At 36.8% G+C, this 144179-nt stretch overlaps 4 protein-coding genes and 1 long non-coding RNA gene across 7 annotated transcripts in view; 2 read left to right on the top strand and 3 right to left on the bottom strand.

The window, feature by feature from the left end:
• Positions 1-53536: 53536 nt before the first annotated feature.
• Positions 53537-54022, bottom strand: LOC126722620 (uncharacterized). Its single transcript, XM_050425763.1, has one exon. It carries the CDS (start codon positions 54020-54022, stop codon positions 53537-53539), a length of 486 nt encoding a protein of 161 aa, XP_050281720.1.
• Positions 54023-66735: 12713 nt separating this feature from the next.
• On the top strand, positions 66736-71895 carry LOC126723769 (putative disease resistance RPP13-like protein 1). Its single transcript, XM_050427563.1, has 2 exons — positions 66736-70678; positions 71456-71895. Exon 1 carries the CDS (start codon positions 67006-67008, stop codon positions 70630-70632), a length of 3627 nt encoding a protein of 1208 aa, XP_050283520.1. The 5' UTR covers positions 66736-67005; the 3' UTR covers positions 70633-70678; positions 71456-71895.
• A 30723-nt stretch (positions 71896-102618) lies between these two features.
• Positions 102619-104157, bottom strand: LOC126724555 (uncharacterized). Of its 2 annotated transcripts, XR_007655033.1 has the most exons (4): positions 103993-104157; positions 103703-103914; positions 103446-103584; positions 102619-103312 (listed from the first exon to the last, which is right to left on the bottom strand). It is a non-coding gene; the product is annotated as an uncharacterized LOC126724555 (long non-coding RNA). The 2 variants fall into 2 exon arrangements; XR_007655032.1 differs by having other exon boundaries at positions 102619-103584.
• A 14864-nt stretch (positions 104158-119021) lies between these two features.
• Positions 119022-124200, top strand: LOC126723768 (putative disease resistance RPP13-like protein 1). 2 transcript variants are annotated; one of them, XM_050427562.1, is made up of 3 exons: positions 119022-122041; positions 122072-123520; positions 123637-124200. In XM_050427562.1, the coding sequence occupies exons 1-2, from the start codon at positions 119411-119413 to the stop codon at positions 123467-123469; spliced, it is 4029 nt and encodes a 1342-aa protein (XP_050283519.1). In that variant the 5' UTR covers positions 119022-119410; the 3' UTR covers positions 123470-123520; positions 123637-124200. The 2 variants fall into 2 exon arrangements, with proteins under 2 accessions (XP_050283519.1, XP_050283518.1); XM_050427561.1 differs by having other exon boundaries at positions 119022-123520.
• A 10808-nt stretch (positions 124201-135008) lies between these two features.
• LOC126722619 (putative disease resistance RPP13-like protein 1) overlaps positions 135009-144179 on the bottom strand; it is an 11428-nt gene continuing 2257 nt past the window's right edge. The window contains exons 2-6 of the mRNA XM_050425762.1: positions 143984-144179; positions 136329-136576; positions 136125-136214; positions 135438-135643; positions 135009-135215 (exon numbers count right to left, since the gene is read on the bottom strand). The exon at positions 143984-144179 is cut by the window's right edge and continues 575 nt beyond it. Of these exons, the coding sequence (XP_050281719.1) occupies positions 135009-135215; positions 135438-135643; positions 136125-136214; positions 136329-136576; positions 143984-144179 (947 nt within the window). The remainder of the gene's footprint in view (positions 135216-135437; positions 135644-136124; positions 136215-136328; positions 136577-143983) is intronic.

Here is a 144179-nt window from a genome sequence, read left to right as displayed (position 1 = left end):
CACCGACACTATTGGATATGCTAGTGGACTCTAGTTGCTATGGAAATTTGATAGGGTGAAGGTGTCCTTTCTATCCAAAATGAAGCAAGAAATCCATGTCTTAGTTAAGGTGCATTCTCTCAACCTTACCTGGTTATTTTTTGCAATCTATGCTAGCCCTAGACTAGCTAAAAGGTGCATCCTATGAAATAATCTCTCTACAGTGGTTGATCTTCAAAATCTCCCGTAGGTGATGGCAAGGGACTTTAATGAACCCCTCGGGGATTGTGATAGGTTTGGGGGTAGGGAAATTAGTATAGGCCGATCTCTGGAGTTCAAAGAGTGTCTTAATAGGTGCAACATGCTTAATCTAGGCTTCTCGGGTTCTCGCTACACTTGGACAAATAAAAGAGAGCTGATGGCTTTAATTTGGGAAAGAATTGACAAGTTCTTTGTCAATCCAGATTGGTGTTCTCTTTTCCTAGAGGCCAGAATTTCTCATTTAACCCAGTGCCACTCTAACCACTGTCTAGTGCTCCTCAAATCCAAGCCTTCATCTCATACTCACCTTCCTAGACCCTTCAGATTCCAAAGTTACTGGCTCTCAGACCCCTCTTTCCCTAGAGTAGTTTCCCAAGCTTGGGGTTAGGCTCACTGTCTTTCTAAAGCAATAGATAAATTTGATAAAGATGTGCTTATATGGAATAAAAACCATTTTGGGAATGTCTTTGGAAAAAAGAGAAGAATTCTGGAAAGACTTAATGGCATTCAAAAAGCCATGTCTGAAAGACCTTCTGAATCTATTATTGAACTGGAAAGATCGTTGCTAAAGAGTCTTGACATTATCTTAAATCAAGAGCATGGCATATAGGCGCTAAAATCCCAGGTAAACTAGATGGTTCAAGGGGATAGGAACACGTCCTTCCACCACATCTCAACCCTGGTTCATAGGAAAAGGAACCATATAGATGCTATAAAAAACCAATCTGGGGATTGGGTGTACGAAGGAAGGAAGGTCATGGACATCATTAGAGAGGGTTTCGCGGGGCTGTTTAGTACCTCCAAAAGCTACTCTCCGTGGAAACCCCAACCTCCTATGTAATGGCAAGCCATTATTTCAGATTTAGATAATCAGAGTCTGAGCCTCCCCATTTTAGAGGAGGAAGTAAAAGGGGCCCTATGGTCTATGAAGGCCTTCAAAGCCCTAGGCCCTGACGGACTCCATGATAGCTTCTTCCAACGTTTCTGGCACACTGTTGGCAATTCCTTGGTGAAGGAAGTGAGGAAATGCTTCACCGAGAATAGAATTTCGGAGTATTTGAATCGAACTCTGTTGGCTCTGATCCCAAAAATTCAAAGACCTGAATCCCTTGGTAATTATCGCCCAATCAGTCTTTGTAATACGACAGACAAGGTTATCACAAAAATCATTACCAACCGGATCAGACCTATGCTGGGAAACATCATTTCTCCTTTACAAATTGCCTTCGTTCTTGGAAGAAGAGGAACTAATAACGCAATCATTGTTCAAAAACTCATCCACACTATTAGTAAGGCAAGGGGTAAAGAGGGGTATATGGCTATCAAAATAGACCTCGAGAAAGTCTATGACAAGTTGGAGTGGGATTTCATCAGAGAAAGACTCCTTTGTGCAAATTTCCCTACGGATCTAATTTAAACCATTATGACTTGTGTTTCGTTTGTTACTACATCCATTCTCTTTAATGGAGGAACTCTGGACCCTTTTAATCCTACTAGGGGAATAAGGCAAGGAAACCCACTGTCTCCTTACCTATTTATTTTATGCATTGACTTCCTAGGCCAGCTAATTGAAAGTAAGTGCACTGAGAATGCATGGGATCCAGTCAAATCTTCTAAGAGTGGACCAACCTTTTCCCATCTCTTCTTCGTAGATGATTTGGTGTTGTTTGCAAAAGCCAATCTCAAGAATTGTTCCTCTATTCGTAGTGTGTTGGACACATTCTGCTCCAAATCGGGTTAAACAATTAGAAAAGCCAAATCAAAGGTCTATTTCTCCCTAAATGTAGACAGTGATACAAGGGATTCTTTTTGTGAAATTCTGGACTTCCACTCCACAAGCTCTCTAGGAAAATATTTAGGTATCCCAATCAAGCAACTCAGGTCTTCCCCTCATGACTTTAACTTTCTTTTGGATAGAATGAAATAGAAGTTGGTTGGTTGGAAATCAAATTTGCTTTCTATAGCAAGGAGGGCTATGCTGATTCAGGCGTCTATTTCAACTATCCCGGCTTATGTTATGTAATGCATCTCCCTTCCCAGTAAGATTCAAAATGGCATTGATAGAATTAGTCAGAATTTCCTTTGGGGAACCACTAAGTCAGCAAAAAAGATGCATTGGGTTTGTTGGAATAAAATTACCCAAAAAAAAGGGTGGTTTAGGCTTTCAAATAGCCAAGGGCAGAAACACAGCTCTCCTTGCTAAGCTCAACTAGAGATTCCATTGTGAGAAGGAAAGTCTCTGGGTTCAGGTTCTTAGAAAGAAGTATTGTACTTGCCAAAGACTTAATTCTAGTAATGCATATAAGCTTCCTTGTTCTCAAGTGTGGAAGGGCATGAAGGTGGGTCTTGACACTTATCAGAAAGGTGTGAGATGGACACTGGGTTATAACAGCAACCTCAGCTTGTGGTATGATAAATGGTCTTGTAATGGACCTTTAAGACTTGTTGTTCAAGGTCCCCTCACCCAGGAAGAATCCAATTTCAAGGCGAAGGACATCATAAGCCTAGAAGGTTGGAACTGGGCCAAAATCTCCTTGGACATCCTGATAGATATCAAATTGGAATCTCAAGCAACCCTTTTGGCCTTGTCAATTGGTAGTGTGGATAAAATGAGCTGGTCTGAAAATCCTAGAGGGAGCTTTGATCTCAAAAGCGCTTATCGACTGGCAATTGGTAATGAGACCACTATCTTTGATGGAGATTGGATTTGGCAGGTCAAAATTCTTCCGAGAATTTAGCTTTTCGTATGGAAATGTCTTCATAACAATTCAGGGGTTAAATCTTGCCTAAATGCTAGAGAAGTCTCGTTTGACCCTTTTTGCCCTCTTTGTCATAAAGAACCCGAAACTATCATTCATAGTCTTCAAGATTGTGACCTTATCAAAAAGGTTTAGGCTGCGTTGGGAATTCAAGCAACAAACTTGGGTTTTTTCGAGTCTCCTCTTAATCTTTTGTTGTCGGAGAACGCCAAATCTTCCACCATATATAGCCAGCATTAGATGCCTTGGAAATTCATTTTTCTCTTCGCTATTTGGACAATATGGCAGAGGAGGAACCTAGTGGTCTTCCAAAATAAACCTTTCACCCCAAACATTCAATCGGAGATCCTCCACAAAACAATGGAGTTTATCCATTGTGCCTTAAATGTAAGAGAGGCAATCTGCCACGTTTCGAAGTCTGTCAGGTGGGAAAAAATAGCAAAAGGGTGGAGAAAACTTAATACCGATGGGTCCTTACTTGGAAACCCAAGCAGACCTGGAAGGGGAGGGCTTATTCGTGATGAGGAGGGAAATTGGGTTTTGGATTCTCAAGGCAGATCGGTATTACCTCAAGTTTCATAGCTGAGCTATGGGCTATAAGGGATGGCTTAATGTTGTGTGTTGAAAGGAATTTTTCTGCTGTTGTGATTGAAATGGATGCCAAAGCAATTATTGAAGTCCTGAATAACCCCAACAATACTAATCTAATCATTTCCTCCATTGTGGATGACTGCAAGCAGCTGGCTTCCCGTGTTCCTCAAATTTGCTTTGATCATTGCTATAGAGAAGCTAATAGGAGTGCTAATATTCTTGCAAGGATGGGATCTCAGCAATCTTCTAGTTTTATTTTGTATGATAGTCCCCCTGAGGGCTTGCAATCTTCGTTAGATTTTGACCATTCTGGTCTATACTTAAACAAGCGCTGCCTGAAACTTTTGCTAATTTATAGTTTAAATGCATTTCCCTTTTTACCCCAAAAAAAGTCTTTTTTTCATTTGTGCATAGGGAGTAGTTGTGATTCCCCGTTATCTATCCCATTAGATTTTTTTCCAAAGCTTAGAAGTCTTTTTCTCTAGGATTGTGCAAATATGCATTCCCTATCTGGAATTCAAAAAAAATCTCACATCTCTTTAAGGCCTTGGATAAGGGATTTTCCTAATTAGCTTGTATCTTTTCCCAAAGGTGGATTGCCACCCCAAACTGACATCCATTTTGGTTCTCCAATTGCAAGAATCTTAGGAACTGCCTCATTAGTTGCACACACTCAATTCTTTGCATTCAAAGTTTATAAATATTGTCCAAAAGTTGTATCATTTTCAGAAAGAAGGTTTGCCTTCGAAACTTTCTGCAACAAACTTATGCTTAGCAAGGAGTGGGGTTTGCATGAGTTTACATGTCTTAGTCGGTTGGAGATTGAAGGCAGATGTAAAAACGTGGTGTCATTTCCAGAAGAGAATTTACTACTGAACAATCTCAAATATCTGAACTACAAGGGGCTTCAAGTCATCGGAGATTAGCTCCTGTAACAAACTCCGATCCTTGCCAGAAGAAGGTCTTCCATCCTCCCTGTCTTTTCTCTACATCAAATTGTGTACTTTGTTGAAACCAAAACTCCAAAATAAGACTGAAAATGATTGGTCCAATATATCTCACATTGCTTGTATAGAAATTGATGAGGAAATGATCTTATAAGCAAGTCTTTCAGCAAGGTACCTTTTCTACATTTAAATTGATGACAATTTGAATTGCTAGAAATCAATTCAATTTACTGTACATTGTGAAATAGTTATTGCACTAACTAATAATCTTTTCTTTCTATGCTGCATAATCTTGGGCTATTTTGAAGACTAGGTAGGCCAACAACATTGCTCAAGTTTCTACATTAAGTTCATCTGCAATTATTCATGTTCCTTTGTTTTGAGATCAATCAATAGTACATTGTTGCGGGCTTCAAACTCTAATTTTTTTAAAATATTTGAAGAATTTATTACTGTTTCTGAGGATTAAATGCCTTAAGATCAAAGCGGTGTTCTTGTATGGGGGAATTATATGGTTAGAAGAAGGCTAACAATGTGGGGTGGATTTCTTTGAGGAACTGGTTTGTGCTGTATCTTGAAATTGTAAGATGCACATGTATATAAGTTTTTTTTTTTAATGGGAATACATGTATATATATTTGTGGTATATCTTAGAATTGAAGAATTAGTTTTTCATATAATTTTCACAATATTTTCATATATGCAATCAAACTCAGTAAAATGAAAATGTTTTACTGGGCTTATTAGTTAATTAAGATGCTATTTTTTTGTGATTTAGTAAATGACTTTCTTATACTCTTATGGAGACAAATTCACATGATTACATGTGTGTTCCTACACTTTCTTTTAAACATTTTTTCAATCTCTGTCATCAACGTCACACATGAACCAAGTTCACGTAGCCCATTTAAAGTAATTGGGTCATGAAAAATTTCTTTATAGTCTAATCAGCCTGTAACCCCAGTAGCCAGTTTCAACAAATATGACTTGGGCCTAGTCACAGCAACAACCCGCTTGTAGCCCAGGTCAGCAAGCCCGAGTTGTTGTTACTATTATTATTATTTTTTTTAGTAAGAGTAATGTTACAGCCACAGACTATTTTATAACATTCTTACAAATTTTTGATGTGGTCAACTTCTTATTAGTTTTCATTTAAACTCACCATTAATATCATTTTTTTCATTTACCAATAACTTCTTACCATATTGACTGTTTGTAAAAACTTTTGTTAAAATATTTGTATCTCTAGCATTACTCTTCTAGTAAACCATGATAGTACAGGGATTTGGATACAAATTGGAACAATTTAGGTTCTAGATCTTGACCAACTCATTTAAAATTTAATTATGGCGAAATTAAACTAGAGTTGGTGAGTTGACAAAACCTACGCCCTAGATTTATTCTATTTTGAATCATGGTCATTAAATAGACCCTCTCGAAATAGAGACGATCCAAATCCGTATTATAGGTATCTGTTTAACGTTATGAGTCAGGAGTCATGCACGTTAGGGTGCACTTATGAAGGAAATCATGAAGTCCGACGTACCTTAACTATTGATTGAAAGATTGAAAAGTTTATAACGTTTCATTGGATTGTCATTTTGCGATCACAAGTTTTGCGCTCGCAAAACTTGTGCAAGAGCGTGGTGTAGTCCTATATTTTCATATCATATGGCTGGTACAAAATTGTTTTTATAATATGTCTATGGCTCCCTTAATTGTGGCATTTTATTCAAACTCGATCCTCTCATTTTATCATTTACTTTTGGTAACCAGTTGACAATGGCGGATGGTCGTTGATGATAGTGGCGGAGCCACATGCATGCTTGGGGGGCCTTGGCCCCTCCAAATTTTTTTAACAACATAGGTATATTTTATAAATATTTAAAGGTTATATGAAAAAAATATATATAGGAATTGGCCCTTCAGCCCAAAAGAAAACATTGATCAACTAATCTAGTAATCCTTCCCAAAAAAAGAAAATTTAGAGTTGATAAACAATTGCAATAGAATGAAATAATTATGTAGTAAGTTTTGCGAGTGTAGGGGCCTTTTTTGTATGATATGATATGTTGGGCTGCCTCCTACGGTAATGGGTTGGGCTGCCTCCTACGGTGATGGGCCCTAGTGTTTCTGAGTGAGGGAGCTGGGGCCGGTCCAATTGTAACTCAACTTGGGCCGGTTTGTGCACAAACTTATGCCTTGTCTGCCAAGAGCAAGTTTACGGTAAGCAGAACTGTTGCAGACGAGTTACGGCAGGCAGATATAATAATAACTAAAACAGAGTACTTTGACTTATTTAAATAAACAGCTATGTATTCCCTGCTAATAAAGCATAATTACAGTCACAATGATATCAATCACAGAGAAAAATGAAGAAAATAATACTGGCTAGTTTAAATAGGCATAAATTAAGTTTTAAACTTAGTCTGCCGCAGCAAAGTCAAAGAGGAAAGAACGCCTCTTCTCAATGCAAATAACCCCTCAAGAAAAGGATCCTGCCGTGAGGATTAATGGTTTTGAGGGAGTTGGACCTGAATGGTTGTTGCCCAAAAGAAAGAGGGTCCTTGTTTACGTTTTTTGAAGAAAGTAAGATTTGAAGGGGGAGAGAGAGAAACCGATCTATGGGTGCATGCCCTATTTGAAATAACTCTCTTTTTTTTTAGCTTTCCTTTCTTTTCTTTTCTGTTTTCCTTCTTATCTTTTTCTTTTCTTTTTTGCTCTGTTTTCTCCTTTCACTCCGAAAATATGCTCTGTTTTCGATCCCCCTTTACAGGGCACGGCAAGGGCCTTTTTATAGCGCCTGCCGTGGCTAGTGTTTTACCGTCTTACCCCCTTAACCACCTTTGTCTGATCTGGGCATACTGGCCGACCACCAAGATTGTGCGCATCCACCCTCGCCAGACAGGGGCGAGTTTTGTTTTGTTCCTTTGTATTCCTGCCACGGTATTAATGCTTTCTCTCTCCACTCTCAGAGCATGCACCCAACGGTTCCCCCTCAAACTTGCCTCTTTTTGGTGGTCTATCATCCCAGCAGGACGTACCTCCCAAAAGAGGCTTGGGCAAGAGCAGCAAATAGATCTTTTCCCCTCTCCCCACCACCAAACCACACCCCCTTTACCTCTTACCTCTGGCCCATGGCCCCACCATGTCCTATATTGGCTAGGTACAGGCTGGTGGTGCCTGGACCTTACGCGTGCTTCCCTTTCAAATTTGTCCAAGAGTCTGCCTGCTGCTCATGCGTCTGCTGCGACCTGGAGACTCTCCGTCTACGTTTCTTGGCCTTTCATGTGGGTTTTCCTTTGGTTTTTCGCTCCATTCAGGAGCTGGGCCTCGTATGATAATGGGCTTTACATTTCTTTGGCCTACTTTTAATTTTCTTTACTGTCTGCCATGTTGAACTGTTATTCCTGCCGTAATAACTTAATCCTGCTGGACCTCCTTTTGGGCCAGCTGTTTATCCCTTTTCTCAGTGGCCTATTATGGGCACTGTTTTACTTTTACTCATGGACTCCTATGTCTCTTTGGGCTTTTCCTTTGGATATTCATGGTCTGATTGCTTTCTTTGGGTTTCCTCGGCACGTTTACTAATTCCACACTCCCATGGGCTTCTTACTAACTTTATTGGGCTTCCCCGGCCCAATAACCTTATCCTTATCTTTGGAGTTCATGGGCCTGCCATAAACTCCTTACTCTCTTAGTTTACAATTGCCTTGGGCCTGCGGCGGCCCTTTCTTACTTTTCTACCTCATACTCTGCCCATGGGATGCTACTTCTTTCTTTCCTAGCTTCCTTGAGCCTGCTTGCCTCTTCAAGACCCATTTATTTATTTGTTGGGCCTGTGATCCATTATTCCTGCCGCTTGGGCCTAATGGGTTTTTTGCTATTTATCTTGTCAATTCTTTTTGGCCCTCATTATTGGGCTTTTCTGTCTGCTGGGCTTCCACAAATAGCCCTCAACAGCAAGTAAATAGTGGAAGCCCTAATTTTTAACTCAATTTCAAATCTTATTAATGCATTCAAATCATTCAACACTAATAATATATGCAATTTGGTTGAAATTTTCTATTCTTAAGATTTTACTAAGAAAAAAAAAAAAAAAAAAAAAAAGCTCATATGAGACTTCAATTATAACATTATGATTTTGATTTGTCAAACATGGATGATGTTTTGCTAACAATTTTTATATTAGAAAGGAAATTATGAATAATTTGCTATAAAAATAATAATTGATGAAGTTTATTATGTGAAGTATTATTGTTGAGCATGACTTTGATGGAAGATACTACTTTTTTTTTTTTGGGGGGGGGGGGGGGGGTGGTTGTATATATTTGTATGTTGTATACCCAAGTATACAATGCTTATATACTTATTAGAGTTTAAGAAGATTATAAGTTTCTCTTATAATAAAGATCTTGAGTCTAGGTGTGTATATATACATATTAAAGTTGATTATTTTTTGTATATGTATATAACTTACTTTAGAATAAGAAAAAAAAAATTATTATCATACACACACATATATTATTTGGATTTTTTTTAGGGTAGTGTCTATTTGTAATTTGAGTTTATCTTAGCACAATAGTTCGGTCATTGCAACTCAAAATTCCTAATTCTACCACTGGTTGATGATGTCGATGATCTCTTCCTAATAGTGTTGGCAAAGACCGATATGGCAATTCCAGGTTTCTTAGTTAGGAGTTAGGGTCTTTTACTGCAGTTGTCATATATGAAAAATAAAAAATAAAATCTTTCTAGTTTTTATTATTGTTATAATTTTTTTATATTGACTTGTATAAAGTGACGTTTAGTTTTTGAAATTGATCAAATGTTATAGGTTTCATAATTTTCGAAACTGTTAGTATCATCTAACTGTATATATAACGTCTAAAATTATTTAACAAAAAATCTTGATATAAAATGTTTAAAAGAATATTAATTATGATCCATATGATTTAAAAAATAATTGATAGCTTAAAACAAACTACATGATTTTTTTTTTTTTTTTTTTTGAGTTAGGTAAAGACTTGCTTGATATGACTATATTTCTTGTTAAGTATGATAAAATAGCTTTCTATAAATCATAGTACAGATATTTTGTGTATCTATATAATTAATAGGTAATACTCTAATTTTGATTAAATTTTTTTTTGGCATATTTAACAATTAACCCCGATGGGGAAAAAAATCTGACTTTGCCACTGAAACCATTGCCACTACAATAATGTTAAAACTTAAAGCACGACACGACATCTGGGGGTGAACGAAGACTTTTAGTACAATAAAGGGGGAAGACTGTGAAGATTTTCTTCAACATTGCATGGCTCATCTGGCACGATGGAAAACTACGGGCCTACAGCAAGGAGCTATAGATTTATTAAACTGAGTACATTATAATGCAAAGACCGGATCGATGGTGCAACTAAAAGCCTAAAATATTATTTTTGAGAGTCCGGATCGATGGATCAACCATATATTTTAGCATAAGAACTTATATTTTTTATTTTACATACTTTTCAAAAGACATTATATCAAATTATCTATTTTACACTATGTTAAATATTAATTTTTCAAGATTTTTTTAATTGTTTTTCTTTCTTCATGCATAATAATCATTATTCACTTTCTTCCTTTAGCCTCATGATATGTAAAGAAAAAATTAAAAATTATATGCAAAATGAATATTATCAATTTAATTTTACACAATTGATCGAGAAACTTTGTGAATTTACACATTTTAACTTGTGATTGATATGGGTGATTTTGAAGATTGAATGTATAAAATTGATACTTTTTTTTTTTTTTTTTGGTTGCATTGATTGATGCAAATGCTCTTAGATGTGAACACAATGCGGCAGAGCATAGAATATGCTTTCAGGCTAATGGACTATTTGAGGTCTGTTTTGAAAACGTAATAAGAAAATGACGGAGGGGAAATGTTGGACAAAATGTAATGGAAAATTATTTAAGAGGTCATGACTCATGACTCATGAATGAGAGAATTGAAGAATGTATTAAGTAAATGAATTGCAGATAAATAAAACAAAGAGAATGAATTTGAAAAGTCGAATGTTAAAGAAAAAATGGAGAGGAAAAGTGGCTACTGATTAAGAAGTTATGGAGAGAATTGAATAATTATTAATGTTATTTTTATAAGACAATAATTTTTCTTAAGTGGTAGTCCCGTAGTGCAATAGAATTTCAAGGGAAAAGATGTCAAAAACTAAATAGATCAGTGCCAGTTTTTTCGATTACAAACTAAAAGGGTTAAAAGCAATATCAATGCTAGTGATAAAAGCGCAAAAGAAAACAACATCAAATGATAGTTAGAATTTGTTTTACTCTGATCCATATTGCTAACAGAGAATGTGTAAAGTCATGACTCATAACCTATAAACAGTTCCACATTTTATTTTTATTTTGAAATGTAGGTTTATTGATCATTTGGATTTTATTTTAGAATTATTAGTTAATTAGGATTGTATTTTTGTAATTCTTTTTTTTGCTGAATGTATTTTTGTAATTCAATAAACGACTTTCTTAATACTATCATGTAGACAAATTTGCATGATTTCATGTGTGTTCCTACACTTTCTTTTGAACATTTATTCAATCGCTCTAGTACCTTAAGTTTGTTCAAGGAATCAAGAGACCACATCCTCTGCAGGAGTAAGCAACAATCTGTAGTTAAGGAGTAAGCAACAATCTGTAGTTAACGTCACACATGAGCCAAGGCCACTTAGCCCACTTATAGTAATTGGGTAACAACAAAATTGAAGACCCAGAAGGTATGGCAGCCCAACTTGTAAGAACAGTGAGGTTCTCCCTCATGAACTTTAACAGTCCAGGGCGTCAGCAAGCTTTTTTTTTCTTTTTTTCTTTTTTTGGAGAAACCAGAGCCGAAAGTCTGCTAGATTAAAAGAAAAAGGAGATTACAAAACATCACGAATTACAATAGAAGCTATATCGTCAGGTATAGATTCCATCCACACCTGAAGCTCGTTACCAGATTTGGACTTTCTGGCAAGGAAATGGGCGACTAAATTACCTAGTCATTTTACATGTGCGAAGTTAAAAAACGAAAGCCACTATGACAAAATAGCTTGACGCAGGAAAATTGCATTACTCAGGAACAGGGTATAGACTTACTTGATGTGACTACATTTCTTGTTAAATATGACAAAATAGCTTTCTATAAATCATATTACAGATATTTTTATGTACATATATAATTAAATTAATAAGTTAGGCTTTTGATTTAAATTTGAACGCGGGGACTTGAAACTTGAAAGTTGGAACCATTGCCCCTGTACAATAATTTTGCCTAAAATTTATTGTTGAAAGTATTATAAATAAATGTAAAAGTTAATTAAAATAGTACAGTATGACTCATAAATAATACTAAAAAGTACAATAGACTCATGAATAATAGCAAGAATAAATTAAATAGTAAAATAATTTTAATTTTTCATTTCTATTTAAACGGAGGCTAAAAGGCCTGTTTAAATAACGCTTATTTTATTAAAACTAAAAATTTATTATAAAAAGTACTATAAATAAATATAAAAATTAGTTAAAATAATATAACCAAACCTGAATAGTATTAAAAAGTAGAATAAAACTCATAAATAATAAAATTAAACTGAATAATTATATAATTTTAATTTTTCCTTCTTATTCAAATACACACAAAAGTTGGAGAGAGTACTATGGTTAGGGATGGAACTACTCAAGGGCTGAGGGGGGCCATGGCCCCCCTCAGCTTTTGAAAAAAAAATACTAGTATGTATATTAACTTAAAGAATTTTAATTCAGGTTTTTAAATTTATATACTTGCCCCTTTCCCCTCCAAATTTACAAATTGACCCAAGAAATCCAACAAATAGATAACAAGAAAAATCTATAATAAAAAATGCACATATCCAGATAATAAGAAAAATCTTTAGACAAATTATAAATCTGGTCTAAGCAAAAACAATAACAAAAAATCAATTACAAATCCTAGTAAAAAAATTTCAAAAATCCAATAACATTTACCCAATTTCTCTCTCTCACTTGAGAGCTCTCTACCTCTCTCAAATGACTCCACTCTCATAGCCATAGAAACAACTCTTATGCCACATATTGATCATCCATCCACACATTAGTTAGACCATGAAAATATTAAGACTTGTCAATTGACTTACAAAACTTTTGATTATAAAATCCTATTATTAAATTTTTTTAAAAGAAAAAATACAAATAATAATTAATAAATTAATACTAATAATATAACCTTATTAACCTTTAGTTTTGATATTATAATTTTTTAAAGTCTTTGAATAAAGAAGTTTGGGGGTGTTTGGTTTGTATTTTCAAACAACTATTTTTAATTTTTAAATAACATTTTTCACATTTTTACATACTTTTTTTACTCATACATATTTTCATAAATATTTTTAAACAATAATTTTTAATTTTTAAACACATATACTAAATGGATGCTTGACCTCCTAAGTTTGAATCTGGCTCCGTCCCTAGTCTATGGTCCATAAAGCTGTACAATAATTTCGCACAATAATTTCGCCATGCAGACTAGCCGGCGAGAGTACTATATATGGTCCATGTAGCTGTACAATAATTTGGCCACATGCAGACTTGGCCACATGCAGACTAGCTGGCGAGAGTACTATGGTCCATGGAGCTGTACAATAATTTGGCCACATGCAGACTAGCTGGCGAGAGTACTATGGTCCCTGGAGCCGGCGAGAGTACTATGGTCCATGGAGCTGTACAATAATTTCGCCACATGCAGACTAGCTGTACAATAATTTCGCCAGAGCTGTACAATAATTTCATAATTTCGCCAGAGCTGTACAATAATTTCGCCACATGCAGACTAGCTGGCGAGAGTACTGTGGTCCCTGGAGCCGGCGAGAGTACTATGGTCCATGGAGCTGTACAATAATTTCGCCACATGCAGACTAGCTGTACAATAATTTCGCCAGAGCTGTACAATAATTTCGCCACATGCAGACTAGCTGGCGAGAGTACTGTGGTCCATGGAGCTAGCTTTGAAAGTTGAAACTATTGCGCGGTCCAAGTAACAAGATAATGGGCATTTTCTTCAACATTGCGTGGCTCATATGGCACCATAGACAGTTGGAAACATATGTCAGACATGAGACAAAGAACTCGAAATCCGAAGCAAAGAGCTAGTAGAGCACTCAGCATCAGCAGTAGAGTTATTATTAGCTAGTCAGTAGTCAGTCAATGCAAGACTGGAACGAGCTAGCAAGGTGCAACTAATGAAAGTCTAAAACACTCTTCTCTGATCTCTCTATTATTGAGGAAGATTGGGACTCATACACAGTAGCAAGGATCTGGCTATCATCGATTTACTAACCGAAAGCTGGCGTGTAACGTCGCGTTGGCAGCAGGTGCAATAGTTACGATTATTATAAGAGCGTTTGGATTAGGCTGAAAGTGGTTGAAAGTTTTTTTTTTTTTTGGGTTTCAGTCGTACTATTTGATTAAGTTAATCGTGAACAGTGTATTTATGTACTCTTTACGGATCCATAAATTTCACTTTTCAACAACTTTTTCATTAAAAATGGATCTCACGATACTATTTACACATTTAAAAATTATTTTGCTACAGTGTTTTCAGTTTCAGCAAAAATAAGCTCAATCCAAACAGACCCTATATCATGCAATGTTCGGAGAATCTAGCCTTTTGCCTTTATTTGGCAAAATATTTGACAATATGCCCTTGTTTACAAACTATATAGGGACGTGTCTTTGTTTCGGTACTCGATAATACTAAAATCGAGTTACTTAAAGAACTCGGTTATCTTAAAATCGAGTTATGCCTGATTAAACTTAAAAAAAGAAAAAAAAAAAATATGCATAGAACTCAATTTTAGGGAGATCGAGTTCCAAAACGCCACTATAGGGCTTTAAAACGCCACTATAGGGCTAAAAAAATGCCATTATAGGGCTCCCTCAACCTGCCATGGGATAATCACACTTAGGAAAAAAAATTTGCATGAAAACGCCGCTATAGGGTTTTGAAACGTCACTATAGGGCTAAAAAAACGCCACCATAGGGCTCTCTCAACTTGCCATGAAACAATCACACTTAGGAAAAAAAATTTGTAGGAAAACGCCGTTATAGGGATTTAAAACGTCACTATAGGGCTTAAAAACGCTACTATAGGGCTCCTTGAACTTGATATGGGGTAATCATACTTATTAAAAAAAAAATTGCAGAAAAACGCCACTATAGGGTTTAAAAATGCCACTATAGGGCTCCCTAAACCTTGTATGGAATGATTACACTAAAAAAAATTTTGCATGGAACTCGAGTTCCATGCATTTTTTTTATTTTATTTTATTTTTTTAAGTTTGATCGGGCATAACTCGATTTAAGGTAATCGAGTATCGAAACAGGGGCTCGCCTCTATATAGTTTGGAAACAGGGACATATTGCTAAATTTTTTTTAAAAAAAGAGGTAAAATACTAGAATCTCCTACAATGTTTACCAAAAAAAAGACAAAAAGTTAAGATTTAAAAAAAAAAAAAAATCAGCCATTACATCAAAAAGATTTAAAAAGGAAAAAAAAAAAGTTTAAAGTCAGAAAGAGGTTAAAAAAAATAAAAAAGTATAAACTTTTTGTGAGTGATTCAGGGGCATGCACGGTTCCAAATCCATGAAATGTTTCCTTTTGCTGAATTATCCCAATTACATGCTTTCCGGGTATGCAATGGACTATTTGAGGTCCAATTTGAAAACGCATTAAAAAAAAAATGAGGAAGAGGAAATGTTGTACTCGGACAAAATGTAACGGCAAACTTTAAGTGGTCATGAATAAGAGAAATGAGAAAGGTATCAAGTGAATGAATTTGAACCCACTCCCTTCAAAACTCTGGTAGTAGATTTGGTTTTATTTATTGTCGTTACGTGTCATAAGGTCGACAAATTCACATTGAAAACTTTTTTTTTTTATTTAGTAAAAAAAAGAAGAATGAATTTTAAAAGTTGAATGTTGATGAAAAAAGGAGAGGGAAAGTGATTAAAGTACCGGAGAGAATTGAATAATTATAAATGTTATTTTTATCGGACAATAATTTTTGTTAAGCGGTAATGCAATATAATTTTAAGGGAATATAATATATAGATAAATATAGATTATTGATTAATGAATCACATGACAAAAACAAACTAATTTTCTAATGTGTTATGTATTTAATCCATTTGGTCCAAACATAAACTATCTTCCCAAGATCATTAAACAATTAACCTTTTTTTTTTTAAGAGAGTTTCAACCTACAGCGTTTGATTTTTATGATTACTTTTTTATAATTAAACCAAGATACTAATTAATTTTTGGTGTAGATAAGAATTGAACCATAAATGTCTTATTCGATGACAAGTAACTTTACATGTTCAGCTAACTAAAATCCATCACTAAACAATCATCTAAACTCACAATTCTAACATGTTTTTTATATTATATGATTTCTATGGCTCCTTCTTCTTCTTCCTCTTTCCGTGTTTTATTTTTTATTTTTAATAATTAATACATTTTAAACCTCAAAATTTTGAAATCATTTTATTTTATTTTTTGGAAATGTTTTTTTAAACTTTAATTTTTTATAATATTTCATTTAAATCTCAAAAAATTTAAGAATGCTCTTTTAAATTTTATAGTTTCAACTAGTTTAATTTAAATCATAAAGTTTTGAGAAAGTTTCACTTATAACTCAAAATTTGAAATAAATTTCATTTAAGCTAGTTAGTCACGTGATGTTTAACTGTGTTAATAGACCAAAAAAAAAAAAAAGTGATAAAAGGTTTAAATAATACGTTTTCAAAAACTTCAAGATTTAAATGAAATTTTTTATAAGAGCATATCCAAATCTATAAAGTTTAAAATGTAACTTTTTTTCTTTTGTTTTTGAGAAAAACTAGATAGGGTAGCACGTGCATGTTGTCGAAAAAGAGTAGTGATTAATGTCAATTCTAAATTTTATTTATATCACAAAACAAAAATATAAATCATTTGATTTTTAAAGTACATAGAGATTTACATTAATCAAAAGAGACATTAATTTTAAGAATTTTGATAATTATATCATAAAAAGTAAATCTAAGTCGTATAAGAATTTTGGTCACACATAAAGTTAGGGTAGCTATTTAATATATAAATATCTATTTTACTATAATAGTTTTTTAGTACCTATTTGCTAAAGGCAATATATCCACTCACTAAAAATTTATAAAAATGATAACGAATATCATCATCTTCCAATAATAAGCAACTAAGTTTTGCTAAGAAAAAAAAAATGTATGTGAAACAGTGAATTGTACCTCAACAAAGTTGACTAAACCAACAAAAAATTTCTAGAAACACAACATTTTCATAATACCTTTATAATATTTTTTATATTTTATTTTCGCTTGTAAAGAATTGACAACTTAGCGATTTTGAAAATATTGTGATGACAACAAAATATCTTAATATTTTCACAAAAGAAATGCTATATCTACGACATTTTCACAACAAATTACAATAAATAGGTTAGTACATGATGTTATTGGTGGCAAAAAAGTAATTTCATTGGTAATGTTAGGACATATGTGATTCACATGTTAGGACAAATGTTGTAAGGTTGAATTTAATCAACCATTTTATTAGCTTTATTCCGTGCCAAATTTGCTTGTATTTCAGTATTTAGTAATCCTGTATTTAGGTGGGTTTGTTGTAAGGGTAGTGAGTGAGATGGAGTGTTGATTGCTCAAGAGTGTGCAAGAAAACAGAGACTCGCAGCTTAATCTCGCGGGTGGCTCGTGGCTGTAAGCTGCCAGATGCAGCACACGTGCCAAGTGTGCCAGAAGGTGAACAGTCATACTAGCTGGAGCACTATAGGACAAAACAGGACAACTGATCATACGGTTATCTCGCGACTGGGTCTCACAATTTAGTCAAGTCGCGAGGCCAAGCCGTGAGATAACCGTATGGCCAGTTGTCCTGTTTTGTCCTGTAGTGCTCCAGCTAGCATGACTGTTCACCTTCTGACACGCTTGGCACGTGTGCTGCATCTGGCGGCTTACAGCCGCGAGCCACCCGCGAGATCAAGCCGCGAGTCTCTATTTTCTTGCACACTCTTAAGTAATCAACACTCTGTTCTCACCATATTCATCACTGTGAGAGGGCTGTTTGGTATTCTGGGAAGCAGTTAGGAAGGAACCAATCTACATTGGTTGATGCTACGGTCTAGTAGCAGAATCCGGGAAGCTAGAAAAGAAAAAGGTTCGGTGCAACCTCGTTGGAGCAAGAAGCTTGGAGGGTTTAGGTGCACTGGGTAGACTAAGCTTGGAGGGTTTATTGCTGTTCATGTATCCCAACTACATTTTCTAGTGAATTGTTTACCGCTTGGAGGGCGGCGGAGAGGTTTTACACTGAGGGCTTCGGTTTCCTCTTCGATAACACATCGCGTGTTGTCTTTGTGTTTGCATCTTCCTTCTCATTTATCTTTGCCTTTTATTATCTGCTGTGGGTTGTGATTTTAATTTGGTTTAGATAGTTTTTCCAATTCTATATTATAGCTTATGTTCATTTTCCGCACACTAGTTGTTTGACATAATGCTTGAATTGGTTAAGTTGTAAATTGGGGGTCTAAACGTTCAAGGGTGTTTATACACATATTTGAACTTTCATATGTGATTCACTTGTTAGGAACATATGTCACTATTTTATGTAATTGACTTATCCTTTGACAAAACACACTTTACTTGTATTTGGGTAAATCTATGATGTGTTTAATATTTCAAGAAACTGTGTTTCAAAATCAAGTGTTGAAGACATGCAAGTCTGTCCAAGATTCAAGCTAAAGAAGTGTTATTCATTAAAGGTCGATAGCTAGCTCGACAACTAGCTATCCATTGAGCCTAAGAAGCTATTCCAACCCCGTGGCTCGACAGCTGCTTGACAGATAGGTATCTGTCGAGCTTTATGAAAAACAGAATTCCAATTCTGCTTTTAACTCTAATCCATGATTATGTGTTTGGGCTTTCTTTTCTTCTAACCCTAGACATATAAAAGGATTATTTTAAGGGCCGTCAAAGTGTACACAAGTTACACAAGTGTTGAGCAAAGTTTGTTCAAGCAATTTGTAACCGAAGACAAAGTTGTTGCCCAAGTTCATCATTCTTGTGAAGAAGTTGCTATGAATGTGCATCGCAGAGTTTTGTGACCAAGCATCTTCTTGATCTTCATTGTTCGGATGAACTGAAGAACTTTACAGCCAACAACCTTTTCTAGTTGATGATTGAAGTTGCATACTGGGATCTGCTTATTGGTTAGTCATGTACTTGGGAGCCATGCATCAAAAGGGGAAATTGTCACTACAGAACAAGTCCAATTGGTTATTGGGATAAGGGTTCAACTGTAGGTTGGTATAAGGTACTGGGATTCCTTTACTTGTAACCACTTGTTTTGATAATTGTGGAATTTCGGGAGTGATGACTTGAAAATCACCTAGTGGGGTTTTTGTCGTTAGTTTTTCCCCATTCGTAAACAAATCACCGTATTATTTAATTTTCACTACATAATTAGTTTATTGGTGATTTTTTTTTGTGCTACCACACGTTTGCATGTTAATTAACTTAATTAATTCACTTGGCTAAATTAATTGGTTAATTTATCATAAGGGGTCAATTCATTTTTGGCCTATCAAGTGGTATCAGAGCAGGCACACTCCAATTAGGGTTTAATCTTTACTGTGTTAATCCATTGACCCCTGTTTCTCATGGATAGAGGACAGTTGTTAATCATACCTCTTTTATTTGATGACACTAACTATGCTTACTAGAAAGTATGCATGAGAACTTTCTTGCAGTCTTTAGATGAGAAAGTATGGCAAGCTGTTGAGATAGGTTGGACCAAGCCGAAGGAAGCGCCAGCCGACTGGGATGATGCCAAGATCAAGGTGGCAAACTTCAATAGCAGAGAGTTGAATGCCTTATTCAGTGTGGTCACCAATGAGGAGTTCAAGAAGATAGCCTCCACTGAAACTACTAAGGAAGCATGGACCATCCTCCAAACAAACTATGAGGGAACAAAAGCTGTTAAGGATTCAAATCTTCAGAGGCTCACTACAAGTTTTGAAGAGATTAAGATGGAGGAGGATGAGTCATTCAATGAGTTCTATGCCAAGCTCAAGGATATAATGAACTTAACTTTCAATCTTGGAGAAACCATTCCTGAACCCAAGATTATGAGAAAGGTGCTCAGATCTTTACCTGAGAGATTCCATGCCAAGATTACGGCAATCAAGGAATCAAAGGACATTGACAAGATTCCTTTGACAGAGTTGGTTGGAAATCTGCAGACATACGAGCTAGGATTGACTAGGATTGGCAAGACAGGTAAAGGCAAGAGCATGGTACTGAAGGCCAAGAGCAGTGAGACAGATGAGTCTTCAAATGATGAAGATTCTAAGATGAAGTCTTACATTACCAGGCAGTTCAAGAAGTTTATGAAGAATGCCAATGGAAAGGGCTTTGACAAGGATCATAGGCAATCCAATTCTTCACACTTCAAGATCTAAGACAACGGGAAGAAGGATGCAAGGGATGGCGATTAGTACACTGTTCTCGCAGATCTAAGTGCTTTAGGTGTCAAGGCTTCGGTTACATGAAACAAGAGTGTCCTACATATCTCAAGAGCATTGGGAAGAGCAAGACACTTGCTGCTACCTTAAGCGACACTGAGCTTGAGGATGATTCCGATAATGAGGATGACGGAATCTTGAATGCCTTCACTACCACTGTCATCCTACTGATGGGATTGTTGAAGATGTGGTTGAAGAAGAGGAATTGTGGAGTCCAAGTTTGATAAGATGGATGATCAAGATGATATCCATACAGCCTATGAGAAATTATACAAGCTTTCTGAGAAACATAAGAAACTTTACAGGCTGACCACCAAGAAGCTCAGTGATGTGGAACTTGATCGTGAAGAGCTTTCCACAAAGTTTGATGAGGCTAATCAGAATATTGGAGTACTGAGGTTTGAGAACAATTTCTTGACTGAGAAGACTGAGAAGACCAAGAAGCTTGAAGCAGAGCTGTTTCAAGTCAGAGCTCAATTGGAGAGGATTTCAAGTGCAAAGCTTGATGAGATGCTCAGTCTTCAGAAATCTACTTCTAATCGAATAGATTTAGGGTATGGTTTCTCTTCCTCTAATACTGCTTCTACTAGTACTACTATTTTTGTTCCTCCTAGCAATAATGTTGAAATTGAGAACAATGATGTTAAAACTAATTTAGCTAGTGAGAACTTAGACAAAAGTAAATCTATCTTAGGAGCACCCCCTAAGCAAGATAAGAAGGAAGCTAAGAACTCTAGGGCTAAGAAGGCCAACTTTCAAAAGTCTAAACAAAAGAAGTAGCATCTCTGTCATTATTATGGAGTTGCCAGTCATACTCGACCAAATTGCTATAAGTGGCTAGCCACTCAACAGAGCAACGACGTGATAGCATTTGGAAGCTAGAATCAGCTTCAATCCTCTCTTGCTCCCCTTAGAGATCTTCTTAAAGCCCTCATGTTCCTTTCGAACTTGAACGGTTTCAATTCTTCCCCTTCACTGCCGGTTCAAGGGTTTAATCAAAGGAAAAGTTCTTCCAAGGTGTGGAAGGAAAAGGGCTCCTAGTGATTCTATCACTTTTCTCTTTCTCTATTCTTGTTTTTGTGTGTGCATTACTTGTGTGTTTTGCTTTCAAGTTTTAAGTCAGTCTAATTTTTATACTTTGCATTGTTTAACATGTTTTTGTTTGTTTTCAGTTTTGATTATTTTGTTTTTAATATAAAAAAAAATTGAAAAATTAGAAAAATACAAAAACAATGTGTGTTATGTGTACATTGGTACTTGTGTACCTTGGATGGCCATTGAAACAAAGTTTTCTAAACTTTGTATCTCTTGTAACTTAGATTAGCATCTCTATGCACAACTAAGCAAGTGAGCTTTGTGGCTCATGTTTGTGATGAGTAAGATTAAGTAATCTCTTGTACTTAACACTCATATCACTCTTTTTGACGGAAAGGACTAGAAAATCCTAAGAGAAAAGTATAAATAACTATCTCACCACTGTTGCCTGCCAATCATAATATGACACCTATATGCTTCGGCATAACAAAAGTGCAGTGTCAATGACATTTGTGTGCTTCGGCATTGCAAAATTGGAATGTCAAATGCTTACCATCATTGGGTATTTCTTTTCTCTTTCTTATATGCCCATGCATGATTTGCTTAAATAAAAATATGCAAAGAAAATGAAAAGCAAAAAGATCAAAAATGATTTAAATATGATTGCAAGCATGTATTCTAGGAGATGTGGGAGTTATAGGATATACCTCGAAGGTGATAGTCCCCATCAAACAATTATGATTGTGTGTGAGTTAAAGTGATTTTCTCATATTTCAAATTGTCATAACATGTATACACTTATGCAATCTTGCGATGTTTTTCACACACAACACACAATATTCTTTGTTACTTTTGATATATGTGCAGGTACTATGTGATTTGGCCATTACAAGGTTTTACATGTGTTAATGTATGCTCATTAAACTATCTTGACTTGTTTTTGAAATATAAAATTGGTTAGACTTGTTTAGTGTGTGTGTGTGTGTTTTTGGGATCCATTGTGCTTAAAATTTTTTGTTGAGAGATGATTTTGAGAGCTTAAAATATTGATTGGATCTTTGGTTGAGTGGCATGCTTGATTGCCTTCATATCTATGTTTTTCCCTTCTTGAAAAATGGTTTTTAAGCAATCTTGACACCTTCTCGATACCTCCTCGACACCTAGCTATTTGTCGAGCTCTTAAGGTCTTTTCTTATCGCAATCTCGACAGATCCTTAACAGCTGGTGGATCGAACGAGAAAGTTCCTGGACCCTCAATAGCTTCTCGATAGCTGGTGGATCGATCAAGCTTCTCTTCTTGTGTCCTTGCTTTGTTTCTCGACACCTTCTCAAAAGCTGTATCTGTCGACGTTGTTTTTCTTGACACCTTCCTCGACAGATGGCTTGACACCTCTATTTGTTGAGACTTACTGAGGATCTATATATTCGTTCTTCGTGATTCGGTTCTTATTTCTTTGATCTCTCTCGATTTGTTCGCACCTATTCATCTCCCAAACACTATCTCTTTTACTCCAAACCTATTCCCCAGTGATTCTTCAAGCTTTTTCAAGTTTTCCTTCACTTGGTAAGCTTCTAATCTCCTTTATTTACATGCATTTTATGTTTTGAAACCTAGGTTTTAGGGTTTTTCAAAATTGAAGAGTTATTGTTGAAATTTTGGGATGAGTTTTGCTTACATGATCTTAAAACTTCATGCATTGCATCTCACATGTATTATAACTCTATTTTCATGCATTTAGATGTGTGTTATATATGTTAAACTGATGTGTGCTGGTAGGATTGGATTGAGCTGAGCTTATGATGCAATTTCTTTTGCATATCACATGTTTATGCATTCCCCATGCATACGTGCTCTCTTTTCAATATACTTGTTATATTTGAATTGCTTTAGGACTTTTCTGATTGTCTTTCTTTCTCTCCCTCTCTTTCTGTTTACGTTAGTCGTGTCTATGGCACCTAAGCATAAGTCAGCTCCGTCCCAGAACCCTTTGCGTTCTAGGGCATCATCTTCTTCTGATGCTACTCCTTCTTATATTCGATTCCGTGATAAGGATGCCCGTAAGGACTTCTCGGAGAACTTTTCTCGACGAGGTGTTCATTTAGAATACCGAGTCATTTTGGTGGACTTCGCCAACACTGACCTTCCCACTGTCATTCATAGTCGGGGGTGGGAGTCATTGTGTGACGTCCCGGTCACTTGTCCATCCGTGCTGATCCAAGAGTTTTACTCCAACATGCATGGATTTGATTTTTCAGTACCTCTCTTTTCTACTCGCATTCTAGGTATGCGCATTGTAGTCACACCGCAGCTTGTTGCGGATGTACTTCATGTTCCGAGGGTAGAGCATCCTGACTACCTCAGTTGTGAGCGTCTGAGGACTGTGTCCAAAAATGAGATGATTTTCGCTTTCTGTGAGCGACCCGCAGATTGGGATGATCGTCAGTTTACACCATGTAAGGCCTTTGCTAAAGGCCTTAGATTCATGAACATGGTGATGACTTTTGTTTTACACCCACTCTCTCACTATAACTCTATCACAAAGCCTCGTGCTCGATTTTTTTTTTCTTTGTTAGAACACCTTACTATAGATTTTTCTTCACATTTTATTCATTCTAATCTTAGATGTGTATAGGGATACGGCTACCTGTGATAAGCTCATTTTCCCTTCGGCTATCACGTGGATTCTATGCCATTTTTCTGTTCCTTTTCCCTCTTCCAACCATTTTTCTGTCATGTGTGCCATAGACTACGCTATCCTTAAACATAGCGAGGCATAGTTTAGGTCTCGGCAATCAGATTCAACAGCTCCTTCCTCTTGTTTTGCTCCGTCTCGTTTTGCTCCATCCACATCCGCTCCCTCCTTTCTTTAGGCGATGTGACTCTAAGAGACATCATGGCATAGCTGCAGTGCATGGATGCTCGCCTTGATACACTTTCTATAGAGTTATATCAGGTGAACATTCGTATCGGTTGTATTGCACGGTGACAAGCAACCATGGGTGGTTATGCTCTTGAGGCTTCTCCTTCACCATCTCCTCCAATGACTTCTGATTCTGAGGATAAGGATGATTATGATGGTGATGACGATGATGCTTCGGATGATGATGATGGAGATGCTAGCTCTACCGATGAGATGTCTACTTGACACTCTTACCCTTTGTCACTCATGACAAAACTGGGAAGTAGTTTTTGATATGAGAGTAGTCATTCTTAAGGGGAGAGTTAGTATAGGACATTTTGTTAGGAGGAGTATTGATATTTGAGGGATGTAGTTAGGATTACTTGTATCTTTTTCTTTTCTCTATTTTAGATACATTTGTTCTTGTACATGGGTTTTGTGACCATTTTTAACATACATTGTACTTATCTTCTTTATATATGTTGATGTATGTTTCTTTTACCTACCCTTACATGTGTTGTTTATTTTCTCTTTTTATGCACATACTTCTTATTACGTGTATGCAATCTATTATTTCTGTTTCACACAAAGATGCCTTGATGAGTTTTGTTTAAAGTGTTTCAAAAATACAGGTTGTCAAAGTCTACTTGCCATAAACTCTCTTCTTGAAAAGTTTTTCAAGAGTTTGTGTTAGGATAGATTTTATTGTATTCAACAAGTGAATATGAGTTGAGTGATTTATGACTTCTCTCATATTTTCATTTGTTTGTTGTGGTTTTGTCACGGATTGCCAAAGGGGGAGATTGTTAGGACATATGTGATTCACTTGTTAGGAACATATCTCACTATTTTATGTAATTGGCTTATCTTTTGACAAAACGCACTTTACTTATATTTGGGTAGATCTAAGATGTGTTTAATACTTTAAAAAACTGTGTTTCAAGATCAAGTGTTGAAGACATACAAGTCTATCCAAGATTCAAGCTAAAGAAGTGCTGTTCATTAAAACTCGACAGCTAGCTATCCATCGAGCTTAAGAAGCCATTCCAGCCCCATGGCTCGACAGCTGCTCGACAGACAGGTATCTATCGAGTTTTATGAAAAACAGAATTCCAATTCTGTTTTGACTCTAATCTGTGATTATGTGTTTAAGGGCCGTGAAAGTGTACACAAGTTGCATAAGTGCTGAGCAAAGTTTGTTCAAGCAATTTGTAATCGGAGACAAAGTTGTTGCCCAAGTTCATCATTCTTGTAAAGAAGTTGCTGTGTATGTGCACTATAGGGTTTTTTAACCAAGCATCTTTTTGATCTTCATCGTTGAGATGAACTAAAGAAATTTGTAGCCAACAACCTTCTCTAGTTGGTGATTGAAGTCGCGTACTAGGATCCGCGCATTGGTTAGTCACGTACTTGGGAGCCGTGCATCAAAAGAGGAAATTGTCACTACAGAACAAGTCCAATTGGGTATTGGGGTAAGGGTTCAACCATAGTTTGGTATAAGGTATTGGGATTCCTTTACTTCTAACCATTTGTTTTGATAATAATGGAATTTTGGGAGTGGTGACCTGAAAATCATCCGGTGGGGTTTTTGCCGCTAAGTTTTCCTATTCGTAAACAAATCATCGTGTTATTTAATTTCCGTTGCATAATTAGTTTTTTGGTAATTTGTTTGTACTACCACGCATTTGCATGTTAATTAACTTAATTAATTCACTTGGTTAGATTAATTGGTTAATTTATCACAATGGGTTAATTCGTTTTTGGCCTATCAGGTAAGTTTAAATTAGAACCAATAGCAACTTACCACCTATGATTTGTTATGAAAGTGTTGTAAAGAATTGACAGCTCAACGATTTTGAAAATATTGTGATGACAACAAGATGTCTTAACATTTTCACTAAAGAAATGCTATGTCTACAACATTTTCACAACAAATTATAATGAATAGGTTGGTATAGGATGTTATTGGTGGCAAAAAAATAATTTCATTGGTAAGTTTAAATTAGAACCAATAGTAATTTATCACCTATGATTTGTTATGAAAGTGTTGTGAAAAATGTTGTGGATGCAGCACTTTATTTTCAAAATACATTTATTTTTAGTTGTTGTTAGTTCTAATATGATATTTTATTATTTTATTTTGACCTATAAGGAATTAACACCTCAATAGTTGTGAAAATATTGTGTCAATTTGCTGTATTAATATTCTTATTATTACTATGTGAAATAGTGTGAATTGAACAAACCAAAAATAATATAGCAAAACTACTATAGCTTTACACATTTACCAAAACAAAAAAAGCAGCCACTAAAAAGTGCAGAGTGAACAACCAAAAACACAGTAGTGAAACTATTGGAGCTTTAGGGGGTGTTTGGATTTCTGATTTTCATAACTCATAACTCTGTTTCCATAACTCATAACTCAAAAATGGTGAGACCCATGATGAAAACAAGTTATAAAGGTTGTTTGGATTTTGTTTTCAGTTGTTTCCAGTTTTTGTTTCCATCACTCAATTCTCTGATTTTTGAGTGATGAGTTATGGAAACTGAAAACACATTTTAGCTGTTTTCAATTTCCATAACTCATCACTCAATGGTATTTTTGTAATTAAAATTACATATGGGTCCCACGGTTAGACTCTTTGCACTGACTTTATCTTCTCTGTTTTCTTTTCTTTGTCTTTCACGGGTCAAGCTCTCTCTATTCCACTCTTCTTCTTTTTCTTCTTTTCTTTTCTTTTCACAGTGGTTTCTAGGCTTGGGGGTTTTTTTTTTTCTTCTTTTCTTTTCTTTGTCTTTCACAGGTGAAGCTCTCTCTATTCCACTCTTCTTCTTCTTCTCTTCTTTTCTTTTCTTTTCACGGTGGTTTTGGGCTTAGGTTTTTTTTTTTTTTTTTTCTTCTTCTTCTTCTTTTCTTTTCTTTTCACTTTCTAGGTTTGGTTCTTTTTTTTTTTTTTTGGTTCTTTTCTTTTCTATTCTCCTTTTTCCTTTTTTCTTTTCTTTTCACGTTGGTTTTTGAGCTTGGGTTTTTTTTTTTTTTTTTTTTTTTTTTTTTTTTTTTTTTTTTTTTTTTTTTTTCACTGGGTTTCCATTCCTTTTTTTTTTCTTCTCAAGTTCGTCAGAGTTGTCGCCGCTGCTGATGTCGAAGTTGTCACCGCTGTTGATGTTGCTGTTGCTGCTTTTGTCACTGTGGGTTGTAGCGCTACGGTGATGGTTTTTTTTTTTTTTTTTTTTTTTGTGTTTTTGGAAAAGAAAAATACTGGATAGCCTAATAAATTACTAGATAGCCATTCGGTTGTATTGTAGATTTGGGAAAAGTATGAAAATAAGGATCATGGTGGGCTTGATTAAAATATGTGTCAACATGGATGAAGAGAAAAGCAGAGAAAAATAGGGGAAAATGAAGAGAAAAATGAAGGGGAGAGGCAGGGGAAAAAGAAAAAAAAAAAAAGAGAGAGAGAGAAAAGTCAACTGACATTGGGTCAGTGGGTAGGTCCCACAAATAGTTGAAAAATATTGAGTGATGAGAAGTGAGTGATGATGCCAAACGGGATGGGGTGTTTTAAGTGATGAGTAATGAGTGACGAGTGATGAGTGACAGAAATTGAGTGAGGAGTGATGAGTGATCAAAAAAAAAATCCAAACAAGGCCTTAAGCATTCACATTTTTTATATATAGAAATCATTCTACTTCTTGTGGCTGTGTATTCATGTTTGTTTATATTGCGAGTTGATTTTGTATTATATTGGCCAATATTGCTGATATTTGTCATACTAGTACCCAGGCGAATACAATATCATTTTTTTTTTTAATGTTGATTATTTTTTATTTTTTATTTTTGAAGTGGATTTAAAAATTGATCCATACCAAGTCATTTCTGTCATACAAGGGCAAATATCATATTCGGCCTACCAATGCATAGTAAGTTTAAACAAAAATGGACAAAGTTTCTTAAGCTCCAACTAAAAAATTAACACAATTAAATATTTTGAAAATCTAATGAATGATTGCATATTTCTTATATTTTTAATATACGTGTGAAATTTCATTCAAATTGGATAACGTAGTTTTTATACATAATTTAATACTACAAAAACTTGAAATTTAAACTTTGACTAATAACATAGGCAAAAAAAAAAAAATGTAGACCCTCAATTTTAAATTATGGCTTAATTGCTTTTACTGTAACTTGTCGAAGTGCGGAATAAGAGTAAATCACGTGCAATAAATCAGTAACACTACTCTAAGCCATAAGCAAGTACAAAGAGCAATAAATATAAAGCTTAAAGAGTAGAAAAGAGAGATGAAAATACAAGATAACACCGAGACGTGTTATTGAAAAGAAAACCAAAGTACTCGGCGATAGGGTGAGTTTGGATACCGCTTATTTACTGAAAATTGAAAATTGAAAACAATAAAAAAATAAAAAAATAAAAAATTTATTGTTCACTAAAGGGTTACTGTAGATATGTCTATTTGCATTGTTCATGTCCCATGAACAATGCAATAGGCGCTGGTTTTTTTTTTTTTTTAAAAGGCTTGAAATACGTTTTGTAACCAAACATGGATGCAATAATTGGTACCCAAACGGTACCCCAATGTACTTAAGTCCTCCAAACTCCTACTACTAACATGCTTCTAGGAGTCTTGTCTTCACTAGTTATCTAGATCCCGCAATTCTGCCCGATTGCATCTATCACTCAATGGCTTCTTTCAATGCTTCCCATAGGCACCAAAACTTTTCTCAACACTCAAAATGAGTGAGGTAAGTGTTTGGGCTAAAAACCTCTTAAAGATATAAAGAGAGAGAGGTAGAAGTAAAGGAAAACCAAGAGAATTTTTGTAGATGATTGTGGGTATGACAATCTCTAACTCTTAAGTGTTTTGATAGGGTTTTCTCTATAGAAAAGGCTCCTTACAATTTCATGGATAATGAGAGTATATATAGTATGTGTAAAGAATTTAGGAAAGCACTTTTTATTTTTGCCAAACAAAGGGTTTCACGGGTACCTCTTGAGATGGCCTTTCTCATGAAGTACTCACGAAATGATAAGCTGGCATGACTCTTTAGCTTTTAATCACGTGCTTCACACGTGGCCTTTTTGCAGTTACTTTTATTCACAAGCTTCTCGTGACCTACTCGCGAAACTGCACTAATCTTCATTGCATGCTTGATTCTTGTTAGGACATATGTGATTTGATGTTAGGAACATATGTCAACATTTTATGTAATTGGTTAATCCTTTGACAAAACACATTTTACTTGTAATTGGGTAGATCTAGGATGTGTTTAATGCTTCAAGAAATAAGGTTTCAAGTTCAAGTGTTAAAGCCATGCAAGTCTGTCTAAGAATCAAGTCAGAAAATGCAGTATTTTAAAACTCGGCAGCTAGCTCGACAGCTAGCAACTATCGAGGTTTAAAGATAGCTATTTCAGCCCGAGGCTCGACAGATAGGGTATCTATCAAGGTTTATGAAGTTCAATTTTTCAAGCTGATTTTCATCCAATTTGTGACTGTATGTTTGGGTTTTCTTTTCTCACAACTCTAAACATATATAAAAATTATTTTGAGGGCCATAAAAGGTTACACAAGTTGCACAAGAGTAAATTTCACAAGTGTGAAGGAAGGTGTGACTGGAAACCTAGTTTGCCCTAATTCTTGAAGAAGCTGTTGTGTTTGTGCACCATAGGGTTTTGTGACAAAGCAACTTCATGATCTTCATCGTGTGATGAACAGAAGAACTTTATAGCCAACATCATTCTCAAGTTGGTAATCAAGTCGCGTACTGGGATCCGCATAATTGGTTAGTCACCTATTGGGAGCTGTGCATTGAAAGGAGAGATTGTCACTATAGAACAAGTCCAATTGGGTATTGGGGTAAGGGTTCAACTGTAGGTTGGTATAAGGTACTGGGATTCCTTTACTTGTAACCTCTTGTTTTGATAATAGTGGATTCTCGAGAGTGGTAACCTTAAAATCACTTAGTGGGGTTTTTCCTGTGTAAGTTTTCCCCATTTATAAACAAATCACCATGTCAATTTAATTTCCACTGCATACTTAGTTTAATTGGTGATTTGTTTGTGCTACCATGTACATCACATGTTAATTTAATTAATTAATAAACTTGGCTAATTAATCAATTAATTCATCACAAGTGATCAATACGTTTTTGGCCTATCAAGTGGTATTAGAGCAGGCACACTCTGATTAAGGTTAATCTTTACTATATGATCCATTGACCCCCGTTTATCATGGATAGAGAACAATCTATTATTATACCTCTTTTATTTGATGGCACTAACTATGCATACTGGAAAGTATACATGAGAGCTTTTTTGCAGTCTTTAGATGAGAAAGTGTGGCAAGCTATAGAGATAGGTTGGACCAAGCCTACGGAAGCACCAGCCGACTGGGATGATGCTAAGATCAAGGCAGCAAACTTTAACAACAAGGCATTGAATGCTTTATTTAGTGCAGTCACGAATGAGGAGTTCAAGAAGATATCCTCCACTAAAACTACAAAGGAAGCATAGACCATCCTCTAGACAACCTATGAGGGAACCAAGGCTGTCAAGGATTCAAAGTTTTAGAGGCTCACTACAAGCTTTGAAGAGATCAAGATAGAGGATGATGAATCGTTTGATGAGTTCTATGCCAAGCTCAAGGACATAGTGAACTTAGCTTTTAATCTTGGGGAAACCATTCCTGAACCCAAGATTGTGAGAAAGGTGCTCAGATCTCGACCCGAGAGATTCCATGCCAAGATCACCGCCATTGAGGAATCAAAGGACATCGACAAAATTCCTTTGACTAAGCTGGTTGGAAATTTGCAGACCTATAAGTTGGGTTTGACAAGGATAGGGAAATCAAGCAAAAGCAAAAGCACAGCTCTAAAGTCAAGAGCAATGAAACTGATGAGTCTTCAAACGATGGAGCTTCTAAGATGAAACCCTATATCATGAGGCAGTTCAAGAAGTTTATGAAGGATGCCAATGCGAAAGGATTTGACAAGTACTGGAAGCAATCCAGTTCCTCATAGTTCAAGAGCCATGATAAAGGGAAAAAGGATGTTAGGGTTGGTGGTCAGTACACTATACCCTCATGACCAAAGTGCTTTGGGTGTTAAGGTTTCGATCATATGAAACAAGAGTGCCTTACTTATCTCAAGACTATTGGGAAGAGCAAGGCACTTGCTGCTACGTTGAGTGACACTGAGCCTGAGGATGATTCTGATAATGAGGATAATGAAATCCTAAATGCCTTCACTACCATTGTAAATCCTACGGAATGGATTCTTGAAGATATGGATGAAGAAGAGGAATTGGTAGAGTCTAAGTTTGAGAAGATAGATGAACAAGATGACATCCACACAGCCTATACAAAGTTATATAAGGTCTCAGAAAAGCATGAGAAGTTGTATAGGTTGGCCACCAAGAAGCTTAGTGATATGAAGCTTGAGCGAGAAGAAATATCTACAAAGTTTGATGAAGCTAATCAAACTATTGGAGCACTAAGATTTGAAAATAATTTCTTGGCTGAGAAGACCAAGAAGCTTGAGGCAGAACTATTCCAAGTCAGAGCTCAGCTGGAAAGGACTTCAAGCGCTAAGCTCGATGAGATGCTAAGTCTTCAGAAATTGGCTTCCGATCAAACCGGTTTAGGGTATGATCTCTCTTCTCCTAGTATCGCTTCTACTAGTACTACTGTTTTTGTTCCTCCTGCTAATAATATTGAAACTGAGAACAATGATGTTAAAAATGAATTAGCTAGTAAGAACACAAACAAGGGTAAATCTATCTTAGGAGCACCCCCTAAGGTTAATAAGAAAGAGATTAGGAACCCTAGGGCTAAGAAGGGCAACTCTCAAAAGCCTAAGCAGAAAAAAGCAGCATTTCTATCATCATTGTGGAGTAGCTGGACATACTCGACCTAATTGCTACAAGTGGCTAGCCACTCAAAAGAGCAATAGCATGATTGCGTCAGGAGACCAGAATCAGTTTCCATCCTCTTTTGCTCCTCTTGGAGATCTTCTCAAAGCCCTCTTGTTCCTTTCGAACTTGAACGGTTTTAACTCTTCCCCCTCACCACCGGATCAAGGGTTCACTAAACGGAAATGTTCTTCCAAGGTGTGGAAGGAAAATGGCTTTAAGTGATTCCATCGCTTATTCTTTCTCTCCCCTTCGTACTTTTGTTTTGCATTACTTATGTGTTTTACTTTATTGTTTTGAGTCAGTCTAGTTTTATACATTGCTTCGTTTAGTTTGTTTTCTTTTCAGTTTTGGTTTATTTTGTTTTTCATATAAAAATAAAAAATTTGAAAAGTCAGAAAAATACAAAAACAGTGTGTGTTTGTGTACATTGGTACTTGTGTACCTTGGATGGCCATTGAAACAAAATTTACTAAACTTTGTATTTTTTGTAGCTTAAATATGTATCTCTATGCACAACTAAGCAAGCGAATTTTGTGGCTCATGTTTGTGATGAGTAAGATTAAGTGATCTCTTGTACTTAACACTCATATCACTTTTTTTGACGGGAAGGACTAGAAAATCCAAGAGAAAGGCATAAATAATCATCTCACCACTGTTACCCGCTAATCGTGAAATGACATTTGTATGCTTTAGCATAGTAAAAGTGGAATGTCAAATGTGTAAGGTTGAATTTAATCAACCATGTGTTGGCTTTATTCCATGACAAATTTGCTTGTAATATAGCACTTAGAAACCTTGTATTTAGGTGGGAATCATGTAAGGGTAGTGTGTGAGAGAGTGTGAAGAAATGCTCAAGACAGTGCAGTGAAGAAGAGACTCGCGGCTAGGACTCGCGGGTGGCTCGCGGCTTGCAAGCCGCCAAAAGTTGCTCACATGCAGAGCATGCAGGGGAGCTGAACAGTCACGCCACCTAGAGCACTACACAACAAAAATCCAGACTGGCCATTAAGTTAGCTCATGACTTGAACTCGCGACTCAGTCAAGTCGCGAGGTCAAGTCGCCAGCCAGCCCTATTTTTGGAAAAACTGACTCTTCGTATTCCATTCTCACACCAATATAAATACCCCTCATTCCCACAAGATATGGGTGGCTATTCAGAAAGAAAAACCCTAAGAGAGGTTTCTTCAAAACACCCACCCAATTAGAGAGAGCTACTCATTCTTAGAGAGAAATCTTTGTAGTCTCTTCTCATTCCCTCTCTCATTGTCATACCTATTGAGAGGAGATTTCTATCCAAACACTACCCACACCCATTCAGAGTGTTGAGTGTTTTTGGAGCTTTGGGAAGCATTGGAAGATGCCAAGGATGGCGGATGCTACGGTCTAGTAGCGGAATCCGGTAAGCTAGAAAAGAAAAAGGTTCGGCGCAACCTCGTTGGAGCAAGAAGCTTGGAGGGTCTATTGCTGTTCATGTATCCCAACTGCATTTTCTAGTGGATTATTGACCGCTTGGAGGGCGGCGGAGAGGTTTTACGCCGAGGGCTTCGGTTTCCTCTTCGATAACACATCGTGTGTTGTCCTTGTGTTTGCATCTCTCTTCCCTTTATCTTTGCCTTTTATTTTCTGCTGTGGATGTGATTTATAATTGGCTTAGATTGATTTCCAATTCTATTTATAGCTTATGTTCATTTTCCGCACACTAGTTGTTTGTCATAAAGCTTGAATTGGTTATTTTGTATTTGGGGGTCTAAACGTTCAAGGGTGTTTATACACATTTTTGAACTTTCAAAATGCTTAACATAATTGAGTATTTCTTTTCTCTCTCTTATATTCCCATGCATGGTATGCCTAAAAAGAAAACTATGCAAAGAAAAATAAAAGCAAAAAGATCAAAATGCTTTATGTATGATTGCAAGCGTGTATTCTAGGGGATGTGGGAGTTATAGGATGTACCTTGAAGGCGATAGTCCTCATCAAACAGTTATGATTGTGTGTAAGTTAAAGTGATTTTCTCATATCTTAAATCATCATAACATATAGACACTTATGCAATCTTGTGATGCATATTTACGTATAACACGCAATATTCTTTGCTACTTTTGATACATGTGCAGGTACAATGTGATTTGGCCATCACAAGGAATACATATGTTAATGTATGCTCACTAAACTGTCTTAACTTGTTTTTGAAATATAAAATTGATTAGATTTGTTTTGTGTGTATGTGTGTGCTTTGGGATTTATGTGCTTACATTTTCTTGATTGAGAGATGTTTTTGAGAGATTAAAATGTTGTTTGGATCCTTGGTTGAGTTGCATGTTTGATTGCATTCATGTCTATGTTTTTCTCTTCTTGAAAAAACTGTTTTTAAGTAATCTCGACAACTCCTCGACACCTCTTGACAGCTAGGCTATCTATCGAGCTCTTCAGCTTCTTTTAATCGCAATCTTGATAGCTTCTCGATAGCACCTCGATCCATCGAGAAAGTTTCTATCTCCTCGATAGATGCTCGATAGCTCATCAATCCATCAAGCTTCTTTTTGCTATGGACACCTCTAGACAGCTACTCGATAGCTATTTCTCTTCATGCCTTAAAGCTTGACACCTCTCGACACCTCTCGATCTGTCGAGAATTATAATAGTCTATAAATAGGATCTGCGCGATTCAGATCTCATTCTACTCGATCTCTCTTGATTCTTTTGTGTCTTTTCACCTCCCAAACCTTTCTTTCTCACTTCAAACTCCCTTCCCAAGAGCTTTTGGGCCTCAAGATCATTTTTCTTGCTTCTGGCATGCTCTTTATCTCTCATTCTTCATGCATTTCGTGCATTTAGGTATAAGTTTTCGTTTTTTGAGTTTTTTTTTTGGGTTTTTCAAAATTGGTGGATTTTTTGTGAAATTTTTGGATGGGCTTTGTGAAAATTGTTCTAAATCATCATGCATTACATCTCATTTGCATTATAACAATGTTTCAAGCATTATAGGTGTGTGTTTACTTTGTTGAACTGATTGTGTGCTGGTAGGATTGAATTGGGCTGAGCCCATGATATTTTTAATATTGCACATCACATGCTCATGCATTTTCATGCATACGTACCTTACATTCTCTATATCCTTATATATTGATTGTGTTTGGTGCTTTTCTACGTGTTTCTCTCTCCCTCTTTCTCTCTTGTTTACGTTAGTTGCATTATGACACCTAAACATAAGTCTACTTCGTCTCGAAACCCACTTCGTTCTAGGGCATTCACTTTTTCTGATCCTACTCCCTCACATGTTTAGTGAAGTGATGATAAAACCCGACAGGACTTTTCGATGAACTTTTCTAGATGAGGTGTTCATTCGAAATGCCAAGTCATTTTGTTGGACTTCTTCGACATTGACCTACTCGCTATCATTCACAGTAGGGGCTGGGAGTCACTGTGTGATCCCAGTCACTTGTCCATCCATGCTTATATAGGAGTTCTACTCCAACATGCATGAATTTGATTATTCAGTACCTTTCTTTGTTACTCGCATTCGAGGTACACGCATTTTGGTCACTCCAGATATTGTATCCGAGGTGCTCCACATCCCGAGGGTAGCACATCTTGACTACCCCAGTTGTGAGCATCTAAGGACTGTGTCCAAAGACGAGCTTATATCCTCTTTTTGTGAGCGTCCATCTGATTGGGGTGATCGTCAATTCACTTTGTGTACAGCCTTTGCTAAAGGCCCTAGATTTCTTAACATGGTTATGGCTTTTGTTTTACATCCTTTATCTCATTATAACTCCATTATTGAGCCTCGTGCTCAATTTTTGCTTTCCTCTTTAGAGCATCTCACTATAGATTTTCCTTTACATTTTATTCTTTCCATCATAGATGTTTTTAGGGACATGGCGACCTGTGATAAGCTCATCTTCCCTTCGGCTATCACGAGGATTTTACGCCATTTTTCTGTCTCCTTTCCTGTTTTCGACCACTTCCATGTTATGTGTGCCATAGACGCCGCTACTGTTAAATGAAGTGAGGTGCAACTACGTTCGAGGCGGTTCGGGACGGCAGCTCCGCCCACTCCTTCAACTCCATCCACCTCCACTCTCTCTTCTTCTGTGGGAGGTGTGACTCTTGATGTGATCATGCTGCAGCTTTAGTGCATGGATGCTCGCCTTGGCACTTTCAGTGATGACTTGTGTCAGGTGAACACCCGTGTCGGCCGTATTACCAGATGGCAGGCTCACCTTGGTGGCTTTGTGGAGTCTCCCTCTCCTCCTCCCAAGGCATCCGAGGATGATGAGGCATCCGAGGACGATGATGACTTCGACGATGATGATGATAATGGGGATAGAGATGCTAGCTCTTCCAGTGTTGATAAGATGTCTACTTGATACTCTTAACCTTTGTCACTCGTGACAAAAAGGGGGAGTAGTTTTGGATATGAGAATAGTCATACTCATAGGGGGAGAGTTAGTATAGGAGATTTTTGTTAGGGGGAGTGTACATTGAGGGATGTAGTGAGGACTTTATGTATCTTTTTCTTTTCTTTCTATTTTAGATACATTGATCATGTACCTTAGATCTTGTGATCATGTTGTGATAGAAAACCTTGTACTTGTTGATATATATACATTTGAGGTTGTTATTACAATTATTTCACCTATCTCTCCATGTGTTGTTTCTTTTCTCTCTTTATATACATGTTTCTTATTTAGTGTATGCAATCTTTTATTTCTATTTCACACTAAGATGCCGTAGTGAGTTTTGTTTAAAGTGTTTCAGAAATATAGGTTGTCAAAGTCTACTTGCCATAAACTCTCTTTTTGCAAAGTTTTTCAAGAGTTTGTGTTAGGATAGATTTTATTGTATTCAACAAGTGAATATGAGTTGAGTGATTTATGACTTCTATCTTATCTCATTTGTTGTGGTTTTGTCATGGATTGCCAAAGGGGGAGATTGTTAGGACATATGTGATTTGATGTTAGGAACATATGTCAACATTTTATGTAATTGGCTAATCTTTTGACAAAATGCACATTACTTGTAATTCTAGGATATGTTTAATGTTTCAAGAAACAAGGTTTCAAGTTCAAGTGTTAAAGCCATGCAAGTCTGTCCAAGAATCAAGTCAGAAAGTGTAGGATTTTAAAGTTTGACAGGTAGCATCTATTGAGGTTTAAAGAGAGTTGTTTCAGCCTGAGGCTCGACAGTTGCTCGACAGATAGGGTATCTGTCAAGGTTTATGAAGTTTAGTTTTTCAAGCTGATTTTCATCCAATCCGTGAAAGTATGTTTGGGCTTTCTTTTCTCACAACCCTAAACATATATAAGGATTATTTTGAGGGCCTAAAAGGTTACACAAGTTGCACAAGAGCAAATTCCACAAGTGTGAAGGAAGGTGTGACTGGAAACCTAGTTTGCCCTAGTTCTTGAAGAAACTGTTGTGTTTGTGCACCATAGGATTTTGTGACCAAGCAACTTCATGATCTTCATCATGTGATGAACAAAAGAACTTTGCAGCCAGCATCTTTCTCAAGTTGGTGATCAAGTCGCGTATTGGGATTCGCGCAATTGGTAGTCACATACTGGGAGCCATGTATTAAAAGGAGAGATTGTCACTACAGAACAAGTCCAATTGGGTATTAGGGTAAGGGTTCAACTATAGGTTGGTATAAGGTACTAGGATTCCTTTACTTGTAATCGCTTGTTTTGATAATAATGGATTCTCGAGAGTGGTGACCTTAAAATCACCCGATGGGGTTTTTGCTGTGTAGGTTTTCCTCATTTGTAAACAAATCACCGTGTAAATTTAATTTCCGCACATACTTAGTTTAATTGGTGATTTTTTTGTGTTACCTCGTACATCGCATGTTATTTGATTAATTAATAAACTTTGCTAATTAATCAATTAATTCATCACAATGAGTCAATACATTTTTGGCCTATCAATTCTTCACCAATCTCTCAAACTCATCCCTTACAATTAAACCCACATAAATACAGGGAAATGATCGACTGAGTTACAACCAAATTTAGCACGGAATAAAAGCCAACAAAGGCTAGTTCGAAATCACAACTTTACAATTTCCCCCCTTTAGCTATCATGTGAGAAAACCCCTAAATAGACTCTAGACTTAAACGTGAGTTTGGGAACAGAGGAAAAACTCACTTACACCTAAATCTAAAACCTCTGAAGTACTTAAACCATATACATTTGTATCCTAAAACACTTGCACATAACAAATAGCTTCATTAAATATGAGACAAGTAGAATACGAGGCATGTATAAAGAGCAAGAAAAATGCAACCAAGATAAACAAGAGATATGAGAACATATAGCATAACTTGATCAAACATGAACAGTCATTAAGAAATGACCACAATGAACATTTAACTAGTAAATGATTATCCGAACACACAAGCAATTAAGAGCAGTGCAAAAATTAATTGCATATCCAACAAGCACATGATGCATTAAAGAAACTAAGGCAAAAAAGCAATAGATAACTAAAAGTATCAAGAAACGGCTATAAAAACCAAGATACACATAGTACTAAAGATAAACTAAGTTTTAAATAAAAGTACTAAAAGCTTTAAAATAAAGCAATGTAAATAAACCACCAAAAATGAACAACTGAACCAATGGTTTTCTACTCCCCTTTAAGCTGTACTCCCCCTTAATCTATCTACTCTCCCTTTTTGACCGGAATGGCCAAAGACCTTAGAATGCATTGGAATTTGAGTCTGATTGCTGCAAATCTTGTATCTGAGAAGATAGGGAGGTGATTTTCTCTTAGAGGTACATAGACTGGCTTTTGAAGTAGGTGATGTGCTCACTCAATAGACTATGCATTTGTTCTACCCTGTCTAGAAGATGATCAAGGCAGTCGGGAGCTCTAGCTGGTGCCTAAGAAGATGACTATGGAATGTCCTCCGATCCTAGTGTGAATCAATCAATCTCATCTTTGGTGTTGCCACCTTCAACTTCAGTTTCTTACCTTTGAGCTTACGCTTCACTGACTTCTCTCTCTTAACCCAAGATGTGAGCTTTACTCCTGGTCATAGTGTGAGCACTAATTGGATCTTTGCTTGACAACATAGGAAGTCCACTGGGAAGTTTCACCCTTGCCTTTGAGATTAACGACATGATAAGGCTCGAGAATGGAAAAGTCATGCTAAACTTCCTCTTCCGAACACATTTGACAAGAAGGTGGTAGATGTGACCACATATATCAATTTCCTTGTGAGTGAACAGATCATGAAGAAAAATGGTCCTTGGCTATGACAATGTTGTCAAATTCTTCACTGGATAGGGGTTGTAGATCATGATGTATGCCAATGCTCTCATCTAAGGAGAGAATTCTGTTGTGTGCAAGGACTTCTTCTTGATCTTGCCTCCAAGGATTGGCACAAAAGACTCAATTTTATGTTTTTTCTCATCATAGTGTAGAGAGGAATCCAGAGTCATTGGACGTGTCTCAAGAAGCTCTTGGATTGACTCCCTGGATACTATGAACTGTTTCCCCTAGACCTAGCAATTAAGATGATCATCTTCCATAAAAGCATTTGTGAAGAACCCCTTGATGATATAGTTATACACATCCCTAGATGAATTAAGCAATTTGGTCTATGTCCTCTCCCTGAACACCTCCAAAATGAATGTGTTCTCCAAGGATACAGGGTCCAAACCCCTTTCCACGATGATCACAGCATCCTTGTAGTAATTAGTGTAGAAGGTAGTATCATCTTCATCTCTGAATGAATCAGAGGAATGGCGAGGGTGCTTTGATGCTTTCTTGGCAACTGTCGTACGTGGAGACATCTACAATAATGAGCAAACACACAAACCATACACAAAAATGGTAACAAACTTCATTAGATACAAGTTAGTCCAAAAACAAGCAAAAATAGGAAAAAAAAAAGCCCTAAATTAAAAAACAAACAGGCATAGCAATGACACAAGATCATGTTATATGTGCTAAAAGGTCTAAAAAGACTTAACTAGCATGAATAAATGCAAAACATGTCAAGTGATAGGGTGTGTGCATCAAGGGTGTATCAAGTGTGCATGTGCAATGCATGAACAAGCACTCATGGGGCAAAGTGTGTAAAACACACAACCAATGATCAAAACATGTTAAACATGTATAAATAAAGTGAACCCCAAAAATTGGTACTCATCAGAGTCCAATAGAGAGAAAAAAATACCACAAAGGCATTTTATCAAACACCAAGTGTGCACACACTATACATATATGATGAAAAATGCATGAACATGAGAGAATCTTTCCTTAATATGTGTTATTTTGCCACAAGGGGCAAATATTTTCATCAAAGATATAGATGGAACACACCCTGATCAATAAAAATTGACAAAATTTTGACAAAAATTAAGTTTTCCCAACCCTATTTAAAATAAGACCAACCCTAGAAATTTTAGGAATCTAACACTTAATCTAAGGATTTGAAAGACAAAAAATGTTAAAACGTACCTTACAAAAGTCTTAGAGATGAAATCCAAGAAGATTTGGTTAAGTTTTGAGAGAAATAGTGTTTTGAGGGACTCACAAGTTACTCGCGAAAGGCCTAATTTACACAGGGCAACTTTTGCGGGTAAGCATATCTTGTGAAGGACTCGCGAGGGAGTCGTGAGACTCTCCATGTAAATTTGTGAAGGAATTGAAAATTCACTTCCACATTTTCATGACTTGGGTATGGGAACCCTTACTCGTGAAGCACTCGCGAAAAATGCTGACAAAGAAGTTTTTCAACACAATTGATTTAGCTTTTTGGAAAAACTTTCAAAACACAAGTGACAAATAAAATCACTTCCAAAAACAAATAAAATACTCAAAAATATTTTTGGGTTTAATCATCAAGCTATTAAGCATATACACATCACATTTGAACACGTACTAAAAGCTCAAATTAGTGTGAAAACACACGAGCTTGTTCAGGCCTCAAATTAAAAATTATAGCTATATTGCTTTTACTCAAACTTAACAAAGTATAGAACAAGGGTAAATATGCACAATGAACTGATAACACTACTCTAAGCCATATCCATCCACATTGAATAATAAAATGAAAGTTTAAAGAGTAGGGAAGAGAGATGCAAACATAAAATAACACCAAGATGTGTTATCAAAGAGGAAATCGAAGAACTTGATGAAAAACCTCTCCACAACCCTTCAAGTCGAAATCAATCCACTAGAGAATAAAGTTGGAGTACACGGATAACAAAAGACCCTTTAAGCCTAGTCTACCCCATGTACTTGAGCCCTCCAAGCCCTTGCTACCAGCAGACTTCTTGGAGTCTTGTCTTCTTTAGATTTTTGGATCCTGCAATTCAGTCCGATTGCATCCGCCACTAAATGGCTTATTCCAATGCTTCCTAACAACATCAAAATCTCACTTAACACTCAGATTAGGTATGGTAAGTGTTTAGGCTAAAAACCTCTCAAGAATGTAGAGATAGAGAGGTAGGAGTAGAGGAAAACCAAGAGGAAATATGTAGATGAATGAGGGTATAACAATCTCTAACTCTTAAGTATATTTGCTAGGGTTTTCCCTCTAAAAAGCACTCCTTACAATTTATGGGTAGTGAGGGTATTTATAGTGTGGGTAAAGAATTTGGTAAAACACTTTATCTTTTTGCCAAATAAAATGTTTTGCAGGTACCTCATGAGATGGCCCTTCTTGCGAAACACTCGTGAACTTGATAGCCTGGTGTGACTCTTCAGCTTCCAGTCATGTGCTTCACACGTGCCTTTTGGCGGGTTACTCTTCTTGCGAGCTTCTCACGAGCTAGTTGCGAACTGCACTAATTCATCTTTGAAACTTGATCCTTCACCAATATCTCATACTCATCCCTTATAAATAAATCGACATAAATATAAGGAAATGATTGAAGAAATTACAATCAAATTTGGCTTGGAATTAGAGCCACAAAGGCTAGTTGGAAATCATAACCTTATAATCTCCTCTTTTAGCTATCTTGTGATAAAACCCCTAAATAGACTTTAGACTTAAACATGAGTTTGGGAACATAGGCAAAACTCATTCACACCTAAATCTAAAAGTTGTGAAGCACTTGAACCATATACACCTATATCCTGAAGCACTTGCACATAACAAATAAACTTCATTAAGCACGAGACAAGTAAAACACAAGGCATGTATGGACAGCAAGTAAAATAAGATCAAGATAAATAAGAGATATGTGAACATAAAGCATAACTTGATCATTCAAGAACAGTCATTAGGAAGTGACCACAATGAACATTTAATGAGTAAATGATCATCCAGACATGCAATACAATTAAGAGCAATACTAAAATCAATTGCATGTCCAACAAACCACATGATGCATTAAAGAAACTAAGGCGAGAAGTAATAGATAACTAAAAGTATCAAGAAACGGCTATAAAAACCATGATACACAAAGTACTAAAGAAAAACTTTGTTTTAAACTAAAGTACTAAAAGCTTTAAATACGACACTGTAAATGAACAAAAACTAGATTAGCCAAAAATGGTTAGACTATCCAAAAATGTATGGCTGTAGGTTAGCTTCCTCCTTTTAAGTCCACTGATCTGCCCTTTTCAATATGCACACCTCTTTTCCATGTGATGCTTTCCCCCTTACTCTATGTTATAGTCATAGTATTCACAGTAAGTGTTCTCCCCCTTTTTGGCACAAATAGCTAAAGGCTCTCCTTGAGCTTGCGCTGAATCTCATTCAACTGTGTCTCAATGGTGGTTAGGCAAATCTAAACATGATTGTGGTGAGAGTACATGACATTTGCAAGTCTAGAAATGTGATCATGCAACACTTCAATCAAAGTTATCAACTTATCCGAATGAGAGGTATACGGTCTTGGGTGGGTGCTCGAAGGTTGACACTTAGGAATGTAAGGAGAAGTTGACTCGAGATGTTCAGGGACACTAGGAGCAGCTAAGCTATTCTTAATGGGAGAGGCATGATAGGAGGATTCACTCTTTAGAGGCTTAGGACTCTTCTTTTTCCTTTCGGCAGATGAGTGACCCTTACTCTTTTGGAGAGAGTGCAAGGAAATCGGTCCTTGACAAGGCAAAACCATTCCAAATTTTGGAGGATGGATACCCTTGAGAGTCATGATCTTCATAACAAGGCTACAGAATGGTAGACATGTTTTTTCCTTGATTAGATCACATAGGAATTGTGCAGCCTTGATTAGATCACATAGGAATTGTGCTTATCCAAGGTTAATGAAACCTATGTTAGACAACAGGTACAGGTTGGAGTGCATTATCAAAGTGAGAGTTTTCATCTTTGGCTCGAATTTTGAAGTCCCAATGGAGGTGCCTATGGAGGAGACTTCTTGATGCGCTCCTAAAGTGTTAGGGATCTCAACAACGGGTGCTAATCTGTCATCATATGGAGAAGTTTCTACATTTTCTGGACGATTGATGTGAAGGATCTTTGCCAAATAGCCCGGAGTGCTGACAAAATCTTTTCCTCGAACCCAACACTTCAGTTTAGCTCTAGTGAACCCTGCATTAGAGTAGAATTCTTTGACTAACTCTTCAATGGGATCTTCAAAGTTACCAAACAAGCTGGCTTAATCCTTATTCGCAAAGATTTTAGGGATGAAAGTTGATCCCAATGTGTCAAAGCTCACAATCCTTTCCACCATAGTAGGTGCATTCTTGAAATTGTTGAGGAAGGATTGAGAGTCCAAAAGAGTCTTGAACCTCTTGTTGTCAAAGTTTCCCAATGACTGACAAGTCCTCTTTGATACCAGAGTTGATGTGAGATCAATCAAGGGTTCCTTACCACGTGAAGATCGATGGGACATCTACAAAATGCCACACAAGCAAACAAACCATACACAAAGATGGTAGCAAACTTGATTAGATACAAGTTAGTCCAAAAACACAAACAAATTAAGAAAAAAATTATCCTAAAATGGAAATAGACAAGCAAAACATAGACACAAGAACATGTTATAAGTGCTAAAAGGTCTAAAAAGACTTAATTAGCATGAGTGAATGCAAAACATGTCAAATGGTAGAGTGTGTGCATCAAGTGTGCTTGTGGTGTGCATGTGAGATGTATGCCATGAATAAGCACTCATGGGCAAAGTGTGTAAAACACATAACCAATGATCAAAACATGATAAACATGCATAATCATGGTAATCCTCAAAAATTGGTACTCAATGGAGTCCAATACAATGAAAATAAATTACCATATAGGCATTTTATCAAGCACTTAGAGTGCACACACTACACTTATATGTGAAACAATGCATGAATAGACGTAAAACTTGCCTAAATACATGTTAAAATGCCACTAAAGGCCAACATAAACACAACCAAACACAATGGGACACAGCCCAATAAAAAAAAAGGAAAAGATTTGACAAAAAATCTATGGCTTAATCTAAGGAATCAAAGAGTAAAATATATTAAGACATACCTTAGACAAGTCGTAGAGTTGAAATCCTCTGAGTTTTGGTTGAAATTTGAGTGAAAACAGTGTTTTGGGTTGAGAGAGGCATGGAGGAGGCAAAATTTTTTTTTAAAAAAATTGTCATTGTTTGCCCTTTTAAAAACTAAAAATTTGCTCATTTCATAGGATAGCTACTCGCGAATTACTCGCAGATTACTCGCGAAATGCCTCAAATGCATAGGGCTAGTTTCACAGGAAGCTGTTTCTCGTGAAGGAGTCGCGAAAGAGTCGCGAAAATCTTTGTGTAAAATTTTGGAAGAAATGAAAATTAGCTTCCTCATTTTTGTGGCTAGGCTGCGAGATAGCTTACTTGTGACTTACTCGTGTATATGCCTCTAAAGGAGTTTTTCAACAAAACAAATTTGCCTTTTTGGAAAAACTTTCAAAACACAATTGATCCACAAAAACACTTTTTAAAACAAATAAAATACTCAAAAAACTTTTTGAGTTTGATCATCAGGCAGTTAAGTATACATAAATCACATTTGAACACGTACAATCACACAAATGAAATAGACATTCATTAAACATTAGCCTTGTGTGTTGTGTGTGTGAATCAAGTATAAACTAGTCCATAGTCTAGTATGAAGTTTCAATGATTAATTCAATCAAGTTATACACAACTAGTACGAAGTCAAGTGACCTATCTCACTAGTATAAATGAACATATATGACCCCCCACCAAAGTGTTTACATTGATTGTGCAAAGTTGTGATTTACAACTATTTTATGTTGGCTTTAATTCCGTACCAAATTTGATTGTAATTATATTCAATCTTTTGTACCCTGTATTTTATGTGGGATTTCATTGTAAGGGTTGTGTGTGAGAGAGAGTGTAAAGACTCAAGGCAATTTAAGACCAAAGAAGTTTTCGTAGGTAGCTCGCGAGAAGCCTTCCCGTGAAATGAAGGATGTGCCTAGCACATGACTGGAATGCAAAGAGTCATGACAGGATGGTGATAGCTGGTTTTCGTGAGTGTCTCGCGGGTAAGACCTTCCTGCGAGATACCCGCGAAACATTCTGTTTTGCTATTTTTTCATATTTGATACACCCTATCTCTACCCACATTATATATACCCCCATTACCCACATATGTTGAGGAGTGCTTTCAAAGAGAAAACCCTAGCCACAACCTTCGAGAGTTAGAGATTGTTATACCTACAATCCTCTACACAATCCATTATGGTTTTCCTCAACTCCTACTGTTAGGACATATGTGTTTCATTTGTTAGGAACATATGTCACTATTTTATGTAATTGGCTAATCCTTTGACAAAATGCTCTTTATTTGTAATTGGGTAGATCAAGGATGTGTTTAATGCTTCAAGAAACAAGGTTTCAAGTTCAAGTGTTAAAGCCATGCAAGTCTGTCCAAGAACCAAGTCAGAAAGTGCTATTCATTAAACCTCGACAGCTAGCATCTATCGAGGTTTAAAAAGTTGTGAAGCCTATGCCTCAACAGCTAGCTCGATAGATGGCTATCTATTGAGGTTTATGAAACTAAGTTTTTCAGGACTGTTTTTCATCCAATCTGTGAATGTATGTTTGGGCTTTCTTTTCTCACAACCCTAAACATATATGAGGATTAATTTAAGGGTAGTAAAAGGTTAAGCACAATTGCACAAGAAAAAAAATTTCACAAGAGTAAAGAAGTGTGACCGAAAACCTAGTTTGCCCTAGTTCTTCAAGAAGCAGCTATGTTTGTACACCGTAGGGTTTTGTGACCAAGCAACTTCATGATCTTCATTGTGGGATGAACAAAAGAACTTTGCAGCCAACATCCTTCTCAAGTTGGTGATTAAGTCACGTACTAGGATCAGCTCAATTGGTTAGTCATGTACTGGGAGCTGTGCATTACAAAGAGAGATTGTCACTACAGAACAAGTCCAATTGGGTATTGGGGTAAGGGTTCAATTGTATGTTGGTATAAGGTGCTAGGATTCCTTTGCTTGCAACTGCTTGTTTTGATAATAGTGGATTCTCGGGAGTGGTGACCTTAAAATCACCTAGTGGGGTTTTTTTCATATAGGTTTTCCCCATTCGTAAACAAATCACCGTGTTAATATAATTTCTGCTGCATACTTAGTTTAATTGGTGATTTGTTTATGCTACCACGTACATTGCATGTTAATTTGATTAATTAATTAAACTTGACTAATTAGTCAATTAATTTATCACTAGGGGTTAATACATTTTTGGCCTATCGAGTGGTATCAGAGCAGGCACACTCTGAATAGGGTATCACAATCCAGGAGCCGTCGGCCCAGGTCGGAACATATGTGGCCTCATCCTCCAGATCGGTGCAGCCATGGCAACTAACATACGAGTTGGATGGCACGCCCCTCCCGGCTAGCGCAGGCGTCCGAGCATGGGAGAAGGGTGAAGGGGCCCGTGTTGCCCGAAGCTTGGTTCACAGTCTCCTCCTGACCGAGGATGTGAGCGCATTTGCTGATGCGACCGATGAGTCCATGGGGAGAAGACTCCAATGGCACACCATTGCGGTAAGTCCTCTTCCTTTGCACTCTTATTATTATCATTTTCCTTCTGTGCATGTCCTTATATTTTTTGTATTTGTTGTACCCTCAAGTTGCCTTGCGTGAATAACATTGTCTTTAACAGGCCACCTAACTAGCCCATATACTGAATGAGAGGGTGAAGGATCTTACCGAGGAGGTTGATCGGGAGAAAGCCGGTAAGGAAGAGGCTGTGAAAGCAGCTAAGGAGAAAACAAAAATTACTGAATCTGCCGAGAAGAGGGCTGCTGCTGCGGAGAAATCCCGGGCTTCGGCAGAGAAGAAATCAGTGGAGTTGGTGGCGCGGCAGAGTGAAACAGAAGTGAAGTTGGCCAAAACAACAAGTTTGAACATTACTCTATCTGAAAAGGTTGCTGATCTGCGGGCAGCCCTTCAAGCTTGTGAGAGTAAATGGTACGATGAGGGGTTTGCCGATGCCGAGAACAGCGTGGAGCCGGTGGTTATGCAAGCTCGGCAGCTATCTTTCCGGGAGGGCTGGATGGCTGCTCTACAGGCCTTAAGGGTGGCCGACGACTCTCCTCTTACGGACCCTGATCAGACCCTCGTTCCAGCCTCTATCCCTGCCGCTCAAAACCCAGCTGGTCCAACGAAGAGGAGGAGATGAATAGCTTGAAGGAGCTGGTAGAGCAGATTAATGCCCACGTGGAGATGATCGGGGAAGAAGTAACCAGCAACCCTCCCACTAAAGGCCCTCAAGGTGAAAATGCCCATTCCCAGTCCCCCGTACCCGAGCACCACTCCGCTGAAATGACCTTCGAGACGCAGCCTGTGGAACTTTCTTCCTAATTGCCAAACCTGCTTTACATTTCTTTTATTCGCTTTTATTCTTATAGTTTTTATTTAATTTCGAGTTGGTTTACCCAAGTCGCCGGGCTGTGGTGACTAGAAAATTATTTCCTGGTTTTAAACAGTTCGCTAGGTCTTTGAATCTCAATATCACCGGGTTTTGGTGATGACCAAATTGATTTATCATGCTTGATTTCAAATTTGTATTATTTGCCGATTAATAGTGATGATGCATGTATATATTTCCCTTCTTGTGTTTGTTTCAAAGTTTCCGCAGATGCATGCGTGGCCTTCCCTTGCTGGTTGATAGAGGTTAAACCGGGAAGTCGGATTGTGCTTTCCGGAATTCCGAGTAAGCTTTCTGCCTACTCGGTGATGGGGATTGAACTGAAAAGTCGGATTGTACCCTTAGAAATGTTTTAGTAAGGTTTCCACCTACTCGGTGATAGAATCGAACTGAGAAGCAGGTTTCTTTCCTTAGAAATATTTTAGTAAGGTTTCCACCCGCTCGATGATAGGAATCGAACCGAGAAGTAGGCTTCTGTCTTTAGAAATATTTTAGTAAGGTTTCCACCTGCTCGGTGATAGGAATCGAACCGAGAAGTAGGCTTCTGTCCTTAGAAATATTTTAGTAAGGTTTCCACCCGCTCGGTGATAGGAATCGAATCGAGAAGTAGGCTTCTATCCTTAGAAATATTTTAGTAAGGTTTCCACCTGCTTGGTGATAGGGATTGAACCGAGAAGCAGGCTTCCATCCATAGAAATATTTTAATAAGGTTTCCACCTGCTCGGTGATAGGAATCGAACCGAGAAGCGGGCTTCTGTCCTTAGAAATATTTTAGTAAGGTTTCCACCCGCTCGGTGATAGGAATCGAATTGAGAAGCAGGCTTCTATCCTTAGAAATATTTTAGTAAGGTTTCCACCTGCTCGGTGATAGGGATTGAACCGAGAAGCAGGCTTCCATCCTTAGAAATATTTTAGTAAGGTTTCCACCTGCTCGGTGATAGGAATTAAACCGAGAAGCAGGTTTCTGTCCTTAGAAATATTTTAGTAAGGTTTCCACTTGCTCGGTGATAGGAATCGAACCAAGAAGCAGGTTTCTGTCCTTAGAAATGTTTACGAGCTGCTTGAATTTCCTTAGCTTCCCCCTTGTCCATCAACCAGACATAGTGAATAAAAAGACCTCGGCAAGAACGAACTAGTTGCATTTTTATCATATGAGTCAGTACAATACACATTTTTTTCATGCATGGACGGTCAATGATAAAACTTCTTAAGATTATAAACATTCCAAGGTCGGGGCAATGGTACTTCATTCATGTCTTCAAGATAATACGCCCCCACGCCTGCAATAGCTGTAACTCTCTATGGTCCTTCCCAAGTTTGGGCTAGCTTCTCGGCATTTGTATCTCGCATGCTTCCTACTGCCTTTCTTAGTACCAGGTCTCCGGCGCTGAATTCTCTCACCCTTACACCTTGATTGTAGCATTGGGCAAACTTTTGTTGATAGTCTGCTAGCCTTATGGTTGCTGCTTCTCGATATTCTTCAAGTAAATCTAGGCGCCCTGTCAACTGACCTTCGTTTCGTTTCTTATTGAATTCTGAGACCCGTGCGCTACATAGGTTGACCTCAGCTGGTATCACGGCTTCAGCCCTATAAGTGAGTGAGAATGGGGTTTCACCCATGGATCTTCGAGGAGTTGTCCGGTATGCCCACAAAACACTTGGTAGTTCTTCAGTCCAGTTGCCCTTCGCTCCTTCCAGCCTTCACTTCAAGTCGTTCACGATCACCTTGTTCACGGCCTCAGCCTGGCCATTGCCCTGGGGATACGCCGAAGTAAAGTACCTGTTCCTGATGCTGAGATTGTTGTAAAATTCGCGAAAATTTCGACTGTCAAACTACAACCTGTTATCCGATATAAGGGAGTCCGGGACCTCGAACCTGGTGATTATGTTCTTCCATACGAATTTCTTCACATCTACGTCCCGAATATTGGCCAAAGCCTTTGGCTCCGCCCATTTGGGGAAGTAATCCACAGCCACTAACACGAATCTTCGATTGCCCGTTGATCGGGGAAAAGGCCTGAGTATGTCCAGCCCCTATTATGCAAAGGGCCAAGGACTGCTAATCGGGTTCAAATGCCTGGCAGGCCGGTGTATCTGAGGGGCATGCTTCTGACACTGCTCACACTTCCAAACGTATTCCGCGGCGTCCTTCTGCAACTGGGGCCACCAGAATCCTTGAGTCATTGCTTGGTGTGCTAGTGACCGTCCCCCTACATGACTGCCGTATACCCCTTCATGCAACTTGGCCAAGAGCTGGCCTACTTTCTCTGGGTGTAAGCATAACAGATATGGCCCTCCAAATGACCTACAATAGAGTTTCTGATCTCCGGACAACCAATACCGAGCAGCCACCTTGCGGACCTTGTTGACCTCCTTCTCATCGTCCGGAATCCGGTCATCGGCCAAGAAATCTATGATGGGGTCCATCCAGCTCAGTCTAAGTGTTGCAACTGCTGTGACTTCGACTCTCGCAGCCCCCTCATTTCCTGCCTCCTTAATGCTGGGCTCGGGGACGAGTTCCACTTTAATAAGCCGGGGAATATCCTTGGCAATTGATGATGCCAAAGTGGCGAGAGAGTCAGTATGTCTATTCTGTGCTCGGGCCACTCGAATCACCTTTACCGTACAAAAGCCGTCCATGACCTGCTTCACCAAGTCTAAGTATGCTTTCATCCGAGGATCTTGAGTCTCAAAACTCCCCTGTACCTAGTTGACTATGAGTCTTAAATCCGAATAAATCTCTACATCCCGAGCCTTTAACCGTGAAACTACCCTCAGTTCGGCAAGCAAAGCTTCATACTCTGCCTCATTGTTGGAGGCATTAAACCCTAACCTGAACGAATGCTCCAAGAGAATTCCCTCCGAGGTGATTATGACTACCCCGGCACTGGCCCCTTTGGCACTGGAAACCCTATCCACATGTACCTTCCACGGGCGGTGCTCCACTTGACAGACCATTTTCCCTTTAGGAGAGAATTCTGCTACAAAATCTGCTAATACCTGCCCCTTTACTGCACTTCTCAGCTTATACCTCACGTTGAATGCCCCGAGCCGTGTCCCCCATTTAGCTCTAGCTCTTCACCCCGTGAGGTCAGATCTTTTCAATAATGACTGTAAGGGATGTTTGGTCAGCACATATACGGTATGAGCCTAGAAGTACTAAGGCAATTTCTTGGTAGCATGCACTAGGGCCAACACCAATTTCTCCAAGGGCAAATACCTGGTCTTGGCATCGACTAGAGTCTTGCTGATATAATACACGGGTTGTTGTACTCCTTGGTCCCTTAAAAGCACGACACTTATAGCATGTTCGGATACCGAGAGGTAGATGAACAATTCTTCTTCGGGCTCTGGTGCACTCAACATCGATGCTCGCACTAAGTACTCTTTAAGGTTCCGGAAAGCCTTTTCACATTCATCATCCCACCGAAACCCCTTCCACTTCTTCAAAAGCTGATAAAAAGGATGGCAGCGATCTAAAAATTTTGAGATGAACCAGTTGAGAGTGGCTAGCATCCCGGTCAATACTTGTACTTCTTTCGGGTTGCTTGGCGATCGAAGACGCTTCACGGCTTCTATTTGGTCGGGATTGACCTCTATCCCCTTGTTGGTGATCAAGTACCATAAAAATTTGCCAGCCCCCACTCCAAAGGCGCATTTTTTTGCGCTAAGATGCAGTCTATGCTTTCGCAACACCTCGAACACTTCCCGGAGATCCTCTACATGCCGGACCTCTTGCTTGCTTTTTGCCACAATATCGTCGATATGCACTTCGATCGTATGCCCAATTTTATCCCGAAACATCCTCGTCATCATCCGTTGGTATGTTGCTCCGGCATTCTTTAGGCCAAAAGGCATCACGGTGTAATGATAATTCACATCGGGGGATATGAACGCCGTTTTCTACTGGTCTTCACTGGCCAGGGCAATCTAATGGTACCTTTGGAAGGCATCCAGGAAACTCATCCTTGGGTGCCCATAAGTGGCGTCCACTAATTGATCAATCTTTGGCATGGGGAACGGGTCCTTTGGGCATGCCCGGTTTAGATCTGTGAAATCCACACAAACCGTCCATTTGTTGTTCTTCTTCCGGACAACCACAGTATTTGCCAGCCATTCCGGGAAAAAGTTCTCCTTTATTGCTCCTACCTCCTTCAGCTTCTCTACCTCCTGTCTTACTGCCTCAACGTGGTCTTTGGCCGACCCTCTCAGCTTCTGCTTCTTCGGGGCATATGAGGGGTCTACATTAAGTTTGTGAACGATAAACCTGGGATCGACCCCGGGAACTTCATAAGGATCCCAAGCGAAAACATCTAAGTTTTGAACCAGAAATAGTAATACTTGGACTTTTTCCTCGCAACTCATGCTTGCTCCGACCTGAAAATATTTATTAGTGTCCGGTAGTATTTTTACCTTTACTAACTCCTCAACGCATCTAGCCCCCTTCCCTTTTCGGGGATCCTTTAATTGCTATAATGGGTCTTTTTGGGACACATCTTCCCGCTCAACACCCCCCTTTTCGGGCCGCCTAACCTCCATGTCTCCAACCAGTTGCCCGGTGATTTCTCCCTGACTAACCTGATTCCCCTGCTTCCAGTTCACTACAGCAATAAGGCATTGTCTGACCACTTGCTAGTCTCCTTTTATTACAATAACACCCTGCTCGGTTGGGAATTTAATCTTTACATGCAGTGTTGATGGGACAGCCCTCATTGAGTGGATCCATGGTCTTCCCAGGATGGCAGTATATGGGGAAAATGAACTTATTATTGTGAACGTTACAGATACCTCTTTCTCTCCCATAATCACGAGGAGAGAGATTTGCCCCTCAGGAATCATTACTTTGCCATCAAACCCAACCAAAGGTGAAGTGTGCTTTATGAGGTCCTCCTTCTTTAGACCGAGTCCCTTGAATAGATCGAGGTACATCACGTTGGCCCTGCTTCCCTGGTCTATCATCACACTTTTTACTAAGAAGACGTTTATCCGGGCCATGACCACTAACGCGTCATCATGTGGCCGAATCGTCCCCTCTAAATCGTCATCGTCAAACGAGACTGGCTCCCGTGCAAACTTCATCTTCTTACCCGACGACTATAGACCTGGGTTACCTTCTACCGATACTACTGTCATACTCCTTTCCTCCTTCCTACAATGAGCTTCTCTGGCACAACATGGATTACTTCAATTACCCCCACAGGGGGTGGGAGAAGGTTTCTCCTTTGCCGGGTATCTTGCCCTAAGACTCTGTCCCCTGAGTCTAGCACGAAATCCTTTAAGTGCCCGGCCTTGACTAGCTACCCTAGGTGGTCATTTAATACCTGGCACTGTTTGGTGGTGTGACCCATGTCTCGGTGATAAGTGCAGTACAGACTCTGATTCCTCCTAGATGGGTCCCCTCCCATCTTGTTCAGCCATCGAAAATACGGCTTGTGTTTGATTCAGTCAAGAATCCTGTGTACTGGTTCCTTAAACGTCACGTTCACTTCTCCCATTTGTGTGGCCGGTTCTTGAATCACCAAACCCTCACGAGGCCTAAATGGGAAACCTGCCTGCCAGGGACGAGTTATCATTTACTCTTTGCCTTTGCTTTGTAGCCAGTCATCTTCTAATCATTTGTATTCCTCAATGCATCTCATAAGCTGCCGCATGCCTTTTGGCGGCTTTTTGGTTAACGACTCTCGTAGCCCTGAATCCTCGGGCAACCCTATCCTAAATGTGCTTGCTGCCACCCTTTTGTTATCCCCGCTAATCTCGTTGTATAGCTCCCAATATGGGTTGGCATAATTACGGAGGGTCTCTCCCCCCCTCATTTTCATTGAGAGGAGCGTGTCTACTGGCTGAGGTACTTGGCTACACGTCACAAACCAGACTCCGAACTCTTGAACCAACTCGGAGAAACTACGTATGGATCCTTTCCGTAACCCACTAAACCACCTCAATGCAATTGGTCCTAAACTTAAGGGAAATACCTTGCACATGAGTGCATCGTTATGAGTATGCAAAGACATCATCTGAATATAATGGCTGACGTGTTCTACCGGATCAGTCTTCCCGTCATAGTAGTTGAACGGTGGGCGAGCAAACCTATCCGGCATTTCGGCTCGCTCGATTTTGTTCGAAAACGGGGATCGAGTTGCTTTTCGCAGAACGCGACTCATAACGTTCATGGCAGCATTCCGGGGTCGTCTCTCTTCCGGGGAGAGTGAGTTGCTTACTTGATTTTCCCGAGAATGTGAACGATCTCGACATTGCCCTGATTCCCGGGAGGGAGACTGGTTCCTATTTCGTCGAGACCTTCTCGAGTGCGAACGGTCTCGATACCGATGGGATTCCCAGGAATGTGAACGACTTTGCCGTAGTTGAGGTCTGGACTGATTGGATCCCTCTTGAAAGTTCAAAAACGTGTACAAAAACACTTTTGAACGTTTAGACCCCCAAAAACCAATTTAATCAACACACGCAATATGTTAAACAATAGTGTGCGGAAACTTAACATATGCTATAACATGGTATTGATTAAACAACTATCTAAGCCACATCAAAATAAACCACAGCAGATAATGTAAAGGCAGAGATAGAGAGGAAGGAAGATGCAAACACAGCGATAACACCAGATATGTTATCGAAGAGGAAACCGAAGACCTCGGCGAAAAACCTCTCCGCCGCCCTCCAAGCGGTAATCAATCCACTAGAAAATACAGTTGGGATACAAGGACAGCAATAGACCCTCCAAGCCTAATCTACCCAATGCACCTAAGCCCTCCAAGCTTCTTGCTCCAACGAGGTTGCGCCGAACCTTTTTCTTTTCTAGCTTTCCGGATTCCGCTACTACACCGTAGCATCAACCAATGAATATTGGCTCCTTCCTAACTGCTTCCCAGAACTCCAAACGTCTGTCTCACAGAGATGATAATGGTGAGAACCAGGTTTGGTATAATGGCCTCTCAAGGATTTGACAATGGAGAGGAAGAGAGTGAGGGATTTTGATGAGACTCTAAGGTAGAGATTGTGGGTGAAACAATCTGGTTTTTCTTTAGGGTTTCTCTTTCAAAATTCTCTCTGGAAGCTCTCTTTCAATCGTGGGTTAAAAGGGTATTTATACTGAAGAGGAGTGGAATACGAAACGTCAGGTTTTTCCAAAACAGGGGTGGCTCGCGGCTTGACCTCGCGGCTTGACTAAGTCGCGAGTTCCAGTCGCGAGTTAACCGTATGGCCAGTTGTCCTGTTTTGTCCTGTAGTGCTCCAGCTAGCATGACTGTTCATCTTCCAGCATGCTTGGCACGTGTGCATCTTCTGGCGGGTTGAAGCCGCGAGACCAGTCGCGAGTCCCAGCCGCGACACTCTGTTTTCTTGCACACTCTTGAGCAATCTTCACACTATCTCACTCACTACCCTTACAACAAACCCACCTAAATACAGGGTTACTAAATGCTGAATTACAAGCAAATTTGGCACGGAATAAAGCCAATTAGATGGTTGAATAAATTCAACCTTACAATCTCCCCCTTTGGCTATTCCGTGACAAAACCCTAAAACAGACTCTAGACTTAACATGTGAGTTGGGAACAGTTGATCAAAACTCACTCACACCTAATTCTAGAAGCTGTGAAGCACTTGAATCATATGAACATAAACTCCTGAAACACAACAATACACCATGATCATTGTAAGCAGAAAATTATAAATGCATATGAAACAGGCAATATGAGATCAAGCATAAGATGGAGTTAATAAACAAACCATGGCTTGATCAACCAGGTGAACACCACAAGGTAGTGATCACAGTGTTCATTCACACTTGGAATGACCACAAGGACATACAAGTTAACAAGCACAAGGCAAGACACTTGTATGTACAACACTCAACCAATGCATAGCACACAAGGCATATGCATCTAGGAACAATCCTACAAGGGCACAAGAGTGACAGTACATAAACCACAATGCAGAACATTTGGATTTAAAATACTGATTTCACATAGCATAAAGGCTGCACTTAAGCATGGTACATACCACAAGGCCTACAAACTTATGCATAAAACATAAACCCTCAAAGCTTACAAAAGCATATGGGTACAAACACAACAAGTACCTGAATAACATCAACAACATATATTAAAGATTAAACCAAAAGTATATGAAATGAGTTATGAACAGTTATACACCAAAACACAGTGTATTAAAATCATAAAAACCATAAAAACACTAATTACTCCCCCTCAACAAATTACTCCCCCTCAAGAGCTGCTTTTCTGCTTCAATTATCAATGAACTTTCTCCCCCTTTTTGACATGGAATGGCCAAAGGGTCACTGGTCATGCTGAGTTGTGAAGCTGTCAAGTGTAGCAGCCAAGACATCAATCTGGTCTTGCATGGCTCTCATTCTGTCAGAATGCTCAGTCTGGACTGCCCTGATCCCATCAAGCCTTTCCAGAATGATCTGGAAAGCATCTGGAGGTGCATCTGCAGAAGTTGAAGCTCTGGACCTCTTGCCACTCCTCCTTGGTGTTGAGGTGGATGCATGCCCTGCTGCCTCTGCATCAGTCTCCATTGGGACTTCCTCTCCTTCATCACCTTCATCTTCTTCTCCTGGAAGCCTAACACTGATCCTTTTGCAGGTAAGTTTGTTAATTGCAGAGGGTGTAGACATGTGACTGATGTCTTGAGGAATTTGAACACCCTTCCTTCGAAATATCCTCATTAGGAGACTGGGAAAGATCAGTTTTGGTCTAGATGTTGTTCTTGTCTCATCCACAATGATGTCAAAGATGTGGGAACTGATATCTATGAAGTTCTTCTCTTTGAGATCCATCAGAAAAATTGCTCTAGCACAATTGATTGTGGTCAACTTCCTAATAGGATAAAGGTTAAACATCATGATTATGGTTAGAACCCTCATGTCCACTGGAAAGGCAGTGGTATTCAAACACTTCCCTTCTCTCTGCCCACCTATTCTCTGTTGAACTGTTTCAATAGAGACACTCCTATCCTTGAAATTGACAAACTCCTCATCATCCAAACCCTCAAGCCCTAGTACATCATCTATGACATGTGCATCCAAGATGAATTCTTTCCCTCTAACCCAGCAATTTAACTCATTCTCCTTTATCACAGCATTTGAATAAAATTCTCTAATCAGGGGTTCACACACCAAAGGGAAATCACTTAAAAGTTTGTCCCATCCTCTTCCTTCAAAACAACTGGGAATAAAAGTTTGCCTTAAATCATCCAAATCCACAAATCTCTCTTGAATGATTCCTGCATTCAAGAAGTTATCCTTGTATCTCTCAAAATGGTGAACTGACCTAAACAATCTAGGATCCATCTTAAGTCTTTTGTCAGCCTTCTTCGCAGTAGATTTCTTCTTCTGAGGTGAAGGAGCCATCTGTGAACAATCAGAAAAGGCCACAACAACATATAACAATATATGCGCATAACCAGTCAGTACCATGTAGTTAATAGAGAGAGATATCAATCAAACAAGTGAACTTCAAACACTTAAACAGCAAGCAATTTAGTTCAAACATATGGAAAAACCAAGCCTAGGATAGGAAACACATGAACAACATGGTGTAGCTATCCTGAAGGCAGATGAAGGAGATTGAGGCAGATTTAAAAAAAATTATATGACAAACAAACAATATGTTGAACCTATCAGAGTCTTTCCACAGATTATCAATCTAAGACATGCACATCGTGTAAAGGAGAACTCACAACCTCAAACAGAACCAATAGTAACATCTCAACAGCTCAACGTTCAGATTGAAATGAAAGGAATATTTAGCTAAGCACAAGAGCAATAGGACAATGACTATCATTAACACAACCTATAACAACAGAATCCACAAGCTAAGCAAGAACAAAGAGCAGAGACCGAACCACAAACCCATTTCAAAAACACAATCAAATGCGAAAAATCAAGGGTAAAAGCACAAAATCAAGTAGAAAAGAGTGAAAATCAGAAAACCCATACCTGGAACTCGACGATTTTGGGCTGTAAGGATGCAACACAAGAGATTGGAAAAGGGAGCACGGAGTGTTTGGGAGGGAGAATGTTTAGCGAGAAGATGAACAGTCACAAAAATTCGAGGGAAAAACTGAAAAAGTTTAAAAACTGCTTCTGTTTCTGCAAAACACGCGATTTTCGCGACTGGTTTAAGTCGCCACACAGTCGCCAGATCAAGCCGCCAAAACAGTCAAGAGGAAAATTTTGAAAAATTTTTCTAAGTGTTTTTCGCGACTGGAAGGTCTACCCGCGAGAGAGTCGCGAGCTGAGCCGCGAAAATCTCTGAGTGAATCTCGCGACTGGACCTTCCACTCGCGAACAAGTCGCCAAAACTGACCAGCGAAGATGCGACTGAGGATCGCGACTTGACACACCCGCGACTGAGCCGCCAAAACAGGGCAAAACTGTATTTTTGAAATTTTTCAGATTTTTCAGCAAAACACTTTCCAAAAACACCTAAAACACTCAAAAATCTTTCTGTGCCTGAATTAACAAAGATTGAGCATGTGAAAACACATTTTATCAAGTACAATCACACAAATGAATATGGCATTTATCAAACATAAACTTGTGTGTTGTGTGTGGATATCAACAATGAAATAGTCCTTTGTCTAAAGTGAAGCTTCAATGATCAATTCAACCAAGGCATACACAATTAGCACTAGATCATGTGACCAATCTCAATTATAGAAATATGAATATATGACTTCCCACACAACTGGATAACATAACTTGGAGCCTTTCATTTGACTCCACTTTCAGCCATAACATTTGATCTTTTGAGGCAATCATCTCTCATTGTGAGAGGGATAAACAATACTTTTCTTTGAAGAACAGGCCTTTGGCCTTTTTGAAAAAGAATTTTACTTTTGATATGAGGTCGCTTACCCTTTTTCCTAGTCAAAATACTAGAATGTGCGACAGGCTTTTGCAGCTCAATATCTCTTTTCATTTGGAGATTTACAATTAGTGAGCTCTTTTTAGCAAAAAAATAAAAAATGGGAAGAGATATAGACACAAGTCTATGCATGTTTCAAGATCAACATAACCATTCACTAATCATTCATGACAAGTTTGAAGATCTATTTACAACAATCACATAGATTTCAAGATTTTTCCCAAAGTGATATGGGTGCATGAAAACAAGCAATGCTCGAAAATGCACAAAGCCATTTGCACAAAGGTACAAGGCAAAACGAGTTTTTAAGACAAAACCCAACAAAGTCAATCAAGCTTTTTGATTTTCAAATTTTTTATGTAATTTTTGGATTTTTGACTCAAGAAACAAAAAGATTGATAAATCACATTTAAGAAATATTTACAAACAAACAACCAAAATCAAAAACAACAAGCATACCAAACAAACATAGTCACAAAGCATAGGAAGTATTAATGCATGGACATGTTGTAATGCTTATGCATGAGTACCCCTTTTCACCCACACGACACTTGCGTTTGGGGTGATTTCCTTAGAGGATTGGGTACGGGAGTTAGGGCTTTCAAACCTTCGTGAGAAGCTTTCCAAGCAGTTGGTGAATGCACCAATCATCTTCATCACGTTCATCATTCCGGGATCTCCGTTTTGCTCTCTAGGTTGATCCCCTGCCCACGTTCTCCTATCAACTCTTGGTCCTCCTGACCTTTGAGGAGTAGCACTGTTCTTTGCTCTTAGCTTTTGGCAATTTGGTCGAGTGTGCCCTTGAAGTCCACAGTAATGGCACACATACATTCCTCTAGGACCTCTTTGTGGTCGAGGACGTGACTTGGCACGAGACTCAGACCTGCCCACATACTGATTATGATGATTCAGCATCCGTTGGTCCACCACATTCTTCTTCTCCTCCACCTCGAGGTTCACACTAGTAGAGTCCGCTACAACTGAATCTTTGGATTTCACAAACTTCACTTCTTTAGTGACATTTCCAGTTGAGCTACTTCCTCCGGTATATCCCAGTCCGGATTTGTCTGAGAAGCTCTTTTGAGATGATATAACATCATCAAGCTTCTTGGTGGTGACCCTCTCTATTTTTGCATTTGCTTGAACAACCTCATTCTCAAGGAATCTCACTTTAGTGTAGGCTTCGGACAGCTCACCATTAAGAGTTTCAATCTCGCATTTGGCCTCCCTATACCGGATTAGGAGACTTTTGTAGTCCTCCTCAGCCTTCTTCATCTTTCTCACAGCAGCCTTGGCCACCCTTGTGTATTCACCAGATTTCTCCAAAAGTGAGTTGTAATTTTCTTGAAGAGTAGCTGTGCTTTCTTCTTCTTCAGCTTCCGATTCTTCAACAATTCCTAGTGAGTCATCCTCACTATGTTCTCCAAGGTCTTGAACAAGCAAATTCAATTCATCCGAAGACTCAACATGAGCAATAGTCATGAAAGCTGAGTAGTTCCCTTCTCCATCACAGCTCTCTTCAGATTCTGAGTCGGATGAGTCTGAATCACTCAAGGTCGTGGCATACACCTTGCCTTTTGATTTCAAATAGTTAGGACATTCCCTCTTGAAGTGTCCATGCCCGTTGCATTCAAAACAAGTAACACCTTGTGTGGATTGGGATTCTTTTCCATCTTTCCTTTGGAAATCCCTCTTCTCCCTTCCAGAATTTTGGAATTTTCTCTTATCATCAAATTTTCCATTGTTTTTGAATTTCAAAAACTTCTTGAAATTTTTAACAAGATAGGCTACATCCTTGTCCACCATATCTTCTCCCGAAGTGCCTTGATCTTCCACCTTCTCATTAGTGGTCTTTAGAGCAAGGGATTTACTCTTCCGTTGATTTGGCAGAGTCATCTCATAGGTTTGTAAAGAACCAACCAGCTCCTGAACCTTGATATCGTCAAGATCCTTGCTCTCTTCAATGGCTGTTACTTTAGCACGGAAGCTTTCCGGCAATGATCGGAGGATCTTCCTGACAATCTTAGAGTCCTCCATCTTCTCCCCCAAGTTAAATTTACTGACAACTACTTCATTTAACTTCCCATAGAACGAGTCGAAAGACTCATCCTCACTCATCTTGAGCTCCTCAAACCGAGTGGTCAGCATTTGTAACTTGGTATCTTTCACCTTCTTCGTGCCTTCATAAGTTGTTTCCAGAATCTCCCATGCAACTTTGGCAATGGTAATGTGAGAAATCCTGTGAAATTCATCTGGAGATACACCACAGAAGATAGCATTTAGTGCTTTACTGTTAGCATTAGATGCAGCAAGAGCTGCCTTATCCCATGTGGATTTGGCTGCCTCAGGTTTGGTCCAACCCATCTCAACAGCATCCCACACGGATTCATCAATAGAGCATAGAAAAGCTCTCATACGAACCTTCCAAAACGCATAATTACTTCCATCAAAAAATGGAGGTGCATTAAGGGATTGAGACCTATCCATCTCAAAAAGGGAGTCAAGGATCACACAATGGTAATGAAACCAAATAACTGTGTACCCGCTCTGATACCAATTGAAAGTTCAAAAACGTGTACAAAAACACTTTTGAACGTTTAGACCCCCAAAAACCAATTTAATCAACACACGCAATATGTTAAACAATAGTGTGCGGAAACTTAACATATGCTATAACATGGTATTGATTAAACAACTATCTAAGCCACATCAAAATAAACCACAGCAGATAATGTAAAGGCAGAGATAGAGAGGAAGGAAGATGCAAACACAGCGATAACACCAGATATGTTATCGAAGAGGAAACCGAAGACCTCGGCGAAAAACCTCTCCGCCGCCCTCCAAGCGGTAATCAATCCACTAGAAAATACAGTTGGGATACAAGGACAGCAATAGACCCTCCAAGCCTAATCTACCCAATGCACCTAAGCCCTCCAAGCTTCTTGCTCCAACGAGGTTGCGCCGAACCTTTTTCTTTTCTAGCTTTCCGGATTCCGCTACTACACCGTAGCATCAACCAATGAATATTGGCTCCTTCCTAACTGCTTCCCAGAACTCCAAACGTCTGTCTCACAGAGATGATAATGGTGAGAACCAGGTTTGGTATAATGGCCTCTCAAGGATTTGACAATGGAGAGGAAGAGAGTGAGGGATTTTGATGAGACTCTAAGGTAGAGATTGTGGGTGAAACAATCTGGTTTTTCTTTAGGGTTTCTCTTTCAAAATTCTCTCTGGAAGCTCTCTTTCAATCGTGGGTTAAAAGGGTATTTATACTGAAGAGGAGTGGAATGCGAAACGTCAGGTTTTTCCAAAACAGGGGTGGCTCGCGGCTTGACCTCGCGGCTTGACTAAGTCGCGAGTTCCAGTCGCGAGTTAACCGTATGGCCAGTTGTCCTGTTTTGTCCTGTAGTGCTCCAGCTAGCATGACTGTTCATCTTCCAGCATGCTTGGCACGTGTGCATCTTCTGGCGGGTTGAAGCCGCGAGACCAGTCGCGAGTCCCAGCCGCGACACTCTGTTTTCTTGCACACTCTTGAGCAATCTTCACACTATCTCACTCACTACCCTTACAACAAACCCACCTAAATACAGGGTTACTAAATGCTGAATTACAAGCAAATTTGGCACGGAATAAAGCCAATTAGATGGTTGAATAAATTCAACCTTACACCTCTTCATATCTATTTCCCCCAATCCCATCCTCCTGTTGCCGGTCATTTCTGTCTCCTCCCCGGCGCCTACCTCTCACCTCCAACTCCAAACCCCTGACTAGTCTGCAGAGCCATTCGAGCTCTTCATCCCGTTCATCCAGTTGCCTACGTCTCGTGGCACCAGAAATCATACGTTGGGTTTGGTACGACCCTTAACCCGTGCCAGACATCACTTCTAGTTGGTCATGCCTCCTATCTTCTCGTTCTTTCTATCTGCGCTCTCACCAACTTGACCCCCGAGAGGACCCTACGGATCCAGTTCCCGCATGGTCCCCCGAACGCCTTTCAGACATTGTCCCCGAGTTTGAGTCCCTCTAGAACTACAGCGTCGTAGGAGAGCCCCACGGTGGGCACCAATTGTAAGCTCCAAAGACGGGCTTGCTGGGCCAAACCACTATTTGGGCTCATAATTTACTTATATGGTGGGTCTGGGTATCCTACCTTGGGTTGTCTTAGGTTAAGGGACCCAATGCAATCACTTTTCTCCCTCTTTCTCAATGTTATCTCCTCTCTATCTCACTTACTCTTTTCTTTCCTCAGAATTGCATCCCTTTACTATCCATTCATTTCTCCTATTTATAGCCTTTGTTAATGGGGTGATCATCATTATTTTCTCCCTTAGTGCAAAGAAAGGTCCAATGTCAATGGGCTTAAGTGGATTTTTAGGTACGAGTGGCTTTGGAAATGGTTCCCACTTCAGTTAATGTGTTCAGCAGCGGAGTTTCTTAAGGTTCTATCGGGCACTTAAAAGGCAATGTGTCCGGGCAATGTGACCGAGCATGTGCATAGTGCCTGGAAATGGTTTCGCGAGCATCTTGTGAGCAGGGCATATGCAATCCGCCTTCTAAGTTTCCGAACAACATTCAGTTTAGATTGGTAGCTATTCGTGGGTTTGGGCCGGGGCTCTTGTTGATGTGAAGGTTGGATCTTTGGCCCACGTCATTGATTCATGGTCCAAGGCCCAATATGAACTTAGGCATTGGGTGCCGTACAGAATGGTTAAACAATTAAAATTAATTAAATAATTTTATGATTGGTTGTTAGTGTCAAAAATAAGCCTGCTTGCATGAGAATAAAGTGGATAATCAGATAACAAAAATCTTATGGATAATCAGGTCTTTTTAGAATATTTATATATAAGATAAATATCACTTTAAAGACCTGAATATCAAGAAAAAGGGATTAATTTTTAGAATACGAATCAAAAACACGTCTAGGTGCAATTCCAGGCTAAAAAATCCTTAAAAAATGAGTCCAAATCGATCCAAAACTCAAAAGCGGGCTTGGCACCCAAGAGGGCCTGTTGGCACTCTTGGAGTGCCGATTGGCCCAAACACTCAACCCCGTCCGGGTGCTTCCTAATTGAGATAAAACCTATCTTTTTTGACTTTTTAGAGATAAGGATGCATTCCAATTCATATATGCCCTCATTCAGCTTATTTTTTAAGCATCCCGACCTCTATAAATAAAGGAAAAAAAAATCAAAATTAACGGCTCTTCCTTTCTGACTTCTCTACTCCCTTTATGTTAAAGGCGTTTTGGAGGCTTTTGCTTTAGGAACTTCTTTTTTGTAAGTAAAGTATTTTAGAACTCAAAGAAGTGAATAAACTTCTTTGATTTCTAAAATATTCTTTCATTTGAAGAGCACGCTCAAGAAAGAGGTATTTAGTTATTTCTTCTATTTTTCTTTTCTTTTCCATTAATTAGTATGTCGTTGTTCGTTGCATGAATGTGGTTAATATGTTTTTTTGTGCCTTGTTCTTAATACATAATTGCCATGCTTAGATACTTTGTTGGAATTTTCTTTGACATGTTCTTTAATTGATTGTTTGTTTTAATTCTTTTTCCTTGATTTCAAAATCTGCTAATGATCATCAAAGCCTTTTTTACAAAAACTCAAACCTGATCTGTATTTTCATTCAATACAGATCTGATTTTTTTCTGATCTCAAAACTGATCTGTATTTTCATTAAATACATATCTGATTTTTTTTATGATCTCAAAACTAATTTGTATTTCCATTAAATACTGATCTGAATTTTTTTCTGATCTCACAACTGATCTGTATTTTCATTAAATACATATCTATTTTTTTCTAATCTCAAAACAGGTCTGTATTTTCATTAAATACAAATCTAAAAACTTTTCTTTTTTATATAAAATTGTAGATTTTGAAACAATAGATTTGATTTTTCTTGATAAAATCTTAATTTTTTTTAAAACTTTACAAACAACAGATCTGATTTTTATTTAAAAAGAGGATGTTTTTATTCATAAGGCAAATTTATTTAAATTAGTTTTTGTCAAGTGTTTGTCATGTGTGTTACAACCTATCATTCAACATCATACAAAAAGGGTATAGTGGTCATTAGATTCTAGAAGACCAAACTCTGTTTGGGCGGAATGGGTACCTAACCCCTTCCCATTTTGTAACCTAGCCCCCTGAACTGAGAATTTTGGATAGGTAGACTTGTGTTTTGTCTTTAATTTTGGTAGATTGTAACTAGGACCAAAGTTTTGTATTCTTTTGCATAGATTGTAACTAGGACCAAAGCCTTGTAAGGTTAATTTACCAAAATTGTACTTTTTATTCAATCAATGAAATTTGAAGTATTTTGAACATGTAATTGTATTTATTTTTTCTTATTTTTTTGTATAAAAAAAATAAGTGGTGACTCCACACCAGTACCAAAAAGAGAGGTGCCCTTAAAGCACTCAAATCTCAAATCTTTAATATTCACAAAATCTATGGCCAGTCCATCAAGGGCCACATAATTTAGCAATGGAAGATACATTAGTTCTTACACCATATTATATGACATTTGATTATATTCCTTGCACCCATGTTCTTGTTTCATTATGACATTTCTAAAGACAGGATTCATCTCTCACTAAAACAACTTAAAACACAAAACTAAATCACAACAGTCCAAAGTAGAATTTTAATTAACACAAAAATTAATCAAAACCTAAAGTACAGATGCAATAAAATAAATGAAAAACAAATTGAGAAAGAGAGAAAGAGGGAGGGAGGGAGGTAGAGGTAACCATTTTGTGTGAGAAAACTATGTATAGAATGGAAGAGAAAATGACAAATTTATAGTAAAATGATGAGAACAAGAAGAGTCAAAATAAAGGAAGATAAAATGATAGAAAAAGAGTGATATTAAGGTAGAAAGTAGTGGGGAGATGAAAAGTTAAAAGGGAGGAAGAAATGTTGGAAAATTAATTATAAAATTAACGGTTAAAAGATATTTTAATTTTTAAATGATGAAGTTTTTAAAACCAAAAAAAAGAAAAAGAAAAAGGAAAGAGTGTTTTTTTTTTTTTTTTTTTAGGAAAGAATAGATTTTGTTAGGGGTGATTTAGTAATTATGGTAAAACATGACTTTTGGGTTACTTAAAAAAGATCTAAGGGAAAAAAGAAAAGGAAAAAAAATAAATTAATGGAGTATTTAAGTTTATAGTGGATATTAATTATAATGGTGAACTTATAATGCATAATGTTGACACATGCTAAACAAATTGAAGAAGTTACAACGAATAAAGGATACGAGGAGGTTGTAATCTATCGGTGATTGTTAAAATTCCATATAATGGTAGCATTTGAAGAATTTGGGTTAACGGAGAGACAAATGATAAAGTTGAAGATAGAGTAACACCTTAATTTAAGAAAATGTTCAATAGATGTCAACCGGTAAATCTAAGAATAAAAAATAAAATAAAAAGAAAATAAATGATAACATAATGTTGATGTGGCTTAACTGGAGCATAACAATAATAAATACTACGCTTCAACTTTTAGTAATTTATAGATGATCTTATGAACAAAGAACCATCTCTAGCTTTTACACAGACAATTAATTCAGGATGTGATAATACTCTCCTCTTTCTTTTCTTGTATAAGTTTTTCCTATCTTCGTCAACGGAATAATAGAACTCATTCTCTTGCTAAAAGTACAATTACTTAATTTAATTATCTGGATAGTATATATATATCACCGAACATTCATCATGTTGTTTAGGTTAATTTAACCTCCCTAAATTAATGAGTTCACCGTCTTTTTTCTTAAAAAAGAAAAAAGAAAAATTCTACAACCCGCTAGCCAAAGGCAGAAGATCACTTTAAATCCCCTACACCAATTTTTTTATTTTTTTTAAATAATAATAAATAAATAAGCACAGAAGGGCCATTTTAAATCCGATATCAAAAAAAAAAGTGGTCAAGAAAAGTCAGACCTCTGTCCGTGTGGGTTCTATCAGTTTGTCACACTCCGGAAAAAGAGAGGAGAAAGACTCACTAGCCTGGTATAGATTTCTCAAAAAAGAAAAAAGAAAAAAAAGCCTGGTATAGCAAGAAGCAATTTGCAGACTGCAGAGACTTCCTTCCACGCATTTTATTCCATTATATATTCCGATCTTTTGTCATCCTTTTGTGGATTCTTTCCTTTCTAAATCTGAGAAAATGATTTTGGAGACTGTGGGAGGAGCATGCCTTTCTCCATTGGTTCAAGTGCTGTTGGACAGGTTGGCTGTTCCCCTGATCATTAATCTTTTCCAAAACCGGGATTTCGATGAGACACTCCTGGAGAGGCTGAAAATGGTTCTGCTGACTGTTAACGCAGTGATCAGTGATGCAGAGGAGTCGGAGATCACGAATGTGGTGGTGAAAGACTGGGTCAACGAGCTCAAAGATGCTGTCTATGATGCCGATGATCTGTCGTGCGAGATCCAGACTATAGCTTTGCATTGCCAATTGGAAGACGCTAAGGTCAACCGGGATCAGGTAACAGGTCAATTCTCTGCTCATCATCCATGTTATGAAGATATAAAATCCAAGCTCTCACATAATGAAGATTTAGAGTCCAGGCTAAAAAAGATAGTTGAAAGACTAGAATCTTTATCCGAAAAAATTGATCTTCTCAATCTAAAAAGAAGTGTCACTCGGAAACCACCAATTATGTTACCTATGACTTCTTTAGTAGATGAATCTGAAGTATTTGGTAGAGATAAAGATAAAGAAGAGCTATTAAAATCTTTGCTTGCTGGTACTGTAGCAGAAAACAGAATCCCTGTAATTGCAATAGTTGGGATTGGTGGGGTTGGCAAGACAACCCTGGCTCAACTTTTGTATAATGACTCAGGGGTTAAGGAACATTTTGGTCTAAGAGCATGGGCTCATGTTTCAGAAGAATTTGATGTCTATAAAGTAACCAAAATCATTTTCGAGTCTGTCACTTCAAAAATTTGTAATCTGACAGATCTGAATATTCTTCAAGTTAGACTAAAGGAGATATTGACGGGGATGAGATTTCTACTGGTTTTAGATGATATTTGGAATGAGAATTTTATTGATTGGGATTTTTTGTTAAGCCCCTTAAAGGCTGGACACTGCAGCAGTAGAATTATTGTGACAACTCGTAATCAAAATGTTGCATCAACCATGGAGCCTCTTCTTACTTACAGGCTGCCACATTTGTCAGATGAAGCTTGTTGGGAATTATTTGCTAAACATGCATTTAAGACTAGCACCCCTGAAGAACATCTCATCTTAAAAAGAATTGGTGAGGACATTGCAAAGAAGTGCAAAGGCCTGCCTTTAGCTGCAAAAACACTCGGGGGCCTCCTGCATCCTGAAGTGGAAGCTGAGCAATGGCACGCAATACTGAATAGCAAGATATGGGATCTACCTAATGATAAAAGCAGCATACTTCCTGCTTTATTATTAAGCTATTATCGTCTTCCTCCACATCTCAAACGATGCTTTGCTTATTGTTCAATAATTCCCAAGGGTTTCAAATTTTACAAAGAAAATTTGATTCTCATGTGGATGGCAGAAGATTTCTTGCAGCAGCCAAAAGGTCAAGACACAATGGAGGATGTTGGGACCGTGTATTTTCACGAACTAGTATCAAGGTCATTTTTTCAATTGAGTCCTGATAATCAGTTTGAGATGCATGACCTTGTCAACGATCTAGCTCAATTTGTGTCGGGAGAATTTTGTCTCAAGGTTGAGGATAGCAAGCCATGTGGAGTTTCGGAAAAGGTTAGGCATTTGGCATTCTTGACGAACCGATTTAATGGCCCTGAGAAATTTGTTCACCTTAGGGAACTGAAGTCTCTACGAACCTTCCTTCTACTAGCCTCTTCAAATGGTAGTACCCGGCCTGCCTTCAGTCACATATTTCATAATTTGTGGTTGCAAAGTAACAAATACTTACGGGTGCTTTCTTTTTCATATCATGCGATCAGTGAGCTACCTAAATTGGGCAAGTTGGTACATTTACGCTACTTGGACCTTTCTCACACTCTTATTAAAGAGGTACCCAGCTGGACATGTTCTTTGTATAATTTGCAGACGTTGTTGTTGTCAGGTTGTTATCAACTCACCTCGTTACCAGCAAACATTGGAGACCTCATTAATTTGCTTCATTTAGATGTGAGGGAAACCAACTTAACAAATATGCCACAGGGATTTGGAAAATTAAAGAGTCTCCGAGTGTTGACTAATTTTGTTGTAAGCAAAGACCGTGGTGCAAATATCAATAAATTGGGAAATCTTCCACATCTTCGTAAGACACTCTGCATCTCAAAACTGGAGAATGTCAACGATGCAACAGATGCTTCAAACGCCAAATTGAAAGAAAAGAATCATCTTAATGAGTTAGTTTTCCAATGGAACTCTAACACTCATGATGAACAAACTGAAATAGAAGTGCTCAGAAATTTGCAGCCTCATGAAAATTTGATGAAGCTTACCATTGAAAACTATGGTGGTACAAGGTTTCCCGAGTGGTTAGGTGATGCCATTTTCGCTAACATGGTATTCCTACGTCTTACCAAGTGCAAAAAATGCACGTCCTTGCCACCACTGGGACAGTTATCTTGTCTTCAAGAGCTCTCAATCTCAAATATGGGAGATTTAAAAAGGCTGGATTCTGGATTTTATGGAAATCCCCACTTTAGAGCCAAGCCATTCAGATCTCTGAAAACTTTGTTGTTTGAGAACTTGCCACAGTGGGAACATTGGGAACTGCTTGCCAATGAAGATGAACTCTTCCCTTCCCTCCAAGAGCTTCAAATACAACAATGTCATTCATTGATTGGGAGCTTACCCAAGCACCTTGGTTCCTTGACAAAATTAGTGGTTTCTGGATGTAAGAAGCTCGAGGCTTCAATTCTAATGGCCCCAACTTTGATAGAAATGAAGCTGCATGGCTTGGATAAACTGAAGACCCTACCAGAGGAATTGTTGAAAGGAAATTCCAGTTTTCATCAGCTGGAAATAAGTAGCTGTGATTCTGTTGGATCCCTACCCCTAGGCTTATTAACCAAGCTCCAGTCTCTTTATATTAAGGACTGTAACAACCTCAAGTTCCTTTCAATTCAGAATGCGGTTCTCAAATTTCTTCAAAAAATGGAAATCAAGGATTGCCCAAATCTGGAATCACTTCATGAGGGGGGGTTGAACACCTGCCTCTGTTGTCTCCAAACTTTGAATTTATCTGGTTGCCCGAAGCTCTCTCAATTTTCAAAAGGTAGTTTGCCCCTTAGCCTAAAATCTTTGTGTATTACCAATTGCAACAATCTCACGCCTACAAAGGAATGGGGTTTACACGAAATGGTCTCTCTCACTTGTTTTGAGATTGAAGGTGGATGCAGTGATGTGGAATCGTTTCCGGAAGAGGGGCTGTTGCCTAGCACTCTCACTTCTCTCCGAATTAGCGGACTTCCAAAGCTCAAATATCTCAAAAAAGGGCTTGCAGACCTCACTTCACTTGAAAAGCTCGATATCAACTGCTGTGAGGAGCTTCGGTATTGGCCTGCAGAGGGATTGCCCACCACTCTTACTTCTCTTCTTCTTAGCACACTTCCAAATCTCAGGCGCCTAGTCAGAGGGCTTAAGGACCTCACTTCGCTTACAATGCTGGATATTATCTGCTGTGATGAGCTTCGGTTATTGTCAGTAGAGGGATTTCCCCCCAGTCTGCTTTATCTTAATATCAAAAACTGCTCTCAGCTAGGCCCACAAATAAAGGAAGAGAAATATCGATCCCAGATTTCTTCAGAAACCAGAGTATGCATTGATTAGGGAAACACCGATGGAAGCTGAAACCAAAAAAAAAAAAATTGTTAAGGTACCTCTACAATATTCCTCATATATGCTAAGTATTTAGTGGAAATTGCCTTATATTCTTTTGATAATTCGGTTATTGATATGAGTTTATTGCTACGTATTGTTTTAGGCTGAAAGATTCCTACATTGAAGGTGGTATGTTGTAATTCACATCATTAATGTGCAATGATTCTGATATGATATGCACCTCCCTGTATCATCAAACATATTCTCTCTAACATAAACATTTCTTTGTGAAGAAACAAAAATAATTGCTATTACTTGATTTTGAAAAACATCATAACTGTTGATTTTGGTTGGCAATAATCATAATTGTAGATATTGAATTTGCCAAATCATATTAAATTTTAGACTAATGAAATTTCTGAAACTGTAAAGAGTCCAAATGACAATAATCCCAAACTTATAAGGGATTAAAGTGTATTTTAATCTAAATTTATTTTCTCATATGAATTATTTTTTTATTCTGTGTATTTGCTAATCCCAAATTATAACATATTTAGTGTCAAAGCTTCTATTTTTTTTTTTTTAGAAGATAGAATTTCTACTCTAATCTAATATAAGTATATATGTGTGTGTGTCTTTCTTCTGGAGACTTGAATCCCGGTCCTTACCCCCCACACTCTACAAGTATTTTTACTTATAAAGTGACCACCACACCAAGGGTGTGCAGTGGGAAAGCTTCCATTTTTAACATTGCTATGTTAGCTTCCATCATTAATACTGCTAATCTACTATATTATGATTCCTGATCGTGTGTATAAATTTCATTGTGCAGTTGTCCAATTCGTAGGAACCTAAGATTGACCGGGATTTTTATATTTGGTGAACACCCTGCAATGAAGTTTCACACTTTTCACCACCTACAAATTAACTCCATCTACAGCATGAGAACATGATGAGTCCTAGGTGCTGAGCAAGATTTTTTCCAACTTGTTGGATGTGATTAGGACTCGTTGGATTTTGTTTTTGTTTTTGTTTTGTTTTGTTTTTTTTTTTTTTGGAGAAGAAGACTGTAGTATTATTCAATAATAATTGCTGCATCGGCCAAAACTACAACATGGAGGTGTGGAAGAATATCCTCCATCCACACTGAGAACTCGCTAACGTGTCTAGCATTTCTAGTAATGTTATGAGTACAGAATTACCTTGATGTCTAATATGTTGAAATTCAATAGCACAAATTTTTTTGCCAAGGACTTCACCTCTTTGATCAAGTGGCTATAGGCAGTAAGAGAGGAACCTTCGCTTTTTAGGGCGTTGATAACTATTTCTGGGAGAAATTACACTTTACTACCTTAAACTATATGTTAGATTATACTTTGCACATTAAACTATTCGAATGCACATTTTGCATTTTAAACTATCACAATTATCATACTTTGCACCTCTACATTACTTTTATTGTTAAGTTAGACAAAAATTAATATCACATGATTTGCACATGATTTTTACTTAGGTGACACTTTTTAAAGACCAAAACACCCATTTCACTAATAATTAAAATCAAATGCTTATTTCTTCTCATTTTTTTCCTGGCCTCTCACTTGTGCGTACAGGTACAGCTCTTCCCCTCTCTCTTGCCCATGGCAAATCTTGACTTTATGTTCAGTTTTCCAAATAGAGGGAAATAAATTAAGACATTTTGGTCTGGTTTTGCTATTCATTTCAAACATTAGCTCATTAGTTATAACAAGCAACGCAAAGATGCTGTTGAATTGGCTCTTGTTTAATAGACTAGTGTGGGTTGCACGTGTAAGGCACGTGTTGACCCTTTAATGAGAAAATTAATATAAATTTTTTTTTGTTGAAGTATGAAGTTATGTTCTTAAATTTAAAATGGCTATTTGAATATCTATGTACTATGACAATTTCTTAGAACTTATTTATTAAATGCAATATCTATTCATCAAAAAGTGCTACAAAGAATGATGATGAATGTTATCATCTTTCTACAATATTTAAATTTTTACAATGAATGATAATAGATGCTATAATTTTTTTGAAGATCTTCATTAAATTAAATACTTGCAATCATTTGCAACGAAGATTTTGTTATTCATATTTCATTCTTTATTATCTTATTTTATGAGTCTAACTACGATGTTTAGCTTACTTATTTTTAATGAATACCCTTTTAAGCAGGAAAATAAATTAAAAAAAGAACAAAATGACAAAAGACATATGTCATCAAAGTTTCTATCAGATAAAATTATAAGTCTAGAAGATTTAGACCTAATAAATTAGTGTTCTTTAGGTAACAATTAGAATATCATATATCATCATTCTAACTTTCTAAGCATGTCTACTAGTCTACCACATAAAATTCAAAATACACAAAGAAATTTTTTGGAACATTAAAATTTAGTAGGAGTATATTAGACATTGCACAATGGAATATTTTATGAATTATGAGATTTTGTTAGGATTTAACTGAAAGAGAAACAATAGGGGTATATGCTCATTTACAAAATATAAATGATGAAATTATTCAATCTTAGGGTTGGGGGGAATGCAACTACCCCGAACATAAAGGAGGAAAGTGTTACTTCGTCAATTTGTGTGTGTGTAAAACAATATGTGTGTGTGTTTTTATTTTTTATTTTTTTCTAAAACTTAAAACAATGTTTTTAAAAAAATCAACCTAAAAAAATTATGCATTAAACAATGAATTTTAGTTCAACAAATTGAATAAACCAAAAAAGAAGTCTAGAAACGCAACAAAAAGTCACAATATTTTTACAACCTTTATTTCTAGCTATGGTTGGTCCTAGTCTGATATTTTATTATTTTATTTTTAGAGTAATATTACGTTCACAATATTTTTATAACAAATCTTAGGTGGTAAATTGTTACTAGTTTTAAATTGGGCTAATCACTTTTAATCGTCCATTTAAAAATAAAATAAAAAGCCAACTGAAAAAAATTGTGCCTAAAACAATGAATTTTGGCTTACTAAGTTTGAATAAACAAAAAAAGAAGCAGAGGAACACAACAAAATGTCACACAAAAAAGAAGTTTAGGAATATAACAAGACATCACTACATTTTCGTAATATTTTTTATTTCCAGCTGTGGTAGGTCCCAGTTTGATATTTTATTATTTAATTTTTATGTCCACAGCATTTTCACAATAAATTTTAGGTAATAAATTATTACTGGTTTTAAAATTATGCATTAAAAATTAAAAAAAAAAAAACAAAAAAAAAACTATAAGAAAATTGTGCGTGAAAAATACAGTGAATTTTGGCTCATTCAATTTGACTATATATACTAAAATAGAAGTCTAAGAATATAACAAAATATTAAAACATTTTCATAATACTTTTATTTTTAAGATCCGAATAGATATATATTTATTTTATTTGAGAGAAATGATACATCCATAACATTTTTAGAACAAATTATGACAAGTTGTTATTGGTTTTAAATTGAACCTATTACTGATATCACTTTTTTATCCTTCAAAAATACCTTGCCACATAAAATTTGTTACAAAATTATTGTGAAAATGTTGTAGACATAACATTTCTTTTTATTTTATTTTATTTTGATCTACAAGGAACTAAGATCTCGCAATTGTGAAAATATTGTGACAAGAAGAAGATATTATAACATTTTCATAATACATTTATTTTTAGTTGTGATTGGTCTCAGTCTCTTATTTTGTTATTTTATTTTGATCTTTAAAAAATTAACACCTCAATAATTATAAAAAAATTATAAAAATTTGTTGTGTCAGTGTAATTGTGTATGCAAATATAATATTTAAAAGCACAAGCAAAACCAGTGTATTGTGAAAAAAAAAGGCCAATGAATAGTGCAAATTGTCAATAATTGTGAAAATATTGTAAGAATTTGTTAATTCAGTGTAACTTTACATACACATATAAATATTTAAAGGAAAAGACAAAAACAGCACAACCAAAATCGGTGTATTGTGGTTTGTGGGGGAAAAAAAAGCCTAATGAACAATGTTGTGAAAGTGTTGTGAAAAATGTTGTGGATGTAACACTTTTTTTTTCATAATACCTTTAATTTTAGTTATGGATGATTCTAATATGATATTTTATTTTAATCTATAAGGAATTAACATATCAACAATTGTAAAAATATTGTGACAATTTATTGTGTTAACTAATAGCTTTATAGATAAAAAAAAAAAATAAAATAAAATAAAAGAGTGAATAGGTCGATATTACCCCAAAGAAAAAAAGCAGAGAAAAAAGAAAAGAAAGCAGCAGGGGGAAAAAAAAAGCAGCAACAGTGCAGAGGTTGATGAAACCAAAGCACTGTAACTACAGTGCCAATTGAACAAACCAAATTGGCACTGTAGCAATTGTTCAAAACTTGGAAAAAAAGAAGGATAAAGGTGACTCAATAAACCAAAATACTGTTCATTAAGCCTATTGGCTCTTTTTATATATAGAGAATTAAGGGACTAGCAATATTACATAGTTCTTTGAAAATTAAAACTCATTGCAATGTCCCTCAGTTCTTTATAGCATACAATACAGTCAGTCATATGGTGCTAGCTTTGACCTCTAATGTTCTTGGAAAAGAAATACAGTCAGTCATTAAGGGGAAGAGCTGCTGGGCAAGAGAGAGGGAGAGGCTTGTACACAGAGAGAGAAAGACCAAAAAAAAAAAAAAAGCATTTTGTTTTTTATTATTTGTGAAAAGGGTGTTTTGGTCTTTGAATAGTGTGACACCTAAGAGAAAATCATGTGAAAGTCATATGATATTAATTTTTGTCTAACTTAACATTAAAAGTAATGTGGGGGGTGCTATGTGTGATAGTTAAGGGTGCAAAGTGGGCATTCAAATAGTTTAGGGTGTAAAGTATAATCTAGTATATAGTTTAGAGTGGTAAAGTGTAATTTTCCCTATTTCTTAGTCACTCTCTAGAATGTGGGATGGGAGGCCGATGTCTTGAGCAAAGGTGAGGCCTGAGGGCCTTGACAGCTGCCAAAGTTTCCACTACTGTGACCGAGCTTAGGAGATGGAGCTTTTTGGCCATGGAGGAAACTACTAATCCCTACTCATCCTTGATCATCACACCAACCCCCGCTGCATTCTCTTCTCTAAACATTGCCCCATCAAAGTTCACTTTAAATAAAGGATTTGGGGGAGGTTTCCATTTCACTCTTTGAGGAACCCAAATAGTCCCATCCGGTGGTTGTGGTTTGAGAGGAATAATTTGTAATAAGCTTTCTTGGGATGCTTGTACCTCTTGGATGATCTGTTCAACTGGGAAGGATTGTATTGCTTGTTCTCATTAGGTTCCATCTGTACATACCAGATTGTCCATACCGTTGTAGCAAAAAATTCGAGGAGTTGTTGGATTTGATGAGGAGTTATTGGTTTTTATAACCTAAGTCTTTTTCTATTTCTATTTCTATTTCTATCTATTAACTATATAAAAAGAGGCAATAGGCTCATGAATACTGCCTTTGGTTTATTCAATCGATGAGCTATCATTTTTTTTATTTTTTTTCCTTTTTCCCTCAAGTACCCCAGTTTAGTTTGAGCTTTGTTTTTGTTTTGTTTTGTTTTTGTTTTTTTTTAAATCTTTATATGTTTACTTTGTAAGCTTATGTTATAGACATACAAAAAGTGGCAAATATTATACATATTTGCAACAAAAAAGGTAAATATTATATAAATTTTGTAAATGTGTACAAAATTTGCCAATTTTATGTGTTTACGATGTAAATTTACCTTGTAAGTACAACGTATACATCGAAATATTGTGAAAATGTTGTGATGTATGTGTCAATTCTTTATGGGTCAAAATCTATATATAAAAAGAGTGAATTGGAAAAGCCACAGTAGCTTTTCTACAATAGTTTTGGTTTGTTTAATTTTCACTATTTCGTTGGCTGCTTTTTTTTTTTTTTTTTTTTTTGGGTGAAACTGTAAAGCTGCAGTGGATTTGCTACATTATTTTTTGTTTGTCCAATTTGCACTATTTCACATTATAATAAAATATTAACACAACAAATTGGTACAATATTTTCACAATTGTTGAGGTGTTAATTCCTTATAAGCCAAGATAAAATAATAAAATATCATACTAAAACCAACCATAACTAAAGATAAAGGTATCATGAAAAAAGAAGTGTTACATCCACAATATTTTTCATAACACTTTTGAATAATCAAATAGTGTGTAAAACACCTATGAACGTTTAGACCCTAAATTACAAATTACCAATTCAAACTTATTATCAAACAATGTGTGTGCGGAATATGAAAATAAGCTAAAACAGAATTGATAAAACAATCTAAACCATAATTAATCACAATCACAGTAGTAATTAAAAGGCAAAAATTAAGGAAAATGAGATGCAAACACAAAGACAACATAGCGATATGTTATTAAAGAGGAAACCGAAGTCTTCAGCATAAAACCTCTCCGCCGCCCTCCAAGCGATCAATAATCCATTAGAGAATTAAGTTAGGATACATGAACAACAGAACCCTTTAAGCCTAATCTTCCCATTGTACCTAAGCCCTCCAAGCTTCTTGCTCCAACGAGGTTATGCCAAACCTTTGTCTTCTCTAGCTTACCGGATTCTGCTATAGCCCATAGCATCAACCAATATCAATTGGTCACTTCCTAACTGCTTCCTAAGCACTAAATAACCTTTTCACTGATATGGTTATTATGGTGAGAAAAAGATCTGGCTAAATGTACCTTTCAAGGTTGTAACAATGGAGAGATTGAGAGTAGAGGAATTTGGAGAATCAAAGGATGAAGATTGTGGGTGAGTCAATTTTGTTTTTCTCTAGGGTTTCTCTCTCAAAATTCTCTTTGGAAGCCCTCTACAATACGTGAGTATAAGGGGTATTTATACTGGTGTACGTTTGGAATGCGAAAGGTCAGGTTTGTAATAAATAAGGTGGTCTAGTGGCTAGGCCTTGCAACTTGACTCAGTCGTGAGTCTAAGCCGCAAGCTAACTGCTTGGCCAGACTGGAAGTTTTGTCCTATAGTGCTCCAGCTGGCGTGACTCTTCAGCTCCCCTGCATGCTTCACACGTGTGCCTCCTTTGGCAACTTGCCAGTCGCGAATTCCAGTCGCGAGGCTCTGTTTGAGTGAATACTCTTAAGCTTTTCTTCACACTCTCTCAGACATTACCCTTACATGATTCCCACCTAAATACAGGGCTTCTAAATGCTGAATTACAAGCAACTTGGCATGGAATATAGCCAACAAAATGGTTTATTAAATTCAACCTTACAATCTCTCCCTTTGGCTATTCCGTGACAAAACCCTAAAACACCCTCCACATGGAACGCAAGGCTCAAGGCTAAGACGAGGTGCTTGCCCACACCACCATAAACTGGGAAGTTCAATCTTGTAGTACCATGAAATAAACATCCTCCACATGGAATGCAAGGCTTGAGGCCAAGATGAGATGTTTACCCCACACCACTATGAACCGACAATAGAGGCCGTGAGATCCAACCCTTGTATCTCTCTTCCACTAGAAATTTTAAAACATGTGGATTGTCATGAAATCATTATGATCTAATCACAATTTTAACCCTACACATCAAATGTGTTTAATTGTTTAAATTCAATGTGATGTAACTAAGTCACATCACAATAGCGTAACGAACATTCGCGCAATCACAAAGAAGTTTAACCTTGTAATCCGTGAAGTAAATACCCGCTGCATGGAATGCAAGACTCGAAGTCAAGACAAGGTATCTATTCACATTACAATAAACTTAACAAAATGGTTATTTCAGCACTCCCACTCTTTATTTGGGTTTTTCTTTAAATAATTGTGATCCCATCACAACTAATAACCTTGCACTTGATAAAGACTCTAATCTCATTAGAATCACTAACTAAAATGGAGTCCTAAACTATTTAGGATTCTTTAAACACTAATGAATCAAAAATTAGTTATATAGAACTCTATCCTTAGCTTACTAGATAAAGTATTCTAATCTCATTAGAAACTAAATAACTTTAATTAGAATTTTAATCTAATTAAAAAACTTCTAATTAAAATAAATTAAGGACTTTTAATCATAAAATGAATTAGTACTAAGAGTTCTATTTAACTAACATCTTTGATCTCATTAGGTCTTTTAGTTAGGTAATGATTAATAACTGTCCTTAACTTTTAAGGACAATAAAATTAATCACATAGGTTTGCTTTTAATCAAAGTTTTAACACTTAGTAAAAAACAAGTGAAAATTCAAAATTCAGTGCTTCTAGCCTCAAAAGCATTTTCACGAGAATCTCGTGACTAATCGCGAGTTTTGGCTACTTGTTTTGGCGACTCGCCCAGTCGTGAGTTCATCCAAAAGCTCTTGTGACTCACTCGCGACTCGCCAGTCACAAAACCGCCTAGAAACAGCCATTTTTCTTTTAACTGTTTGTGACGTTTACATTGTTCTTCCATTAAAAACACTTTTTGATTTATCAATGAAAATTTACAGATCCAACGTTAAGATTTTCAAGATGAAGATCAAGAACCCTAATATGCTAGAAACCCTTGAAAACAAAATCCTAATCTCATTAGGAATGGATCTCTTTAAAGGATTTTAATTATGACATACGGATTCAATGGAAAACAACACACATTCATCATTCAAGATAACCAACTAGTTTAACTATGACGTTATTTCAAAATTACGTCATGCCTATATTAATATATATAATCATGAACTGATATCTCAAAACCGTATCTCAAAATTACGTCATGCCTATATTAATATATATAATCATGAACTGATATCATGCCTATATTAATATATATAATCATGCCTATATTAATATATATAATCATGAACTGATATCTCAAAACCAAAAGTTTATATACCTGCACATGAATTTATATATATATATATATATATATATATATTCATTTAATCCAATGATGTCAAGCAACACAATTCCATAGGAAAGGTTCTAGTGCTTCAACTTTTATATGATTAAGCATAACAGTTATATCATAAACAAAAGACATGATCATATAATCTAAATATATAAAAGCATGTTAACGGCAAAGTTGAATATGCCTATGGGTCCACGATATACATATATGAATTCCAAGAATTCAAACATTCAATCGTAAAATTGCTCATATGATATCAATAAACCTAGCAAGCCAGACCCATTGCGAATCAATAACCATTGCCTTTACATATATTAATCACAGCAGTTCCAAAAAAAATTATGCAGAAACTTTACTGCAGAAAATTAAATCACCAAGAGAACTATTTTCTTTGATTCTAAAAACTCAATCACATGTTATACAAGCATGATATTGAAGACCGCTCTGATACCTTTAATCTTCATCTCAATTCCACATGGTACCCAAGATGTGTGGTCTCTCAATTAGTCTTTTGTACATAGATTCTCAAAGAAAAATCCTTCTTCTTCTCCTTGTGGAGAAAAACTGTTTCCCTTTTCTTTTTATCATTCGTTCGTTCTAACTATCTCTGTAGTTACTTATTTAATAACTCTTATTAAATAAAAACTGATTATCTAATTGGGTTAGCCTTTTGAGCCTACCCAATTGGACTTTAATTTGTGGCTTGAGATGGGACCAAATGGAACAAATAAAACTCAAGTTCCAATGAGCCTTGGGCTTTTCTATTAACTCTTGACAAGTCCAAAGTTACCATTAATTATATATAATACCACTATAAGAATATAATTTCACTCTAGACCTTATTAATAAATTATATCTTAAGACTTTATTATACATACAACCTCTTCATTAAAATATTCGTAGTAATACAAAGTCATAAGTGTTGATTGTCACTTTAAAGATTACTATATCTTAATCCTTGAGTACCCAGTTTAATTCTTTATGTTATTCATCATATATTTATGAAATTCAATTTCATAAATATATACTTTAGTAACTCTTTACTATAGTGGTTGGGCCCAACACTTTGAATAACCAAACCCATTAAACTTATCTCAAGGGAATATTTTATATCTCCATTAAGAAATAATGAATTCCATCTTAAGAATATATATTCCATCAATACTAAATGCGGCTGTCCAACATACTGAGGTTTTGATCGTAACTTATAGATCTCACTCCTGATATATTAAAGCAACCTACACCTCATGATCAGGTGCATTATTCTCTCAGGATTTAGAGTTGATGTAAATAGAAATCATGAGATTTATTATTCATTTGACAGTAGTTAGGAGAATAATAAATCTCACAGCAGTTCAGTTCAATATGTCTTAACTCTTAAAACATATCAACAAATCAACTAGAAGTCTCCACTTCCATGATCAAGACAAATCATCGTAGTTAATATGTTGTAGTCTTCGCAGATGAAATGTCCAATTTTCATCACCGACTATGAACTAAAATTCTAAGTTTACAAAGAACTTGTGATTTATATCTTCTGCAACTTTTTACATAAATCACATACTATGCATCTCATGGACTGAGATAATGTCCCATTAGTTCATTTATAAATAGTCTCATATAATTAAACAATTTAATTATTTATGACATGCTAATAAATTGGATTCTAGGGCACAAACCCTAACACATTGTATGCAGAAAACTTGTAACGCATATGGAGCAAGCACAATGCAATAAAGCAAAATGGAATTAAGCAATAAACCATGACTTGACCAAAAATGAACAATCACTATAAATAGTGACCGTGATGCTCATTCACACAAAGAATGAACATCCGAACATGCAAGCTAATAAGCTCAATGTAAAGTATCATTTGCATGTCTAACACTCAACCGATACAACAACTCAAAGTAATTGCATCAAGGATATAAAATCCAACAAGGGCAAAAGAGTGATGTATTTAAAGAAAATCCATAACATTTAACAACAAGTACTAAGCTACAAAGCATGGGTACAAAACACACCAAAAAAAAAAAATCTGAATATAAACTTATATATATAAAGCATAGTACCAAAAGCTTTAACCAAAGTATTAAGACCAAATCCATGAGTTTAAACCAAGTATTTAACCAAGGTATTTAACATAGTGCTAAGTAAACCCATAATAAAAATTATCCAAAGCATAACACCAACTCCAAACCATAACACCAAAACACATAAATAACATAAAGTAAACTAAAAGTTCAAATAGTGTATAAAACATCATTGAACGTTTAGACCCCCAATAACAAAAAATTTCAATTCAAGCTTTATGACAAACAATAAGTGCGCGAAAAATGAACACAAGCTATAAATAGAATTGGTAACCAATCTAAGCCAATTAAAAACACATCCACAGCAGAAAATAAAAGGCAAAGATTAAAGGAAGAGAGATGAAAACACAAAGACAACACAACGATGTGTTATCGAAGAGGAAACCGAAGTCCTCAGCGTAAAACCTCTCTGCCGCCCTCCAAGTCCTAAGTAATCCACTAGAAAATGTAGTTGGGATACATGAACAGCGATAGACCCTCCAAGCCTAATCTACCCAGTGTACCTAAGCCCTCCAAGCTTCTTGCTCCAACGAGGTTGCGCCGAACTTATTTCTTTTCTAGCTTCACGGATTCTGCTACTTGACCATAGCATCAACCAAGGTGAAATTGGTTCCTTCTTAACTGCTTCCCAAAGCACCAAACAACCCTCTCATAGAAATGGATATGGTGAGAAAAGGTTTTGGTAATAAGCCTATCAAGGATTTAACAATGGAGAGGAAGAGAGTAGAGGAATTTGAAGAGTCTCTTATGTGAAGATTGTGGATGAATCAATCTTGTTTTTCTCTAGGGTTTCTCTCTTAAAATTCTCTCTAGAAGCTCTCATTCTTTTGTGGGTATAAGGGGGTATTTATACTAGGGTGAGAATGGAATATGAAGAGTCAGGTTTTTCAAAATAGGGATGGCTCGCGGCTTGGCCTCGCAACTTGACTAAGTCGTGAGTTCCAGCCGCGAGATCACTAAATGACCAGTTGTCCTATTTTGTCCTGTAGTGCTCCAGCTAGCATGATGCTTCAACTTCTGGCATGCCTGGCATGTGTGCAGCTTCTGGCGGCTTGCAGCCGCGAGTCACCTGCAAGATCCAGCCGCGAGTCTCTATTTTTGTTGCACACTCTTGAGCATTTCTTCACACTATCTTACTCACTACCCTCACAAGAATCCTACCTAAATACAGGGTTACTAATTGCTGAAATACAAGCAAATTTGGCATGGAATAAAGCCAACAAGATGGTTGATAAAATTCAACCTTACAATCTCCCCCTTTGGTTATTTCGTGACAAAACCCTAAAACAGACTCTAGACTTAACATGTGAGTTGGGAACAGTTGAACATAACTCACTCACACCTAACTCCAGAAACTGTGAAGCTCTTGAATCATATGAACATGAATCTCCTGAAACACAACAATACACTATGATCATTGTATGTAGAAAAGCATAAAATGCATATGAAGCAAGCATGATATGATCAAGCAAAGATGGAGTTAAGAAACAAACCATGGCTTGATCAAACAAGCAATCACTACAAGGTAGTGACCACAATGCTCATTCACACTTGGAATGAACACTTGGACATACAAGCTAATAAGATTAATGCAAATTACTTGCATGCCCAACACTCAACCAATACATACTACACTAAGTATATGCATCTAGGAACAATCCTACAAGTGCACAAGAGTAACAGTACTTAAGAGGAAAATGTATGACATTTAGTTAAAAGTACTGATATAACAAAGCATAAAGGCTGCATAAAAGCATGGTACAAACCATAAAGCTTACAAAAGTATGAAAACAAACCCTAAAAGCTTACAAAAGCAACATGGATACAAAACACATTGTATACTGAAAAACATCATCAATATATAAAAAGTGTCAAAGTTTCAAAACCATCCATGAGTTAAGAGTTTGAGTTATGAGTTTAAACCAAACATTAACCATAACTACAGTGTATCACACCCATAATAACAACAATTATCCAAAACATAATACTATGGCCATAAACATAAACAAAGTAAACAAGATAAACATTGTTTTTGACTACTTTTGATTGCTCCCCCTCAAATGTACTCCCCCTCAAGAGCTGCATAAATCTCAAAAACTTCTCCCCCTTTTTGACCGGAATGGACAAAGGGTCATTGCTCATGATGTGTGGTGAAGCTGTCAAATTTTGCTGTGAGAACATTAAGCTGGTCCTGCATGGCTGCTATCCTTTCAGACTACTCGGTCTGGACCTTTCTAAGTCCATCAAGTCTTTCTAGGATGACCTGAAATGCATCTAGACGTATATATGAAGAAGTTGATGCTCTAATCCTCTTGCCTCTCCTTCTGGGTGTTGAAGTTGATGCCTGACCTGCTGCCTCTGCCTTAGTCTCCATTGGGACACCCTCTACTTCATCACCTTCATCTTCTTCACCTGGAAGACGAACACTTATCCTCTTTAAGGTTTGTTTGTTAATTGCTAAAGGTGTAGACATGGGACTGATGTCTCGAGGGATTGCAACACCCTTCTTTCTGAAAATCCTCATGAGTAGACTAGGAAAGATCAGTTTAGGCCTAGAAGTGGTTCTAGTCTCATCCACAATAGTATCAAATATGTGGGAGTTGATATCAATGAATGTCTTTTCCTTGAGCTCCATTAGAAAAATTGCTCTAGCATTATTAATTGTAGTCAACTTCTTTATAGGATACAGGTTAAACATCACGATAATAGTGAGACACCTCATGTCCACTGGAAAGGCTGTAGCATTTAGGCATTTCCCTTCTCTTTGTCCACCAATCCTCTGTTGTACAGTTTCAATAGAAAGCATCCTATCCTTATAGTTGATGAAATCATGATCTTATAACCCCTCAAGACCTAGCACATCATCAATGTCATGTGCATCTAAGGTGAATTCTGTTCCTCTAACCCAGCAGCTCAACTCATTTTCCCTTATCATAGCATTGGAGTAAAACTTCCTAATCAGGGGTTCACACACAACTGGTAAATCACTTAGCAACTTTTCCCATCCTCTCCTCTCAAAACAATTAGGGATAAAGGTGTCTCTCAAATCCTCCAAATCCACATACCTTTCTAGTATGATGCCTGCCTTTAAGAAAAAATTCTTGTATCTCTCAAAATGGGAAACAGACCTAAACAGATTATGGTCCATTTTCATTCTCTTATCTGCTTTCTTGGCAGGTGTTTTCTTCTTTAGGGATGAAGGAGCCATTTGTAGACAAGCAGAAGAGGCCACAACAACAAAGCATAATACATGTCTACAAAAAAAATCAGTACTCTGTTAGTGTCATAAAGAGATAAGAGTAGAGCAACAAGACCAAAGATGGCTTAAAGACAGTTATAGAGGAAATGGCTCAAAACATAAACCAACAACTCAAATGAGTGTACCCATTGGTAGACACTCAAGAACAAACAACATTTTGGAGAAAAGTTTTAATGTTGCATAGTATAACATCACACAAGGGGCAAACATATGTCAATGAGACATATCTTGATGAGTATGAAATGACACAAAATACTCAAGACAGAAGCACACACTAGATATACTAACACAGAATCAAATCAATATAACCCAACAAACAAAACTCAATCATTTTGAATCAACTAAATAAAGTGAGTTCAAATGAAATGGGTATAAGTTAGTCAACAAACCCTAAGCATAGAGTAAGACAAATAATAAAGAACAAATCTAGCAACCTAAACAAATTCACATAAACCAAGAGCCTCAACAAGTCATACATGGACAAAACTCAACACCGAAACACCAACCCAATGCAAATTAGAAAATCAACACAAAGAATCAAGAGTGAAAAGCTCAAAAACAAGAAATACTGAGTGAGAAAGTGAGAACCCATACCTTTTTCTTGAGGATTTTGAGAAGAAATGAAGCAAAAATGGAGTTTGTAGAGAGTGACACGGAGTGTTTTGGGTAGTTTCAATTGAGAGTGAAAGTGAATAGTCACAAAAAGTTTGAGAGAAAATTGAAAAGGTTTTAAAAACTACCCTTACAGTGCAAAACACGCGTTTTTCGTGATTGAGGTAAGTCGCCAGATTGGCGCTAGTTTCACTCGCCAAAACACTTCAAGCCAAAAGTTTTGAAAAAATTTGCTAAGTATTTTTTGCGACTGGAAGTCTCACTCACAAGGGAGTTGCGAGCTGAGCCGTGAAAATCTCTATGTACCCCTCTCAACTGGACCTTCCACTCATGAACAAGTCACCAAAACTGACCTGCAAGCTCACGATTGTAGCATGCGACTTGTTTGACTTGCAACTGAGTCGCCAAAATAGGGCAACACTGTTTTTTTTTTTTTTTTAATTTTTAGTTTTTGAAAAACAAAATACTTTCCCAAAAAACCTAAAACACTTAAAAATCTTTTTGTGTTTGAATCAACAAAGATCGAGCATGTGAAAACACATTTTATCAAATACAATCACACAAATGAATATGGCATTCATTGAACATAAACTTGTGTGTTGTGTGTGAATATCAACAATGAGATAGTCCTTAGTCTAATGTGAAGTTTCAATGATCAATTCAACCAAGGCATACACAATTAACACTAGATCATGTGACCCATTTCAATTATAGAAGTATGCATATATGACCTCTAACAAAACTTGATTACATTACTTGGAGCTTTACATTTGGCTTCAATTTCAATCATAACATTTGATCTTTTTGATCCTTTTGAAACAATCACCTCTCATTGTGAGAATGATATTTGGTATTTCACCTTGATGAGATAGCCTTTGGCTTTTTGAAAAATCATACACTTTATATTTGGTCGCTTATCCTTTTTTCTAGTCAAATACTAGTATGTGCGACAGGTTTTTGCAACTCAATATCTCTTTACATTTGGAGATTTACATTTGGTGAGCATTTTTTAGTAAAAAAAAAAAAAAAGAGTGGGAAGATATATAGGCATAAGTCTATGCATGTCTCAAGATCAACTTAACCATTCACTAATCATTCATTACAAGTTTGAAGATCTATTTACAACAGTCACATAGATTTCAAGATTTCTTCCACAGTGATAAGAGTGCAAAGGAACAAGTTACGCTTGTAAATGCACAAAGCCATTAGCACAAAGGTACAAGGCAAAACAAGTTTTGAGACAAAACTCAACAATGTTGATCAAACTTTTTGATTTTCTACTTTTTATGTGGTTTTTGGATTTCTGACACATAAGAAGGAAAAGATTGATCAAAAGCAACAAAAAAATTTGAATGAAAGAATGCAAAAACAAACAAACAAAGTCACAAAGCATAGGAAGTATTGATGGATGGACTTGTTGTAATGCTTATGCATGAGTACCCTTTTTTACTCACACGTCACTTGTGTTTGGGATGATTTTCTTATAGGATTGGGTACGAGAGTTACGGCTTTCAAACCTTCGTGTGAAGCTTTCCAAGCAGTTGGTGAAAGCACCAATCATCTTCATACGTCCATCATTCCAGGATCACCACTTTGATCTCTTGATGGTCCACTAGCCCAATTTCTCCTGTCATTTCTAGGTCCTCATGACCTTGGAGCAGTTGCACTATTCATTGCTCTCAGCTTTTGACAATTTGGTTGAGTATGCCCTTGAAGTCCGCAGTGATGACATACATAGTTCGGTCTAGTACCTCTTTGTGGCCGTGGACGAGACTTGGCTGGGGATTCAGACCTGCCCACAGATTGATTACGGGGGTTGTTCAACATCCGTTGGTTCTTCACATTCCTCTTCTCCTCCATTTTGGGCTTCTCAGCAGTAGGGCCAACTTCAAATGGCTCTTTGGCCTTTATAAACTTCAATTCTTTGGTGATATTGCCCGATGAGCTACTCCCTTCGGTATATCCTAACCCAGATTTGTTTGAAAAATGCTTTTGAGATGAAATAACATCATCTACCTTGTTGGTGGTGACCCTCTCTATCTTGGCATTTGCTTGCACAACCTCTTACCCAAGAAATCTCACTTTTATGTAGGCTTCTAACAGCTCACCATTCAGTGTCTCTATCTCACATTTGGCCTCCTTATAGTGAATTAGGAGACTTTTATAGTCCTCCTCTGCCTTCTTCATCTTTCTCACAGTTGCCTTGGCCACCCTTGTGTACTCACCCGACTTTTCTAGGAGTGAATTATAATTCTCTTGAAGATTGGCTGTGCTTTCATCTTCTTCTACATCTGATTCTTCAACAACTCCCAAGGATTATTCATCATTATGTTCTCCAAGCTCTTGTGCAAGCAAATTCAACTCATCTGAAGACTCAACATGGGCAATAGTCATAAAAGCAGAGTAATTCCTTTCTTCATCATAGCTTTCCTCAGAATCAGAGTTGGATGAATCCGAGTCATTCAGTGTTGTGGAATACACCTTGCCTTTCAATTTCAAATAATTCGTACATTCTTTCTTAAAGTGTCCATGCCCGTTGCATTCAAAACACGTGACACCTTGTGTAGATTGGGATTCTTTTCCATCTTTCTTTTTGAATTCCCTTTCCTCCCTTCCTGAACTTTGAAATTTCCCTTTATCACCAAATTTACCATTATTCTTGAATTTCAAGAATTTTCAGAAATTTTTCACAAGGTATGTAACATCTTTGTCAACTACATCCTCATCCGATGAGTCATGTACTTCCAACTTTTCATTAATGGTCTTAAGAGCAAGAGATTTGCTCTTCCGCTGAGTGGGCAGCGACATTTTATAAGTCTGAAGAGAACCAATTAGCTCTTGGACTTTGATGTCATCAAGGTCCTTGCTCTCTTCAATCGCTGTCACTTTGGCACGAAAGCTTTCCGGCAATGATCGAAGGATCTTCCTTACTATTTTAGAATCCTTTGTTTTCTCCCCCAAATTGAACTTGCTGACAACCACCTCATTCAGCTTGCTATAGAAAGAGTCAAATGACTCATCCTCACTCATTTTGAGCTCCTCAAACTGAGTGGTCAGTATCTGCAACTTGGTGTCTTTCACTTTCTTCATGCCTTCGTAGGTGATTTCCAATATCTCCCATGCTTCTCTAGCAATGGTAACGTGAGAAATCCTGTGAAACTAATCTGGAGACACACCACAGAAAATCGCGTTAAGTGCTTTACTGTTAGCATTAGATGCGACGAGTGCTGCCTTATCCCATGTGGATTTGGCTGCCTCAGGCCTGGTGCAACCTATATCAACAACATCCCAAATAGATTCATCGATGGAACATAAAAATGCTCTCATGCGAACCTTCCAAAATGCATGACTACTACCATCAAAATATGGAGGTACATTTAGGGATTGTGACCGGTCGATCTCAATATGGGGTCAAGGATCACACTATGGTAATGAAACCACTAACAGTGTACCCACTCTGATACCAATTAAAAGTTCAAATAGTGTATAAAACACCTTTGAACGTTTAGACCCCCAATAACAAAAATACCAATTCAAGCTTTATGACAAACAATAAGTATGCGAAAAATGAACATAAGCTATAAACAGAATTGGTAATCAATCTAAGCCAATTAAAAACACATCCACAATAGAAAATAAAAGGCAAAGATTAAGGGAAGAGAGATGCAAATACAAGGACAACACAACGATGTGTTATCGAAGAGGAAACTGAAGTCCTCGAGGAAAAACCTCTCCGCCGCCCTCCAAGCGGTAAGTTATCCACTAGAAAATGTAGTTGGGATACATGAATAGCAATAAACCCTCCAAACCTAATCTACCCAGTGTACCTAAGCCCTCCAAGCTTCTTGCTCCAACAAGGTTGCGCCGAACCTATTTCTTTTCTAGCTTCCCGAATTCCACTACTTGACCATAGCATCAACCAATGTGAAATTGGTTCCTTCCTAACTGCTTCCCAAAGCATCAAACAACCCTCTCAGAAATGGATATGGTGAGAAAAGGTTTTGGTAATAAGCCTCTCAAGGATTTAAGAGAGTAGAGGAATTTGAAGAGTCTCTTATGTGAAGATTGTGGATGAATCAATCTTGTTTTTCTCTAGGATTTCTCTCTTAAAATTCTCTCTGGAGGCTTTCATTCTTTCGTGCGTATAAGAGGTATTTAAACTAAGGTGAGAATGGAATGTGAAGAGTCAGGTTTTTCAAAATAGGGCTGGCTCGCGACTTGGCCTTACGGCTTGACTGAGTCGTGAGTTCCAGCCGTGAGATAATTGAATGGCCAGTTGTCCTATTTTGTCCTGTAGTGCTCCAGCTAGCATGATGCTTCAACTTCTGGTATACCTAGCACATGTGCAGCTTCTGGCGGCTTGCAGCCGTGAGTCACCCATGAGATCTAGTCGTGAGTCTCTATTTTTCTTGCACACTCTTGAGGATTTCTTCACACTATCTCACTCACTACCCTTACAAGAATCCCACCTAAATACGGGGTTACTAATTGCTAAAATACAAACAAATTTGGTATGGAATAAAGCCAACAAGATGGTTGATTAAATTCAACCTTACGTAAACACTGCTGAAATTAAGTTTTTGGCATACTCCCCCTCAAGAGCTACCCTCCAAAAATCTCCCCCTTTTTGATTGGAATGGCCAAAGGGTTACTGCTGGGTGGTGAAACTATCAAACTTTGCTGAAAGTAGGTTCATTTGATTTGGAGAGTAACCAGCCTGTCGGATTACTCATTCTAGACATCTTTGAGCCCATCAATCCTCTCAAGGATGATCTGGAATGCATCTGAAGGTACAGCAGATGAAGATGAAGCTCTGCTCCTCTTGCCACGGCTTCTTGAGCTTGAGGGTTGTCCTTTAGCCTCTGTCTCAGTCACTATTGGTTCACCTTCTTCTTGATCACCCTCCTCTTCATCACCCGGAAGACGAACTCTTATCCTTGTAATGGTTAGAGTGTTAATGGCTGAGAGAGTAGGCATAAGGCTGATATCTTAAGGGATTTCCACACCCTTTGCTTTAAAAAGCCTCATAAGTAGGCTAGGGAAGATCAGCTTTGCCCTTGAAGTTGTTCTGGTCTAATCAGCAATAATAAAGAAGATGTGAGCACTTATATCAATGTAGGTGTTCTCCTTGAGCTCCATGAGGAAGATGGCTCTAGCATTGTTGATTGTGGTCATCTTCTTCACTGGGAATAGGTTGAACATCATGATCATAGTAAGGCATCTCATATCAACTGCAAAGGCAGTGGTGTTGAGGCATCTCCCCTTTCTAACTCCACCAATATGAGTTTCAATAGTTTCTATAGATAGCATCCTGTCCTCGTAGTGTACGAAATCATGCTCTAAATCCGCAAACCCTAACACCTCATCAATATCATCCAAGTCTATTGTAAACTCATGTCCTTGAATCTAGCAGTTGATCTCATCCTCTCCTAACACAACATTAGCATAGAACTCCCTAATCAGAGGTTCACATACTCCAGGCAGATCACTCAGTAGCTTGTTCCAACCACTATCCTGAAGGTAACTAGGAATGAATGTGTCCCTCAAATCTACCAAATCCACAAATCTCTCCTAGATGATAGGTGCCTTCAAGTAGAACTGAGTGTGCCTCTCAAAATGTTGGGGAGACCTGAACTTTGTATTAACCATCTTTAACCTCTTGTCACCCTTCTTGGTAGTAGTCATCTTCTTTGTAGGAGTAATCTGCAAAACCACAGCAGCAAAGCCCACAAAAATAGGACACAATTGATGGAAACTCAAAAATTAGAAACAGGTTAGTAGCACTAAAAAAATAGAGAATAATACCAAACAATCAGTCTATATTCAGTTCAAAATCAACATGACATGAGATAACCCAAAACAGAAGAACATAGTATAGTTTTATCACCAACTCTTAAGCATAACACAGTGTGATAGTGTGCATAGAAACACAACATGAACAACCTAGGGTACACAGCCAAACACATAAACTAATATGCACTAAGCAAACATTGTGAACCAAAGACACTCACAAACAGTGTGAATCACAAAATCCCTAAAATTTAAGCACGTCTATAAGACATATCTCAATGGGTATGATATGCTCAACACAAGACAGATCAGTAGACATACTCAAGGATGAAAATCAATCATGATAACAAGAATATCTAGCATCCTAAAATCAAAATTAACAAAACCCAAACACCCAAACTCAACAACATGAACCCAACCCATATCCGAATCATCATATATCACAAATCTTAGCAAAAACTCACAAATCCAAGAAAGCCAAGCTATAAACATGAAATATTTAGTGAGAATAAGAAAACTCATACCTTTTTCTTGAAGATTGAAGTAGAAATGATGAACAACAATGGTGGTTTTTGTGAGAAACACGGTGGGTTTGAGAGAGGTATAAATGGGGAAGACAATGAACAGTCACAAAAGTTTGAGGGAAAACTCAAAGGTTTAAAAAAATATATGCACAAAACATGCTATTTTCGCGATTGAACTAAGTCGGGTGCAAGTCGCCAAGATAAGTCGCGAGACACTTGAGACAAAATTTTTGAAAAATTTGTCTAAGTGTTTTTCGTGACTGGAAGGTCCACCCATGAGGAAGTCGTGAAGGGAGCCGCAAAAACTTCTATATAACCTCGCAACTGGAGCTTCCACTCACGAACAAGTCACCAAATCAAGTCGTGAGAACTTTCAAAACCTAGATTTTTGAAAAAATTTCTAAGTATTTTTCGCGACTGGGACATTGACCCGCCAGTGAGTCGTGAAAATCCTCTGTTTAAGCTTGTGACTGGAGACATACAACTGGCTTGACTTGCGACCAAGTCACCAGAACAGGGCAACATTGTTTTTGAAATTTTTGCTATTTTTGCAAAAACAAAATACCTTCCAAAAATAACTAAAACACTAAAAAATCTTTTTGCGTTTGATCAACAAAAATTGAGCATGTGAAACACATTTAATCAAGTACAACCACATAAATGAATATGGCATTCATTGAACATAGACATGTGTGATGTGTGTGGATATCAACAATGAGATAGTCCTTAATCTAATGTGAAGCTTCAATGATCAATTTAACCAAGACATACACAATTGGCACTAGGTAAAGTGACCCATCTCAATTATAGAAATATGCATATATGACCTCCCACATAACTTGATAACATAACTTAGAAGCTTTTCATTTGGCTCCATATACATCATATCATTTGATCTTTTTGAATCATTACATCTCATTGTGAGATCGATGCCTGAAATTTATGATATTTCAATTGATTAGCAAGCCTTTGGCTTTTTGGGCATCATACATTTTATTTTAAGTCTTTTTCCCTTTTTTCTAGTCAAATACTAGTATGTGTGATAGGCTTTTATAGCTCATTATCTCTTTTCATTTGGAGATTTACATTTGTTGAGCTCTTTAAGCAAAAACAATAAAATAAAAGAATGGGAAGATATATAGGCACAAGTTTATGCATGTCTCAAGATCAACAAAACCATTGACTAATCATTCATAACAAGTTTGAAGATCTATTTGCAACAATCACATAGATGTCAAGATTTTTCTCATAATGATATGAGTGCATAAGGGACAAGCTACGCTCGTAAATGCACAAGGCCATTTGTACAAAGGCACAAGGCAATATGTTTGTGACAAAACACAACAATGTCGATCAAACTTTTTACATTTTCTATTTTTTATGTGTTTTTGGATTTTTGACACAAAAGCAAGAAAAGATTGATAAAAAACTACAATGTAAAACATTTAAGCAAAAACAAACAAACAAACAATTTTCAACTCAAGCTAGGAAAAGGCATACAACCAAGCGTAGTCACAAAACATAGCAAGTATTGATGCATGAACATGTTGTAATGCTTATGCATGAGTATCCTTTTTCACCCACACATGACGTGCGTTTGGGGTGATATCCCTATAGGATTGGGTACGAGAGTTAGGGCTTTCAAACCTTGTGGTGAAGCTTGCCAAAAAGGTGGTGAATGCATTAATCATCTTCATCACATCCATCACTCCAGAATCACCATCTCGACCTCTTGGTTGCCCAACAGCCTAATTCCTTTTCTCATCTCTTGGTCCTCTTGACCTTTGATCCCTTGCATTCTTTAATGCACTAAGCTTATGACAATTTGGTCTGGTGTGCCTTTAAGTCCACAATGATGGCAGAAATGGTTTGTTCTCGGACCTCTTTGTGATTTTGGAAGTGATTTCACTTTAGCTTCAGGTTTGACAACTGATTGGTTACATGGCTTATTCAACACCCGTTGGTCAGCCATATTCTTCTTCTTCTCCACCTTTACTTTCTCAACAGTAGAGGCAACTACTACCGGTTCTTTTGCTTTCACAGACTTTACTTCCTTGGAGATATTCACAGCCGAACTACTCTCTTCGGTATATCCCAATCCGATTCTATTGGAGAAAGGTTTTTGATGAGAAAGGACTTCATCTAGCTTCTTGGAGGAGACTCTCTCTACTTTGGCATTTGCTTTAACCACCTCAAGCTCAAGGAATTTAACCTTTGTGTATGCTTCAGTTAACTCTCCGTTCAGCGTCTCTATTTCACACTTGGCCTCCTTATATCTCACTAGAAGACTTCTATAGTCCTCCTCTACCTTCTTCATCTTTTTAATGGTTGCCTTGGCCACTCTTGCATATTCTCCCGACTTCTCAATGAGTGAATTGTAGTTCTCTTGAAGACCCATTGTACTTTCATCTTCTTCAACATCCAATTCTTCTACAACTCCCATTGATTCCTCATCACTATGCTCCCTAAGCTCTTCTAAAGCAAACTCAAGTCCTCCGAAGACTCAACATGATCAATAGTCATAAAAGCGGAGTAATTCCCTTCTCCGTCACAACTTTCCTCCAAATCAGAATTGGAAGAGTCTGAGTTACTAAGAATGGTGGCATACACCTTGCCCTTCATTCTAAAATAATTAGGACATTCCTTCTTGAAATGGCCATGTCCATTGCATTCGAAACAAGTGACTCCTTGAGTGGATTAAGACTCCTTTCCATCTTTCCTTTTGAAGTCCTTTTTCTCCTCTCCAAAACTTGGAAATTTCCCTTTATCACCCAATTTTCCATTGTTCTTGAACTTTAAAAATTTTTGGAATTTTTTCACGAGATAAACAACATCTTTCTCAACAACATCCTTATCCGATGAGTCGTGAGCTTCTACCCTTTCATTAATCGTCTTAAGAGCAAGGGATTTGCTCTTCCTTTGGGATGGCCATGACAACTCATATGTTTGAAGTGAGCCAATTAGTTCTTGAACTTTGATATCATCAAGATCCTTACTCTCTTCAATTGCTGTAACTGTTGCATGTAGGCTCTCCTGCAATGATCGAAAGATTTTCCTTACTATCTTTGAGTCTTCTGTTTTCTCACCCAAATTGAACTTGCCAATAACCACCTCATTCATCTTGCTATAGAATGAGTCAAATGACTCGTCACTCATTTTTAGCTCCTCAAATCAAGTGGTCAGCATCTGCAACTTAATGTCTTTCACTTTCTTCATTCCTTCATACGTGGTCTCCAATATCTACCACGCCTCCTTGGCAATAGTAATGTGAGATATCATGTGGGACTCATCTAGAGATACACCACAAAAAATAGTGTTAAGTGCTTTGCTATTTGCATTAGACGCCGCGAGGGCTGCCTTATCCCACATGAATTTGACAGCCTCCAGCCTAGTCCATCCAATATCAACGGCATCCCAAACACTTTCATCTATTGAACACAAGAACACCCTCATCCGGACTTTCCAAAAGGCATAATTGCTACCATCAAAATATGGTGGAGCATTTAAAGATTGAGATTGATCCATCTCAAACAGGGTCAAGGATCGCACTAAGATAATTAAACCACAACAAGTGTACCTACTCTGATACCAATTGAATGTTCAAATAGTGTGTAAAACACATATAAATGTTTAGACCCCCAAATTACAAATTACCAATTCAAGTTTATTATCAAACAATGAATGTACGGAATATGAAAATAATCTAAAACAGAATTGATAAAACAATCTAAACCATAATTAATCACAACCACAGTAGTAATTAAAAGACAAAGATTAAGGGAAGAGAGATGTAAATATAAAGATAACACAACGATGTGTTATCGAGGAGGAAACCGAAGTCCTCGACATAAAACCTCTCCACCGCATTCCAAGCAGTCAATAATCCACTAGAGAATCAAGTTGGGATACATGAATAGCAGAAGACCCTCCAAGCCTAATCTATCCAGTGTACCTAAGCCCTCCAACCTTCTTGCTCCAACGAGGTTACACCGAACCTTTGTTTTCTCTAGCTTATCGGATTCCATTATAGCCCATAGCATCAACCAATATCAATTGGTCATTTCCTAACTATTTCCCAAGCACCAAATAACATTCTCACTAATATGAGTATGGTGAGAAAAGGATTTGGCTAAATGTACCTCTTAAGGATGTAACAATGGAGAGGCTAAAAGTAGAGAAATTTGGAGAATCAAAGGATGAAGATTGTGGATAAGTCAATCTTGTTTTTCTCTAGGGTTTCTCTCTCAAAATTCTCTCTGGAAGCCCTCTACAATACGTGGGTATAAGGGGTTATTTATACTGGTGTACATTTGGAATGCAAAAGGTCAGGTCTGTAACAAATAAGGTGGTTTGGCTGCTTAGCCTCGCAACTTGACTAAGTCGCGAGTCTAAGCCGTGAGCTAACTGCCTGGCTAGACTGGATGTTTTGTCCTGTAGTGCTCCAGCTGGTGTGACTCTTCAGCTCCCCTGCATGCTTCACATGTGTGCCTCCTTTGGTGACTTGCTAGCCATGAGCAAGCTGAGAGATCCAGTCACGGGCCCTATTTGAGTGCACACTCTTGAGTTTTTCTTTACACTCTCTCACACACTACCCTTACATGATTCCCACCTAAATATAGGGTTTCTAAATGTTGAATTACAAGCAACTTGGCATGGAATACAGCCAACAAAATGGTTGATTAAATTCAACCTTACAACTTTCAAAACAAATCATAAGTAGCAAATTGTTATTGGTTCTAAACTAAAGTTACCAATGAAAATACTTTTTTACCTACCAATAACCACCTGTAAAAATGTATTTAAGGGGAGAGTTAGTATAGGACATTTTTTTTTATAGAGGGAATGTATATAGATTTTGAGGGATGTAGGGAGGTTTATAAGTACTTTTCTTTTCTTCCTTTTACATTAGCCTCTTGTACATCAGTCTTGTGACCATTTATTTACATACATTGTACTTTATTTTCATATATATAAGATGATGTATGTGTTTCTTCACCTTCTTCTACATGTGTTGTTTTTTTTCTATCTTTATACACATGTTTCTTTATGTATGCAATCTTTATCTTTGTTTCACACATGATGCCTTGATGAGTTTTGTTTAAGTGTTTCAGAAAGACAAGTTGTGAAAGTCTATGTTGCCATGAACTCTCTTCTTGCAAAGTTTTTCAAGAGTTTGTAGTAGGGATAGATTTATTTTGTAATACAACAAGTGGTTATGAGTTTAGTGATTTAAGACTTTCTCATGATTATTTGTTTTGTTGTGGTTTTGTCACGGATTGCTAAAGGGGGAGATTGTTAGGGACATATTTTATGTAATTGGCTTATCTTTTGACAAAACATGCACTTTACTTGTAATTTGGTAGATCTATGATGGGTTTAGTACTTCAAGAAACAAGTGTTCAAGTTAAGTATTGAAGCCATGTAAATTTGACCAAGAAACAAATGAAGAAAGTGTTGTTCATTAAAGCTTGACAGATGTCTCAATAAAATCCTTTCTATCGAGATTTAATATTGAAGCTAGACACAAGCTTGACACAAGCTGTATTTGTCGAGAATTACGAAATTAGACTTTTCAGATTTGATTACACGCATATTCCTATGTATTTGTGTAGGGTTTTTTTTCTCACAACCCTAGAAATATATAAGGATTATTTTAAAGGCTGTCTCGCATGCATTGTGTGACTAAATGCAAAAAGTGGCCTAGTTCATTATTCTCTCTGAAGAAGCTACTATGTCTTTACATCAAAGGTTTTGTGACCAATGAGCTTCCTAATCTTCATTGTTGATGAAGTGAAGAACTTTGCAGCTAACATCTTCTTTAAGTTGGTGGAGTTAGTCACGTATTGGGATCCGTGTATCATTAGTTAGTCACGTACCAAGATTCGTGCATTGAACGAAAAGATTGCCATTACAATACAAATCCAATTCGGTATTGGGATAAGGGTTCAACTGTAGGTTAGTATTTCAGGATAAGCCAAAGGGTTTGGTAAGATTTCTTATACTTGTAACTACTTATAATTGATAATAGTGGATTCTTGGGAGTGGTGACCTGAAAATCACTCGGTGGGGTTTTGCCTCGATGGTTTTCCCCATTCGTAAACAAATCACTTGTGTCAAATTTAATTTCCACTGTATTTAGTTATTTGGTGATTTATTTATGCTACCACACTATTGCATGTAATTTGACTAATTAATTAACTTGGGTAATTAATTAATTTACAAGGGGTCAATTCATTTTTGCCCTATCATTTCCCTTCACTTTCCCACAAATAGCTTCAACTGATGATGAATGAAAATTAGTAGGCTAAAATGCTTGGGGCTCGGTAATGGCTGTGAATCCTAAAAAGAAAGAGAAGAATGTCAAAGGTGACCAGTGTGACCCGGCCAAGGACCCTTCGACAGTTAAGTTAGTTTTTTCTTTAAGACACAAGGATAAACAATAGTGAATGGTTAGAACTTACCTTGGGTGGATGGGATTTACTCCTTTTATAGAGAGTTAAACATGGGTCTACTTGTTGGGATCCATCACCATCGTGGGTGATTTTGGTGGTTAATAAAGAAAATAGGCTATATGGAGCGAAGTATGTGGAATTCCTTCCACATATCAAGCAACATGTTATATTTTGTTTATGTGAAACTAATGAAAGATTTTCCACAAAATTCACAAAGTATCATTTGGTCGTCCATGTACTTAGTCGTCTATAGATAAACTCGTCCATGGAGAACTCCCTTCATTGTATCACTTGGTTATCAATGGACGAGCGTTTGTGTATGTTCTTGTTCTCGAATGACTTAATATGGGCATGGTTAAACTTTGGACGACAACACAAGGACGAGTGATACTTGTGTTGATCCCCATCATTTGTTTAATAGTTCTTATGTGATAAAGTGGAAACAAATTTGAATAAATTTCTCATTAACTTCTCAAAAAATGCAACCTTCAAGATTCATTTTTATGTTCTAATAAAAATTATACATTTTCCATTTTTTTTAATTGTGTTATGTTTTGATGCATATCTCACTATATTATAATGTATTACAAATATTGTCATATATAATAATTGAGAGTAAAATAAAACATGTTTGCTTACAATATATATATATATATATATATATATATATTTATACAAAAAATCAAGATATAGACTTCTTTACTTACATAAAATATATTATATATATTACAATGTAATCACATTACTGTGTGATGAGTTTGGAACTATTACTTATAATTATCAACTACTATTCTCATTCTTTACTTGGCAAAAAAGAATATCACATCAAATTTTCCCGCACATTGCACGGGTCTGCAACTAGTTTATATCTATATATTACTAAAAGTTAAAGCGCAGCGTTTAATTCTGTTGCGCTCATATTGAACCATGTCATTATCTTTTTTCTTTCCATTTTCTTATAATTATTTATAATATTTTTTTATTATTTCATATTTACACTTCTCCAACCTTTCTCCCTCCCTTATCTTTTTATCTCCCCACTATTTCTCCAACCTTTCTCCTTCTCCCATTCTCTCACCTTCTCATCTCCCCACTACCCACTACCCTCTACATTAATATCATTCTTCATCTTTCTCTTCATCTTTCTCTTCATCTTCTTCTATTTTTGTCTCTTCTTATTCACACTCTCTTACTATAAATTTGTCACTATCTCTTTCATTCTATGCATAGTTTTCCCTTACCCAAAAAAAAAAAAAAAAGGTTCTCTCTCTATCTATCTATTTATCTCTCTCTCTCTCTCTCACACACACACACACACAAAATTTTTGAGTGGATTTTTATTTTTTATTTTTCCTGCATCTTCTCTTTAGGTTGATAATTTTTTATATTCTTTAATCTACTTTAGGTTAATGCGATTTATTTTTTTTCTCTCTCTTTGATTGTTAAATGTTATCCTATTGTGTTATAAATTATTAAATATAAAAATATAATATTACTCTACCACATAGCATGATTTGGATAATTTAATTTGGTAGTTACTGTAATTTGATAGCATGGTTTTTATAGTGCTCAATTTAGATGTTAAACTATGAGACTTTAATCGTTTTTGTTTATTTTTTAATCCTTTGTGGTGGACAAAGTACTCTTAATAGTATTAGAAGGACTCTATAATGCAATTTATTTAGAGAAAAAAAAAAGGTTGGCTAAACAAAAGTTATTGGATGAGAGACAAATTTTATCTTTCGCAATTTTACTTTAATTATTATTATTATTATTATTATTATTTTATAACAAAGCATATATAGAAATTTAATTCTTAGATTTTGCTAATAATTGATTATTTGATAATATGTTTTAGGTGGACAAAATTACAATTTCTGCAAAGAAAATAACCTTAGTAAATTATAAATAACAAATTGTTTTCCTAATTGGTCCAATTAATCATAGTTAAGTTTTATTAATTTTTTTAGTTACTTTTTTATGTGTTTTGGATTGTAGGCAGAAAAAATAAGTTTGAGAAAGTTTTTTTAAAACTAAAAGAAGAATTTCCAAATTTTATATTCTTTTTAATGATTCACAAAATGTTATAAATAACTTTTATTAAAAAATATATATTTTCCTTAAATTGCCTTTTGAATTTCTGAGAAAATTTGTATTTTTTTTTTTCATTTTAGTTCAACAAAAATTATTAAATTTATGATTTATGATTGTTCCTATATTACATTTATGATTATGCTTATAAAAATTTTAATAAAACCACCATAAAAATAATTATCATGCGCAATGCGTAGGTTCACAGCTAGTATATATTAATAGTCAAATCTTAGAGAAAAATGTAATTAAATTTTAATTGGATTCTCAATTAGGCACCACGTGTCCAATTTAATTTTTAATTTTGTGCGAAGTGAATTATTAAGTGTAAAAATCTAAGAGTCCAAATCTAATTAGATACTAAATTGAATTTCAGGGAGTCCAATTTTGCGCCACATATCCATCTAATTTTTTTTATTTTTGTGGCAAGTGAATTATTAGTTACAAAAACTGAAGAGTCTAAATCCAATTAAATTTTAAATCATATATATATATATATATATATAATGAGAAACCATTACATATTTTAGAAATGTATAGTTTAAAAATGTGTAAGCTAATACCATGTATAATTTGAACATATTCTTAAAAAAAGTGTATAATTTGTACCATGTAATTGTGATTGTTTTTTAATGTATGTATGTATATGCACGTAGATACACACTAGTATATATTAATAGATAAAGTTGAGAGAAAATCCAATTAGATTTTAACTGGATTCTCAATTTTGCGTCACGTGTCCTATTTAATTTTTAATTTTGTGTCAAGTAAATTATTGAATGTAAAAATCGAAGGGTCCAAATCTAATTAGATTCTAAATTGGATTTCAATTAGAATCCAATTTTTCACCACGTGTCCTCTAAGTTTTCTATTTTTGTGGCAAGTGAATTCTTAGGTGCAAAGACCAAAGAGTCTAAAACCAATTAAATTTTAAAACAAACAAACACATACACTCACACACATACTAGCCTCTCACGCGCGTGCTTAGAGGTTCTTCTATTTTTTTTTGTAAAAGTTAATAGTGTTCATTCATCATAATTTGGAATTGCTATGTTTTCATTCACAAAAATATGTAGAAGTGTGACGATATTTATACCAAAAAATATTTCATTCACAAATGCATAAATCTCATCAAATTCCACATCTTCATAAAAGAAAGGGAAGAGTAAAAACCCAAAACATAACCTATAAGTGAGTAGTTTGAGCCTTTGAGGGAGAGTCCATTTTGTATTAAATAAAGATACAATTGTATAAAGAGAGTTAGTAACATATTTTAAAAATTATAAACCTTTATAAAATAAAGATACACATACAAACATGCAAGCAAGAAAGCATAAAAAACCAACCAAAAAAAAAAAAAAAAAAAAAGAGTACTAAGAAAACTATGCACCTTTGCTTATGTCTTTGTGAAAAAGAAAGGGAGGGGGAGAGACCATTTATTTATGTTTTGTTTTGTTTGGCAACTAGTTTGCCATTCAGAAAAGAAAAAAAAAAATTATGGTGGTGCCTAAATTCAAGGATATGGATGGGAAGTTATAGTAGTGGTTTTATAGTAGAAACCTTTTTTCTTTTTTATCAAAATAAAGAAGAAATTTGGGAAAAGGAAAAATAACCGTGAGATTAGAGTAAGGAAATTGGAAATTTTATTGAAAATAAAAAGGAAGGAAAGAAACAGATAAGTTATGTACACTAGCTACTATGTTTTCTAGCAGCATTTTATGTTTTCTAGTATTTGAATTCCCTAAAAAACACTAGCTACTAGCATGTGTAATGTCTGTGGATGTTATTAAGTTATGTACAAAGTTCTTAGTTTGTATATAAAGTAGTTTGGATTTTTTACTTAAGTGTTTTTAATCCTCTACAAAATCAAAGTCCACATGAAAGACTAAAAGCTATGGACAAGTAAAATATCTGGACGTGAAAATGTATCTTCATAAGCCTCCTATAGACAAAGGAAAGACAAAACCCCACACAATGGAATAAAACTTTAAGGTAAAGAAAAACAAGGGAAAGAACAAACACCTCCCACATGTATTTGCTAAAGCTAATAAACTAAAAGACTAGCAAAAGCATGCAATGAAATGAGTAATGGACGACCAACATCTAAGATCCCTAAATAAATGATGTCTAGACCATGGATGAATATTTGTAAGCGACAAAAAGAAGGGATAAAAACAAGCGTCCAAATATGGACGAGCAAATATGTATATAAATTAATTTGTTCATAAAAAAGGGTAGACAACCACTGTCCAAAAGTCCTTAAAAGTTAAGCCAAAAAGGTCAATGTATAAAGCTTACGTCCATACTCATGGACGAAGTAAATGTATTTAAGAAAATTAGAAAATGGTCCAAAACAACAGACCCCAATAACACAAATAAATAAATATTGCTTACAAATGAACACGACTGTGATAAACCATTGGGAACAACGTCCCCAAACTTAGCATCGTCCTTAGGAGGAAGAGAGGTGATAGAATCATCCTCAATGTTGATCTCCTCTAAGCTGGTAGGGAGCAAGGAACTCTCAGAAGCAATGGGAAGCTTGATATAACTAAAATTTACCCCAGGGAAGGCTTCACTAGTGGCCTAACGAAAATCCTCAAAGTCTACAGTGTAATTCTTGTCCAAGAGCTTGGAAAATTCACTAGACGCCTTGAACTCATTGACAGCCTCGTCCTTGGCCTTACTTAGAGAAGAAGCGAGCTCGTCACTCTTCTTTTGGAGATGGTCAAGACGAGACTCTTTGTCAACGATATCAGTTCTAAGCTCCTCAGTTAAATTTTTTAGCTCTCTCACCTCAAACGATAAACGCTTCACCTTGTCCTCTAGCTTTATCCTCTCCTCGACTTTCTAACTTTCCTCCTTGTCCATATCATAGATTTTGGCCGCCAACCTAATCCTCTCCTTATCCAAACCCGTGGCTTGCCTGGACACTGCCATGAACTTAGACATAACCTGCAACACAAAATGATAGCACGTAATTTGTGTTAGAATATGATTTAACAATATAATTCGTGAGGGGTTGTGGATGAAAAACGTTATCTCAAAGAGATCGTGGAAGATTGAGCATTCAAACTCCTTGACAGACATGTCATAGCAAATACTGATGTCCTTGTCCTTCACTACTTGCTTGAATCTGTTCCAAGCTAAAGTCTCACTCCTCAGCAGAGTCAAAGGACTACCCTCAAGGAGAGCAGTGGCAAGAGGCATGCTCGACGGTCCAATGTCTGTAAAAGGATTAGGAATGTTAGTTTTAGGAGCCACAGACAAGGCAATGGGGGCAGCAAGGAGAATGGCAAGATCAAGCTTGACGACAGGAGTTTTGGATGAAATAGACGAGACCACCTTATGCCTTTTCTGGCCTTGACAACTAGGAAAGTTTCCCGTGTCAATCATCTTAGACACGGCCTTCCTTTTCTTTGAGGAATTTGGGGGCACAAGCTTTAACGTCTTTGAGGGAGGTGGACGAACCAGAATAAGGATAGCACCCTCAGTTTAGATGACCTCGTCTCTACTGGCAAGTTCTTTCTCCTTGTTTTCCTTCTTTGTTTCCATCTCTGAAAAGAATCATCAAAGCTTAGACGGACTAATAAAAAAGAAATAATACGAAATAATGCAAAAGAAAGAAAGCTTACTTCAACGAGTGGTAGTCTCGTAGGACAAAACTTCCTCAGACGGCTCTTAACCTAGGCCCCAGCAAGCAAGATGATGTAGATTCGTCAAAGAGTGAAAACTCCTACCAGGAAAGCAATGAGTTCATTGAACCTTATCTAAGAGCGGGTTGTTTAAGCTTGGACAAGTTACAGCTGCTAAAATAAAAAGCAAAGTTAAATATGGGAAGAAAAGAATATTTAAATGAGTCAAAAAAAGGTAAAATACCCTCAGGACAAAGACAACCCCAGTTGCCAACCAACAGAAGGAAAGTATCCCTACAAACCTCGACGGGGTCACTAGCCCAAGGACTAGAAACAAAAAAGAACTCTTTCTTCCACTCTCTATCAGGCGTAGGAAGAGACCTTATCACCCTACAATCGGAGCCTCTAGCATAAAATTAGTAAAAGCTAAGGGATTGGCTAATTGCAAATGAAAGGAACTCGTCCACAATGAGAGGACGATTCCCTTCAAAAACTTCTCTCCATAACACTTGCATTACCACGATGATTTGCCAACCATTGGGGTTAAGTTGATTGGGGGCAACGCCTAACCTAGTCAAAATCTCTCTGGCGAAAGCATTCAAAGGAAGTATAAGACCACCTAACAAATAGGCTTCATATATATCCAACCCTAAGAAGTTGAGGGTATAACACCACTCCCCAGTAGATGGAAGATGAGTGTGTATGTCATTAGGGATTTGATATCTAACCCTAAGTTTATGCAATTTTTCTGCATCTATCACAAATGGGACGTTCACAACATAACAAACCATGGCATCGTCCACTGGTTTAGGAAGGGAAGGAATGGGTGCTAAAGGAATAGTAGACGAGCCAGCAAACAATCCTAATGCTACCCTTCTCCATATTTCCTCCTGGAAAACCTCCAAAGGAATTCCAGGGGTCCCAGACAAATACACCTCGCCTGAAGAACTACTCTTGGAACTACTCCCACAACCACTACTACCCTTACTACTATTACTCGTCATAATACTCGTCTATTTCCCTATCATCCCTATCACTAGATGAGGAAACTACTATTTCAGCCATTTATAAATGAATTCTAAAGAGAAAACCTACAGACGAGGAGGAGAGGATACCTAATGCTAGATGAAGAGGACTAAGGATGGAAGAGGACTTCTAGACCAAGTGCGAAGGACAAGTAAAGGCGAGAATGTTAGAAAGGAAATTTGAGAAAGTGAGAGGGTAAGTGAGGTATTTGCCTATTTATAGGCAACTGAATAGGACATTGAAGCGACGTGGACCAACTGGATGGTGACACGTGGCGACTTTCTCAAAGAACAAAGCAACTTGACATTCAAGTTGTTATGATTAAGCCATGTGGCAGCATATAAATCGTCTGATCTCAACCTTTCCCAGGACGCCATGTGGTAAAGTCATCAACAAATGAAAAAATGCCACGTGTAAAAAAAAATCTAATATATATATGTGTGTGTGTGTGTGTATATGTATGTGTGTGTGTGTGTGTGTGTGTGTGTGTGTATTCAATAGAAGTATGGACGATACATAGACAATGGGGCAACTGATAGTTATCTAAATTAAACCTCATTCGTCCATGACAGTCGTCCATGTCCAAACCACATCCAAATTAACCCACAGAAGAGGAAGTTGAGAAGGGGGCATCACAAAGAATGAAGATGTGTAGTCATCCATGTCATAAGAATGCATGGACGACCATCCAACACTTAGCAAATTTTAGAGGATTCTTTACAAACACAAAATAATCGGACCACATTCCACTATTCCGAGACGTGGGGTGAATTCCTGAAATTCACTTCACACTCCTTATTAAGTCCACACATCACCCATGATGTTAGTGGAACCTAACAAGTAGACCCACTCAAAAACTCTCCATAAAAGGGACCGAACCCCATCAACCTAAGGTACCTTTTTTACTATTCATCCACCTACTAAGTTTGAGTCCTAGAGAGAAAATTGACATAATTGTCAGAGGGTCCTTCGCCGGTTCACCCCGGTTACTTTCAATAGTTTCTTTTTCCTTTTCAGGTCATCTAATTGCCATTGGAACCCACAGCATTCAGCCTACTGATATCCAAAAGTCATCATAAAATAAAAAGAGAGACATATAAGGAAATTCAATAACAAAATTCAAAAAAAAAAAAAAATCAATTCATTTACCTCTTCAAAATTAAAATTTTAAAATACTCACAACTTCTAAAATACCATCACACACATGTTCTCCTATTTGAATTCAATTTTTTTTCCCTGATTTCAATTCGAGCTTTACTCTTAACTTCTAATCATTATCTTTTCTTTAAAAAAAAAAAATTTAATTGTTCAAAATTCTCTATTATTCCATAACTAAACACCGATATTGCCAAAAAAAAATTAACAATTGGATAAGATAAACTACGATCAACTATCACTTTAAAAAAATCCTCCTACAAATTCTAACAGAAACAACTTCAAACTTCCACCATAATATCATTAAGCAGTTATAATGTTCTCCCTCCATCCCTATCCTCCAAAGCAACAACTATTTTTGTATGTAGCCTCCATAATGAATGTTGTTTTATGTTTTCAAGATAAAAGTTTGCAATCTACAAATGATGGTGCCACCATTTTGAAGTCCCTTCATATTGATAGCTCGGCTACTAAAGTTCATTATGGAGGCTACATTCCTAATGGAGCAACATCATATCTAGAGGTAATAATTTCTGTAAGGTTGAATTTAATCAACCATTTTATTGGTTTTATTCCGTGCCAAATTTGCTTGTATTTCAGCATTTAGTAACCCTGTATTTAGGTGGGTTTGTTGTAAGGGTAGTGAGTGAGATAGAGTGTTGATTGTTCAAGAGTGTGCAAGAAAACAGAGACTCGCGGCTTGTTCTCGCGGGTGGCTTGCGGCTTCAAGCCGCCAGACGCAGCACACGTGCCAAGCGTGCCAGAAGGTGAACAGTCATGCTAGTTGGAGCACTACAGGACAAAACAGGACAACTGGCCATGCGGTTATCTCGCGACTGGATCTCACGACTAAGTCAAGTCATGAGGTCAAGCCGTGAGCCACCCCTGTTTTGTAAAACCTGACGTTTCACATTCCTCTCTCACTCCAATATAAATACCCCTTATACCCATAAATGAAAGAGAGCTTCCAGAGAGAATTTTGAGAGAGAAACCCTAAAGAAAAACAAGATTGATTCACCAACAATCTATACATTAGAGTCTCTTCAAATTCCTCAACTCTCTTCCTCTACATTGTCAAATCCTTGAGAGGCATTTTACCAAAACCTTGTTCTCACCATATTCATCACTGTGAGAGGGCTGTTTGGTTTGCTGGGAAGCAGTTAGGAAGGAACCAATCTACATTTGTTGATGCTATGGTCTAGTAGCAGAATCCGGGAAGCTAGAAAAGAAAAAGGTTCGACGCAACCTCGTTGGAGCAAGAAGCTTGGAGGGCTTAGATGCACTAGGTAGATTAGGCTTGGATGGTCTATTGCTGTCCATGTATCCCAACTACATTTTCTAGTGGATTGTTTATCGCTTGGAGGGCAGTGGAGAGGTTTTACGCCGAGGGCTTCGGTGTCCTCTTCGATAACACATCGCGTGTTGTTTTTGTGTTTGCATCTTCCTTCCCTTTTATCTTTGCCTTTTATTATCTGTTGTGGGTTGTGATTTTAATTTGGCTTAGATAGTTTATCCAATTCTATATTATAGCTCATGTTCATTTTCTGCACACTAGTTATTTGACATAAAGCTTGAATTGGTTAATTTGTAAATTGGGGGTCTAAACGTTCAAGGGTATTTATACACATATTTGAACTTTCAATTTCATATTGTTTGGATCTAAATATATGTTGGAATGTAATGTGGGAGTTGGATATGGGAAGTGCCTTCCTAAGTTTAGTAAGCCCAAAGTCACATGTTTAATTTTTTAGTGCATTATGTGTAGGAGATACAACATTTAAATCACTACTTGAAAAGGTAGTCCCCAGAAGCATATAGAAATAAAATTTCATGGGGTTTGAGGTTGATAATGAGTTTCATTTCCCTGATAAAGATTATAATTGTTATATTTTTCCTGTCTATTAATCCCTTTTTATAAATATTTCTATATTGTTTGAATTTGTTTGGTTGTGTTGGACACAGCGCTCTCAGTCATAAGTTGTTTTATTAGTTTTAGTTTAATTTCAGTGATTATTTAAGTGCAAGTAATTAAAAGTAGCAAGTGCAAGGGGCTTAGTTAAGACCATTCCCATCCGGAATCTTCAAACTATTCTATTTTACCATCTCAAAACCTATTTTATCATTTATACCATACCATTTTACAATACTTCCAACATCCCTAACTCTATATTTTTTGCTACTTTATTTTAATATTCTTTTTTATTCTTTTTTTACTATTTCTCTCTCACCACCAAACAACTGCCAAATGACCATAACAACACAGTGAACACACTTCCATCCCCCATATATCTCAGCACCACCATCAGATCATTAAACCAAAAGCAAAACCACTAACAAAGCCACCATTAAAGCCAACAACAAAGCCACACACACAACTCCATGCCGATTTTCCACAGCAACCATAGCTCCACACCGATTTCCACCACACCGGATAGCAATCTCCACACCATAACCTACCTGACCCACGCCAAACAAAACCCACCACCTAAACCACACTGCCAAAGAAACCCACCACCGATCTGCCATGACCTCCACAACTAACCCACCACAAACCCACTCGATCTTCACCCACAAACACAACAAATACCCACCAATGCAAGACCCACCACCACCACAAGATTTAAAACTACCAAACACAGCATATAGTACTCACCACTAGGAATGGCAATTTTTGCCCAACCAGTGAGTACCCGGCCCGGCCCGACCTTAATGGGTCGGGTTTTACCCGGTCCGATTAGGAATAGGGTCGGGTATGAGTTTAAAAAAAAAAAAAAAAAAAAAAAAAAAAAAAAAAAAAACCTAAGCAGGTTCGGGTCTAGTCCAGGTTTTATAAAAAAAACCCGAGACCCGACCTGAGACCCGGCCCGTTTAAAAACCCGATACCCTAAATTACAAAAATACCCTATATATAATACCTATAATCTAACCCTAATCCGGTAATCCCTCATTTCTTCAGCCTCCCTCAACTCAATCTGACACTCCCTTTCCCTCAGTCTGATACTCACTCTCCCTCAGCTCAGTCCGACACTCCCTTACTCCGACCGACACTCCTTCACTCCCTCACTCCAACACTCCGACACTCCCTCATTTTACTCTGTGATCTCCTTAGAAGACCCATCTGGTTTGTGCTCTCAATATCTTCTTCTTTCATTTTCCTTTTTTTTTCTTTTTTTTTTTTTTTTTGTGTGGGGGGTTTAAAGCTTTGTTTGGTTGGAGCTTTTTGGGTATTTCCTTTGTATGAGCTAGATCTATGACTATTTTCTCGGTTTTTGCATCTAAAAAGAATCTTCCTTATTGTAATTTTTTCATTTTCTTCTTCAAATTAGAAAAAAAAAGTAATTTTTTTAAGGCCTGGTAAGAAAGTTTCAGTGAGAGTCTATTGTATCATTTAGCTTAGACTTTTTTGTTTTCTGAAAGAAATTAATTTTTTTTTCTATTTTCTGATCTTGGTTGCAGTAATATTGTTGTGGTCTTATGTTAGTGTCCTTTGAAAAATAATGGGTTTTTTTTTTAAAAAAAAAAAGTTTATTTTGTGGTTTATGTGTTCAATCTGCGCTTATTTGCTCTGTTTTGGGTTTTGCTTGCAGAGTTTACTGTGGAATCTCTAAGACTTGGGCTTTGAAAAGACATTTGTTTTAGCTTTTTAAGGTAATATGTTGTTGTGAATGAATGATATTATTAATGTTCTTGCTTGCATGTTTGTTTGGGGTTAATATGTTAGCATTTTTGTTATATACTATTTGTTTGGGTAACTTTGTAATTAACAATGTTTTCGTAAAAAAAAAAAAAAAAATTTCCCTTTCTAGTTTAACTTTGCTTGCTTTTTCCATGTTAAGTAAATTTAAGATTGATTCTTGTTATCCTAGGGTTCAGTTAAGGACTATGTTGAAGTCTCTTTTTTGGGTCTTCTTTGATGTTTCATTTTGGTTTATAATTTTGTAGGCCTAATATGTTATTTTTTATTTGTTTATTAGTTCAATATTAATGCTTTTGCATGTTTTATGGTATTTAAATTTTTTTTCTTTTAGGGAAAATGATTCCTTTAGGAAAATTTGAGAGTGTGAGGTGCATGCGAATAAACATGGAACATAGTATCTATTGAAGTGCTGTGTTGGATTTAAAACAAAAAACATTTGGAATGACTTAGGAAAGAGGAAATATTGGATTGAAGTGCTGTGTTGCTTCTAGTGAGGGCCAGGAGGCCCAAGACCCTCCATATATATATATATATATGGAGATTTTGTTTGTTTGGTAATTAGGATTGGATTTGATGATAAGTAATACATTGGGGGTGTTGAAATCAGTGAAACTAAGTGTGAAATATGGTAGTGAATTTTTGTACACATATCTTTCATTTGATTCAAGTCTCATAGCATTCTATTCCCTTGTTCTTTCCCTCATTTCTGCATAATTTGTTTAATGGACGAAATTGTTTGTTTTTTGTGTTTGTTGGGAATGCAGATCCTAAAATGGAGATGGAAGACACAAACACAGACACAAACAAATCTGGTTCTTCCTCGCCAAATGGCTCTCCCTTGAGAACCGGACGTTGTCCCTTGCCAACTATGCGGTCTCCTTCACCATTTTCACGATCACCCGTACCATTGTCGCTTAGCAGCTCACCCTCAGGATCACCATTAAACAACGAGTAAGTGTTTGAATTTGTAGTTAATCATGTTTAATTATAATTGCATTGATAGAATTTGTGAATATGTGTAATTATGAATTTATGCCTATTAATCAATGAGTATATGTAATAATAAATTTGTGATAATTTGTTTTGATTCTAACTCCCAAACTTCTGAACCAATTAGGAATCCGAAATCCCCGATAGTGGACTTAGTGGGAGAAAACTTAGAGGTAGAGGAACAAGAAGGGACAAACAGAGGGCAAGAGTCAACAAATGAGGACTTGGATACAAGTAAAAAAAATAAAGACTACCTCAGATGTTTGGTCTCATTTTAGAAGGAAAAAAGTTGATGGAAAAGTTAAAGCCCAATGCCATCATTGTAACAAACTTACTTGGGTGAGTCTAGCCAAGGTACAACTTATTTGCGTAATCAATTAGCAAGATACCCATGGATGAAGTTTAAAGATATAAGGGATATGCGACAACAAGTCTTAATTAAACAACAAAATAAGGTGGATGGAACTATGAGTTTGAATACTTACCAATTTGATCAAGTTAGAGTGAAGAATAAGCTTGCTCGTATGGTCATCCTACATGAATATCCCCTTTCAATGGTTGACCATATTGGGTTTAAAGAATTTGTGGCTGGTCCTCAATCTATGTTTAAACTTGTCATAAGAAATACTTTGAAGAGTGATATTCTTAAAATCTATGATAATGAGAGGGAGAAAGCTTTGAAGATGACGGACAAGAATGGAAGTAGGATGGCAATTACAACTGATATGTGGACTTCAAGTAACAAAAAGAGAGGGTTTAAGGTCATTACCGCTTATTTTATTGATCATACTTCGACATTGCAAAGCCGGGTTTTAAGGTAATTTTTTTATCTATAAATTAAATGTTAAAGACTTTACATTTAGAATGTTTATTGAGTTATGTTATAATTATTCATATTATTTTTCTAGGTTTGTTTATGTTCCTTCTCCACACATGAAAGAAGTCCTTGCTGAAGTCCTTGTTAATTGTTTTTAAAAGTGGAACATTGATAGGAAGTTGTCCACAATAACTGTTGATAATTGTAGTACTAATGATACCATGATAAGACTTCTCTTGAATAAGCTTGACACTAGTTGTCTTATGTTGGGTGGGTCTATGTTGCATATGAGGTGTGCTGCACATATTTTGAATTTGATTGTTCAAGATGGGTTGTCTCTTGTTGGTGATGGTATTGAAAGGATTCGTGATAGTGTGATTTATTGGACAGGATCACCAAAAAGGAGGCAGAAATTTTAAGAAAATGCATGTCAATTGCGTGTTCAATGCACCAAAGAGCTAGTCTTAGGTTGTAAAACTCGTTGGAATTCAACTTACTTAAATGCTTTCTATTGCATTGATTTATAAAGATGTTTTCTCACATTTGGCTAAACGTGAAATATCTTATACTTGTTTACCATATGATTATGATTGAGAGTTAGCCAAAGATATTTGTGGGAGGTTGGAATTGTTTCATAGTGTGACTGAGTTTTTCTCTAGTCTTAAGTACCCCACAACTAATATGTATTTTACTTTGGTGTGTGAGTTGAAAATTGCATTGAATGAATAGAATTTGTCTTTAAATGAGATGATATGTATGATGGCAGAAAGCGTGCTTGCTAAATTTAATTCTTATTGGGCTAATATTAGTGTTGTTATGGCTATTGCTTCTATCTTAGATCCAAGATATAAGATGAAATTATTAGAGTTTTATTATCCTAACATTTATGGTGATAATTCTGATTTGGAGATTGAAAAAATTAAGAATCTTTGTTATGATTTACTTGATGAGTATGGAGATATAGATGAGTTCCCTATAGATAATGACGGAAGTTCTCATATTTCTGCAAGTACTTCAAGCCCTGTGGCACAAATGAAGTTTGGGTTGAGTGGGGCAATGTCATCTTTTGATTCGTTTGTGAACAATAGTTCAAGTAGTTCAAAGAAACATGGGAGTGGTAGAATGGAATTTTATCATTTCATTAATAAGGGAGTGTTGAAGAGGAGTGAAGATTTTGATATTTTGGGATGGTGGAAAAGTAATGGTCTCAAGTACCTACTTTACAAAGGGTTGTAAGAGATATTTTAGCCATTCCTGTCACAACTGTTGCTTCAAAATCTGCCTTTAGCACTAGTGGGAGACTTTTAAGTCCACACCGTAGTAAGCTGCATCCCAAGACTATAGAGGTAATAATGTGTGCTCAGAATTAGTTATGGAGTGAAATCAATGGTTAGCAATTGTCTAATTTCTATTTATAAAATCAAAATTGTATTTTTATATTTGCTAGTTACAATTTGATGAAGTTTATTCCATTTTTCAATTCATTGTTGTTGTAGGTTCTTCAACTATGTCTGGAGATTGTACACTTCAATCAATTCTTGATGATGGGGAGCCTAATGAAGAGGATGGGAGTTGTGTCACAATTATGGATGATTAGACATTTTGTATTAATTTAGTAGCCTTTTTAATTTCTTAGACTTGTTGGATTAGTTTGTTGGTTTGTAATTATTCTAAGCCTTTTTAGACTTTTGTAATTTCTTGGCCTTTTTAATTTGTTGGTTTGTGGAGGATAAGACATTTTGTAATTTCTTAGCCTTTTTAATTTCTTAGACTTGTGGGATTTGTTTTGTAAAATTTTAATTTCTTGAACTTGTTGGACTTGTGATACTTAGTTCTTGGACTTGTTGGGTTTATTTTATTTTTATGTTTAGCTAGTGATTTTAGTTATGATTTATTGATTTATAGATGTATAATTAACAGGTGATTTATTGATTTATGATTAACCTATTATTTGGATTGATTTGGCTACATATGATTTGGATTGATTTGGCTGCCATATAACGTGGCCCAAATGCCAAAAATCTTAATACAAAAAATGCCAAAAATCTTAATGGGATCGAATTGGCTGCCTAATAATGCCTTAAATGGGCTTGAATCTGGCAAAAAAATCTTAATGGGCTTAAAATAAATAAAAAAATTGGTTGGGCCAGATTTGGGCCCAAGTAGCTAAACGGGGCCGGGGCTGGGCCCCGGAAAAAAAAAACCCAATTAATAATCCGGCCAGGTCTAGGTCGCAGGTCTTGGCTTGCGGGTAGGGTCCAGGTATGTAAAAACCCGGCCTGTTGCCATTCCTACTCACCACCACAGCCACGGCAAGATCAACCTCCACCTGGTCCATGAGCATCGCACAACCTAAAGGAATTTTGGCACTAGATCAAAGAGAGAGGCTAAAAGTTTGGGGTTGGAAAGATTAACCACCAGTCACGATCCTCCACGAACAACCCATCAACAAACCTCCACGCCACGTCGATCACCGTGAGAGACCCATCAACCATTGTGAGAGAGAGACCCATCAACCACGCTTATCGCCAACCTCCACGCCACCACTTGACCATGCCGCCACCAAGCCCACGTTGGACCCACGACCCATGCCAGAAAAAACCACCACAGTGAGAGAGATATGTGAAAGAGAGACTTGGAATGTCAAGAGAGAGACGAGATACTGAGATTGATGAAGAGAGGCTTGGAATAAAATATATTAAATTGGTTTGCAATTGTGCTACAGTAGCGTTGCAAATTCGCAATGGTACTATAGCAGTATTGCAAATTTTTTTAGGATACCAGACCAATACAAGGCCAAATGCTAGGGCCTTTTAGTACTTTAATGCTAAAATTTGCTTACATATGCCATTTGCAAGGCCAATTGTGAATGGTCTAGGGCTGGATTGTATTTGTCCAATATGGTCCAACTTAAACACTAACTTCTTTTCTAATGTTGATTTACCTCTTTCCGAACATAATCTGTGAAGACATCAATGGTTGACAGTTAAAGCTTAAGTGGGATATTAAAAGCATTTTAAATTAGGGTTGTCCTTACTCCTTATACAAAAGGTATTCGAATTTGGATGATTCAATGACTACATTATTGGAGGTATTTGTGGTTTCATCTCTGAAGGATTTAATGAAGTTAGTTCCAAATCCATAATAGTTTATGGAGATAGAAATTTTTGGAGAAGATTACTTTGATTTAATTATATTTGATTGATGACGGTAAAAATTCATTGTTGTCAGAAACATGCTTATTGTGATATTATTGGCAAAACTGCCTAGGAGTGACCATTTTGTCGAAACAAAAAATCTGTTTTTGGTGGTTTTTCAATATCATCCAAAAAGATATATGATTTTGATATTGCATCAAAATAAATTGTTGAGTCAGATTTTGGATGCTTTTGATAATTTTTGAATGATTAAAATTGGTTTCCTTCAATGAAATAAATCTGCAACAAATATAGAGTTTATCAACCAATCAAGTAACAACCCTCCAACTAAATTGCTACATTCCAATTTCTTTTTCATCATTCAGTTTTCTAGCTTGATGAAAGAACAAGATTAATGCATACAGGTTATTGAAGCTAATCTATAGATTATATTCAAAGAAAATTTATAATTTATATATTCCTATGTGGAATTGTTCATTTTTTGGAGCTAGTTTCATGACACTTCTAGCTGTATAAGTAGTTCACAAATGCATGGTATTAATGGACAAATGTGCAAACCTCAAATTGATGTGAAAGAAAAATTATGATACTAAAGTGACTAAACCCCCCCCCCCCCCCCCCCCCCCCCCCCCTCACACCAAAAAAAAAGAAAAAAGAAAATACTCATTGCATGCGCAAAATGCGTGTGATGAGGCTAGTATATGTGTGTGTGTGTGTGTGTGTGTATGAGAAACTATTACATATTTTAGAAATGTATTTTTTTTTTTTTTAAAAAGTGTAAACTAATACTATGTATAATTTGAAACTCTTCTTTAAAAATTAAAAAAATAATAATAATAAAAAGTATAATTTGAACCATATAATTGAGATTATTTTTAGGTTAAAATGCAAAACTCACCATCTAAGTTTCACTATTTTTCATTTCAGTCTTCTAAGTTTGCATTTTGTCATTTCAGTCCACTAAGTTTCAATCATTCTCAATTCAGTCTTCCGTTAAGAATTTGTCAATTGCTATCGTGAAGTGTTTTGCTCTTTATTTAATTTTTATTATTTATTATTTATTTATTAATTTAAATAAAAAAAACGTTAATTAAAGAAAGCATTAATTAAATTAAATACCACAAAAGATCGTTGATTCCCACATCTGAAAACTCAAAATTGAAACCCCACCCATAATGAAATCATCATTATGTTCTCATAAAAAAATGATGTATTTTTCATAAAAGAAAGGCAAATTTAAAATAAATAAATTTTTGGAAAAAAGAAAAAGAAATGACATTTCAAATCCCTAGAATCACATTAAAAAAAAAAAAAAAAAAAAAAAAAAAAAAAAAAAAAAAAAAAACTTTATACAACAACTACCAAAATAGGTTGTTTGGTAAACATGTTTAAATACATGTTTTTAGTTTTTAAATAATATTACACGCATTTTCATATATTTTTTCATCCACACATATTTTCACATGTATTTTCAAACAAAAAAATACATGTTTTCAAACATATGTACCAAACACTCCCAAAACCCTAAAAAATGTTAGCAGGGAAAGAGAAAAAAGAGACCATTTTGGTGCCCTATTCTATGACTTGCTCGGTGTGGAAGGTGCCGTTCTTTCTTGTGATGCCTTGGAAGATGATGCAAGTGTTCTTGTCCATGAAAACTGCCAGTGGAGGATGCGCGGCAGCATATTGTCGAGTCTGAGTCCATAAAGAAGAAGAAACTCTATAGATCGAGCCGATCAGCTTGTCAAAGGCTTAATTGGCAACCCATCTAATACTAATCTTTCTTTCACATTTTTTTTAGCAGAGATTTGATTCGTGTATAGTGTCTGCCTTGCCTTCCTCTGCTACTGCTGGCTCTCTTTCTTTCCCTAATATTTTGGTGGGTGGGGTTTCAATCTTTCTTAGCTACTGTCGGCTCTCTCTTTCCCTAATCTTTTGTTTTTTTTTTTTTTTTTTTTTTTTCTAATATTTAAATTAACATTTATTTAATTGAGAAATAGATAAATATTAAATATTAAATAAATTTGGGTAAGTTAAAGCTAGTAATTGACAGATTGTTAATGAAGTACTAAATTGAGAATGATCGAAACTTAAAGGGCTAAAACAACAGAATGCAAACTTAGATACTTGAAATGAAAAATAGTGAAACATAGAGGGTGCATATACATGGGCTACACACTATTAATATAGAGTGAAAAGAGCAAAACAAACACCCCCAACGTTAAAAAAAAAAAAAAAAAAAAAAAAAAAGGGATAGGTTCAATACCAATTTATCACTCATTGAAAACTAACCCGGATTCACCTTTAGGTGTAACCGTGTGTTTTGGAAGATTTAGAGTGGTGGACTAGTGGATGCTTTAAATCATATTTCATGATTCATGATTCATGATCAGATTTTAAAGAGAAAGTGAAGTGATATACGAATTATCAGTGGTGACTTCAGAAATTTTTTTTCAGGTAGTCATTAAAAGACCTAAATTTAACAAAATTTAATAAAAATAGAACGTGAATATATTGTCTTCACAAAAAAAAAAAAAAATTACAAATATATAAAGTTCAAGATTAAATTAATGTAATACTCCACTAATTTCTTTTTTAGGGAAATTATGGCCGAGAGATTGTAAAAACCTCTTTGTAGATAAACTCTTTTTATTTTATCCAAATCATGAAGGTGAAAAGATAAGACATTTTTTTATAGCCTAGGATCTATAAGAAGATTATTCAAGTCAATAAGAATATGTTTAGAAGATGAATATTGCAATATAAGTGATTTCCTTATAAGAAATTTGTCCTTAGTGCTAGCAAAAGATTAAATGATCAACTATAAATTCATTCAACAAATTCAAATTAAGCATTCAACCGTTACATTGTTCTTGTTCAATAACATATTCAGACATTATTTTAATGCATATACATATGAATAAAATGTATCACATAAATGCAACGAATTCACCTAAAGACTAGAGCAAGCACTAATAGACTAGCTATTTAAAAATGTATGTTAAAAAAAAATAGTGATCTTAAAATATGTTATTTGAAAACAAAATTCAAAAAATCCAAATAAAAAATATGATTTGGGCTTTTAGGCTAATTTGTTTGTTTGTGCAATTTTTGGAAAGTGTTATGTCCATAACATTTTCGCTACACTTTCACAACAAAGTCTAAATAGCAAGCTTTTTGGCTCTAATTTGACCCTACCACTGAAATTACTTTTTTTTTTTTTTTTTCTACTAGTAACAATCTACTGCGTAGAATTTGTTATGAAATTGATGTGGAAAAGTTGTGAAAATGTTGTGAACATAGCATTTCTTGCAAAGCTTTGGTTCAACCTTCCATGGAACAAAATTTTGGAGAGGTCAAATTTTTCTTTAGGCATACATTGGATATATATGTTTCTAACTCTCATATGGTGTGGATTCATGTATCGCATATCGTGTTCTCAAAAAAATAAAAATAAAAAAGAATCATGTTCTCAAAAACAAGAAGAAGACTTAGGTTATTTTTTAAGAGAAATGACATGTCCACAATGTTTTCACAATATTTTCACAAAAAATTCTAAGTGGTAAGTTATTACTAGTTGTTATTGTTAAAGTAAAAAAGCAATCTCAGTGGTATATTCAAATTTGAACTAATAATAACTAACTATATATGATTTATTGTGAAAACGTTGTGAATATAACATTTCTTCTTTTAAAGACAATAAAACTTGAATAAATAATATTAGTGATGTCTATACAAACTTGATTGTAGCAATTCTCATTTCTCACATAAAAAATTTATAAAATATTTTTATTAATTTTATTTTTTTATGTGAAATTTTTTTAATAGTAATAATTATTAAATTGGATGGAAAACATAGATTGAATAAATTTGCAATATAAATAACTCAATTGAATATAAGTAAAGTAAAAAAACTAAAATAGATTCGAAACAAATTTAGAGAATTTAATTTACATTTTATCCATATCAAATTTGAACTTTAACAAATCTAAACAGAATTTCAACTAAAATTCTGAAATTGAGTTTTTAAAACACAATTTCACATGCTGCATGTTCAACAACAATTAATTAATCCTATAAAAATAAAAAATAAAATAATTAATTAACCAATAAATAAATAAGGTGAATTTTTTTTTTTTTTTTTTAAGAAACAGATAAGGTGGAAAAATAACTACAATTATGTGGTTGTCAACTAGGTTTTGTTTAGTCAAAGTGTCAAACACTCAAACACAGGAACTTTAGATCAGAGGAAGCTTGATTGCATCTGTTCTTGAATCCTACGCAAGAATCGGCTGATAGATCTGCAAAAGCTTTCAAAAGCTAAAACAGATCTCTTTCTTGTTCCACCAATGGCTTTTCTCTTTGGCGTATAATGTTTGCTATCCTGTTAGGCAATACAGCTCAAATCGGCAGAACAATTTCAGATCTGTGAAGGAATCTTTCTTTGCTCTAAAAATCTTTTGAAGAATCGACTGAGAGATCTGCAAAAGTCTTGAAAGCCTCAAGCTGTTCTCTTTCTTGCTCTTTCCAATATTTGCCTTTCTCAATTTACATTCTGCTGCCAAAGAGGGCGTCATGGGAGAGGCACTGTTGGGATCAGCCATGGAGGTGGTGTTGGAAAGGTTACAAGGTCAGGATCTCAATGAATTGCTGAAGAAGTTGAAGATAGCGTTGTTGTCTGTTAATTCGGTGGTCGGTGATGCTGAGAAGAAGCAGTACCATAACCCAGCGGTAAAAATGTGGCTCGATGACTTTAAAGATGCTTTCTATCATGTAGAGGATCTCATGGATGACATCCTCACTGAAGATTTGCAACAAAGCTTAGATCATTGGCAGAGGATACGCAAAACGGATATAGAAAGAAAGACGGGGGAGATACTTATGAAGATAGAATATGTTGCAAAGCAAAAAGATGTGCTCGGTCTGAGGGAAACAATAGTAGGATACGACATGAAAAGTTCTCTGAGCATGCCCGCAACTTCTTTTGTAGATCCGGCTGGAGTATTCGGTAGGGATCTTGATAAAAGGGAAATTATTGTTCACACTCTGTCTCTTGTAAGGGATAGAAATCTGGGCGTGATTGCGATAGTAGGCATGGGCGGTATAGGCAAGACCACTCTTGCTCAGCTCGTTTACAACGATATAGAAGTGACTAGTTATTTTGACATGAAGGCTTGGGCTTGCATTTCGGATAATTTTGACACGCTCAAGGTAACAAAAACAATTCTCGACTCGATTACTTCGCAGCGTTCTGATTTCAGCGAATTAAATTTGCTTCTATCTAAATTAGAGGTGACACTTAGGGGAAGGAGATTTCTACTAGTTCTAGATGATGTGTGGAATGTTCAGTATAAGGACTGGGAGGTCTTCCTATCTCTTCTTGAAGTTGTTTCAGTGGGAAGTTGTATTATTGTAACTACACGCATTCAACGTGTTGCAGAAATGATGAATGCCGACAGAGTTCATCATTTGAAAGAATTATCAATTTCAGAAAGTCGGTCGCTGTTTCGAAGAATTTCTTTTGGAGATAAAGACCCTATCTCATATCCAAGGCTAAAAGCTATTGGCAATGAAATCGTGAAAAAGTGTCATGGCTTGCCTTTAGCAATAAAATCAGTTGCGGCTTCCTTGCGCTTTAAGTTGCAAGTCAGGGAATGGAACAATGTATTGGAGGGCCTAACAAATTTTCCAACTGGAATGGGGGATGTTTTCAATGTATTAAGACAGAGCTATGATCATCTTCCTGCACATTTAAAGAGATGCTTTGGATACTGTTCAATAATTCCTAAAGGATATGAGTTTGAGAAAGAAAAGTTAATCCTTTTATGGATGGCGGAAGGCCTCCTGCAACAGCCCAGAGGTAATCCCAGAGGTAATCACAGAATGGAAGACCTTGGTGAGGAGTACTTTCATGAATTATTATCAATGTCTCTTTTTCAACCATCAAGCGGCAATAAATCACGTTTCAGGATGCATGATCTTATAAGTGATTTGGCTATTTATGTGTCTGGGAAATTTTCCTTCAGATTGGAGAATGATGATCCCACTGGTCTCACTGCATCGATTCGGTATTTGTCACTTTTCAGATGCAGATATGATTCCCCAGAAATATTTGAGGGCATTAGAAAAGCCAGGTATATAAGGACCTTTTTGCCACTGAATCATGAATTATGTCATTTAAGTAGTAATGAACTGCAGAAATTATTGTTCGAACTGCAATTCTTACGGGTGCTTTCTTTATGTTGTTATCATATTGATGAGCTACCTGATTCAATCGGTAATTTGAAACATTTACGATACATTGATCTCTCTTATGCTGCCATCAAGAGGTTACCTAAATCAGTATGTGCTCTTTGCAACTTACAATCATTGATCTTGTTCTATTGTTGTTCTCTCACTGAATTGCCAGAAAACATGTGGCAGCTTGTCAACTTGCGTCATCTTGATATTACTGGAACTGCCTTAAAGGAGATCCCGAGAGAAATATGTGAATTAAAGAATCTTCAAAAGCTGATCTTGGCCAATTGTCATTCTCTTACTGAATTGCCAGAAGGCATGTGGCAGCTTTCCAACTTGAGTCATCTTGATATTACTGGAACTGCTTTACAGGGGATGCCAAAAGAAATTAGTAAATTACAAAATCTTCAAACACTGCCTTACTTTGTTGTGGGGAAAAATACTGGCTCAACAGTTAAAGAATTAGGGGGCCTTCTGTATCTTCATGGAACACTTCACATTTCAAAATTGCATAATGTGGTCTCTACAGATGATGCAGTTGAGGCTAGCTTAGCAGGAAAGACATATCTGGATGAGCTAACGTTGGAATGGGGTGACAAGACTGTTGATTCAGAAAATGATAGAAAAGTGCTTGAAGCGCTACAGCCTCATGTAAATTTGAAGATGCTTCGCATTAAATTTTACAGTGGTACAGAATTTCCATTTTGGTTGGGGGATCTTTCATTCTCCAAAATGCAGTTCTTATGTCTTAGTAATTGCGAGAAATGCCTTTGCTTGCCACCACTTGGGCAGCTACCATCTCTTAAAGTCCTCATTATTGAAGGGATGGCTGCTGTGAAGAGGGTGGGTCCTGAATTCTGTGGGATGCATATGCCATTTTTTCAGTCTTTGGAGACTTTAACATTTGAGGGGATGTTGGAATGGGAAGAATGGGTTTCGTGTGAAGTTGACAAAAGAGAATTCCCTCGCCTGCAAGTTGACGAAAGAGAATTCCCTCGCCTGCAAGTGCTTTCTATAAGGAGATGCCCCAAGCTGAAGGGCCAATTACCCAAGCAACTTCCTTCTGTAGTAAAAGTTGAAATTTCTGAATCTCAAGAGCTTATGACTGCACTTACTATGGAGGCATCTTCACAGGAAATTCTTTTACGTTATCATGATAAGGTCCTGTTCATGAGTGAAGATAAAGTTGTCACATCCTCAGAGCAACATACCGACTTTAATTATGAGGGTGCTGTAGAATCTTCATTGCTTTCGACTCAAGCAGCTCCCAAAAGGCCTTTACATATTTATGACAGGGTTCTGTCCACCACTGGGGATGGAGTTGCCTCATTCTCAGAGGATATTACTGTCTCCTCTTCTGTGAGCAAGAAAGTTTCAGAAATATCTGAACTGAAGAATTTGCCGGAGAATCTGCATAGCCTCAAAATTGAAGGATGTGATGCTGAGTTCATATCTGAAGCAGTGGGCATCTATAGTCTTCCTCTTCTCCAACATATTTATATTATTAATTGTTGTTCTCTCAAGTCCTTTCCTGGAGGCTGTCCACCCTCTGCCATGAGAAGTCTTTATATTCAGAACTGCAAGAAATTAGAGTTTCTCCCACCTGCAGAGATGATGCACCAGTATGCAGGTCTTCAACATTTGTGCATAGGGAGTAGCTGTGATTCCATGATATCCTTCCCTTTAGAATTCTTTTTGAATCTTAGAAGTCTTTCTATTTGGGATTGTGGAAATCTGGAATCCCTTTCAATGCCAGAGGGAATCCAGAAAGATCTCAGAGCTCTTGAGGCCTTGGAGATCAGGGCTTGTCCTAAGCTGGTATCATTTCCAGGAGAATTGCCTGCCCCCAACCTGAAGTCCATTTGGTTCTCCAATTGTAAGAATCTCAAGAAACTACCTAATCAGTTGCACACCCTCAATTCTCTCCAGTCACTGTTTATAAATGATTGTCCAGAACTTGTATCACTTCCAGAAGGGGGTTTGCCTTCAGAACTTATTTTACTTAGTATCACTTCCTGCAACAAACTCATGCTCCGTTTGGAGTGGGGGTTGGATAAACTTCACCATCTTTGTCAGTTAGAGATTGAAGGTGGATGTGGAAATGTGGTGTCATTTCCAGAGGATAATTTACTGCCTAGAAATCTCAATTCTCTACGCATCAGCGAACTCTTGAATCTTGAATATCTGAACTACATGGGACTTCTACACCTTACTGCTCTTAAAACACTGGAAATCAGCTGCTGCAACAAACTCCAGTCCTTGCCAGAAGAGGGTCTTCCATCCTCTCTGTCTTTTCTCTGCATCAAGGAGTGCTCTTTGCTGAATGCAAAACTCCAAAATAAGGCCGGAAAAGATTGGTCCAAGATAGCTCATATATCTCGCATAGAAATTGATTAGAAAGTCTAGAAGATCCCTTGTCTGAGGCAATGAAAATGCAATTTCAGTGAGGTACTTTTTCTACAAGTAGATGAATAAGCCTGCTAGACATCAATTCTATTCACTGTACATTGTGAAACATAATTTCACTTACTAAAAATCTTTTCTTTCCATCTTGCATAATCTAGGGCAATTTTTAAGACTCTTGGGCGACCAGCAGCAATTGCTCAAGTTTGTACGTGGGTTCTTCTGCAGTTATGTGCGTTCACCTTTTACTTCATGCTTTTGTTGTGTCTTCTCTACCTTCGTTTTGTGATCAATAAATAGTATCTTGTAAATATTTTTGCTGGCTTCCAACTCCAATTTTCGAACAAGGATTTTATCATGCTTCTAAGGGTTATGTGGCTTCAGCTCAAAGGGATCTTCTTATGTGGCTTCAGCTCAAAAATAATGTGGGGTGGATTTCTTTGAACTAGTTTGCTACATTTTGGGTTGAAAGGTGCATAATATAAGTTGGATATAGCTTAAGGGTCTCTTAATTTTTTGAGTGTGAGAATGTCATTTTTTGTATTAAAGCTTTGGATTGTGAGTTGAGATTGATTCATTTAAAAAAAAAGAGATTGAGATCTAGACTTTGAGTTGGATGTTATGTAATATAACTTGATTTGAGTTTGCGAGGGTGCTTTTACAATAGTTCATCCGGTGTTTGTAATTTATATTGATAATAGTGGATGGTTGGCATTACTTGTGGACGTAGGCTTGTATTTGGCTTAAGCACGTAAAATCTTGTTGTCTTATTTATGTGATGTCTTTCTACTAATCCTAATTCTTAACATATTGGTACCAGTACACGGGTAACAGAAAATTGGTATTAAAGCATTGTGCTTGTGGCCACTAACTCGAAATCTCTCTTCCTGGTTCAATATCATTGTTACTACGGTTGATAAATGTAGTCTGTAGTTACATTCGTTGACTCAAGACCAAGAACTGTGAAACCTCTACCACCGAGTGTACATATTTCAAGTTTGTTCTTACTGAAGCAGTGATACGACCCTAGAAATGAGTTTACTGTATTCTTCTAAAACTTACCCTCACCAAATGCCAATAATCAAAATTTGGATTTTCTGCGTCGATATCATGCTAAATTACCAATTGACCTAAATGCTAAGCTATTGAAATATGGTAAATTTAATCATTATAAGGAAATGAAAACAGTAGAGAAAAATTAAAAAAATAAAATTAGTACTCTTGGGAATAATACACAAAGTAATAAAGGAAGAATAAAGATATCACTAAAGACAAACAGAAATAGATAACTTGGAGGTACAAAATTGTTATCCTTAGACAATATTTGCCCTTACACTTTTGTTGCTAAAAGATTATCACAAATTTATTTTGAGGATACAACTAAGTTGTTGGGTTCTATAAATAGTAATTATGAAGAATAACCATAGGATTTCTTATGTTTCTCTCTAACTTACTATTTTTCAAGTGAACATAAGCCTCTATGTACAAACAAACATTTGAAAATAGTTATAAATATCATGCGAGAAAATACGTTGTAAGAAATATTATGCATATTTATCATGTGAATATTTAATAAATATTTAGCATATGAATATTACTCTACAACGTAATATAAAGGAATGAGATTCTGATTTTAAGGTCTTGGATCTCTTGGTTTCTAAGCTTTTAAAAATTAAAATCAATAAATAAAACTCAAAATATGATTTGTCAATTAATAAATGATGTGAAATCATTATATTAAGATTGCTAGTGAATTAATGACATAGTACAATCAACAATCTGAACCATTTATTTTATGGAAAATGCTAAAACCAGATACTATTTTATAAATTTTTTTAACATACTGTTGATGTGATGAGTAATTATTGATAAGTAAAAAATTGATGTCAATAGTGAACCTAGACAAGACATTATAAGAAATTGCCATGTCAATAAGTTTAAAGAATATTGTAAAATAGTTTGTAGATGTATTATTAAAAGAACATCACATGATAGAGTTTCCTAAAACCTTTAGAAGAATACTTTTTTTTTTTTTTAATTTTATGAAGGACTTTATAAGATCTTGATCCTTTACTGTACATATTTGAGATTTTTGAAAAATTTTGGAGGGTTATGGCCCCTTAGCCCTAGCGTGACTCTGCCAACTAATGTAAGAGTAATTTCTATATATTAAGAGGATTCAAAAAATTAGTTATTGCATTTTTGAATTCTAAAAGTACCTTTAATTTAATTAACTTATCCTTGTTCCTACAATGTAAGAAATGTTAAAACTGTAAATTGATAAAAATTAAAAACAAAAAACCTACCCAACATTCAAAAAAAAAAAATTCCCACTACCCTACATTCTATATAAATAATAAATAAATAAAAACTACCCACGGTATCTATCAAAAAAGAAAAACTTTCATAAAAAAAATAAAATAAAATAGTACCCTATTTGAACATTCCCACAATTTATATATATATATATATATATAAGACCCATGTAGAAACCTGTGGGGAGTAGGATAGTCTCCATTCAGCCCAAAAGCCCAAAAAGTAGTTGGGCCACAGTGAACGACTTAGGCCTAGCCTGTGTATTGAAAGGAATGCTCTGAAGGTCGTAAACCATGAAAGAAGTGAAAGCTGGATCATCCTAAGTATTGTGGGCAAAGATGAGTACCACGATAAATCAATTTCCGTGGAAAAGGGAAAGCACTAACTTACCCGAGGCATGGCACACAGATAATCAACGTAACACCTCTAGAGGACGCTAGTAATCACGGGAAACTTCTAGAATGCACAAGAAGAATGAAGATTTTTACCTCCACATTAATGAGGGGATTCTTACCTAACCTCTGCCACATTGAATGCTCATAAGACAGCCTGAACAGTACACGCAACCCCTAATAGTCAGAATTCCAGGATAAGGTGGGGAGGAAATCGATAAAGTAGGAAAAATATCCCTGAGACTCTGGATGGGTGCAAGACAGCTGTGTTGATAAGAACAAGGATAGAAGCTATAAAAAGAGGGGAGGAGGCAAAAGGTAAGGGGATCCGAAAAAAGAAAAGAAAGAGAGAGAGAGAGAGAGAAAAAAAAAAAGACAGGTAGAAAAATCTATCTATGAAGAGAAATAGAAAGAGAGTGAGAGAAAAACTAAGAGTAACACCAAGGGAACAAGAGAGTTTCCTATTGTAGCATTTGTAATTGTAATTGTAACACTTATGGCCAAAGAAATCAATTGCTTGTGTTTCCTATTGTAGAGTGTTTATCCCCTGTTGTTTATTTATATTTAGATTGTGTGAATTATTGTAGCAGTATTCTGAGGAACTTTCCTTGGGGGATAGTTTTTGTATCCCTACAATTAGTGCTGTCTATGGGAATCACTCTACCAAGCAAAAGACTCAAGAGTTGGATTGTCTGAAACCAAGGCTAACCGATCACAGAGCGGTGCCACTCATCTGGAGCACCATAGTATTTTGGAAGAATCTGTCCATGTGGATCGACATGTGAGGTCTGAAGTTCATAAGGAGACTCAATAATAGCCTAGCCCACCTCCACAAGGAGAAGGGTTAACTACCAATACAGAGAGCCTGTCTTACACAAATAGGGATGTGGAGGTGGAAAGTTTGAGGAAGCAAGTGGCTTTGTTGCAAAGGAATGCAGAGAAGGACAAAGAGTTGCTTTGCCGTAAAGATAAGGCGCTACATCATCAGAGAAGACCAAGTCCAAAAGCCAATCACTCCTGAGGGGATGAGCACGGAATGGGTGATATGAATAAGAAGAGCGATAGAAGATCACCCCATTATTATGGAGAATGAGAGAAGACTCCCCCCAGGGAGAGAACAGTTTCTCCACCTTCTCGCAAGAGCAGAAGGGAGGAGCAAGATGGGGATAGGCTTAAACGACCAATCCCTCATTCTCGAGTCCATACGACGCTGCATGTTTCTAGTGAGGATGCCATAAGTAAGGCTCTGCATCAAAAATCTCATTCCTTGTTCTCGGAAGAGATAGAGAAAACAGACCTACCGAAGAAGTTTACTAGGCCAACTTTCACAATTTATGATGGCAAGATAGATCTTGTGGAGCATGTCAGTCACTACAATCTAAGCATGGCCATATACTTTAAAAACGAGGCCCTGATGTGTAAAATTTTTCCTTCTAGTTTGGGGCCAATAGTTATGAGATGGTTTGATGGGTTAGAAAAAGGGGCTATTTGAGGATATGACAAGCTTATTAGGTCATTCAGGGCTAGATTTGTGACGTATAGTAGGACCTCGAAGCCATTCGCCTCACTCCTCTCATTGGTAATGAAGGAAGGCAAGACCCTTAGAGCTTATTTAGATCGTTACTGGGAATTGTACAACGAGATTGGAGGAGAAAATGGGAGAATTGTTGCAAGTACCTTCAAGGTGGACCTTCCCATTAATTTTGACTTGAGGGCTTCACTGGCCTTAAAGCCAGTCACAGATATGAACAAGCTGATGGAATGGGTAGAGAAGTATAAGAGATTAGAAGATGATTAGTTGCAAGATAAGGCTAAAGCAAAAGTACTTGTAGTAGAAAAGAAAGAAGTCAAGGTAGATCAGGCCCCTTGATAAGTGTAATTTTTACATGATTTTTATCATCCTCTTATTTATTAAAATTGCTAGTTTTCCTTTATTTCTTTTGATTTGATTTGATTTTTATTTATATTTATCTATTCATTTGTGCTTTGAAGGAATGAGAAGATTTCAGATTAATCTATAAGGGCTTTACATGCAAAGTGGGGCTAGACCAATTGAATCAAGTCAACTTACATCCAGCCAGGCATGAATTCAAGAGAAGACCAACCCAATTAAATCCAAGTCCAATTCAGATTAGGATTCCAGCCTGCACATCAGTTAGTATTTTAAGCATAACTTTGGGCTCAGATGTCCAATCGAGATGATTCAAGTTGGGCTGGAAAGCTAACTTAAAGGGCTACAATTTTGTAGTTTACCAAAGTCCTAATTCTAAAGTTAAATGGGCCAAAATAGTCGGTTAAGTGAAGCCTAAAAATTTGGGATTTTCTCCAAACGGGAATAGGATTCCTTGACCTATTTAAAGGCTCTTTAGGGAAAAAAGAGAGAAGAGAAACCTGAGAGGAAAAGGGGGTGCCGCATAGAAGAATTTGCTTGTGGGAGTCTTTCTGAAGAGGAGGATCTGAGGACCAGGGTGAGAGCTTCATGTTGATCAACCAATTCAGATAAAAGACATAAGTTTTATTTGTTTTCTTTTCAATTTTATGTTGAACTAAATTTTATTTTCTAGAGCGTTGATGTAGTCTAGCAATGAACACACAATTTATATTCTGAGTTATTTTATTTTTAATATTTCCATGATTGAGTGTTTAATTCTTAATCTTAATGCTTAATATTTCTTTTTACAAATTATTGATTGATCAATTGAATGACAATGAGACCGAGAGGTGATTTGTTATTTTAGTTCTAGAATTAAACACCATTAGTTGAGCGAAATTAGAGATGCTTTACCTCGATTAGTGTGATTTTTTAGAAAATTCAAAGTACGTAATGAGTCTCCAATTAATTAAATTCACATAGAGATATGGAATTGTTATTTGAAGATATTTTTGATATTATTTGAGAGAAGATATTGAATACTTAAGGAATTTTTAATCATCAACGGGAGATTATTAGAATTTAATAATTAGAAAGAATAAATTGTGTGAGATTTGTTAGGCGAAATCAACTACTCTAGATCCATTCTTATTATATTTTTACATTGTTAGATTTTTACGCTTTGTTAATTCTTTTTATTCATAGATTTATTTTTATTAAATAGTTTAATTTAATTCAGATAGTAAAACATTCCATTTATTTTCAATTTTCCAAATAGTAATTAATTTAGTGAATTTCAGTATTCAATAACATAGTTAATCCCTGTGGGTTCGACATTTGTTTTCTAAAAACACTTTACTACTTGTTATGATTCTGTGCGCTTGCAGATTATTTTTTGCGAACACCCCTTGACCTTAGAGGGATTTTTTCCCCTAGGCTTAGAAGCAAAGGTTAGAAATGGTTAGCTCATTGTATAAAGAGCTTGTTTACTGAATTGTGGAAAAGTTTAAGAATGAGTCATACTTTCATTGGCTGAACAAGATGAGCGAGGATGTTACCATAAGGAATCAAAGCCTTTACTATTCATACCATCGAGACTGCGGGCATACAATCGAGGATTGCCGAACCTTGAGGGACCACTTGTGCTAGCTCGTGAAGGCAGGTTATTTGGCAAAATTCCTAGTACGGGAAGACATATGCCCACAGGACCTAAAGGGGGGAACCACCGCAGGAACTTCGACACCAGCTTGAAAGCTCATAGGGGTAATACATGCAACTAGGAAACGGGTGGAGACTATGAAAACACCACCTAGGGTGTTGGCCGTGAATTCGGCTACTAACACAGAATTGGAAGGACTCGTGCATATAAATAGTCGTTAGGAGGATGAAAGCATTGATTTCATGGGGAAAGACCTCAGGGATACTATTCAGCCCCATGAGGCTACCCTGGTAGTTACATTACGAATTGGGGGCTTTGATGTCAAAAAAGTCATGATAGATCAAGGAAGTGGGGTAGAGATAATGTATCTAGACCTAGATGAGGGATTAGGACTTACTCCTAAGAACTTGACGAAGTATGATAGTCCCTTGTTGGCCTTTGATGGGAGCATTGTTATGCTAGTGGGACAGGTGACCCTTCCCGTGAAGGTGGAGGGAAGAAAAGAGATGGTCCACTTTATAATGGTGCATTCATACTCCCTTTATACCGCAATCCTTGAACGTCCCTGGATCCATTCCATGGGTGCAGTACCTTCATCATTGCATTAGAAGGTGAAATTCCCAACTGAGCAAGGTGTTGTAGAAATATGGGAGACTAATGCTCAGAAATGCCAGATAGCTGCTGTGGGGCATAAGAAGGAGACCAAGTTTGAGTTAACAAATCCCTTATAGTAGCTACAGTCCCTACTCGAGGATACCTGCGAGTAACTAGAGAAAATACATATTGACCTTGGGGATAAATATTTCCAGGTAGGAGCTAACCTCCCTATTTTGGAAAAAGTAGAGTTAATCTTGTTTTTAGTAAACAATTTAGATGTGTTTGCATGGAACAAAAGCCTCGTAGATCCTCGGATATACATACTAAGGCGGTGAGGGAAGAAGTGGACAAACTTAAAGAAGTTGGGGCAAATTAGGGAGGTTTATTATCCCGAATGGCTAGCTAATATGGTGGTAGTGAAGAAAAAGAATGGGAAGTGGAGAGTGTGTGTAGACTTTACGGATCTAAACAAGACATGTCCTAAAGATCCTTTTCTAGTGCCTAAGATAGACCAACTTGTTGATGTGATGTATAGGCATCCCAGGATGAGTTTTCTTGATGCTTTCCAAGGATACCACCAGATAGCTCTGGCCCCTGAGGACCAAGAAAAAACTTCTTTCATTACCCTTACTGGTAATTTTCATTACAAGGTCATGCCATTTAGGTTGAAGAATGCGGGATCCACTTATCAAAGAATGGTAACCAAAATGTTCAAAGATTAGTTGGGTAGGAATATGGAGGCATACATTGATGACATGGTAGTGAAGAGTAAGGCCGTGGGGGATCACCTCACTGATCTCACTAAAACCTTTAAGACATTACAGAAGCACCGTTTGAAGTTGAATGCCTTAAAATGTGCCTTTGGGGTCAGCTCGGGAAAGTTTCTGGGTGGTATAGAAGTTAATCTAGATCAAATTGTAGCTCTGCAAAGTCTAAAGTCTCATGGGAGCCCTAAAGAGGTCAAATGCCTTACTGGGATAACTGCAGCTCTTAATTTGTTCATTTTGTGGTTCATAGATTGATGTCGACCCTTTTTCCAATTACTGAAGAAATGAAAAGGCTTTCAGTGGACGGATGAGTGCCAGCAAGCATTTGATGAACTAAAGTTGTACCTGTCTCGGGCACCCATTTTGTCAAGGCTAGTTCCTAGAGAAACCCTGTATATGTATTTGGTTGTGACTGATCATGCGGTGAGCACTTTCCTGTTAAGGTTGGATCAGGGAGTTCAAAAGCCAATCTTTTATGTCAGCAAGACTCTTGTGGAAGTAGAAATGCGGTATCTCCCATTGGAAAAAGCTACGCTAGCAATAGTTCATGCTGTACAGAGATTGCCCCACTATTTTCAGACCCATATGGTAGTTATGCTAACCAGCCATCTCTTGCAAATGTTACTTAGAAGGTTAGATTTCACGGGAAGGATAGCCAAGTGGGGGGCCTCTTTGGGAGCTTTTGATATTCAGCATAGTCCCTGAACCTCTATCAAAGGGCAAGTCTTAGCAGACTTCATTACGGAATTCACACCCAGGCAACCCGAAGTTTTGCAAATAGATAGAGGCAAGCAAAACAATGGAACCTTGGGAAGACATATGGTAGGTGTATGTGGATGGAGTGTCAAACTGCCGAGGAGCAGGGGTCGAAATTGTTTGGTTAAAGAATTAACCCCTTGCAATTAATTAATTGATTCCCAATTTAATTAATTAGATCAAATTTCATGCAATAGAGTGGTAGCACAAAAAAATCAGCAAATTATCTAAATGCAGTAGAAAATATATTTGACACAAATGATTTGTTTACAAATGGGAAAAACCATTGAGGCAAAACCCCACTGGGTGATTTTAAGGTCACCACTCTCAAGAATCCATTATTATCAATCACAAGCAGTTATAAGTATAAGGAATTTTACCAAACCCTTTGGCCTATCTTGAAATATCAACCTAGAGTTGAACCTTTACCCCAATACCTAATTAGACTTGTATTGCAGCGGCAATCTTTCCCTTGATGCACGAATCCTAGTACGTGACTAACTAATGTGCACGGATCCCAATACGTGACTAACTCCAGCAACTTGAAGAGGTTGTTGGTTGCAAAGTTCTTCAGTTCATCAACAATGAGGATTAGGAAGCTCCTTGGTAACAAAACCCTTGGCGTAAGATGCAGTAGCTTCTTCAAAGAGAATAATGAACTAGGGCACTTTCTGCATGCACGAAGGCCTTTTTAGAATAAGCCTTATATATGTCTAGGGTTATGAGAAAAGAAACCCTATACAAATATACAAGTATGGGCCGAAAATCAGATTTGGAAATTCTGATTTAGTAAGTCTTGACAAAAACAGCTTGTATCGAGCTTCGACTTTAAATCTCGATAAAAGTCCCTTCTGTCGAGATTGCTATCGAGCATTAATGAAGAGCTTTTCTTTACTTGTTTCTTGGTCCAATCTTCATGGCTTTAATACTTGACTTGAATACTTGTTTCTAGAAGTACTAAACTCATCCTACATCTACCCAATTACAAGTAAAGTGCATTTTGTCAAAGGATTTGCCAATTACATAAAATATGTCCCTAATAGAAATTATACTTATCTCTTCGGAAGGAATTAGAATGGAAAAATCATTCAAACTAGATTTTCCTGCGACCAACAATATGAAGCTCTCCTTGTGGGGTTCAGAATGTCTAGACAAGTAGGGGTAGACAGAGTACAATTGTATTGTGATTCATGGCTGGTTGTTAGTTAGATCACAGGCAAGTTCAAAGCTAAGGACCAGAGAATGATAAGCTACTTAAAGGATGTCAGGATACTAAAGTATCAGTTTAAGAAGGTAGATATCTCACATATCTCCAAGGGCAGCAATAGTCATGCTGACTCCTTAGCTACTCTAGCTTTTTCAGTGTCTGATCCCCTTCCAAAGGTTATGTCAGTTGAACTTTTACCTTTTTCTAGTTTAACTCCTTCTGAAAATGGTTTAGTCCTGAGCATACATCCATTTACAAGCTGGATGGATCCTATTGTGGCCTATCTTCGAAATGGGATTTTGCCTGAGGATAAGAAAGAATCCAATTGGATTAAATGTAGGCCACCACGGTATTGAGTCTCCGAAGATGGGAAGTTATATAAGAGGTCATATTCACGACCCTATCTACTGTGTGTACATCCCGAGGCAGTTGAAGTACTTTTGGAACAGTTGCACGAGGGGATATGTGGAAGTCACATGGGAGGTAGGTCGTTGGCACACCGAGCACTCACTTAGGGGTATTGGTGGCCGAGCATGCACAAGGAAGCACTGAAATTCTCTTAAAGGTGTGATTAATGCCAAATGTTTGCTCCTAGAATTCATCAACCCAGGGGACTTCTCAAGCCCATATCCAGCCCATGGCCTTTTGCATAGTAGGGACTAGATATAGTGGAACCTTTTCCTAAGGTCACGGGTAATAGGAGGTGGCTTTTAGTGAGAACGGATTATTTTACTAAGTGTAAATAGTAGTAAGTCCTATGAAGGCTTAACTTGGGATGCCAAAATAACAAAGGGAAATAAACCCTGAGGTACTAGACCTTGTCTTTGCCTTAGGTAAGTTTTAAACTGAGTTTCTTGTCTTAGTCCAACTCCAGAGTCACTAACAAGGAAAAAAAAAAAAAAAAATTAGAACTTCGTAAAAATAAGCTCCATGGTACTAGACCTTGTCTTTGCCACGGGTGGGTTTTAAGCTAAGTTTCCTGTCTTAGTCTGACTCCAGAGTCACTAACGGGAAACAAAATTAGAACTTCGCAAAAATAAATCCCATGGTACAAGACCTTGTCTTTGCCTCAGGTAAATTTTAAACTATGTTTCCTATCTTATTCTGACTTCAAGGTTGTTAAGCAAGAAACAAGATTAAAATTTCAAGGAGAGAGCACTGGTGGAAAGTAAAACTAAAGCTTGAAAAGACAAGGAAGACAAATTCCGTGGTAGAAAATCTACACTAACATCTTGGGTAAGAAGCTAGTTTCACTCCTGCTTATGTTAAACATTTTTGAGAATTAACAACTAGATTGTTGAAATCCTGAAAAAACAACAATGCATACCCAATAGGAAAAGCTAAGTAAATAAATTGTTAAAACATTCATATAGCCCAGGCCATATAGGTAAGAAGCATAGATAGATATGAAGACTTATAAATATTCTTTTGCATAAAAGTCTAAAGTACTTGAGAAATTTAGATACAAATTTAGGGTCCCCAAAAACGGGCAAACTAGAGAAATGTTAAAAAAAAAAAAAAAAAACAGTCTAAAACAAAACAAATATATATTTAAATAAAAGAAATAGGAGATTAAGCATGGGGTGGCTCCTCAGTAATGGACACAGCTACCAAGCTAGTCACCTCTCCACTTAACCTCGTAATAGGACCAGCACCTTTGACTTCGTGGACAAGAAATTCGTCGTTGATGATAGCTTGGATTTCAGGGTTTGGGATGATAACAAGCTCCTGAGGGATTGGAATGTTACTCTCCTGCCTTAGAGAAAAGGAGGGTTCTACTTGCATCTTATTTAGAGCTACAAACCATCCTTTGGAGAAGTAGACTTGCAAGTTCTGCTACACTTCAGGCTTCATGGAGGCAATAAAGTCGTACTGACCTTGGTAGTAAGACTCTTGAATTCTAGCGTCATCAACTACCACATAGCCTTTTAACTTGGCATCCTTCTCCGTGAGAGTCTTCTTTAACTCCTAAAGTTCCTTCTCTAGAGCCTCCTTCCACTCAGTAATGGCCTTGGTGTTCTCCTCGACCTCAACTTTAAGCTTTTCAAATTCAAAAACCTTGTTCATCACATCCGAGATCTTCTTCAGGAGGTCCTCATTGTCATTGTGTAGCTCTTTAGCCTTAGCCTTAGCAGCCAGGAACCTCTCCTCAATTACCATGGAACATTGGTAGCCCTGCCAAAAGTTATGAAGAAAACATTGATTAAACTTGAAAGTTCTTTAAAAGAAAAAGAGAAGGTGATGAGATTGTTGATTACCATGATGGCCTCCCTTTTCATGTTCAACAATAGGGTTTCATTAGCTCATTTTGCCTAGTGCTTCATGTCTTTGGAAAGGAGGAGGGCCTTCCTGATGCACTCAGCAACTTTTCCTCCATGGATTCCTCTAGGGCCTAACTCTGTTCGTGGCAGGAAGAGCTTCCCCATCCACCATAAAAGCCTTTATATAGGCTGGAGCACCCATGGCATCAACATGGGTGTCACCCAAGTTGGGAGGGGAGTTCTCGAAATCAAGGATTGTTAAGGGCTGCTCAGAGCTTGATCCTCTTGGTTGCTTATGCCTAGATCTAGTTTCACGGGTTGGGGCGGTAGTTACCGCATTAACTAGAGGGGCAGGAGAAGGTGTAGAAGTAGTTGTAGTATGGTGAGGTTCTTGGCCTTGGGGCATAATAGGAGTAGCCAAAATCTAGGCAAGGGTGACCCAACCTCTTTGAAGTGTCATTTCAGCAGGAAAATCTTCCAAAGGGATAGCTGCTAGGATGTTTGGCTCTTCTCAAGGCAATGAAGGGCTGTGAACTTCGATGTTGCTCGTTTTCTTCTTTCTTTTGTGTCGAGGACAATCAACCGAGGTAGGAATAGCAACAGTGACTCCTAAGTCCTCAAGAGTAGAAGGAGGGGGGGAATTGCTTTGATACCGCCCTTCTTCTCAGCCTTCACGTTCAGAAGGTGACAAAAAAATATCCCTTACAATGAACGTCTATGTAAGGGAGTAGAGGATGCTTTATGGTGATAGCCTTTCCCACAACTTGAAAGCTTCGGTACATAAAAGAATATCCAAGAATAAGATAAGCTGCACAAAGCTAACCATCGGGATGAGGATAGATTGGAGATCTCAACAATCTATTCAAATTCGTGGAGTTAATCAGTTGCCTCTTCTTCTTGAACACTTGATCCTCTAGAAAATAAACAATCAAAGGTTAATCACCTAAAACGCCTATAATAGCTTGGAAATGGAACAAGTTAGATGTAATAAGTTAGTGAAAAAAAAAATCCTATAAGATCTACCCACCTGCTTTGCCCGCACTTGTGGGGCACTGGATTTCGCCGGGGTCGCAGTTCCCCGAGATGATCAAGTAGTCTCCTTCTGTTTCCTTGTCGGAATCCGGAAGGCCAGAAATGAGCCTCACCTCCCCGTTCCAGATCTTAAAGTAAAACCTAGATATTTTACTATCTTGAAAACTATATATGTAGTTGATGTCATGCTCGGTAATGTTTAATCCAAGCCTCTTGTTAAGAGTCTCTACACTACTAACAATCCTAAAAACGTTAAGGGTACATTGGTTAGGGTAGACCTTAAAATGGTGTAGGAAGTTTATAAGGAGGTTGCTTATGGGGATCCTAACTCCCTCCTCTATAATGGCAACAAGTGGGATTGCCACTCTGCCTTCCCCTCTAGAGAGTATTACCTTGGATTCCGAGCAATAACTCATTTCTACATCATCAGGAAAGTTATATTTCCTCTTAAACTCAACTAATCTCTCATGGGTATCCACCATAGATTTAAATTTCCCCATTATAAGCAAAGAATGAACTAAGAAGAAGAGTGTGAAGATAAAACTAAAGTCTAAAGGAAGTAAGGGAGACGAAATTACAACAAAAAGGAAAGGCAGAGAGAAGGGGGGTCACTGAAGGCCACCTGAAGATTGTTGGAAAAGGAAGTGGTGGAGAGAAAGAAGAAATATTTTTAGAGTTTTGGTAGAATGATAGTGGAGAAGAAGCCTCAAAACTGGTCTGGGTTCTCTCTTATATAGGAAGTGGGGGAGAGGAAGGGACAAGTGAGACCTTTCCTTTCCCCCGTTTTTCTGTTTTCCAAAAGGTCCATTTGATCGTCCATTTAGTAACACGCACTGATAATCGTGAGGTGAGAAGCTTGGGCGTGTCTACGGCATTTATTGCTTGACGCTGCCACTATTCATAAATACCAATTAATAATTGCCACATTCTTCTCAAACCACGATCCCCACGACAGTTATGATGAACTAGAGATCGTGGGGGACTATTGTAGGGAGTGGGATAGTCTCTACTCAGGCCAAAAGCCCAAAAAGTAGTTGGGCCATGGGGAATGACTTGGGCCTGGCCTGTGTATTGAAAGGAATGCTATGAAGGTCGTAAACAATGAAAGAAGTGAAAGCTGGATCATCCCAAGTATTGCAGGCAAAGATGTGTACCATGGTAAATCAATTCCCACAGAAAAGGGAAACCACTAACTTACCGAAGGCATGGCGCACAGAAAATCAACATATGACCTCCAGAGGACGCTGGTAATTACAGGAAACTTCTAGAATGCACAAGAAGAGTGAAGATTTTTATCTTCACATTAATGAGGAGATTCTTACCCAACCTCTGCCATATTGAATGCCCATAAGACAGCCTGAACAGTACACACAACCCCTAACATTCAGAATTCCAGGATAAGGTGGGGGAGGAAACCGATAAAGTAGGGAAAATATCCCTAAGACTTTGAATGGGTGCAAGACAACTGTGGTGATAAGAACAATGATTGAAACTATAAAAAGAGGAGGGGAGGCAAAAGGTAAGGAGATCCAAAAAAAGAAAAGAATGAGAGAGAGAAAAAGACAGGTAGAAAAATTTGTCTAAGAAGAGAAATAAAAAGAGAAAGAGAGAAAAACTAAGGGTAACACCACAGGAACAAGAGAGTTTCCTATTGTAGCATCTATAATTGTAATTGTAACACTTATGACCAAAGAAATCAACTGCTTGTGTTTCCCATTGTAGAGTGTTTATCCCCTGTTGTTTATTTATATTTAGATTGTGTGAATTATTGTAGTAGTATTTCAAGGAGCTTTCCTTGGGGGATAGTTTTTGTGTCCTTACAAAAGCAATTACAACTTCTTAGGAAAAAAAAATACTGCTTTCTATATATTGAAAGAATTTAAAAAGTTAGTTATTATCTTTTTGAATTCCAAAAATACCCCTAATTTAATTAGATTATCTTTATTTCTAAAATATAAGAAAGGTTACAATTGTAAATTGCCAAAAATTAAAAACAAAAATCCTATCCAACGTTAAAAAAAAAAAAAAAAAAAATCCATAAAAATAAAAACTACCCCATTCAGTTATTCCCACATTTTATCGACCAAAAAAAAAAAAGAGCCTCATGCAGAAGACAATTACAATTTACAAATTATTGGAAAAAAAAATTCTCATTTTATTTGTTCCTCTCTTGCCCTTTCCAACATTGTGGAATACATAAAGAAAAATTCTAATAGCACTAGATCCCATAAACTTCAAACCCACAATATTCCTTTAGTTTCTTTTTCATTCTTTTATCATATTTTTAACTGACACTACCATTTTTCGGCACTCACTATTTCATATACAAAATTCTTCTCAACGGTTAGGAGTTTTCCAAAATTGGTAAGTCTTTTAACAAAATTTAGAGCCTATTTGGCCAACCATTTTTCATCACTCAATTTCCATAACTCATAACTCATAACTCATCACTCAATTTTTCACACCCATTTGGCATCATCATGCAATTTCCATCACTCAATATTTTTCACACTATTTGTGGGCCCATACCTGTCAGCCGGTGTAACTTTTTTTTTTTTTTTTTTTCAGTACCCAAACTCACCGAAGAAAAAAAAAAAAAAAAAAAAAAAAAAAAAAAAGTCAAAAGGTGGTCAAAAGTTACGGCTGTGGGTCCCTCCATGTGTGTTTACTTACGAAAATGACATTGAGTTATGAGTTATAGAAATTGAAAACAGCCTTTGGTTGTTTTCAGTTTCCATAACTCATAACTCAAAAATCAGAGAATAGAGTTATGAAAACAGAGTTATTATTTGGCCAAACAACTTTTTTGCTATGGGTTTCACCATTTTTGAGTTATGAGTTATGGAAATTGAGAATTGAGTTATCAAATTTGGTTGGCCAAACAGCCTCTTATATACTAAATTCTCAATTGAATTATATTGTGTATTGTACTTTTTCAACTGCATATATTGTAAATTGGTAACTGTATGAAATTTTGTGATGTGTGAACTATATGAAAAGTGTCATAAGTTATGGATGAAAAATTATGACACTAAACCAAAAAAAAGAGCCTCATCACACACTCTTCGCGTGTGATGAGGATAGTATCAACTAAATTATATAGGGTAAACTACATATTTAGTTTCTAACCTTTAGGTTGAATGTCAATTTGGCCCTTGGACATTTAAATGTGTCAATTTGATCTCTAACTTTTTGATATTGGGTTAAAATAGTCTTTGTCATTAAGTGATGGATGAAAAATGCTAATATGAGGGCCAAATAAAATATAAATTTATTAACACATAAATTTCCACTTGGATTAACACGTGGCCTAAAAGAAAGAAGAAAGAGAGCAAGTGCATGTGTAGACACATCTTAAATATCATTTTATTTCTTTTTTATACTTTCTCATATTTCTTAAAACTTTCCTTGGAAACAAACACATACAAAAAAAAAAAAAAAAAAAAAAAACCTCAAAACCATAGTTCACTCCCTAGCCACTAAGAGAAAATCTCATTTTCTTGGCATCCAAACAAAAACCCTCATAGTCATAGTCATAGATGCAACCTTAAAGCATCAAATAGGTAGAGGAGGCCCTAATCCCCGTTGTGTCTCACTCTCACATGCTAGATGATCTTTCAGCTTCAGTAAAACCACTAAATAAATGTTGAATCCATTGTCACTACCTTGAAAAATATACCAGCTAGTCGGGGCAAGCTATAAATCTTTCAAAATCCATTCATTTTACCACAATGTAGGTAAACTATCTTGCTCCCTTGATTTTGATCTTAATAAAATCTTTTTTTAGTAGGTGATGGGGAAGGAGTGGTTGGAGAGAAAGGGTGAGGTGGCGGCAAGGACAGAGCCACCATTGGAGTAGGAGGGGGGGGCAAAATATTTTTTTTTTTAATATTATTATATATATGTACTAATTTTAGTAATTTTGTTCTATAAAATTACATTTTTTTCCCTTAAACAATATTATTGATTCTTTTGAGTGTAATGTTATATTCACAAACTTTTTTACAACATTTTACAAACTGTTTTGATAGCAAATTCTTACTTCTTATTGGTTTGCATATGGGCCCACCACTCACATCATTTTTTTACATACCTGTAGCCATTTATCACATCAGTAATTTATAAAAAGTTTGTAACTCCAGAATTTTTCTCATTTTAGTGACCATAAAAAAATTTATAGATCTAAAATCTAAAACAAAATATACATGCCAAAAAAAAAAAAAAAAACTCAACAACCAAAATTACCAATGATAAAACTAAAATAAATAAATTTCAATTAACCAATATTATCCAAAATAAACAACCTTGCCCTTTAAAAAATTCTAAACAAAAATAATTTTTTTCTAATCCACAAAAAAAAAAAAAAAAAAATTCACAGTAGCTAAGTAGTAGCTAAGTCAGATGTTGAAACTGCCGCATACAGCCAATAGTAAAATTGCCCCCTTAACTTATAGTTCTAGCTCCATCCTTGGGTGGCGGCCTTTGATTGGGTCTTCTTTGGGGGTAGAGTGTGTGGGATTGAGGATCATGGAGAGAGAGAGAGAGAGAGAGAGAGAGAGAGAGAGAGAGAGAGAGAGAGAGAGAGAGAGAGAGAGAGAGAGAGTGTGTGTGTGTGTGTGTGTGTGTGTGGGATTGAGGATCCTGGAGAGAGAGAGAGAGAGAGTGTGTGTGTGTGTGTGTGTGTGAATTAACTCATTAAGTCCAGGTAGAGAAAGGGAGATATGGGTGGGTTGAGTCTATGAAGGAGTGTAGGTCTATGAGAGCAATTATGGGGAATAGAAAGTATGGGTTTGGAATTTGAGGGAAGTGGTGAAGAGAGTTTGGGTTTGGGTTTTGAAATTTTTTTTATATGTTTGTTTTCAAGAAAAAGTTTATCAAGAAGAGATAAGAAAGTGTAAAAAGAAAAAAATTAATGAGATTCAAGTTTTATTTATTTAATATTATTTAGTTTAGGACACATGGTAGTCCAAGTGACTACCCATGTGGCAATAAATTTCTATTTTATTTTGTCTATAATTCACATAAGAATTTTTCATCCATCACTTTATGCCAGAAACAATTTTAACGCAATATCAAAATGTTAAGGATCAAATTAACACATTTAAAATGTCAATGATTAAATTAACATTTAGTATAAATGTTAGGGACCAAATATATAGTTTACCTAATTATTTAATTATAATATTAATTACAAGACTTAGTCAACTTTTATAATAAAACTCACAAACTCACAATATTAATGTAGGAATAATGCTAAAAATACAAACTGTTCTACGAAAATTTTTACAAACTGCTGATGTAGTGAATGATTATTGGTAAATAAAAATGTGATATTAATGGTGGGCCTAGATAAAAACCAATAAAAAGTTAGCCATGTCAACATTTTGTAAAAATATTGTAAAATAGTTTATAATTGTAGCATTACTCATAATGTAGCAATATGTATTATCATTTTTTTACTTACTAATATATATCCATTACATTATCTGTTTGTAAAAATGTTTATAAAATTGTTTGAGGTTTTAGCATTTTCCTTATCAAATGCAAAACAACAACAACAAAAAATCTCATTATATCGAACACACACTATCAATCTGAACTCACAAATTTTTTTTGGCTAACGCTCAACTCACAAATTTGATATGAACAACTCACATATTTCAATGTCGAATCAACGTAGGCTGCAAGCTCGTTTAATGACTCGCATCAGGAGGACGTAAATTACTGAATCGTCTAATCTGCTCTGGTGACTGCAGGCGATGACAGTCGGGCAACAACAACGTCTGCAAATTTGTTAAAGAAAATGTCGAGCTGGGTAACTCTGTGATTGCAGTTTGAGAAAGGTCAAAGTAGCGTAAATTTATCAATCGAATTGGGTAAACATGTCGAACTGGGTAACTCCACAATCAAATTTTGAGAAAGGTCCAAATAGCGTAGATGTATCAACTCGCCCAACGAGTCCGGCAACTTACTGATTGTATAACAAGATAAAGAGAAAACTCGCAAGTGTTTCAGTTTCGGCAACCATGCTTTACAAAATACACTACACATGGCAGAGGCCCGACTAGTATTCGAAACCCCTAGTGGAAGGAAGGTTCGCAGGTCCTTAAATTTGCAAATGGAGTCCCTAAACTTGTCGGGGCCTTCAAGCCTGTTCGCTAAGAATACAACATGCCGCTCTTTTTTCAAAAGGCCAGAAGGTTTGCCATCCTCAAACTTGCTGTAAAACTCTCCGGATGTAAATAGTGCTAAATCATTGATAAGGTCATGCATAACAAAGCACGTTTCCCTGCCACTCAATTGTTGAAAAATGACCTCGATAAAAGCTCATGAAAATACTCGCTCCCAAGTTGTTCCATTGTTTCCTTATCAGTTGGGGACCGCAAGAAACCCTCCGCCATCCACAAAAGAATCAATCTGTCTTTATTAAACTTGTAGCCCTTCGAAAACATCGAACAGTAATTAAAGCATCGTTTGAGATGCGAGGGGAGATAATAATAACTCAATTGTAAAGCTGGAAGTATGCTATTATCTTCAGGTAGATCCCATATGTTGCTATTTGAAAGTTCAAAAACGTGTACAAAACACCTTTGAACGTTTAGACCCCCAAATTACAACTTAACCAATTCAAGCAATATGTCAAACAACTAGTGTGCGGAAACTTAACATATGCTATAATATGAAATTGGTTAAAAACTATCTAAGCCAAAACAGAATAAAATCCACAGCAGATAATATAAAGGCAAAGATAGAGAGGAAGGAAGATGTAAACACAAAGACAACACGCGATGTGTTATCGAAGAGGAAACCGAAGCCCTCGGCGTAAAACCTCTCCGCCGCCCTCCAAGCGGTAAACAATCCATTAGAAAATACAGTTGGGATACAAGGACAGCAATAGACCCTCCAAGCCTAATCTACCCAGTGCACCTAAGCCCTCCAAGCTTCTTGCTCCAACGAGGTTGCGCCGAACCTTTTTCTTTTCTAACTTCCCGGATTCCGCTACTAGACCGTAGCATCAACCAATGAAGATTGGTTCCTTCCTAACTGCTTCCCAGAAACCCAAACAGCTGTCTCACAATGATGATGATGGTGAGAACCAGGTTTGGTATAATGCCTCTCAAGGATTTGACAATGGAGAGGAAGAGAGTTGAGGAATTTGAAGAGACTCTAAGGTATAGATTGTGGGTGAAACAATCTGGTTTTTCTTTAGGGTTTCTCTCTCAAAATTCTCTCTGGAAGCTCTCTTTCAATCGTGGGTAAAAGGGGTATTTATACTGGAGTATGAGAGGAATGTGAAACGTCAGGTTTTACAAAACAAGGGTGGCTCGCGGCTTGACTAAGTCGCGAGATCCAGTCGCGAGTTAACCGTATGGCCAGTTGTCATGTTTTGTCCTGTAGTGCTCTAGCTAGCATGACTGTTCATCTTCCAGCATGCTTGGCACGTGTGCTGCTTCTGCCGGCTTGCAGCCGCGAGTCACCCGCGAGTCCCAGCCGCGAGTCTCTGTTTTCTTGCACACTCTTGAGCAATCTTCACTCTATCTCACTCACTACCCTTACAACAAACCCACCTAAATACAGGGTTACTAAATGCTGAAGTACAAGCAAATTTGGCACGGAATAAAGCCAATTAGATGGTTGAATAAATTCAACCTTACACTATTCAATATCCGAAGCCATTCCTCTTTCTCTTCTTTTGACTGCAAGAGGCCACCTAATGTTTTTGCAGCTAAAGGCAGACCCTTGCACTTTTTCGCAATTTTTTCACCGATTTCTCTGAAGGGTCCTTCATAGTTGCTACTCCAAAATGCATGTTTTGCAAATAATGACCAGCAGGCATCATCAGACA

Source organism: Quercus robur, chromosome 4, assembly GCF_932294415.1.
Source record: "Quercus robur chromosome 4, dhQueRobu3.1, whole genome shotgun sequence".
Classification (NCBI taxonomy): Eukaryota; Viridiplantae; Streptophyta; class Magnoliopsida; order Fagales; family Fagaceae; genus Quercus; species Quercus robur.
This window is presented reverse-complemented; position numbering and strand designations above follow the sequence as displayed.

Bases quoted from the DNA above. Each gene is read 5' to 3' on its own strand.
- LOC126722620 (XM_050425763.1), bottom strand. From the start codon at position 54,022: ATGCCGGATAGGTTTGCTCGCCCACCGTTCAACTACTATGACGGGAAG.
- LOC126723769 (XM_050427563.1), top strand. From the start codon at position 67,006: ATGATTTTGGAGACTGTGGGAGGAGCATGCCTTTCTCCATTGGTTCAA.
- LOC126723768 (XM_050427561.1), top strand. From the start codon at position 119,411: ATGGGAGAGGCACTGTTGGGATCAGCCATGGAGGTGGTGTTGGAAAGG.